Source organism: Onychomys torridus, chromosome 4 (assembly GCF_903995425.1).
Source record: "Onychomys torridus chromosome 4, mOncTor1.1, whole genome shotgun sequence".
NCBI lineage: Eukaryota > Metazoa > Chordata > Mammalia > Rodentia > Cricetidae > Onychomys > Onychomys torridus.
The window spans coordinates 49,881,355-50,025,533 of NC_050446.1; the positions used below are offsets into that span (position 1 = coordinate 49,881,355).

General features: G+C 43.1%; 1 protein-coding gene across 1 annotated transcript; it reads right to left on the reverse strand.

The window, feature by feature from the left end:
• Nucleotides 1–32,363: 32,363 nt before the first annotated feature.
• Nucleotides 32,364–81,170, reverse strand: Sp3 (Sp3 transcription factor). Its single transcript, XM_036183862.1, has 7 exons — nucleotides 81,048–81,170; nucleotides 80,182–80,354; nucleotides 79,497–79,658; nucleotides 70,710–72,069; nucleotides 40,660–40,852; nucleotides 35,250–35,446; nucleotides 32,364–33,523 (listed from the first exon to the last, which is right to left on the reverse strand). The coding sequence occupies exons 1-7, from the start codon at nucleotides 81,052–81,054 to the stop codon at nucleotides 33,207–33,209; spliced, it is 2,409 nt and encodes an 802-aa protein (XP_036039755.1). The 5' UTR covers nucleotides 81,055–81,170; the 3' UTR covers nucleotides 32,364–33,206.
• Between the last annotated feature and the right edge of the window lie 63,009 nt (nucleotides 81,171–144,179).

The window sequence follows — 144,179 nt, forward strand, 5'->3', positions numbered from 1 at the left end:
ACTCAGATGCATCTGTTCATTTCTAAGTGGATTCACTGGCAACTTAGTATAAAACTTGGCACCTCATTTGAAAAATGTTCGTTCCAAGACAAGAAGGTAATTACAAGATGGGCAGGGCCATCAAGACCACTGGCAGGTAACCCTTGGAACTAAAGACCATGTATATCCCTTCTCCCTGGGTACATTGGATACATAATGAAACACCGTGATCTTTAAAGCAAGTAGGGAAGGAAAAAGTTTATTTGGCTTACACTCCACATCGCAGTACATCATCAAAGGAGGTCAGGACAGAACTCAAACAGGGCAGGAACCTAGAGGCAAGAGTTGATGCAAAGACCATGGAGGGGTGCTGCTTACTGGCTTGCTCTCCATCGATGGCTCAGCCTGCTTTCTTATAGAACCCAGGTGCTACCATCTGGGGGGCCCACCCACAGTACACTGAGCCCTTCCATATCAACTACTAATTAAGAAAATACCCTATAAGGCTTGCCTGCCTACTGCCTGACCTTATTTTCTCAATTGAAGTTCTCTTCTCTGAGATGACTCTAGCTTAAGTCAACTTGACATAAAATTTGCAAGTACACCAACCATCCCCCTATAGCAGAAAACAGCCTGGTTGGAGAAAGAGATAAGAGGTAAACTTCTGTAGTTGGGATGCTGATCAATAAGAGCATACACCATTTTAAACCAAAAAATACTGAGGTGTCTGTATTTAGCTTTCAAATTTAAATTCTTTCCTGAGCCCCAAATAATCTATTTGATAGGGTTAGAAATAAGCTGGGATCATTTATATAATTTATTTGTTTGTTTTGTTTTGTTTTTTTGAGACAGGGTTTCTCTGTGTAGTTTTGGTGCCTGTCCTGGATCTCGCTCTGTAGACCAGGCTGGCCTCAAACTCACAGAGATCCGCCTGGCTCTGCCTCCCAAGTGCTGGGATTAAAGGCATGCACCACTGCTGCCCGGCCATGTATGTATTTTTAAAGAGTAAGCTCTATAACATGGGTTTATTAACTAGTAAGTTCAGGAGTTGCTGTTTTGGACTGAGCTCCTGTGTACTAGGGCCCAACAGACTACACTAAAAGTCAAAAATGGAGTCACTCATGCCAAGGTTCCACATTATCAAACCAACTAACCAAACCTGAGCTGCAGAGTGCCCTTAAGGGAGAGCAGGAGAGAGGAGTGGAGGGAGGAGAGGGGAGCAGGGAAATGACCAATCCATTTTTAATTATTTTTTAAATATTTACTTTTATTTCATTTGCATTGGTGTTTTGCCTGCATGTCTGTCTGTCTTCAGGTGTCAGATAACCTTGAACTGGAGTTACAGACGGCTGTGAGCTGCCAGGTGGGTGCTGGGAACTGAACCCGGGTCCTCTGGAAGAGCAGTCAGTGCTCTTAACCACTGAGCCATCTCTCCAGCCCCCGTTTTTTATTCTTAATTTCTGCTTTACCCAGCCTTGCTCATCTTACTCGGTTTATGGAATAGACATGATGTTCAACCTTAGAACCTGAAACAAAGCCCACTAAGATGTCTAAACCTTCGCTTCAAATTATCCAGGCAAGGAGCCAGAATTAACGTCTAAGGCTAAGTTTGGGTTGAAAGGAGGAAAATGTCCCATGAAATGAGAAAAGAACAAGTTTCAGCCAAAAGAACATTTTTTCAGTCTGCCTTCACATTTTTTTTCCTGGTTTCCATATAAACCATGAGCAATTCTCAAGTATTTGTTACTCTAACACAGGCTTATAGGGATGTTTTCACTTGTGGTATTCTAAGACCCTTTCCAAATGGACCGGAGGATAAGAACCAGGAAACACCAGCTGACAAAGCTGTCTCTCTCCCCTAGAAGTGTTGACTCCTCTAGTAACTCAAAGCTCAGGTGGTCCTCAACAAATTTTATTTTTTAACAAGTGAGTCTGAGGGTAGATGGGAGGCGGTAGGAAGTAGCAATATTTTAAGGCAGTGGCTCTCAGTTCCTGGTCCTCGGACCAGCAGCAGCAATAACCAGTGTGATGAAAATTCTCAGGCCCTGCCCTGGTGACCAGAACAGCTGGGGGGTGGGACAGCAATCTAGGTTTTCAGTAGGAGTGACTAGTGAACTGCAGGGAAAATATGCAGTCTAATAGTGCTGGGCCACAGGACTCCTATAAGTCACGTGTACACACACACACACACACACACACACACACACACACACACACACACTTTTCTTGAGAATGTTGTTTGTCATGTGTAGCCCCAGGAAAGGAAGAGTTTCCAGTCTTTCTCTGTCAACTGGCTTCTCCCCGACCACCAGCCACATTATCTTGCATGTGAGCCATTATCTTTTTTCAAAGATTATATATTTCAATATATACTATATCATGTTAATCCACAGTAACTTCATACACAATGACAGAAATTCGGTTTCTAAAATAAATTTATTTTGGGGGGAAAATTGTCATCCTTAAGGAACTTGGCACATATTGACTGAGAGCAAGCAAGACTGAGTCCCTGGGTACAGTATTGGGGGTGGGGGGCTGGGAGGAGATGATTTACCATCTAGAGGCTTCCACACAGCAACCTTGCTCATTTTCTTATTTAACTTTATATAGCAACCCTATTTGGGGTGATCTAGGATAAGGGTACGTTAACTAACCCCAGATCACTTCTGTGAGTGCAGATAAATACTTATCAATTCAGGATGCAAAGGTTCTAGGATCGATCCCAGGGGCAGGAAAGAGACCCCAGACAAGATGAAAGGAAAGCCTTCTTTAGGGATCCACAGCAGGGGGACACATTTCAAACCCCAACTTTACCATCTAGACTGAAGTAGGCATCACTCTTCTGGTGGTGAAGAAGGGATGGATGTGCCCACAGTCCAGAGGGGCAGGGACCAAACACACATGGCAAGGGTCTTTGGGCAGGGGCCATTGACCAAGAGCACTTAAGAGATTTCCACACTCAGCCAGCCAGTGCAGCAGTTTCAATGTGCACCCGAACATTGGTTTAACCTGCTGTGGATACAAAGTATAAGGCTTTTGTGTTTTAGGAGATTCAAGCATTTTTAAAAAGCTCTTTGACACTTTCCTTAACTCATCTTTAATGGGTTCCAGAAAACCTCTACCAGACCATAAGTATAAGTCCATCTAATAATCTCTGAAGACACAGCTTCCCTCCCCTCCACCATCTAGGGCCCTGCGTGGAGACTGGAACAAACCAGCCCTTCCCAGAAGGAAGCTGAGGGGTACAGTGTGCTAGTGGTGGGGGCGGGGGAGAAATTCCTAAACCATTACCCACATTTACCTCAAATTTCCCTTAGTGGAAAAACTTACCCAAAACCTAACCAGCAGGAGTCAATAAATGTCAGGCAAGAAAGTCTTAGTTTCCACAGCTTCAGGGCAAAGGCCATCACATGGGGAGAGAGGGAGGGAGGGAGGGGAGGGAGGGAATCTCCCAGGAAGATCTTCCCAGGCCGGGACCACCTGGGAAGGGCATGAGAATACATACAGCAAAAGCGAATCACATACCCGCCTCTTCCACGGCCTAAATCAAGAAACTCTACAAAGACCGTGGCGGTGCAGGCTTGGGGTCTCAGTACTTGGGAGGTAGAAGCAGGAAGATCTTAAGTTCAGCGCCAGCCTGGGCCACCAAGCAAATCTGAAGCCAGCCTGGGCTACATAGCACACCTCAATATCCAAAAAGGGAAAAATAAAAAAACACCTTAAGTTATAAGGAAATATATGGACTGATTTTTTGGTGTAATTCTATGGAAATGATTTGTCACAGGTATAGAGAAATCAGAGTAGAGGAAAGGAATGTGATGCAGAGACAGCATCTGTATCAGGCAGAAGGATAAGGGACCCTGGTTGGAATTTTAAGCCAAGTACCTCACATCTGTCACTCATTATGGGGTAATAGTGAAAACTCCGCCATGTGGATGTAAAATTTACCTAAAAGCAAAGATGCTAATTATGGGCAAAGCACTTGGAGTAACGACAGCCCACACTGGCCAGTTCCCTAGGGTCCTTGTGAAGCAAACACACTGACCTCCTCAGCACATACTACTGAGGAAAGCCAGGGGATGTGGCCCCACCCAACGCCCTGGTCCACACAGCCAGATCCCCTAAGACAGAAACACTTCTCTTTCCTTGAAAATACAGTATGTTCGTAACTTCTGAACATGAGAGTTAAGTCTCACATCTGTTTCTCCCTCCTTGCCTTCCTTTCATTTTTCAAAAACTGTTTGGAGGGGCTAGCAAGATGGTTCAGTAGGTAAGGACACCGGTTACCAAGGCTGATGACCTGAGTTCAATCCCTACGACCCAGATGACAGAAGGAGAGGACCAAGTCTTTCCTGACCTCCACACTCTATCCCCACCACACCAGCACACACACACACATACACACATACACACATACACACTCACACACACACACATACATACACACATACACACACTCACACTTACACACATACACGCACAAACACACATACACACTCACACATACAGATACATACATACACAAATACACACAGACAAATGCACAGAGACATACAAACAGACAAACACACACACATTCTCATACATAGACACTAAATTTTTTAAATGTAATTTTAAAACTTTTAACTATTAGACGTCTTAAAGTCAAACTTGGAATTTAAATATAGAGCATTCTTATCAAAGGTCTGAAAACATACTAAAATCATTTCACCATTTTAAGAACAACCCCCTAGTGACAGACATGATTTATTCACTAATTTTATCTATGTTCCTCAACTATCACTTGTTATTTTAAAGTGTAATACTCACAGAGACCAAGGTTCAGTCACAACACACAAAGGTTCAAATCTCTGTTTCAAAGTAGCTCCTAGTAATTTTTCATATCCGTATTTAAACAGAATTACATCACACCATTGTATTTATCTCATAATTTTGTGGTTTTGTTTGGGGTTTGTTGCTGTTGCTCTTCCCCCCACACCTCACCCCCCCAGGGATAGAGATCCACCCGAGGGCCTCACAGGTGTCAGGCAAGCAGGCCACCTCTGAGCCACAGCCCAGACCTTTACTTACCGAGCAGCAGCCAAAGGCTAATGGCTTTCATTGAAATAAACGTGAGGGTTGGGGAAAGCCATGAGTCAGAAGGTCCAGGTAGAGGTGTAGACACACATAGGTACGGGGTCCCTCTGAGTAGGACCGACTTAATACTATGATGAGCAAAACCAGGAATCTCTTGGCAAGAATGTCGCTCAGCGGCTACCTTCCTTTCCTGAGCATCCGCTTAAACTGAAGGACTGGAGCCAGGGATCCCCGTAACTGGACCCACATGGAACGTTAGATGCCTTAATAGCAGCCCAAGCAGCTGGGGGCCTTGCGGGCCTCTGTGGTATGGAGTACCTGTATTCTGTGCCTGGGGCCTTGTGGCTTCTACAAGCATGTTGGCCAGCAGCATGAGACACGTGACTAAGTATGACAACACTCTAACGCTGCTCACTGGAAAAATGACTCTAAAGTAACTGAAGTTTTAATATAGATGCTTGTGTTTTTCTCATACACCTCATTTCTTTCTGAACACACTGCTCTGGGATTCACCTCCTGTACCTATGACTGTTCGCATCTCTGCCTGAATCTTCTGACTCATGGTTTTCCCCCACCCTCGCATTTATTTTGATGAATACTAATCATAAGCTTTTGCCTGAGTAAAGCCCAGAATGAGGTACAAGTTCCTACCTGCTGCAAACAGGGCCCAGGGAGCTAAGCAGGGCCTCTTTCTTTCTCTACATATCTTGTTAACTCAGCCAATTTAGGAATCTGTGGACTGAGGGACCCTTTCGGGCACCTATGCTGCTCAACACTTAAAGATCACATTCAGAAGAATAAGTGTGAGCTAGCATTGGGTATCAACAAAAACAGAATATGTAGACTTTAACAAGACATTAGCATCTACCAAATCAGGGTTAATCTTGGTGATGAGCAGTGACTCATGACAGTGACTTGACACGCTATTTTATTGTGTAGAGATGAAATGTAGAGGAAGGGCCTCTTGCCTTAGTCTGGGAGCTCAAAGAAATTACCTGGGACAGAAGCAGCTTGCAGCCACTCCTAGGATGTATATGACCTTCATCCTGTGACCTCACACTGGACCACCACCCACAGGCATGGTCCATAATCCACCTGCAATGAGCAGTCACAGCCATCTCAGCTTTAACCATTGAGCTTTTGGCTAAATTCAGCATCCAATGTCAGAAATACATCAGTAGATTCTAATTTGAACTGACTCTGTGTGTGTGTGTGTGTGTGTGTGTGTGTGTGTGTGTGTGTGTTCATGTTGGAGGAGGGAGTTTCACATGAAGTCGGGTACAGATGGAGGTTGGTATTTGATGTCAGGTGTCTTCTTCAATTGCTCACCACCTCATTATTATTTTTAAATCTTTTCCAGTTACTCATTTTGGAGGGAGATGTTCCAGTTAGCACCTCTGTAGCTATGATACAGCACTGACCAGAAGCAACCTGGGGTGGGGGTATTTTATTTCATCTTACAGTCCATCATGAAGGGAAGCCATTGCAGGAAGTCAAGAAGGGACCTGGAGGCAGGAACTGAAGTCCAGACCGTGGATGGAAACTGCTTGCTGGCTTCCTTTTCCCGGCTTGCTCAGTTATACAACCTCTCTTATACAATCCTGACCCACCTGCCTAGGGATAGCACCACCCATTGGGCTAGGCCCTCACGCATCAATTAGCAATCAAGAAAATGCCCACACATTAACTAGCAATCGGGTTGGGGAATTTATCTCAGTGGTAGAGCGCTTGCCTAGCAAGAGCAAGGCCCTCAGTTCGATCCTCAGCTCAAAAAAAAAAATAAAAAATAAAAAACAACTAGCAATCAAGAAAAATGCCTCACAGACATGGCCACAGGCCAGTCTGAGCAAGGCAATTCTTCAGTTGAGGTTCTTCCCAGGTGACTCTAGTTGAGTTGGCAAAAACTAACCAGTATTGTCATATGAATGTGGGAGTGCACACGTCACCACGCGTATACAGAGGTCTCGTGAGAGTCAGCAATCTCCTACCACCACATGGGTCCCAGGGATGGAACTGAGTTGGCAGACAGGGCAGTAAGTACTGGGCATCTGGTCAACCCTCACTTTGCTTTCTGAGATAGGGTCTCTCATGAACCTGGAGACAGCCAGTTCAGCTAGACTGTCCAGCCAGCAAACTCTGGAAATCCTCCTGCTTCCACCTCCCCCCCACCCCCACCCCCGCAGCACTGGGATTACAAGTGTACAGCACTGCATTTAGCTTTTACGTGGACGTGGGTGCTGGGGATTGAACTCAGGTCTTGGTGCTTTGGAAGTAAGCAGTTTGTCAACTGAGTCATCTCCCCAGCTTCTGATGTTGGGGTTTTTTGTTTTTGTTTGTTTTTGTCTGGTTTTTTTGGTTTGCTATTGTTGTTTTTAATACATTCAAAGGCCCATTATCTCTCATCACCTTTAGGGTACTTGCAATAAAAATTATCTTAGGAAAATATTGTATGTTACAGAAGCCACATGTTTAGACATAATTCTCTAATGGAAACATGCTGTGGCTTTCTACAGTAAATAAGCCCCCTCAAGTACTCCAGAGTTTGCAATCCTGAATCCCCTTTCAAATGCTTGTGGAAAATCAGCTATTTACTGAAGCCCATGGCGAATTTTGGGGTGAAGACTTCCATCTTATAATTCAAATGATCACACTCTACACACCTGGATCAGAATTTGAAGTGTCTGATTATCAGATTTTAACAGAACCTCTCAAAAAACCCAAAATGCAAATCCCATAGAGGATCATTAACCCCTTGAGCAATCTCAACTCAGGCACCACAGAAAGCCCACCGCAGACATGGTCCGTGGGTTTTGTGACTTTCCCACAGAACTGACCTCTGCAGCTAGAGATGCAGGCAGCTGCAAAGTGACAATCTTCTCCCTTCATTTGCTGAAACTGAGTCAGAGAAGGAATACATTGTGCAATGACACACGTTTTGTATCATTCGGATGCCAAATGTTCAAAGTATAAAAGTATTGCAACAGGCCACTCCCAAGCCAGGCAGCGATCCATTCATTAGCTCACACTGCCTCATGACCTCATGCTGCAGTCAGGGCTGTGTAGTTTATAACTAGTTCACTGTGGAGCTTAAAATAAGCAACCTCTCCCCTCCCAGTCTCATCCCCCTGGAGGGCTTGTGAGCTCAGGCTGACAGAGAATTTGCTAGCTCAAGTTGACAGGGAAGTTCAGGAATCTAGATCATTCCATCAAGTGGAGGAGAAAACAAGTTGGAGGCAGGGCTGCTTTCATCTGTGTAGGTGATGAGGACAGAATGGGAACAGCAGAGGAATGGTTTCTAGAAAGCCAACACCACGCAAACACGCTTGCCCGCCATACCATCGCTACCTCCAGCCACAAGGAGGGAAGGTAACTTTCCCCTGTTTTATATTTTTCCCCTTTGAATTTTAACGGGAAGAAAATTATAAAACCAAGAGCCTTCATATCCCAGGAGACATTTACGTTGAAGCTGGACGGAGCACTACCCCCGAATCACAGGCACCAATTTCACCCTGGCAGGGAAATGGACTAAGTGACTTAATGGATATTTTCCATCTCTAATTTCCATGATTAAAAGAAAGAGGTTGAGAGGGGTACATGTGGAGCCTATTGTGAGTTTGCCAATGAATCCTAATTTAGATCAAAGAGAGGCCATGAGACACCGAACCATAAACACCCTAGTGTGTGTTACTTCAAGGAAGTTGTTAGTGTGTTCCCAATGGCTATTATGTGATATAGTTGCGCTCCATAGCCTGCACCCTTTAATTACTAATACAGAAGAAAATCCCATATAAGAGCGAGGAATGTAAATGAGGCCTCTGCTCTTTTGAACCTTTTATGCATTTGCCAAATTAGAGTTTGCTGTGGACTTTGGTTTTCCCTGATCGCTGTTGGTAGTGATCATTTGGCTCATGGGATTAAATCAGACTTTCTAAAAACTATTTCCGATCAGCGTGCAGATTTCAGACCTTTATGTGTGCTTTGCGCTGAGACATGGATCATCAGAACCAGATTGGGAACAACTTTGAAGTTTTCAAAGGTATGGAAGAAATCTTCTTCCATACTCATCTTTCCCTCATTGCTCTCAAGCATAGATTGCTGGCTGCCCCCGAGAGAGCAGCCTGCAGAGTCCAGAGGCACACTATGACACCATGCTCATACAAGCTCCTGGCTTCTGGGCAGAGCTCTAGGCACTTGAGTCTGGATCAGCAGATATGACCCACACTGTTGTTGACACCAGGTTTTCAAGCAGCATTTCAAGAAGAGAGCAGCCACACATGTCAACTTGAACAGTACGAGTATAATACTACTTCCTTCTCTAGTGTTCTGCTGCCTGCCACCCTTCTACAGAAAAAAAAAAAGAAATATCAACAGCTTTTCACATGCATTGGGTGCTGAACATAGGGGTCAGCCAGGCTCTGTATCCATGCAAAGATGCTTATTAAACTGAGTTGAGTACTGAGGATGTTCGCCATTAAGTGAGTCAGGCTATGTCCAATCCTGCATCTTGTTCAATAAAGCAAAGTCCTTTGCCATCTGTCTCCTACTACAAAGAGATTAAAATAATGAAATCATTGCTAATGAGTAAACTAAGTAGAGGAGAATTCCCTGGTAGGAGATGTTGGTGTTCCTCTCCTGATGATGTCGTGTCCTCAGTGAGGCAGAGAGCACAGGGGAGGCCACTGGATTGTGCATAAACAGGGATGCCTAAAATCAAAAGCCAACACAGCATATGTCGGCATTTAAAGCCCCATCAAAGAAACATCCAACTTTTCAGCTGTAACCCAAATGTAAATTTTCCTCACCCTGTCAATTAGCAGATTACAAAGCTTCTGTAGCAGCAAGGCCATTCTGCTGGCAGAGCCTGAGCATTTGGAATGGGTCCAGGTCAGACAGATGGTGTGGAAAAGGGGTACCATGAAACGTTCCCTGTCTGCCGAGCCAACGCTTCTTCTACACAGCAAGTGTAAGCTTCAAGGGGCTGAACCGCAAGGTGAAGTCCTTCACCCGCACAGCTGGAGAAGCCTGTGGGCGTCTCCATGCACACACTAGATGTAGGAGGCACAGTAGTCTGGCGATAGGGAGGCATTCAGAGATGGAATTGTGCAGGACAACTGGCCAAAAATCATGATCTTTGGCACCTAAAGAGTCTCTCCTCAGTGAGCACAGAAAGCAGGGTCACTATGCCCCCCAAGTTTACCATGATTGTTTAAATTAGGAGACTAGAGATTATGGGCTGTGTTTGGGGTACCGACTGTACCGCATATAGTAAACTGACGTGATCTTGGGGAACCACCAGGCATGGTTGAACTATCTATCACTCAATGACATCTTCCCGTTGTTCACGTCCACCTGTCACCAACCCGGTTGCACAGAAAGGTTTAATTCAGGAACTGATGGTTAGTAAAGTTGCTATGCATCATAATAGCAGCCTGCTGACTTAGAATATTAATCTTATAATGGAAACACTAATTGATACTTCTTTGATTAAAAGCAAAACGAAACAACAACCACACACAAAAAACAAACAACAAAAAAAAACAAATAAACAAACAAACAAAAAAAACCCTTAAATTCCCCTTTCATTGAGACCCAAAAGGCAAAACAAAGTTGTATTAATTTTAAAGTATTTTTAGATAAATAAAAGTGTCTCTGTTTTGGCTCACAGCTTCAGAAGGTGTAGTCCATGAGGGTGGGGGAAGCATGGTAAAGTATACAGCAGGGCAAGGCATACAGCAAGGCTATCCACACCACAGGAGAACAGTAATCAGAAAGCCAAGCAGTGACCAACCAAAGGAATACATAACTGTCACAGGTAACCCTAGTGACTCTGTCCAGTGGGCTTTGTCTTCTGAGTTCTAACAGTCCCCAAACAGCATCACCAGCTAGGAAAAAACAGTCAAAACTGAATGTGTGAGGGACGTTTCCAATTCAAACCAGAACATCTCTGAACTGGTAACAACTAGACGTTTGTGAATGCCAACAAGGCACCGGGCACTTAACCTGCATCAGCTCACTTCATCCTTTTATGGCCCCCAATGATGGGATTATTCGTGTTATTTTTTTGTTTGTTTGTTTGGGTTTGGTTTGGTTTTGTTTTGTTTTCCAGAGCTGAGGATCGAACCCAGGGCCTTGCACTTGCTAGGCAAGCACTCTACCACTGAGTTAAATCCCCAACCCCTATTCGTGTTATTTTAAAGGTCAGACATCAAAGGCCCAAGAAAGGAACCAACCACATTCTGACAATAACTCCCGGTGCTCTTCCCATTCCAGGGCTCTAACATAACAGCCTCTTTAAATTCCACCACAACGCCCCAAGGAGAGAGGTAGCCATTGGTTCCAAGTCAAACTGTCTTCCAATGGACATGTGCCACTCAGGGCTGGGCAAAGGTAGTGGCCCAGTGCCGAAGATTCGGCCATTACTCCTTTCCTGGCTTCAGGTCTAGTAGAATATGACCTTGAGGGTGAAGGGTTCTGTGTCCTACAGAAGAAGAAGCACAGGCTGTAGGAAGTGTCACTAGGGACATTCCCGCCAGACAGAAAACTGGAGTCCACTCACGGAATAACCATCTGAGAGACAGGCAGACAAAAAGGGTGGCCCCGGCACTTTGGGTGTCCATGGTACCCTTCCCTCACTAAACCCTGATTCCTTTTGTCTGTGTTTCCTTACCTTTCCTGTCTAGAGGAAGCTAGCTGAGACCATTATCCCAGTCGGAAGTTAAGAATTTTTTTTTTTTGTTACTTTTAGGAAAAGTGGGCTCTTTGTTTTGTTTTGTTTTGTTTTGTTTGTTTGTTTGTTGTTTGACATGATCCTGACCAACAAAACAGAAGAGAACTCGATGTGCTGCTGTCTACAACAGCTCTGACTAAACAACCCAGACCTGGCACAGCACTTGATGCTACAACCCAGACACCCAGACCAGGGTGACCTACCACACCTGGGGAGGGACTTCATGACTAGAACCACCGTTTTCAGTTCTGAATGACCAATAAAAGAGGCTAACCAAGCAATTAAAACACAATTAACTCGGTCATCAGTTTAAACTGTTCAACCCAGGCCCCTGCCCTATAGCCACACCCTATGAAGAGGAAGTGAGTGAGGAAAAAAAAAAATCACAAAAGCCCCAATGGAGTAACAATTGCCCATTTTAACGTTGGCAACTTAAACTGACAATTACGTTGTTAATTGATAGCTATTCCACTGGGTTATCTTTGAGTAGATGGTCCAGATTAGCGATGTTGTTTTTGCATTGTGATCAAAGCTCTGTCTGGGTAGCTGCAAAGGACTGTTGTATTCTGTTGTGGAGACATCTAACACAGAGACGAGGAAAGGAGCCACCCACCTTAAAGACACAACTGACTTAAAAGAAGCTGAGAATTACAAAGTCAAACGCCACCTTTAACAGAATGTGATTAATGAAACGCTGGTTAAGGGAATTTCCTTCTACATAAGTCAAATATTCATTAGCGGGGTGGCAGTCAGTGGCAAGGCCACTGAGCATGCCAAGGAAACATTATTCCCCCAGACAGTGAGGCCCACAGAGACCCAGTTTTGTTTCTGGAACTTTCTCAAACTCAAGACGGGTAGTAAAATAAAGGCCAGAGCTGGCTTCTTTTGTGCCTGTGTCCACTAGGCAGTTACTCGACACTAGCTACACTCCTGGTCAAATGTTACATCTTTTTGTTCTTATTACATTTACTTATTTGAGGAGGAAACAGGTATGTGTACCATGGTACATGCATGGAAATGAGAAGAACTGGTTCTCCCCTTATACCACGTGGGTCTCGAGGATTAAACTCAGGACATCAGGCTCAGTGTAAGCATCTCCACCTGCTGGGCCATCTTGCTAGGCCATCGATGCTACCTTTTTAAAGAAAGAAGAGGGGCTGGAGAGATGGCTCAGAGGTTAAGAGACTGTTCTTCCAGAGGTCCTGAGTTCAATTCCCAGCAACCACATGGTGGCTCACAACCATCTGTAATGAGATCTGGCGCCCTCTTCTGGCCTGCAGGCAAAACATGCTGTATACATAATAAATAAATAAATCTTTAGAAAGGAAGGAAGGAAGGAAGGAAGGAAGGAAGGAAGGAAGGAGGGAGGAGGAGGAAGGAGGGAGGGAGGGAGGAGGAAGGAGGGAAGGAAGAAAGGAGGGAGGGAGGAGGAGGGAGGGAGGGAGGAGGAAGGAAGGAAGGAAGGAAGAAGAAAGAAAGAAAGAAGAGAAAACAAAAGAAAAGTCACAGTGGATCACAGTTGGGACAAGAGGATCACAAATTCCCTTTAGCTTAAGGTACACATGGAAACCTTGTATCAAATAACAAAACAAATAGAAAAGCACACGTGTGCGTGCGTGCGTGCATGCGTGTGTGTGTGTGTGTGTGTGTGTGTGTGTGTGTGTGTGGTGTGGTGTGGTGTGTATACAATACATCTTACTTAGAGTCTTAGTTGCTGCTTTTTTGGTTTGTTTGTTTAATACAGGGTCTGGCTGAGTCACTCAGGCTAGTCTCAAACTCTTAGAGCAGTGGTTCTCAACCTGTAGGTCATGACCCTTTTGGGGGGAGTCACATATCAGATATCCTGTATATCAGACATTTTACATTATGATTCATAACATAGCAAAATGACATTTATAAAGTAACAATGAAATAATTTTATGGTTGGGAGTTACCAAACATGAGGAACTGTATTAAAGGGTTGCAGTATCAGGAAGGTAGAGACACATTGGTCTAGAGTCACTCAGGCGATCCTCCAGCCTCAGCCTTCTGAGTAGCTGGAACTATAGGTAGGCTGCTCCATCCTGCCTGACCTATGGTTTTCAAAACTTATGAAACCGAATTGATCCTCTAAGTTTTTCTACTGTGGAGAAGCCTTAAGCTCCAGTTAGTATTGCTAGTGTTGGGTAGCAGGGAAGAGTGATCTTGAGCATCCACTGGTAGCTTCTCAAGAGAGCCAGACTGGACCCTCTCCTCCCATGGGGCAGTCCTGTCCCCAAGGCGACAGCTGCCCAAATCCTAAGCTGACAAGGAAACCCAGTGACAAGGGAGAATCATGGCTTTAGGATGAATGTGGACATTTAAACTACTGATCATCTCTACATCTTTATCCCCTCTGAAATTAACAGGCCTGTTAGTGGGGAGCTGGGGAGATGGCTTGGCAGTTAAGAGCCTGTGATGGAGAAGCTGGGGAAATGGTTTGGTGGTTAAAAGCCTGGTGATAGGGTGCTGGGGGATGTCTTCCTGTACACTGTGAATATGTGTTGCTCTCATTGGTTGATAAATAAAGCTGTTTTTGGCCAATGGTGAGACAGAATAAAGTTAGGTGGTACATTCCAACTGAAGACAGAGATGAAGAAGGATGGAGTCAGGGCAGATGCCAGCCCGCTGCCCAAGGAGCAACATGCCAGCAGGTCAGTAATGCCACAGCCACATGGTAATACATAGATTAATAGAAATGGGCTAATTTAAGATGAAAGAGCTAGCTAGCAAGAAGCCTGAGCCATAGACCAGTTTATAATTAATATTAAGCCTCTGACTGGTTATTCAGGTACCAGTGGGTGGGAGAGATTTATCCATCTACAATGGGGGGCTGGGGAGATGGCTTGGTGGTTAAGAGCTCCTACTGTTATTGCAAAGGACCTGAGTTCAGTTCCCAGCACCCAAGTCAGGCTGCTCTCCACGACCTGTAACTCCAAATCCAGGGGGATCCAATACCCTCTTCTCACCTCCGTGGACACCAGCGTATGTATATGCATATGTATGTGCATATTCCCACATACATACCCGCAGACCATGCACATAATTTAAAATAAATCTTGAAATTTTTTTAATTAATAAGTCTGACAATAAGGGTCAAATTGAAGCAACATGATTTTTCATGTGAACTGTAAGGAGTGTTTTTGGGTTTTTTGGGTTTTTTTTGGTTTTTTTGTTTGTTTGTTTTTGTTTTTTTGGTTTTTTTGTTTGTTTGTTTTTTGGTTTTTTTGGTTTTTCAAGACAGGGTTTCTCTGTGTAGCACCTTTCCTGGAACTCACTTGGTAGCCCAGGCTGGCCTCGAACTCACAGAGATCCACCTGGCTCTGCCTCCCGAGTGCTGGGATTAAAGGTGTGCGCCACCACCGCCCGAACTGTAAGTTTTTATTTGACGGGGATTGAGACAGGGTTTTCCTTGGTGTCACATGGTTTTTCCTTTCTTGCCCTTCCCAGTATCCTTCCCTCCGACTTCAGTCAGCATAGCCGCACAACTGACACGCTGTGCAGTGAGAGAACAACCCTGCCCCAACCACACGGCTCACACAAGGGTTCTCATTTCTGTGTAGACAACCACCTCTCAGCTACACTCTGACTCGGGATTTGGGTGGAACATGCACCATCTCTAAGGCTCCAGGGAGAGCAGGCACCTCAGGTCCATGCATTTGGGTTATTCCGTGTCTCTGGCCACAGAAAGGGATCAGGGATGAGCACAAACCCATTTAATCAAATAAGAATTAAAGGCAGTGGATGGCACACGCCTTTAATCCCAGCACTTGGGGGCGGGGGGGGGGGGGGGGGGCGGCAGAGGCAGGAGGATGTCTGTGAGTTTGAGGCCAGCCCGGTCTACAGAGTGAGATCCCGGACAGGCACCAAAACTACACAGAGAAACCCTGTCTCGGAAAAAAGAAAAAAAGAATCCACCATGGAACTTTTGCTAGAAGTCCTTGGAAGGAAAAAGAAGCACCCTTTCTTTAGAGTTTATCAGGCGAGGCAATGTAAGCTTAGACATGGTTTTGGCTAGCATCTGGAAATGTACACTTATACTGGGTTGAGAAAATAGGAAATACATGATAGGTAAAAAGAGTCAGGTGTCTCACTATCAAAAAAGAATCTAAATAGGAAAAGACAAAGGGCAGGAAGGAACTGTGACCCTTGGGACTGGAATTGGAGGTTCTCTGTAACACACACAAAATATATATTTGTGTATGTGCATGCATTAGTATGGTATACTTCCAAGAATGTCTCCTGAGAACACTTTGATGTAATGATGCCCCAGATCCTGGTTCAATTCTTAGGTGAAAGGGACCAGGACTCCTTAAAGACCTGAATGTTTCTAAGGAGTGGAGACTCTGTAGTGCTGATAAGTCAGGAAAAGGGAGGAAAGCCCAATGAAGGGCTTGGAAGAATCTAAGCCATGCCACCCATCAGAGAATGCCAAAGAATGCCCTGGCTGCCCAAACCAGAGCTGACCAAGCAGCGAAACCAATACTGGGTTATAATCCATAGAAGAGAATACCCATCTGCGACAGTGCCACTAACTCTTTGTGTTCAGTAATGAATAAAACCATCAAGGGACAGACCAGCTCCTCCAGCACTTCCCTCCCCTGAGTTAGTGGGTAGGTGGGTAAGACTGCTCCTTTCTACTCCAGAGGACTCCCCAGCTCCTCTGGGGCCTACCCATCAGGTAGGCTCTGCTCTTTCCCACCCTGTAAGCAGTCCATCTCTTCTGGGATCTCACTTCTCGGAGTCAGTGGGTAGGAATCACTGCCCAGTACCACAGGCCTCAGGGCTCCTCCAGGATTTTAACCTCCAGGCACTGCCAGACTTCCCAGATCCCCCAGTATCCCTGTCCTCATGCCTCAAACTAGGCCCACCCCTCCCCAGCCTATAAGCCACCCACCTCTCTAGGACTCCAGGCAGGCCCTGCCTTCCCTGTCCCTATAGGCCTCCTGAGGACACACCCAGCTTCCAGTATCTTCTACACCCAATCACCAAGGGATCAGATCTTACTCATGGTAGAGCAGACAGACATGAAGAACCACATCAGCAGGCAGTCGGAGAGGAGCAGTGAGGGCTGTGCCCACACTTGGATGTTGTCTGTTTGCAGCCTCTAGTAGGTTAGTGACAGAACCTGCCCCCTTCAAACCTTTCTTTCCACAAAAGAAAAGGTCTCAACCCTCTTACAACTTGATCTTCTCTGGAACACTCTACATGCCTAAGCTGAAAGAAGAAAGACACAACCAGCAAACTACCTCAGATGAAGCCAGGCACAGTGGCCCTTACCAATGAACACAGCACTCAGGAGGCAGAGGCAGGGAGATCTCTGTGGTTCTCAGGGCAGCCAAAGCTACATAGTAAGATCCTGTCTCTGAGAAATTCAAAAAAATTAAACAACAACAACAAACCTACTTATGATACACAAGTCCCAGCATAGAAACAAAAGTAACACAAGAAAGCAAGCCTCTCCCTCAAAAATAGATAGATAGATAGATAGATAGATAGACAGATAAATAGACAGACAGACAGACAGACAGATATCACACAATGACAAACATACCAAGAAAGAAATCAGAGAGACAATCCCTTTCACAATAGCCTCAAAATTTTATGAATAAAATACCTTGGAATAAATCTGTGTTTGTAGGCCTCTCTAGAAACAGAACTGAAAGGGTGAATATTCATGAGGGTTTATTAGATTGACTTACAGGATGTGGTCCTGGTAGTCCAACAGTAGCTCCCTCACACTGCAGAGGCCAAGCATCCAGGGATTATTCAATCCAGGTTGGCTGTTTCAGCAGTGCCCATCTGGCACTGTAGGCCTGGAGACCTCCTTGAGAGCTTCTGGTCTTCGGCTGACCTGGGAATCCTGAAGAACTTGGTCCTGGTCTTGGTGAAGGAACGCCACAGCAACAGGACAAGCAGGCAAAGTCCCACATTTAGGGAGGTCTTCTTGTTTCAGATAATCTAATGAAGAACATGTCTTGCACATGGGAGTGCCCAGAAGCTGTGTTATAGTTGATTCCAGATGCAGCCAAGTTGACATCCAAGAATAGCCAACACAAAATCTAACCCAAGAAGTTTCCACTTCTATAATGAAAATTTTAAGGCACTGAAGAAAAACACTAAAGAAGATACCAGATGAAAAGATCTCCCATATTCATGGATTGGTAGGATTAATATTGTGAAAATGACCAAAAGTGATCTTTAGATTCAATGCAATCCTCACCAAAATTCCAATGAAATTCTTCCATCCAAATTGAAAACTTAATCTCAAATTCATATGGAAACTCAAAAGGTCCAAGATAGCCAAAACAATCCTGAATCATGAACAATAAAAGAAACGTTGCTGGAGGCTTTATATCCCAGACTTCAAATTACACTACAGAATGATAGTAATAAAAACAGACAGGCATACTGGCTGGGAAGTGGTGGCACACACCTTTGATCCCAGCACTCTGGAGGCAGAGGGAGGTGGATCTCTGTGAATTCAACGCCAGCCTGGTCTACAGGGCAAGTTCCAGGACAACCAGAGCTATTACACAGAAAAACCCATCTCAAAAAACCAAGAAACAAAAATAAATAAAATAAAATAAAAATAAACAAAAATAAATGAAAACACAAAAGAAACCAGACATCAGTGAAACAGTACTGAGTTCCCATTCCTGGGAATAGTACTGAAAGCCCACATTCCTACAGTCACCTGGTTTTTAACAGAGGCCAAAAATACACACTGGATAAGCAACGGCATCTTCAGCCAATGGGGCTGGTCAAACTGGACAGCTACATGTGGAAAAATGAAACTAGATTCTTTAGCTCTTGCCCAGCACAAAACTCAACTCCAAATGGATCAAGGACCTCAACATAAGACCTTGACTCTCTTAGAGGAGAAACTAGAAAAAGAATGAAGAAAAGAAATAAAAAGTAAAGGACATGACTGCTCCTAGGTGTGGTGGAGGAGAAAGTTTATTGTAGATAAAGGGGAGAGCACAGCCTGAGGCAGGGGCATCTGGGAGAGTCCAGAGTGGACGTGACCCTGAGCCATGTGAGAAGATCCGGAGGGAAGAGGAGTGAGGAGCTTCGGACCAGGAGGAACAGCCTGGGCCTAGACACTGACCAAGAGAGTAGACAAGAGACCAGGTAACCCAAATGGATCATATAGGGAAGGGCAGCTAGAGCAAGGGCAGCCCAGACCCTGAGCTGGAGAAGTTTAGGATAGGGGAGAGAGATTCCAGACATGCCCTGCAACAGGTAGGAGCTGATGGATGCTGGGAGAACCAGGCAGCGGGGTCCACTTTGATATGTTAATAGGCACCTCAGCCATTTGTCCTATTGAGACTTAAAAGAGAATGTGCTTCAACTAAGAAGCACAAGAATGGACTTTCTGAACCGCACGCTGGTAGCACAGGCATTAAGACCAGCAACTGACCCAAGAGACCGCATGAAACTGAAAAGCTTCTGTGCAGCAAAGGACACCATCATCCCAAGTGAAGGGCAGCCTACAGAATGGGAAAAAAGTCTTCTCCAGCAATACATAAGCCAAGGGCTAGTGTCTAGAATATACAAAGAACTCAAAACACTAAACACCAAGAAAACAAACAACCCAATTTTAAAAATGGGGCATGCAACTAAACAGAGTTCTCAAAGGAAGAAATGCAATGGGTAAGAAATATTTCTTTTAATATTCAATTTCTTTAGCCACTAGGGAAATGCCAATGAAAGCGACCTTTGAGGCTTCTTCTTACCCGTCAGAACAGCTAATTCAAAACACAAACAAAGAACAAGTGCTGGAAACAGGTGCGTTCTTGTGGGATCGGAAAGGCTAAGGAAATCAATTCTGAGGTTCCTCAGAAAGCAAACATAGACACCACATGATCCAGCTATACCACTCCTTGGCATATTCCCAAAGGACTCTATATCCTACTGCAGAGATATTCGCTCATCCATGTTCACTGATGCTCAATTTATAATATCCAGGACATGGAAACAACCTAGATGTCTGGGTACTGAAAATGTGGTATATATACACAACAGAATGTCATTCAATGCTAAGAAAAATAAAATTATTAAATTTCCAAGTTATTGGATGGAGCTGGCAATAATCATTCTGAGTGAGACAACCCAGACCCAGGAAGATAAACATCCCACATTTGGTCCCATATGTGGATGCCATCTTAAATCTTTAGATATGGATGTTTACATTGGAGTATTCATCAATGTCAGTAAAGTAGTGAGGGACAGGACTTCAAGGGAAGTGGGATATAATGTGGGTGGTGTGAAGGGGAAAGGTAAATAATAAAACAAGAAGGATTAAATGGAGTATGGGGGGCAGGAGGGCAGCCAGAGGAGGATTATGTGGGGGAGGGGACAACTAACAGTAAAGAACCGTGAAGCTCTGAAAACGTCATGTATAAACTTACCACTGTAGGCGCTATAGAAAATACATACATATTCATATACATAAGGACTTTAAGTTTTCAGAGCTTCACGGTTTCCTCCCTTTCCTTCCAGTGATCACTGCAAAAATGGACGAGAGGCGAAACTGGACGAACCACGGTGACTTCTCAGGCCTTTCTCCTGCTCTAAGGACATTTCCAGCTTGCAGGTCCGCTTCTAACAACAGACCAGGAGAAAGGCACAAATTAGTACACTCTCTTCAGAGCAGAGCAGACCCGTCCATGCCTGCTGTGATGTGAGCTCACTGACAGACTGAGGAAAGCTTACCCAAGTCCAGAAACTGTCTCCTGGTGAGGGAAAGCAGGAATCATTTTAGCTTTGTCTCCGCTGTAGCTTTCTCTCGGGCTCAGAACTCGAGCCGAGGCTCACTCTGGGCCAGTGGTCACCAGCGTCCCTCAGGATTGCTGTTGCCTCCACAGAGCACCACACTCTCTCGGCGACAGCCCAAAGCCGTAAAAAGAAAGCTCGGGATGGAACTAGTGCTTGCCTCCTCGAAGGCTTTCCTTCTGAATTCCTACGCAGTGGCAGGGTGCAGGTGCTGAAGGCAGAGGGAGGTTTGGCTTGGTTTTGAAATATTTTATTTATTGGATGTATATGAGTGGCCAGTCTTCAGGCACTCGAGAAGAGGGAATCAGATCCCATTCCAGATGGTTGTGAGCCACCATGTCATTGCTGGGAACGGCTGAACTCAGGACCTCTGGAAGTGCTCTTAACCACTGAGCCATTTCTCCAAGCTTGGATTTAAAGCTTCCCAGAATGTCTGCACTGGGTTAGGATGTCATCAGTCTCCAAACGGCCGGATGCCAGCATGTTTCCTTGGAAGGACAAGGCATTAGTAGCCCGTCTTAGGCAGTGTTGTACTGCTGTGAAGAGAGCCCATGACCAAGGCGGCTCTTTTTTGTTTGTTTGGTTTAGTTTACTTATTTTTTTAAAAAGTTTTTTTTTTTTTCATTTTACATAACTATCCCAGGTCCCCCTCTTTCCCCTTCTCTTGTCCACCACCCCCACCTGTCACGCCCGCCTCGACCAGCAAGGAAGATGCAACACCCAGCTCTTCTTTCAGCAGTTTACTCAAGAACCTTGAACAATCATCTGACCCTGGGGAAAGCCCGCCCACAACCTAAATAGTCCCTGGTGGCCAACCCCAGCCTGCCACGTAGGCACTGCGGATAGGTCCAGGTTCACGGAAGCAAGCCAGATCCTAGGACCAAGCCAAATATGGAGTTGTTTACTCCCGAGAGCACTCACCATCGGGAAGGTGGGGGCAGAAGCCTGCGCCATCTTATGGGTGTGGCTGTGCACAGCTCTCTACACCCACCTCCCATCCACTCCCCAGAGAAGGTAAGACCTCCTTGGGGAGTCAACCAAGTCTGGTATACTAAATTGAGGCAGGACCAAGACGCTCCCCACTGTGTCAAAACTGAGCAAGGTATCCCACCCTAGGGAATGTGGTCCAAAAAGCCATTTCACACACCTGGGATAAGTCCTGGTCCTACTGCCGGGGCTTACAAAGGAAGCATTGAATTGGGAGTTTGCTTACAATTTCAAAGGGTTCGACCATTATCATCATGGTGGGGAGCAGACAGGCATGGCCCTGGAGCAGTAGCTGAGAATTTTATATCCTGATCCAAAGGCAGAGAGCAAAGGAAGACACTGGGCCTGACTGGGCTTCTGAAACCTCAAAGAATACACTCAGCGACACACCTCTTCCAACAAGGCCACACCCCGATTCCTTCTAATCCTTCTCAAACAGTTCCACTCCCTGGTGACTAAACGTTCAAATATACTAACTAGTCTATGGGGGCCATTCCCATTCAAACCATCATATAGCTCTTTCCTCAATCATGCAACAAATATTTGACAGCTTTTTGAACTAAAACAGGCTGAGGGAACAGTACTAAGCAAAACAGATGCACAAACCTTTCCTGACAAATTTGTTATTACCTCTACTCAACAAACTTTTTCCTGACATAGTCTCACCGATAGCCCAGAAGGGCCTTAGACTCTGTGACGCCATGTTGGCTTTGAACTTGAACAACTCTTGCCTCAGCTCCCAGAGTGGGCCACCTAGTTCTTCATCATTGGTAACTTCCTCCACTCCTGCAGAAAGCCTCCTGTGGACTCTCATCTGGTTCCACTGAACCCTGTTGTATTTCCTGTTACGTTCTCTGTGCCTCTAGCACTTTTTGCACTGAAAGGGAATTCCCGGTTCCCAGGATTCCAGAGGTGCACTGTTATTTTATATGTCTCAAAATCGGTGTCATTCTCATGTCAGATGTAAAGGACTATATAATAATCCTCACAGCATTTTAATTCTTAAATTCTACTGAAAACAAGGGAAAATGGGATTCCATGGACAAAATCAGGGGGAAAAATGAGTTTGGTGTGATGGTGTACTCCTATAACCCCAGTACTTGGGAAGGATTGCAGCAGGGTGAAGCCCAGCTTGGGCTTCATAATGACTTCCAGACCAGCTCGTGCTAGGTTAGACCCTGGAGATGGAGAGAGGAAAGGGGTTATAGAGCGAGAAGAGAGAGAGAGAGAGAGAGAGAGAGAGAGAGAGAGAGAGAGAATACAGAATCTGTAAAATATGTCTCTACCACTCTTGCAGGTAAATGTGGTTTGGGGCCATGAATTTGGTCTATGTCACTATAATCCATTAAGATAGTCATAATTTCTTCATTAAACACTTCTCAGGGAACTTTCCCTAAGGAGCTTTAGAAGCGGAGAAGAGCAGGTCACTGGGAAAGCAGACCGGCTCTGGCAAGGCCGTCAGACTCTGTCTTAGCTTCACTATGGAGACCTCCAAGATGCTGGTCGTCTCCCTCAGTTCACCAGTTCTGATGGTCCAAGACCCAGTCTCTCCCTGCCATCAGACCAACAGCCCAGACTCTAGCCTCATGGTTCACTGTGTACCTTGCTATGTCTTCCTGCGTGTCACTGGACTACTAGGGAAGAATGATTTTGTTAAGTGGATCCCATGAGTTAAGACCATTGAGGGACTAAGTCCCACATTTAAAATTTGAAATGAAAACCAGGCCTGTAAATCATAGTGAAAGATATAAAATCACAGGGAAACCAGAGGAGAAATCCAACCAACCTGGCCAAGAAAATCCTCGCACAGAGGTTTGGGTGAAATCACATTTTTTTAACTTCAGAAACGCCTTTCTGCACTCCCCAACCCCCACAGTACTGTCCTCAGCCCCCCCCCCCCACACACACACACCCACCAGCCATCTGTACTGCCTGGTGTTTATTATCTCGAGCTCTAGACAAAAAGGAAACAATGTTTCCAGGGCAGTGAGTCATCTGCTAAGTAGTGACTAACAACAAAATCCATTTGTATGTCTTCAAATAGAGCTGATTTCCATAAGACACTATAAAAGAAGTTACTGAGTACTGACGTTTCATAGCTCCCCATTTCACAAAATAATTCAAAAGTAGGTGGAGAAGTCACCAATCGCTAATGATCAGAAACATATAAAGAGGCATCTCCAAGGTTCAAGTTAATGGGTCCTCTGAATTTCTTCCTCAATGTTTAGTACGTACCCTGTTGATAGTATCTTTTAATGCCTGAGAACTACTTTAGTTATTTTGAAGCCGAAAAAAAAAAATAATAATCAGCATGTATTTGTAACAAAAAGTGTAGACATTGATGTTGTAATTATGTCATCATAAAGAGTATTGTAAAAGACAGCTTGCCTAAAAACATGGGGGAAATTATTTGGGGAAATTGTCAGGGACATAGTAATTTGGTAGTTGGAAAATAATTTAGGCAGCAAGCAATGTGGTCTGCTTACCCAAACCCTAGAAAATTAAAAGGGGGAATGGAAACTTATTGTGGGTTTCACAAAGAAAAAGTGGGTACAGACTTTTCCTAACTGTAACCTTCTCCTGTTACAGATGTCAGCACAGAGAAGCATGGATACAAAGAGCATGAAAGGAAGACAGATCTGTCCAGATGCCTCCTAGCCACCTGGGATTCCACCCTGAAGATGGAGATAAGTCTAGAACAGGGCTGGTAAATTGTGATACTTCACCCCCCTTGATAAAAGCCGAATTAATATGCAAGTACTGAAGAAACCTGCCATTAACAGAAAGGGACAGATTACTGTTCAAACAAAATATGGGTCTGCCATTGGAGGTATGTAATGTGCTGGGGAAATCTCAATCATTATTATCTTTTATTCTACTCAGAATTTTATTTCTTCAGAAAGTTCAAATTTTACATTAGTCTTTCCAGCTAAAACACATACACACACACAAAATAATTAAGTGTAACTTGGCTGCATTTAACTGAGAGCATCAAGACACGTTTTTGTTTGCCCTCCCGAAGGTCAGGCTCACCAAGGAAGGCAGCTGAGGTGACATGAACACATGTGAGAACCACAAGGGTCACAGCTGTCTTCATGCAAGCTTCTATGAGCTAGGGACATGGAAGAGCACACCTCTAGTCCAGCTGAGCAAGCCAGAGTGAACTGCCTCAGTAGACATACCCGAAAAGTTCTTTGCTTTGAGCTCAGCCTGGCACTTGTCATCAGATGAGAGCTGAGACCAGACCCCTCTAGCCAACCAGCAGATCTCTGCTCTGGGAGGTACGGCAGATCGTTCCAGACGGTCAGAGAAGCGGCTGAAATGGAAAGAACACACAGGCAGGCACGGCAGGAGCAGGGCCAAAGCTCACATCTAGGGATGCAGAAAAATGTCTTGATTTTCTTTTAAAATCAAGGGCACAATAGATCTAGCAATCCTACTCCTAAGTACATATGCAAGAGTTTGAAAAAGGGATCCAAATGAAACTTGTACACAAATAGACATAGCAGTCATGATGACAAAAAGGTGCAAAGAACCCAAATGTCTATCAATTAGGAAATACATAAACAAAATGTGGCATATACTTGTTATAACTGGAGTAGGAAACACTGCCACAGGCTCATGTTTTGGATGCTCAGCCATCCATTGGTAGCGCTGCTGCTGGGGAGGCTGTGGAGATTTTAGGAAGAGCAGCTGGAGGCAGGTCCCTGGGGGGTACTTCCACAGAAAAGGCACCCGAGCTGGCCACCCTGAGTTACAGCAGGATGTGAAGGTTTCTGTGGTTTGTGGTTTGGTGACAAGGCCACTGTTGACATCAGCGTTCTCAATGCACTGCGGGGCAGAAAGCAGAATCCTTAAGATGGGGAGAAGTGGGAAGTGTAGGTAATTCTTCCAAAACCTGGCGGGAAGCTGAGGAATCCCGTCAGCCAAACCTCACCCAGCTGCCTGCTGGCAGGACAACAGGAGATCAGGCAGCATAAAGTTTCATTTTTAAAAAGTTAGCAGCTTGCTGTTGCTGCTTTTTAAGAGTTCAGTGACAAGCATGCCCCCACTCTTCTGCAGCCTGGCTCGAAACCTTAGGGAAGTGACGATCCTGTTCATTTCTGCCTGCTCTTCACAACAACTTAAACGGGGAATTTTAACTTGCAGACTGCTTCGTTAGCAGCTCCCGGGGTTGTGGGGAGAGCTTCAACAAGAGTGGTCACAATGGGTCAGAAACCACAAAGCCAGCGTTGAGTCCTGTTGTCATGTGAAGACTTCCTGCCAGCAGTAAGGTGCCTCCTGTGGCATTTCTTCACATCAGGGTTGTCAAAGAGATCTGGCGGTAGCAGGATGAGAGTCAAGCTCAGCACTGGTCCCCAGCACATTCTATGCCACTGGCCTCCTCCATGCTGACTTGGTTGACTCCTCTCCCAGCTCCTGCCCACCCCCACACTAAGCTTTAATTCTGTAACACACAGAATGACTCAGAAACCCTTCCCTTTGTCGCCTATCAGAAAAGGAGCCACCCCACAGGGCCCAAGTAACACACAAGTCTTTGGTTTGGGTGGTATTTACATCTACCGACCTTTCTACTTTACATCTGCAGTATCTTTTGTTTGTTTGTTTGTTTTTCGAGATAGGGTTTCTCTGTAGCTTTGGAGGCTGTCCTGGAACTCGCTTTGTAGCCCAGGCTGGCCTCAAACTCACAGAGATCCACCTGCCTCTGCCTCCTGAGTGCTGGGATTACAGGCGTGTGCCACCACTGCCTGGCCCAAACCTACTTTTTAATCAGCTGGTAAAGAAGAAAAGAGAACCTACTCTTCAGGATACTACAAATGGTGCACACCTGTAATCCCAGCACTAGAGCCAGGAAAGGTGCAAAGCTACACAGAGAAAACCTTTCTTGAAAAACAAAACAAAAGTAGATTTGTGACTATGTTGCTGCTTCCTAGTTTCCATTTCAGGGCTGACTCAGACTTTAGCGAAGTTTAGATTTTTGGCCAGTAACATAAACCCCAGAAGCAACTTCTTGGCATTGTTTCTTCCTGAATTTGGCCTATCAAGTAACCCTCAAGTTCAACACCAGAGTGTAAACAAGGAAGGCCCTCTGTTCTTTCTGTGTGAACCTCATAAAAGTTTACTAGATGTCCCCATGAACTGTGCCAAGCAAACAGCCCCAGGGCTACACTTAGGCTCTCCGTGTTTGGGGGTAGACATTCCAGATGCCACATCTGTGGACACTTAGCAGGGTTATGCTATAACTCTTAAAGGATCGTGTTCAAGGAGAAACAAAAACTAGCCTTTTCCTAACTTTTTAAATAAAGGGACTGTACTGTTATAAAGAAACAAGCACACTGAAACCAGAGAAACCACACAGAATTTTGTTAAAACAAAAAGGTAACTGTAGCCATGCCATTAGTCTCTACCCAGAACCTTTAGAAATCATTATCATTTTATCCTAAGTGCTGAGTATGTAGTGTGCTCTCAAATGTCAGCTGAAGGGATGTCATAAGCCAATTCTGCGAAGAGGGCTATGATACTGGAGCCACTTTCTAGGACCAAGTCATAATTCCTTACCTAATCCCTGAGCCAAGTCCACCCGTCCCAGTGGATCAGGTAAGGTTAGACATGGAGGAACTAAGTAGATAGCCTATGAATCCCTGCTTTAGGCCTGTATGTTACATGCTTACTTTTTAATGATGTAACAATCCTGTTACTCTATGGATGAGAATGTTTCAAGAAGGTAAAACATCTATAGAATAGCATGGACTTAGAAAGGAGACAGAAAGTGGGAAGTTGACATACTTTTCCTTCAGCACCCATTTAAAAAAAAAAGGCTGTCTGTGTGTGTGTGTGTGTGGTTTTGCCTGCATTTACATAGGTGCACCACATTGGCAATGCAGCGAGGCGACCTTAACGGGATGCCAAAATCCCTGAAACGACAAGTACAGATTCTTGTGTGCATCTATGTGGATGTTGGGAATCAAACCAGGGTCCTCTGCAGAACAGTCAGTGCTCTTAACATCTCTTTCCCCTAGCACAACTTAAACACACACAAATATGTAACTATATATACACAGTTAAAACTGTTATTTGAAAGCGGATCATCCAGCTTTAATATTTTTAAGGGCTGGAGATGTAGCTCAGTGGTAAAATACTTATGTACTACACTCAAGGTTCTAAGTTTGACAAGTGTCACAAAATAGGAAAACCTTGTTTTAGACAGGGTCTCACTGTTCAGCCCTGGCTGTCCTTGAACTCAGTCAGATCTGTCTGCCTCTGCCTCCTGGGTACTAGGTTTGATAAAAGGCATGTCACAATCAACCTGAAATATAGCTTTAAAATACAATCAGCTCCTAACCGTTAAGACTATTCTGTCCTTGTCTCCACTCTTCCCACAGGAAGGCCTGAGAGCAGCATCTTTCCTCTGCCTCCTGTTCGCCACCATCGTGACACCTTCTATAGTGTCTCAGTCCTTGGCCTCTTCCGCCCTCGCAGCTCCTAGAGTAGCTTATTCTAAAGAGTCTCAGAGTCTCCTTGGCCTCTTCCACCCCCTCCCCGGCCCCCCAGCTCCTAGAGTGGCTTATTTCCCAAGTTTTAGCCCTCAGTTTAAGATTACGTGTTTGAAAAACTCTGGACTTGGATCGATTTTTTTCTGGCGAGCAGGAATAATGGGTTTTCCCCACAGCACTTTATAAATGCAACAAACACATATGTAAATGATTTCATATGTAAATAAGGGCAAGGCAAGAGGCCAATCAATCATTTTAACCTTAACAATAAAGGTGAGCCACTAACATCAAATTCCATTCCCAGGGTATCAACTAACTGGTTCCCTGCTGTCACACCAGACTTACTACTCATTCACAGCAGGAAGTTTTAGGCACACTAGTCTATTTACACTGAAAGTAATTTACCAGCCTCATAAAATTTAAACTTTAGTAGTATATAGAAAGTTAGCTTTTAAAACCAAAATTTCAAAATTCTAATCCAAGTATTAAATATAATAAAACAAAAACTCAAGAAAGTTGAGGCAGTTCTAGGATCTTAACTACAATTAGAATCTGAAGGGAATTCCTATTGCTCTTATTTCCCCCACAAAATACCATTTATTACTAGTTTTTATAATATTTTTGTTTTTTAATTGGTTTTTTTGGGGGGAAGGGAAGGGGATTGTATAAAAGCATACAATCAGCCAGGCGGTGGTGGCACATACCTTTAATCCCAGCACACGGGAGGCAGAGGCAGGCGGATCTCTGTGAGTTTGAGGCCAGCTTCGTCTCCAAAGTGGAGTTCCAGGAAAGGCACAAAGCTACACAGAGAAACCCTGTCTCGAGAGAAAAAAACAAAAACAAAAACAAAAACAAAAACATACAACCGCTGGGCGGCAGTGGTGCACATCTTTAATCCCAGCACTCGGGAGGCAGAGCCAGGAGGATCTCTGTGAGTTCAAGGCAAGCCTGGTCCACAGAGTGAGATCCAGGACAGGAACCAAACTACACAGAGGAACCCTGTCTCAAAAACTAAAAAAAAAAAAAAAAAAAAAAAAAAAAAAAAAAAAAAAGCATACAATCTTTCCAGGCAAATATTAAATATGTAAAATACAAGAAACAGCTGCTACTATTTTCTTCCTATATAAAAACTCTACATGTTTTTCCTGCTGAATTTTAAATGATTATAACAAAGGTTATATAATAATCTAAGAGCTGCCAAAAAAAAAGAAAAAAAGAAAAAAGAAAAGAAAAACAAACAAAAAGCCCACATCTAGTCAAGAATGAAGCTAGTCCAATGGATTTTTAAAAATAGTTTCCAGGTGGCTAGAGATAGCTCAGCAGTTAAGAGCACTGGCTGCTTTTCCAGAGGACCCAGGTTTGATCCCCAGCACCCACATGTTGGCCCACTACTGTAACTCCAGGCCCAGGGGATCCAGCAACCTCTTCTGGCCTCTTTGAGCACCAGGTGCTACAGACATGCATGCAGACAAAACACCCATACATATAAAACAAAAATAAATAGTATTACAACTTTTCTTCAAGAACCTATGAAGTGGCCCAGAGGGTAGAGTGCTTTCCACAAAAGTCTAACAACCTGAGCTTGAACGCTAGTGCCCATGTGAAAATGGACAAGAACCAACTCTACAATACTGTCCTCTGACCACTACTATAGCCATGTGTCTGCACTCAGATTTTCCTAAAAAGTTTTGTAGTACAAACCAAGTATGGTGGAACTGATGTATAATCCCACTACAGGGGAGGCAGAGGCAGGAAAAGCAGCTCATCTCCAGCTCCAACTTCAAGAGCAGTCTGGGCTAAATGAGGCTGTCTCAAAAACTAAAAATGCTTTCTAGGATTTCCTGATGGACAACACTGATTAAGAAAGGGTTGTTTTTTTTTTTTTTTTCCCTCTTTTTACTTAGGACTATATGCATACAATTTGTGACAGCACGTATGTGAAGTCAGGGACAGCTATGGGTCTCCCTCAGCCTCTACATGGCTCCCAGGCCTAGGATTTTAAATGTGTTAAAACACTTTCACTGAAGGCCAAAGTTCTTTGTAGTATGTATACCTCCTTTTAAAACACTGAGTGGTGTCTTCTTAGAGGCACAGTAGATGTACAATAGTAATTACTTGTATATAATAAATACAATGTGCAAACTCTAGCTATTAAAAAAACTGGACAAGCTGGGTGGTGGAGGTGCATGCCTTTAATCCCAGCACTCAGGAGGCAGAGGCCAAGGTGAGTTCAAGGCCAGCCTCCAAAGCTACACAGAGAAACTCTTGTCTCAAAAAACCAAAAAAACTGGACAAAACTATTAAAGGGTGTACAGTGAGAAGTATTCCTGTCCACTAATACAAATGTTATAACTACAGAACTTGGCTTCTGAGCAATTCCTCAAATACTGTTTCTAAATCATCCAACGTTCAAAGAATAAAAAACAGAAATATTTAAAAATCATTTCACTGGAGTCAAATATTTTCACCTGTTAAGCAGAAGATCTGAAGTCCACAAACCCTTTTCAAGGCCATTAGCATCTTTTTTTTTTTTCGGTGCATTTAGTTTCTACAATATGCTTGGGAATTCCTGGATCAACATGTTTTGAAACTCACTGTGAATTGTCAATTACTTAAAAACATCTTGGTGCTATGAATAATTCAGTCAGCAAAGTGCTTAACTTGTAAAAAAAACCAGGTGTGGCAGTCCTCACACCATGTAAGTAGGAACGTCCCGCCGCATGAAGTTAGCTGCGCGCGCGCATGCGCGCGCACACACACACACACACACACACACACACACACACACAACCTACCTTCTGATTCAGTAGATGTTTGGTTCAAGCAACCTCAACTTATAATCTTAATGGACAATTATTCTAAAAATTATTTCAAATTCTGATCCTTGCCGGGCGGTGGTGGCACACACCTTTAATCCCAGCAGCACTCAGGAGGCAGAGGCAGGCGATCTGAATGTAAGGCCAGCCTGGTCTACAGAGTTCTAGAGTGAGTTCCAGAATAGCCAGGGCTGTTACACAGAGAAACCCTGTCTCACAAAACCAAAACCACTGATCCTCAACCTCAAAGTATTAATTTCCAGTAAATTCCAAGTCGCAGTCCTTTTTCACATCCTAGGTTTGAACCTCACTTAGAAAAACTGCCCACGATTACCATGTGCGCCTAGAGTTGACCTACATACTGTAAATTACAATTAGCAGCATCAAGTTGGGCCGGGGTAACAGGTGATGGAAACCACTACCACTGTACAAGCACGGAAGAAACATTCCACTGTCTCCTCCCATCCCTCCCACCCTTCCTCTAGAGCCATCTGAGGCTACACGTATGCAAAACCATTTGAATAGCTCCTGCTTGCCATGATTACCTCAGCTTGTCTATGTTATCATTTTCAGATGTACTTATGTAAATTCAGAACTCTGATAAATCAAATTAGTTTGCAGCCTTGAAAAGGAAAATAAAAAGTAGTTTGCAAAATGGTGTTGACAAAACTGATACAAATCAATGTGAGCTAAGAAGTTACTTTTTTTCAAGTTATATTTAATAAATTTATTTTTAAGTGAAAAATTAAATTGCCAGCACCTCTATACACCTCTTTTTAAGTAAATATATTTGTTTACAATCCCAGCCTCTGAAATCAAGAATCTTAAAAGGCTAAAGAAAAATAAGAGACTTTCTTGTCCATACTACTGCAGTATTTTAAATCCACTGGACTACAACAAACTCAAAAGAAACAAAAATAGTGTTTTATTAACTACCACACTGTTATAATACACTTTAAACGTACAATAAGGTAGCCTTTCAATCTGAGGTGGTCTCAAAGGGAACAAATGAACAGAGCCCAACTTCTGGCAAGAGGTCAACTGCTGCAGTTAATAGGTCCATTTAGGAAAACTGTAGAGCTCTTACAAGACCAGCAATGTCATTTGATTTTGTACATTTTTAATTGAAAATATAAACAATAATTAAAAAATAAAAAGAAAATACAGCATAATAAAAAACATACATTTCTCAATTAAATGTATTGGATACATATAAATTTTAAGAAGCAAAAAAAGGAAAATGGTTGATATTTAAGTGCAGACTGACTATCTAGACAAAAAAATTTAAAAAATATCATAAAGCTTCTAGTTTCTATGACTAATATCCATATGTTGGAGTATCGTCACTGTGGAAGTGATTTTGTTATGTTTGCATATGTTATACTTTATTGGTAATTTACACAATGGCTTTTAAGGCCCTGGCAGACATGTTTTTTTGGAAACAAGATTGGATTAAAAAAAAAAAAAAAAAGAAAAAAAAAAATCACTGCTAAGACTCAATACACCTTATTATTATTATTATTTTTTGGTCCTCCAAACTTCAGGAAAAGGGGTAATTCACTAGAACATTTTCTTACCACCCAAATGCCTCAACCTACACATTTTAAACTTTTTAAAAACATCGGTTATATTGCCCAACTTCATTATTGAAAGAATATTAACAAGACATTATTTTGGCAAATTAAATCTTAAACATGGCTTTTCAACAGGATTTAAAAGGTGACTATCCCTAAAGGTCCATGTTAAAATGTAGTTTTCAAAATCTTACAAGAGTAATGCTTAAAATATTGTACAGTTAACCTAATTAAAATAATTAGCTTCAAAATGACAAATTGATAAGCTAAGTAAAGCCTACACTATGTAACATTTGCTTGGAAACTTGATTTGTCAGTTATGCATAATAAAAATTCCAGTCATCAAGAAAATTACAAAAATTTATCATAACATGATTTCTTTCACCCACCAACTTTTTTTTATCTTACAATAGATAAATACCAACAGTTTCTCATTTTTACACTAAACCACACAGGATTGATGCATTTGGTTAGACTACCATTCGCATTGTTAAATTCAATTTTCTCTTTATATAACTTGGTAAAATTTCATTTCTTCTAGATTCCAAAAGTACCTACAAAACCCATGCAATTTTACCATTTTTAATATACTATGGAATATCATACAAAGTAAGGCATTTCAGTGTCATGTATAACCAAGTTACTGTCAATCCAAAAATTTTTGCACATCAATAAAAAGATATCTAAGAACTTAGGAACAATATTCTTCTCACTACTGTATAAAAATAACCACAATGAATAAGTATTTGTGTAATATTTACTCCATTGTCTCATTTCCAGAAACGGTGACAAGCTGTAAAGGTATCTCAGTGTTGGTAAGGATGTCTTGATTGCTGGTGGCAGAGGCATTGACAGTTCCTATCCCTGAAACAGACCCCTGTTGGATATTTGCAAGGATAAGTGTTGTTCCTCCTGCAGTAATCAAGGTGTCATCTCTCCCAGCTTCCACAGATGCCAGCACTGTACTGCTAGAGTGAATAACTTTTTTATTTTGATGTGTTTTAATATGTTTGGCAAGGTGGTCACTTCTCATAAAACGTTTTGAACATTCTGGACAAACAAACTTCTTCTCACCTGTAAAGAAAAATTAAACTGCTGAGTTTTAAAGTTCCACTTTTACAGATTAATGCTGGTCTCTCCTGAAACAGAGGTCTAAGAGAGCTGCACTAGTCTCATGAGCTACCCCTCTAAGATTTCCCTTACGGAAATAATTCTACCCAAATATTTGGCGTTCTTTTTTAACCCCTCTAAGACAGGGTTTCTCTGTGTCCTGGAACTCACTATGTAGATCTGGCTAGTCTTGAACTCAAGAGATCTGCCTGCCTCTGTCTCCCGAATGCTGGAATTAAATGTGTGTGCCAAGACTGCCCAACTCGATGTCAAAGCTAAAGATGCTATCTTAAGAGTTCGAGTTCCTCTTTAATCTATGCCCATTGGGGTGATCGAATAACCCACAGCTATTTGATCAGTCACTTTCTTCTCCACCTACATTATTCTTTTTCATGATCTCCTGAGGAACTTCCACTGGGAAAAATTCTATTGGAGGCCATTTTAGGGTCTACACTCAAATTGCTTAATGTTATTATGTCTAGAACTTTCTCTCTTGAGCATATTCAACACAAATTGCAATAGAAAGTCCTGCTACTCATATACTCTTAGTTTCACAGAGGTTAATCTCATCTTCTATCTTTATAATAACAAGAAACAGAACTAAAACAAGCAGAGCAACTAATATGCATTTACTGCCTCATACTCCAATGTCATCTTCTATGACATTCAAAGCCAAATTAAGAATTGTGAAGCAGAGACACCTTTATTTGCTTAACCTAATAGAAAACTGCCAGGAGCCAGGCGGTGGTGGCTCACACCTTTAATCCCAGCACTCAGGAGGCAGAGCCAAGCAGATCTTTGTGAGTTCGAGGATAGCCAACAAACCTACACAGAAAAACCTTGTCTCAAATAACCCCCCTCAAAAAAAAAAAAAAAAAGAAAAAAGAAAAAAGAAAAAAGAAAAAGAAAAAGAAAAGGGGAAAAACAAAAACAAAAAACAAAAACTGCAAGTAGTCCTAATGTATCAGACTTCAAAATTCATGTTCATCTGACCATGCTTCTTCCTTCTAAACACTTCCTTATAGTGTCAACTTTCAATTCTTCAACACTGCACTGCACATGTAATGGTGAACACTCTGATCATTTAATTTTAGCAGAAGAAAATTACATTACATTATGTTAGGCTTCCCTTTGAGTCTGCCCTACACTGTCTCATGCAATCACCATACCACATTATGTAAAAAAGTTGACAATACCTCAATGAAATGCCTTTCCCTCACCTCAGATACTCAAACAGAAAAGATAAAATTTCAGAATTTATCAGAAGAAAAAGATTGTTTATTTGCTAGTATAATAAGAGAAACAGCAACTAATTTTAAATATGTGAACAGAATAAACAGTAAAAATGTGCTTTAAGACATTCAACAGTCAATGAAAGCTAACCCAAGTATACACAGAATAAAAACTATTTCTCAAGAAAATCTATACTGGCTTGTTCTTTCGACTTTAAATTAGTATTACTGAGGGTGGATTTTTTGATCTAATTAATCCATTTTTAAAATTTGATCAAGTAAGATATGCTGAAGAAATGTCTAGTATGTTAGATAGCCTACGATTCATTTTGTCTGTTAAAAGCAACTATAGAACAGGGATGCAGCTCAATGTATTTTGGATGTGCACATGGGTTCAAATCCCTAACAAAGAAGAAGGGAGGGAGGGAAGAGAAAAAAACCATAAAAATATTAATAACCTGTATGTGTTCTTCTGTGCCTTTGTAATTCATCACTTCGTGTAAATCTTTTACCACAGAACATCCAGTTACAAATAAAAGGGCGCTCCCCAGAATGCCAACGTAGATGCGCTCTCAAATGTGAGGTTTTCCCGTAGACTTTACCACATCCTGGTATATGACAAATGTGTTGCTTCTTCTTCCCAAGATTGGTACCTCTAAAAAACACACAGAATAATATACACTTATATCACAGCATTCAAAACCATTTATATCATATAGCTTCTTGAGTTTCAAAGAGAAGATATTATCACCAAGAGAACAATTAGAAGCCAAATCCATTTAGTCTATTTAAGTGAAAATTTATGTACTTTAAACATACAAATTTAATGTATTAATTTTATTCAAGAACTAACTGTTGTCCAATATAACTATGTTCAATAATGATGTAACTAAAAGGACACACTTCATACTCAAAGAATGTACAACAAAGCTATTAACTATCCCATCAGAATCGCTCGCAAATAGTATGCACAGGACCAATTCAATTAACAATACAGGAAACTAGTTTTATTCAGTCATGATGTCAGATAATTTTATAATTTATTGTCCAGAGAATACTGTACAGAAACTCATCACAGGTACAATTAGAAGGCAAGTAGACAGCTTAAGCAGGTTTTAAATGAACACAACTTAAGAACATTTAAATACTCGAATGCTCACACCCTGACATATACTGACTTAACTGAGATTCACATTTTTAAAAAAAATCTAGCTAAAGCTATATTCTTTACTCTCCTGGTATCATAACAAATCCAAATCCAAATCCAAATTATCTTTACTGTTAAAAGTCCCCCCCACACATAAACCATGCAGACACCCAAAATTATTTACAAGCGATATAACAAAATACCATTTTCTCCACAGTGCAAACTCTTACATTACACTTAAGTATTTGATACAAAGGCCAGTTTGGGAGACGTGCTTAGATGAGTGAACAGAGGCATCTTAGTCTAAGCAAGGAGAAACCTTTTTAAATCCAGAAACAGTATTTCAATAGCATTAAGCACTACAGAAACATTTGAGAACAAAAATTAGGACTGTCACTGAATATTTTTTTTTAAAGCATGACTTTTTTGGGCATAATTATCAAAATCACACTGTATAAATTTTCAATGTTTCTCTAAGATTTAAAAACAAGGCACCTTTAACCCCTCCCCAACTCCCCTCCTCCCTCAATCTCAATCTCAGAGTGGCCTGTAAACCTTCCACAACTATAAATCCTCCTGTATACAATATCCTAGCGTTTCTCCAATTTCCCCCACATTTATATTGTAATGTACTCACACTCAGTAGCATGTGAAATTGCCATAGGACAAACAGTGCTAAACGGTGCTGTGCTGGCTGTTAGATGCCATAGGTGTTCTGAACAGGGAGACATCAATGTGGGCTCCAGTAGTTAGAGAAGGCTTCGTGGAGGAGGTGGGTAGGATTTAGATAGAAAGGAGGGAAGGCATTCCAGGCAGAGGAATAGCATAAGTAAAGACAAGGAGGAATCATGCTGTTGTCTCAAGGGCAAGGATGTCATAATCTAAACATTCTAGTTCCTGCTCCAGTCCACCCCCAATCTCTAAGTCTCTTTAAAGAGCTGAGTCGAGAAAAACAGGTTTTTCCTGGCTTATTCTCAATGTCCAAGTCTTGTTTCCATTTAATTTAGCTTTTTAAAATTTGCTTTATTCTTAAATAGATCTAAGAGAAAGAACAATGTCTTTATTGGTAACAATATTGCGTTCACCATAGCAATTTCACAGGAAACCCAACTCAGTCCACTCATGACTTCACATTCCTTTGTTAAGGCTACCACTTCGGTGAACTAATGTGATTTTATGAACTCAACAATGTCACTTGACAAACTTAGAAAAATTTAGCTTGTGAATCCCAACAAAATACAAGACTAACAAATGAACAGTGACAAACAGGTTCTCAGAGGACTGAGAAAAATGGTAGGGAAACATTTTTTTCCCCTGTTGAATTATAAGGCAAACAAGGAAATAGTCGTTAAAAATGGGATATGCATCTAATCAAGTTGCATCACTTGTATTATAATTTAAGGTAAATGCTTAGCTTGCTGAGGTCCAAGTTAGTACTTAAGTTAATCAGACCCAGGGTAAGATCTAGATAGACCAGATGTATTATTCATGGTCTATCCTATGAAGGAAGAAAAAGAGCTTGTCAAGTGTTTCCATCTTGAATACACTATGTCCACTATATAACCCCATGTTAACCAGCAAGTTTAAATTTCTGCTCCTGAGTGCCTAAACTTGTGCCCAATAATTCAATGATAAGACAGCAACAGAGAATGAATGCAAACTCTGGACAAAGTTAAGGAAAGTTAAATAACCACAGCCTCTTTTGCTGATGGTGGCAGAAACAAGCTGAAATGCTGACAAAACAAACTCTGTAAAATAATTTAATGGATTGATGCTTTATTCATGCAAAACCCATGTAACAATAATGCCTTTAGATCACTTTGTATTATTACAATTGTTTCTCCAACTAGTCTCTAAAGACTGGTTCTGTTATTTAGACTGGCTAACTGAACCGTTTAAATTTTTTTAATCTAAATCTATTATTTTATATGTGAGTGCTTTTCCAGCATGTATGTCTGTGCACCACAAACATGCAGTGCTCATGGGGGCCAGAAGGTGCTGGATCCCTTGGGACTCCAGTTACAGATGTTTGTAAGCTGCCGTATCAGTGCTGGGAACCAAACCTCGGTCCTCTGAAGAACAGCCAATGCTCTTAACTACTGAGCCATCTCTCCAGCCCCTGAAATATTTTCTTTTATAGCTTGTTCAAAAAATAAACAAAATAGTTTTCCAAAGATGAATGAAATTAGTTTCCTAAAAATGCTTTCTTGCCCATTTAGAAAATGGTTAAGGAAAAATAAAAATAAAAAAAGACCAATACTCTACTCTTTAAAAAAGAAGAGATTAAGTTGCAGAATGTTCTTAGATTTACTATTTATGCTAATGCTTCTAGTAATTAGTTATTTATACAAGTAAGCCTACTGCATAGAATCCTGTTGAATTCTGTTCAAATCAAGTTTAGAAACTACTACTAGCCTAAGAACCTTGATTTGTATTGCTTAGAATAAGTAAGCTACTAAAAAGAATGAAATAAAAATTTCTGAGAAGACATTCCTTGCTGTAATTTCTGGACTAGGTAAAACTTTTAGCATCTAAAGACTGACTTCATTTTTGTGTCTGTTAGTTGTAAGTGAACTCCTTCACTCAGAGTGCAGTGCACAGACAACCAACAGCAAGAGTAATGGAGAGAACCGAGAAAACACTGTACACGTGACAGTTCACAGAAATCAACAATTTATAAAACTAACTACTGAATATGTTCAACTTCATCAAGCAATAAAACAAACTAAAAGTAAGAGGTGGTCAGCACAGGAGAGCACAGACATTCTGAGAGAGTGCTGGTTTTAAGCAGAAAATGATACAGCCTTTTAGCAGACAATTCCTTGACCCTGCAATTCTATTTCTGCCAACATACATTAATGAGACATTCAGACAGATGTGCAAGGACATATGTGTGAGGATTATGACAAATCCCAAACAAAGAAGAAAGTTAAATTATATACCCACATACAATGCTATACATAGATCAGAAGATGGCACAGATCAGACTTGGAAATACAGCTACAAAAACTTACAAAATGAGACGTAAACAAGAATAAGATGCTTTTACTTTAAAATATATATAGTATTGCACAAAAAATTTAGTGGTTAGATCTTGAGGTAGAATGATTTTGTAGAGCTTTTTTGTGTTGTTCTGAAATATTCCTCTACTTCCTCTTAGTTTTGGGGACATGTTAGTTTAGCAAATTAATTAAAAAATGGTTTTTAACTGCAAAGAGTGAGTGAAAGCTAAGCACTAACCCCCATATAGATTTGATGAGTAACTTATCTTGAAAGTGCCTCTAAAATAGAGTAAATTTCAGCAAAATTACTGACTATCCAGAATTCCACATTTATTATAAACATCTAGAGGTCAAGTTCAGAAGCAGATCCACTGAGTTAGCAATACAATGTAAGGGTTAAGACTCGAGAATATATAAATGGGTCTGAATCCCAGTTGGACAGTTTTGGTTTCTGTTTTTTGTTTGTTTTCCTGGGAGACACAGTCTCACACTATAGCTCAGATTGGCCTCAAACTCTCAGAGTGCTGGCAATTCTATCTCACTGAGCGTATGTGTACATTTAAGCAATTCGCCTATGTGTGCCATATATGTGCCACTCATAAGAACATAGTAAGTTTTTGCATGTTAGCAGTCCCTTTCCCTTTTGGTGGTTTGGGGGCCTCACTAAAAGATATCTTTGTTCTAGTCATTGTTGTTGTAAATGAACTGATCAAAGTAGAAATCAATTAATAGGACCAACCAGAGAGCTGAAAGATAGTCAAGTTCATAACCATGTGCATTTACATACACAGTTACACTGTCCAGCATATTTTGCATACTTAAAAGTAGTACCTAGGAGAAAGGTATTGCAACCTTTCACAATAATGCCTGGAGATTTGGCTAGCACAACTTTATCATTCTGTCTTTGCTTTATATATTTCAAAGCTGGGCAAACAGATACTGTGACTACTGAATCTGAATTATATTATGAAATATAATCCTGCCCATCTAGTATTTTCCAACTGAATTGCATCCTGCTTGATACCAACACTGCTATCTAAGTTTTCTTTTTTGTGAACATTTGCTCTTTTTCATCCCATCTTCAATAATACTGTACCAATCATTGAAATATTTCTTATAATAACATCAAGATGGATTTTGTTGGTTTATTTTATAATCTAAGTCTCTCTTAATAAGCTTGCTCTAGCTACATTTAAAGTAATTACCAACCATTTGAGCTCATTCTCATACTATTTTTGTCTTAGTTTATCTTTTAAAAAAAGAAATGAGGTAAAATATTAACCATGCTACTTTCAAAACAATAAGTCCCTATCATTAAGATCTTTCTTCCTCATTACTGTTGAAAATGGAAGTATTTACACTTATCAACTATTTCTGAACTTCTTACTTTTATATATAGCATTCTTAAGCTACAATTTCTTCTCTATATTAGGCCAAACTCATCACTGGTTTGCAAACAGGCTAGTAACCTGGGACCTATAAAATTTTATCTGTTATACGCTTTTAAAGACTAAGCAATTTTAGTTGAAAAGGCCTTTAGATATGAAAACTTGTATATATTTTGTTGTCTAACTTCTGCCACTCATACAGTCACACACCCCTAAATGATCATGTGATGGATAACTGACCGTAATTGAGTGATATGGCATGCAGTATTCTAAAAATTAGGGGGATAGTAGCACTTCTTCAAACGATAACACATGGCTGATGTATGCGTACCTCCCACCACCTTCTTTACAGTTGGGACAGGTGCACGCTACCCTCCGAAGTCTTTTTCCTTCTTGATGTTGTTGGTCCCCTTCTTCATCTACCACTTGGACTCTTAAGTGTGTTAGGTCATTGGTATTCAATGTAGAATCACCACTGAGCTGCCACTCTTCAGGATCAGGCTCTTCTTCCTTGATCCTAATATCTAAAGATAAAAGGGGCAGCACACATATACATGAGATACAGCCTACTGGTTTAAAAAGACAAACATTAGTTTCTAAGTTAAAATGAGTATATATAAGGAAAAAATTCAACTGTTTATAAAGCATATTCATTGCCTTTGTAGTTGTTTTCCCCTTCAAAACAATCTGTTTTAACAGACTTCGCAGAAGAGGGAATAAGGCAAGCAGCAGAGTTTACATTTTTAAGGATCCAATAAGAAAGGTGAAACTTCAAATATGCTGTTCAATTAGTTAACTGAGGTACTGCAGAGCCAAACCTAGGGCCTCACAATCCCCTCCCCCTTTTTTCCTTATAATTTCTTATTTTGAGATAAGTTATGATTAAGTTTCCCAGGCTGGTCCTAAACTTGCAACTTCCTATCTCGGTATGCCAAACAGTTGAAATTTGAGATCTAATCACTCAATAAATTTAATGATCAATTTAGTCTGGAACATATTGTCTTTAATATCTTACAACTTGTAGCCATTCTATTTATAGGTGCCATACGAATGTAAAGGAATAATTCATATTCACAAGACCAGGGATACACACACCTCAGTATATTCAGTATAGTGCCCTGCCTCAAGAGCATGAGGATCTAAGTTCAAATCACCAATACCCTCATAAAAGTTGGGCACTGCAGTACACGTCACGGGCGCAGGATGGACACACAGACACACGGGGGGGGGGGGGGGGGGGGGGGTGGCACACAACGATGATAGAGAGCATACCCCTTTCATCTGTACAGTAACATGCAAACTCAAGCTGTAAAGTCAGTAATTCCTGAAATACTTATAATGGCTATGCTCTATGAGGGTGCACAGAAGCATGAGGCACTTCCTAGTGTTTATGAACCAGACTGGGAAGATAAAATGAGGGTGAAAATGATAAAAAGTGAACATAGCAACAAGTTGTGTTATTTTCTTAGCCAAGACAAAGATCCCTACACATCAATAATCTATCCTTTTATAAGTGAATATGACAACAACAGTTTCCTCAGTCTAGAAAACTCATTTTAAAAGATGACAAAAGAATCATACTTAAATTTTTTTACGGCAACAAAACAAAAAACAAACAAAAAAACCCCCAAATTCCTGAAAAACATATATGTAAACCTAAAAATCCTATTTTAGAACTCTGTTAATCACTAATACTTTGGGCAGAAATAACCAGGAAGTATGTAGGGCTTGGATGCAGCTTGATGGTAGAGTGCCCCAAATTTGGTCCCCAGAATCAGGAAACATAAAAACAAAATGTATATCATTTTACAGTAATGCAAACTTAACACATAAAAAAAATAGGGTAAAACTAAGAGAAAAGAATTCAGGCCTGAGCAGCAGGGTAGATATTAGTGCCAATAAATGACAAACAAATGACTGGAGGGGCTGAAGAGCCAGCTCAGTGCCTAACAGAGGGTGTTGCTTTTCCAGAGGAACCAGGTTTAGCCTAGAATCCCAATTACAGAGGGTCTAGCCCCTTCTAGCTCCCAAGAGTATCTGCACTCACATGCACATACCCATATAGAAATGCACACATAATTTTTTAAAGATTTATTTTTAATTATGTGTTCCTGTGTATGTACTTGTGAATGCAGGTGCCCGTGTATGTCAACGACATCAGAACCCTGTGGAGCTACATGCAGTTATTATAAACCGCCTGACATGGATACTGAGAATCTATGTTGAGTCCTTTGGAAAAGCAGCACATGCTCTTAGCACTGAGCCATCACCAACCACCAACACATGCACATAATTAAAAATAAAAGTGAGCAAGAAAGTACTACTAAGAACCAGCAAAACTGGGTACATATTGTTGTACACACATGCGGTCTCCGATCTCTGGGGTGACTAAGGTAGGACGTTCATAATCTACAGCTAAACTGTTCTACACAGCAAGACTGTCGAAACAAAACAAGGGGCTGAGAAATGGCTCAGTGGTTAAGAACACACACAACTCTTGCAGAAGACCTGGGTTCAGCTCCTAGCACCCACACCAGGCAGCTTACAACTGCTTATGGCTGGAAGCCTCTGGCCACTGTGGGTTCCTGCAGCCATGGCCCCATGAACACACAAATAAAATAATCTTGGTAAAAAATACTTTTAAAAGAAAGCAACTTTTTAAATATGTTTAAGAGACATGGAGAAACATAGCAGAAACTTGAAAGTTAAAAAACAAGAAATGGCCAGGTAGTGGTGGCACACGCCTTTAATCCCAGCACCCGGGAGGCAGAGCCAGGTGGATCTCTGTGAGTTCGAGGCCAGCCTGGTCTACCAAGTGAGTTCCAGGACAGGCGCAAAGCTACACAGAGAAACCCTGTCTTGAAAAACAAACAAAACAAAACAAAACAAAGAACAAATTTTAAAAAACAGAAAAATAATAACCAAGTACTGTATTCTCAACACTCAGGAGGCAGAGGGAGGGGGATTGCGTCAAGTCTAAGGTCAGCCTGGCCTACATAGAAACTTCTAGGCAGCCAGGACTACATAAGACATCTTTCAAGAAGCAAAGAAAGAAACAGAAGAATGTCTATCTATCTGAATAGGAACTACTAAGACTTAAAGACAATCAAAGGAACAAGCACACAAAAACAACCGAAAAGAGGCTGGAGAGACGGCTGAGCAGTTAAAAACACTAGACCCAGATTCAGACCCAGATTCAATTCACAGCACCCAAATGGCAGCTCACAACTGTCTGTAATCGAGTTCCAGGGGTTCCACCACCCTCACACAGACATACACACAGGCAAGACACCAATACACATAAAATTAAAAAAAAAAAAAAAAAAAAAAAACCAACAACAACCAATAAATATGGGAAAGAATGAAAAACCACCTGAGGGTATGGAGATAATGGTTCTCAACCTAATACTGTGTGTGACCCTTTAATACAGTTCCCTCATGTTGTGACCTCCAACTATAAATTATTTCCATTGCTACTTTATAACTGTAATTTTGCTAGTTATGAATCATAATGTAAATCTCTGATATACAGGACACCTATCTGATATGCAACCCCTGTAAAAGGGTCGTTCAACCCCCCAGCTGAGAACCACTGTTTTAGAACATTCCTACACTCTCTATTGCTCATTCTCTTCCTGAATCTTCAAAATATGCTAAAGGAATGTGTCAGAAAAAGAGCTGCTAACACTTTAGTTTTCTTTCTTACTGTACAGACATAAACAACTTAGCCAAGTCCAAAGTGAACACATCTTGTCCATCAAAAACAAAGCTTCTCCTTGCATCCCCTTGACATTAGTAACCAACTACTCAAACTATCAACGTCAGCAAAGTCCTGCTAGTGCTGCTAAGGCTCTCGCTTCATCTTGCTCCAACTCATCTTGTACTGAACCTGCCAAAATCTTCTTCCTAAATAAAAATATAATTACATCTCTTTATTGAGTCAATGTAATACACTAATTTTCTATTTCCTCCTGGACTAAGTTTCAAAAAAATCAGAAAAGAATTTTAGAGGAGTAAAAATACTCTATCATTATAAACTCAGAATGTACACTACCAAAAAAGAAACCTAATGTAGAATATGTGCACTGTTATATTTCCTGAAAATTATGCTCTAATTTCTCTTACTATGGTTGCATCTTTAGTTCCTTGTTCTTTCCCCCACGTATACGAGCTGAAACCCCAGAAACTTAGGCTATCTTCTAGAAATTAAGTTCATAATTTGAAGTTCAGATAGAATAGTTCCTCTTCTAGTTTCTAAGAAGAAAATTGTTACCAAGAGTTAAATTCATGCCTTTATCGGGTTTACCTTTGAATTAGAGAGGTCAAGCAAGCAGGCAGCACTTGGTGGCAATGACAGATATGAAAGAAGAGACAGGCTAAGGAGAACAGAAGTGGCAGACGGTCTCTGCCAGCGTGGTGACACCTGGCCTGAAGGAGGCAACAGAGTAGCAGAGTCAACTACAAGCTGGATGGACAGCGGAGGAGTTCAAAGAAAAAGGCAGCCTGTATGGCAAGAGTGTAACAAACGTGGAGAACAGTATGAAGACCAGTAGCAAACATTGGCGTAGCCAAAGGGAGGGAACCATATGACATACATTCTCATGCAGGCTATTATAACAACTTCACATGTTATTCTGAGGGAAGGATAGAAAGGAATGGAAATATTTGAAGTGCATTTCATTAAAATAAACTCAAGATTACCCTGAATGCTGTATATATAAAGTCAGCTAGAAGACAAGGGTAAACATACAGACACTAATTATTTTAGGAAACTATTATAAATTACAACAGCCAATTATCATATGTGGCAATATAGACCTTTAATCCCATGAAAGATTAAATGAAACAGAAACAGGCAGATCTCTGAGTTCAAGGCCAGCCTGGTCTACACAGTGAGTTTTTGGCACCCAGAGCTATACACTGAGTCTTTAAAAACAAATTACAGCAAAAGATGCTGTCTGCTAGCCTTAGTGTATACCTATAATCCTAGCACTAGGGAGGCTGTTGTAGGTGGATCCAAGATCAAAGCCTGCCTGGGCTATACAGTGAGTTTCAAGCCAATCTGATCTGCACAATGAGGGTGGTGGTGGTTTACCTAGGACAGTCATGGCTCTGGGTTCAATCTCCAGCACTGCCAAACAAGCAAAACAAAGCAAGAGTAGCCAATGAAGGAGGAAATCAGTCAAAAGAAGTCATTATTTCAGAAATATAATCAACCATGATAAATACGTAATTAGTAAGAGAGATGGGGAGGTAGGGGTAGGGCAAGCCTTTAATCCTAGCACTGGGAGGCATAGGTAGGCAGATCTTGAGTCTGAGGCCAGCCTGCTTGCTCTACAGAATTCCAGGACAGACAGGGCTACACAGAGAAATCTTATCTCGAAAACCATAGATAGATAGATGATAGGTGAGAGTCAAATAAAATGACCCTTCAATATAAAGATGCAGTAAGCACTAGCTATCTTGACAAGAGCCGTTTCCATGAAATAAGAACAAAACTCAGCTTAGAGCCAATTCAAAAGACCAGACAACTCTTTCCAGAATTCTGCTGTGAAAGTAATCACTATAGTTTAGATCTAAAATATGCCTCGAAGGTCCATGTGATAAAATAGAGTGCTCCCAAGGTGGCACTACTGGGAGATGAAGAACCTTTAAGGAGCAGATGGTCTACTTCTGCTAGGCATGGTCATCAAAAACTCCTGTAATCCCAGCACTTGTGTAATAAAAGCAAAAGAAATGTTAGTTCAAGGCTAGCCTGGGATCAAAAACATAAACAGCAATAACCACAAAATCTTTAGATCACCATGTTGCATGCCCCTTGAAGGTGACAGCGGAAGTGGAAGGATAAGCTGACCTACCAGACACTCCTTAACAAGGATGTGCTCTCACCCAAGAAAACAAAGCCAACTCTTCACAGGACTGAAGCCACCACAACTGTAAGCCAAACAAACCTTTTCAAACTTGACCATGCTAGGTATTGTTACATGGGACTACTTGACTAACACAATGAGTTAGAAAATATCACACTGGAGAAATGGCTCAGTGGTTAAGAATACAGAGTAAGAATATTTCTTGCAGAGGACCCGAGTTCAATTCCCAGCACCCACATCAGGCAGCTCACAACTGCCTGGAGCTCCAGCTTCAAGCAGCCAACACCTCTCGCACGCCTTTGGGCACAGGCACAGACATGCATAAATAAGTAATACAAAAAATTAAAAAAGAAAAGGTCAGGACATTCCCTAGGATAACCTACAAGTAGATTTAACATGTAAGACTATCTGAAATAAGCCGGGTGGCGGTAGAGCAGCCTTTAATCCCAGTTCTTAGGAGGCAAAGGCAGGTGGATCTCTTGTGAGTTTGAGGCTAGTCTGGTCACAAACTGAGTTCCAGGACAGCCAGGAACAGAGAGATCCTGGCTCAAACAAAAAAAAACAAAAAAAGACTATCTGAAATACCACAAATTATCTTTTACATCAAGTAGTAGACTTGTACAATACATATCAGCAATATAAAATGCAAATGTCCTTATTTAAATGACTTAGTATTTGAAGAACAAAGTTATATTAAAAAATGTGACAGAAATAGAAATTTGAGGTTATTTGTATAACATATTTAAGAACTTTACAAAGTAACAGCACTGTTTTTAATTTTGTCTATTCTCTTCTTCAAAATGTTGAAGTTTCCCTCTGGCCTACTACTAGTTTGTCCTGTGACTTCGGTTGTTTTGTTTTGGTTTTGACTGTGGTGGTTTTTAAGACCTAACTGTAAAACATAAATGGTAGGAGGAAAGGTTATGTTTGAAAACATTCCTGCACATGTAAAAGCTCAAATTTCAAAAGGGAAATAGAAACGTAGATGATGAGACATACAAAAAGCACACAGAGGCATATAATATGATTACAAAGATAAAAGTAATTTTCAACATCAATTAAGCACTAACTCAGGACACAGATTTCTGTCAAAAGTATTACCAGGAGGGAAAAAAAAAAAAAAACTTAACCAACTTTTCCTAAAATTGGTGCTATTTGTCAATAGAGCTAACAATATTTAGTCGCTTCTTAACTGCTTTATCAAGTCTGGAATGTGCATATTCAATATAAAGGTAACACTGCATAAATATGAATTGTGGTTGTGCTGATAAAATGAGACCTCCTCCTTTCCAATAGTGTACGTTTTTATCCAAGCCTTTCATTCTCAAGCACTAATGAAGACTTCGTTGGATTTTCAAGTTTTATGTCCATCTTCCCTTTAATCGCTCTCCCCTGCTATAAAACCCACCAACAGAATTACAGGATGCGGCCTACAAAATCTCATACACTGTTTGTTTAGGTTTTCTGAGACAGATTTGTATGGATATTTTCCAGGACTATCAAAAAACTTTCCCCTAATTTTCCTTTTAAGGGAATAGTTTTATAGACATGGGTTCCTAGAAACTTAACTTCCTTAGTCTAATCAAAACAATACAAGATAGACTTGTTTATTTTTTGTTTTTAAGACAGGGTCTCACTCAGTAGCCCAGGCTAAACCTGAAACTCACCATGTAGTCCATGCTGGCCTTGAACTTGTGGAACCCTCCTGTCTCAGCCTCCTAAGTGCTGGCTTAAAGGCATGAGCCACCATGCCTGGCTCTAAGGAATAGATTTCAAAACTAAATTTTATTTTAATACTTCCAAATATTACAAAAGACATGTATGTTGCACTTTTTAAGCTATCTTCCCCTAAACCCACACTCCTTAAATTTGGATCACTACTCTTCCATAACTACTTCCCTTGTCCCAACTAAAGTCAATCCCTTATTAAAATAAATAGTGGAGTTTTTTAACTGTAGCTTTTCAGATTACTGTCAAAGCCCACTTAAGAGACTATTCTGGACTAGTTATTCTTCCTATTAAATTTAGACAATACAACCTATTTAAACACACACAAACAGGGCATATCACCTGTAAATAACAGGCTTCCTACTAAATGCCTTACAAAAAGATTCCACTTCGTTGCCTTATCATAATTTCTCACACATGAGAAAAAGATCATGTGGCCTACTATTAATACAGTATAAACAATAAAATACTACCTTTACTTTTTTAGCCTGGTAAGGAATAATCTTTTAATCTTTTAGACAATGGTAGCCAGTACATTTTTTAATACTCATTATGCACCATGCTAAACAATTAATATAACCTCATCACTTGCCTCCAACTACCCTTAATATCTTTTCTAGATGACACCATAAAGATGTTGCCTAGTTTACCTTAAGTTACAGTTAAAATGGACAAAGGTGGTACACAGAACAAAAAAATAGGTATATTTATATAAACCTATTAGAGGTCTTACTGAGGATTAACTTTCTGGGGCTGAGATAGCTTAATGGGTAACGTGTTTGCCATGCAAGCATGAAACACTGAATTCAGATTCTCAGCCTCTGTGTAAAGAGGCAGGTTTTAACGGTATATGCCTGTAATCCCGGTGCTGGGGATCCAAGTGGGGAGCTTTCTGGCCAAGTATCTGATCAGCCAGCCCTGAAGTTGTGAACATGGGAGAGCTATCCTAGGGAGAGCTGGGAGGCTGACCAACCATGCAACTATCCAGACCCAGAATCAGGATTATGTGTTGGTCCATTCCAATGTCCATCCTATCTGTGATCTGCTGGAGTACATGAAGAACAGGTCCTGCAGATCCAAAGCTGCAGGATTTCCACAACACAAGGCAAAAGCAAGATAACCAAGAGGAGTTCCAGTGAGGCCCCCATCGATAGTGCAGCAGAAATCAGAGGCCTCAAACCAGACCAATGACTCTTTGCAATGAACACTTGCAAGCAAAGTCACACACGGTGTGACTCACTGTGAAATACCACAGCTTCCATGACAAGACTGGTTTTTTCCTTCTCTCTTCTTCATCTTAAATTTTATTCTATTTTGGGTGGGGAGGTTGCAAGGGCAGAAGATGGATACGAAGGGACAGTGAAATAAATGGGATGGAGATACATGATGTGAAAGACACAAAGAAAATAATAAAAAGAAAAAAATGTTTGAACTTAAAAAAAAAAAAAAGGCAGAGGCCAGGTTTGGTGATCCACATCTTTAATCCCAGCACTTCAAAGGCAGAGACAGGAAGAGCTCTGCAAGTTTAAGGCCAGCCTGTTCTACATAGCCAGGTAGGTCCAGAATAGCCAGGGTTACATAGTTGGACCCTATCTTTAAAAAAGAGGGGTAGGGTAGGGTGGGCAGCTGTGGAAGACAGTCAGCATTGAACTCTAGCCTCAGGGACCTCCACATGCACACACATTAGTTCTTTGCATCAGAACCAGTTCACAGGAACAAGAGCATTATAAGCTTCCCATCTGTATACCATATATTAACTGCAGTTTGGTAAAATTAATGACTTGGAAACATGAGATGAATTTTAGTATATACCTACATACTCCAAAGTACAATGTAGTAGTAGTATGTAGTCTTATGGAAATCTTACTATACACTACAAAGTAGAAATAACTCAAGGACATTATGCTAATTGAAATAAGCAAATAAAACACAAATCCATAAACATCAAGTATCTAAAGAGTAGCCAGAATCACTGAAACAGAAAGTAGAAAGAAAGCTGCACAGTCTAGACAAGAATAAAGGGGAATCAGCACTGAATACATAAAGAACTGTGGTTTGTAGTATCCGAAAGTTTAGGAGCTTTGTTGAACATACTTAAAATGTTAAAAAAAAATTGATAAGGACTGAAGTAATGGTTCAATGGTAAAGTACTTGCTGCCAAACCTTACAACCTGAATTCAATCTCTAGGATCTTCATGGTGGGAAGAGACCCAGTTCTCAAAAGCTGTTCTCTGATTCCATTCATATATTATGGTGCAAGAGCACCTGCATGTATCTGAACACAAAATAAAGGATTAAAAAAGTTAAGATGATAAATTTAATGTTTTTGGTTTTGTTTTGTTTTTAACTAAACCTGAAGCAAAAGCCTAGGAATGCCTCCCACTTACAGAGGACTTGTTTTAGGAATCTCACAGATAAAAACCACTGTCAAAAGTTTAGAACCATAATGAAAGATGTACAGCAATTATTAAAAATTACTAAAGATAGCCGGGCGGTGGTAGCACACACCTGTAATCCCAGCACTCGGGAGGCAGAACCAGGTGGATCTCTGTGAGTTCGCGGCCAGCCTGGGCTACCAAGTGAGTTCCAGAAAAGGCGCAAAGCTACACAGGGAAACCCTGTCTCCAAAAACCAAAAACCAAAAACCAAAAACCAAAAACAAAAAACAAAAAAAAACTGAAGATACATGATTTCCTAAGGGTCTACCCTCCCACCATGAACTATACTAAGTGCCCCCTTTTCTCCAGATTTTAAATTAGTTTTTTAAGTTACTCTAAAGTTGTTAAGACATGTTCTCCCTAGGATTTAAAAAAAGAAAAAGAAAGACAGTTGCAATAATTTTTAACTGCTATCCAAGAAACAAGCAATTTATTTGAAACACCTATTATAACTCACACTATTCAAGTTCTAACAGTACCAAACATTAAGAACAGATTCGCTTTTTAGAAACTAATGATCTAAAGTGAGTATAAAGATTTAAGATATAAAATGATCTTGATTCAGAACTGTAACAGAAATGGAATTCTAATTGACTATGCTCTTCTTCCCATCCCCCAAACACCCATTTGTTAAGTCTAAGCAGTTGAGGATAAACTCTTTAAAGCCACACCCATTAAGAACACCAGTTTATATAAAAACAGCCCTGAATTAAACAACTTTTTAAACTTTTACTTCTCAAACTATGATTAAATTTTTGCAGTTTCTATCCAGTAGATATCGGTCTTCTAGACTCACAGCCACGAGTTTCTGCTACTCACCAAGTAAACAAAAGTGGAGCACTGGCCATGCTGGTGCTCACTTGCACTCCTTGCACAACTGCAAAGCTAGCACTTAGAAGGCTAGAGCAAAAGAATTCGGGTTTGACAAAGACCGCCTCAAAAAAGCGAAACTTTTATTATCTATTTTAGTTGTATTGTAAGAACACTTTCAAACTGGATGGTTTATAATAAGCTATTAAAATATCCTTAAAAATAATAGCTTTTAGTTAGTTAGGCATCGATTGGCACATGCCTACTGTAAATCCAGCACTCAGCTAGAGGAAGACTGCCAAGTCTAAGTAAGGCTGGCCTGGAACTGAATCTGGTCTCAAACCACCAGCCAGATTTAGTAGTGTGCTTTAGCATTGCATATTATTCTTAAACACAATAGTAAATGATATAAACCCACTTTCTGAAACTAAAGTATCTTAGAATTCTTTTCAGTAAGTTCAATTATAAATTTTTAAAGTTGAACACTGGAAGAGCATTACTTACTACAAGATTTAACTGTTATCTCAAGTACTTTTAAAATTCAAAATCCTCAGGGCATGAGGTACTTGGGAAAGTATGAGTAATACTTAACTTGAACAAGAATGTTTCCAAAAATCAATTAAACATTATCTATCATCTATATCAGAAAGCTCAAGATATTAAATTTGTGTAATAATGCTACTTTATTAATAAAAGTAACTTACAATTATTACACAGGGATTAGATTCTAGGTTTTGCTGTTGCTGGACTTTCTTCCCTTAGATTTATTTATTTTTAGTTTACATATATACACGGGTATTTTGCCTGTGTCTATACTTGTGCACCCAGAGGCCAGAAGATGGTGTTACACAAAGTTGTGAGCCACCACGTGGGTGGGTGCTGAGAACCCAAACTTGGCCCTCTCCTCAAGAACAAAAGCTCCTCAAAATTACATCCTATCACATCAAGTCAGGACCAGTAGGGTTGTGCTATAAGATATAAACAACCCTAACATCCTGATGCTTTGACACAACGAAAGGTTATTATCTCTCACTAATTTTATACATAATCAATTCAGGCTAACTAAGAGCTGATCCTAATGGTCCTTAGGAACCAAGGTTCCACATGAGAATTTTCCCAAGACTACCTTAGCGAGAGAGGAGCATATGGCAAATTATACCCTAGTCTTCACAATTTTCACTCACATTTTACTGGTCATAAAAAGGAATGCTACCAAGTTTGTACAGCCACTTTGGGAATCAATATGGCACTTCCTTAGAAAATTGGGAATCCATCTCCCCCAAGACCCAGCTATAGCACTCTTGGGCATATACCCAAGGAATGCTCAATCATACCACAAGGGCATTTGCTCAGCTATGTTCATATCAGCATTGTTTGTAATAGCCAGAACCTGGAAACAACCTAGATGCCCTTCAACTGAAGAATGGATATGGTACATATACACAATGGAGTACTACTCAGCAGAGAAAAACAATGACATCATGAGGTTTGCAGGCAAATGGATGGGTCTAGAAAAAATATCATGCTGAGTGAGGTAACCCAGACTCAGAAGGACAAACATGGTATGTACTCACTCATAGGAGGATACTAGATGTAAAACAAAGATGACTAGACTGCTACACAAGTCCAGGGAGGCTACCTAGAAAACGGGACCCTAGGAGAGACACATTGGGATCACCCAATGACAGAGAAATGGATGAGATCTACATGAGCAACCTGGACGAGAGTTGGAGAAATGAAGGGCAAGGTTTGAGGGAAGGGAGGCTTAGGGGAGCAGGAGATCCCAGCCGGATCAGGAACAGAAAGGGAGAACAAGGAATGGTAGACCATGATGGATGAGGACCACATGAGAACAGGAGTGGGCAGAGTGCTGGAGAGGTCCCCTGAAGTCCATAGTGATGCATCCTCTGTAGACTGCTGGCAGTGGTCTAGAGAAAGACTGATCTGACCTAGTCTGGTGATCAGATGGCCAAACACCCTGACGGTCAGGCTGGAACTCTCATTCAGTGACTGATGGAAGTGGATGCAGAGATCCTCAGCCAGGCCCCAGGTGGAGCTCCATTTGTCCAGTTGTCGAGAAGGAGGAGGGACTGTGGGAGCGTGAATTGTTGAGCCCAGGATTGGAAAAAGCATGGGGACGAAAGGCCAGACGAACAGAAGCACATGAATTGTGAACCAAAGGCTATGGAGCCCCCAGCTGGATCAGGCCCTCTGGATAAGTGAGACAATTGAATAGCTTGATCTGTTTGGGAGGCATCCAGGCTGTGGGACCGGGACCTGTCCTTAGGGCATGAGCTGGCTGTTTGGAACTTTGGGCTTACACAGGGACACAAGCTCAGCCTGGAAGGAGGGAACTGGACCTGCCTGGACTGAATCCACCAGGTTTAAATGAATCCCCAGGGGAATCTTGGCCCTGGAGGAGATGGGAATGGAGGGGAGGGGATGCGGGGAAGGTGGGGGGAGGGGCAGGAGGGGGAGGACAGGGGAACCCATGGCTTATGTGTAAAATTAAAACAAATATAATTAAGGGGGTGGGGGGGAAGGAATGCTACCACATCTACTGTCAATGATTACAAGGAAGGGCAATCCTATCATGTGCCTAGAAAAGAGAAGTAGACGATGAAGATTTTGTTATTCAAGTCCCTCTGATGGCCAAACTCAATTTAATTTACTTCCTATATACAAACACACCTTATCTCTCAATACAGAAGGGAACCAAAATATATTATAATTAGAGTTATCAAACTCAATGATGAGGTTCAGTGGGTGGCATGGAAATAACCTATCAGGCCCATATACTATCTCTTTACAGAGACCTACTCATTAAACAAGTTATCTACTTACTTAGAAACATGGGGTGGGGTGTTAAAAATACATTCATGAAAATACCTTTATTCAAAAAAAAAAAGAGAGAGAGACAAAATAGTCCCTAGCTCTTAAGTAATTTGTAAACCCAGTTAACAGTACAAGAGCTGTAACTCTTGGTTGGAAGAAGTTTCTTACTCCAATGCTTTCCAGCCTCTTCTGTAGGGTTTTTCTTTATCTGTAATCCTCACTCAATACAAATAAAACCAACATCAGAGTTTGTTCCGAGAGGAATCCTCAGTACACAAGCAAGTAAGAGAGTGGTACAAGCCAGGCTAGGTCATCACATCTTGAAGTGAAATCTTTTTCAGGCTTCTGGTCAGGTCTGTAGTTTCTCTGGCTAGACAACTGAAAAAGTTAACCAGGTCTCATCTACTTCAGAGTTCCAAATGCCAGTGTCTAAACCACACCTTTCCCCAAAACTGGGCTTTGCCTTAGGTCTGTCTACCAGGGTTCTTCGGTCTCTCTACTTAACTGTGGATATTTGAATTTCCCCAAACTTAGCCATCAATCAACACCTTTAGTTTCCCTTTTCTGCTAACCCAAGTGAAAGGCACAAACCACTGAGTCACCTGATCTTTTCCTAAGTTTTAACAATGGGAGTGAATGACAACCTTGAGAGGATTCTCTCCAAAGAACTGACATCCCTTTCTAGTTCATCTCTTTCCTAAGAGCTTGCTGGAGCCAACAACGGCAGCTAAAATACTGTTTGCTTTTTCTAAGGTCATCACCAAACAAATACAAGTCCTGCTGTCGAAGTCTGCCCGACTGTTTCTCCTTTGCACACTCCATCCTGACAGTGGTTTGCACTGCCTGATTGAGCCAACGCTACAGTTAAGGTTTTCTGTTAAGAACATACATTCCTTCTATCGATTTTTAATTAAAATAGGTTATTAACTGTATGATCCAACAGACGCATAATGAAAGTCACATATAATTTCCAGTTGTCAAAAAGGTTAAAAAGTAGTAAATTTTAACTATGTCACTTAACCCATGAGCAATATAAAAATTACTATTTTGAGCCAGACATGGTAGTTCATGCCTATAATCCCAGAAGGTAGAAACAAGAGGACCAGGATTTCAAGCTACTATTACCTAGAGTTGAAGGCTAGCCTAGACTATATGAGACTATCTAAAAACAAAAACAAAACAAAAAAGCTGAGATTTGTATACTCTAATACTAAATCTTCAAATTTCGATTTGTATTTTGTTTTCATACCTCAGTCTAGACATATTTCAAGCACTTAAAAGCAACAAAAAATTGTATACTCCCTAAAATTACAGTAGCTTAAAATAAAGGTGTATTGTTTTATTCATATCCATCATGACAGCTAATGCTGTACTACAAGCTTTTCTCACAGATCAATCACGATGGAACAGACAGTGGCACACTTCAATAATCAAAGCATGTGACACAATCATACACAATTTGGATACACTATGGGAAGGATGTGCAAAGTAGACAACAGTACTGACTATTAGAATTTTGTTGTTGTTGTTTTGGTTTGGTTTTGAGACAGTGTTACTCTGTATAGCCCTGACTGTCCTAGAACTTCTGTAGACCAGGCTGGCCTGGAACTCAGAGATCCACCTGTCTCTACCTCCCAAGTGCTGGGATAAAGGTGTGCACCACCCCTTGGCTAGACTCATTTTTTTAAATCATAATTTGAAGCTTTCAAACTATGTTTTCAATAAATTTTATCCCAACTTTTCCTTCTTTCCCCTCAACACATACATGTGCATTCCAGTTAGAAGATTTGCTTAGCAAGAGTTAACCCCAAGATGAGAGAGAAAGGAGGGAGAAAGAGAGGAACAGAAAGGGATAAGAAGAAAAGGAAAAGAGTAGGTCAGGAGGAAAGAGAAATAAAAGGTGAGTTATAATCTGTACTGTGTTAGATAGATTCTACAGCCAACTAAATAACACAGTAAAGTAACGCTGACAAGCAAATTTCTTTACCAAGTAACATATTTCTCACCTAACAAAGTTTCTGAAGATTTGGAAAAGTAACAAGCAACACTGCTCAAACACTATTCAACAAGACTTGAAATTTTCTTCACAACTTCTCTTACCAAGACTGAAATTAGATGGAAAAGTTACATTTGTCCTCAAAAGTGGGATAAAAGGAAAACAGAAAAATAGCAAAGCATTGTGGCATATACCTAAGCATAGCACTTAAGAAAGCCGAAAATTCAAGGCCAGCCTAGACTACACAGCAAAATTTTGTCTCAAAGGAAAATAAATAAGGGGATGGGGTAACATTAACATATACTTAAGACAATGTTTGCCAGTTTTTACAAAGGCTCTTCTATTTCCTTTATAAATTAATTTCCTGACATTTAACACCAAAATGCAGTTGTCTACTCACTCACCCAAATATACAGATCAGTATCAGATTTTCAAGGTTAAAGAGCTGACACTATGGTCTCTCTCACAGGTGAGGGTGAACTAACTCCCCCCTTCCTTGGAGTAAATGCTTACCCTGTTCCATTTACAGTTGAGCATTCGCAAGAGCATTTTGGGATATGTGAAGATGCATGGTATTGGCTGAATTATAAGAAATATTCGGAATTAAAAACTTGTAAGTGATAAGCAATAAAAAGCATCCTAAGGAGAGAACATACATATACAGGGAAAACTGCACTGGTTCAGATGTGTTTGCTTCAAACAGCCATTAACTTTTCTTTATAAGCTTGAAGTTTAAAGATTTATTTACTTTTATGAGTGTTTGGCTTACATGTATGTGTGTGGCTGGTACCTGCATAGGCCAGAAGCCGGTGTTCCTGGATTCCCTGGTACTGGAGCTTCAGACAGTTGTTTAAGCTGCCATGTGGGTGCTAGGAACCATACCCAGGTCCTCTGGAAAAGCAGTAAATGTTCTTCACTGCTAAGCCATTCATCTTTCCAGGTTTTGAGTGCTCTAACTTACTAGTCTAAGATAAAATAAGTTCTTAAAAAAGCAAAGATGACAGAATCTAAGCAACCATGCAGTTTCTTTTCTGAGGAAAAAAAAAAGATTAAAAACCAAAACTCAATTGTGATGGTTTGAATAAGATGCTCCCCATGATCTTGAGCATTTGAGTACTTGGTCCCCAGTTGGTGACCCTGTTTGGAGACTTAATAGGTATGGCCTTGCAAGTCACTGACGGTGTTTTGAGGTTTCAAAGAATGTCACCATTCCCAGTCCTCTGCTTCGTGGTTGAGCTCTCTGAGCCGTTCCAGTGGTCATGCCTGCCTGCTATCATCCTTCCCCCACCGGGAGGGACCCTTATCACTCTGGAACTCTAAGCCGAAATAAAACCTTCCTTCTGTAAGTTGCCTTGGTCATGGTGTTTTATCACAGCAGCAGAAAATATACCAAGCCAAGCCAAAATTATCCATCTATTCCAAACTAAACTTCCCAATGCCAGATATCAGGCAAAGAGAAATCTTACTATCCAACAAAATGTTACCCAGTAAAATATCCTGAGAGAACATTGGAGAAGTTACAGTAAATGTACATACTTAACCTGCATGTTTTACTGCAGGCAGTAGTAAACTTAAGATCCCCAATCTGCCGGTGGTGGTGGCGCATGCCTTTAATCTCAGCACTTGGGAGGCAGAGCCAGGCAGATCTCTGTGAGTTCGAGGCTAACCTGTGCTACTGAGTGAGTTCCAGGAAGGGTGCAAAGCTACACAGGGAAACCCTGTCTCGGGGGGGGGGGGGGGATCCCCAATCTACTCTCAAAACTTTCCTTAACAAGCCAGGCACGGTAGTACATGCCTTTAATCCCTGCATTTGAGAAGCAGAGGTAGGTGGATCTCTGTGAGTTTGAGGCCAGCCTGCTCTACAGAGTGAGTTCAAGGACAGACAGGGCTATTACAATGTCTCAAACCAGGAAACTTTCTTAAGCGCCTTTAATTCTTTTTAAATTTTTAAAAAATTGTGTGTACATCTATGTTGAGTTTACGTATACTACATGTGTGCAGGCATATGCAGAGACCAGAGGGTGTTGGATCCACAGCAACTGGAGTTATAGGCAATTATAAGCCACATGACGTGGGTGCTGAGAACGGAACTCTACAAAAGCAGGAAGCACTCTTAACCATTGAGCCATCTTACCAGCACACCTCTGACAGCTCCACTGTCAATTCTCTTCTCTTCTGACTTCAAATACTTATAACCTCTACTTAATTTGGTTACATTCTGACTCAGTCTCTACATTTCTACTGCAACAGTGGGGGGAGGGGCAGCTCCCACCTTTTCAAGGGTTCTTATGAGGTGGAGAGAGGGATAAGAAAATATTAGAAACAGCAAAGAGGAAAAAGTCAGAAACACAGGATAGCTTAGGGAGGACCTGGGTCAATACCCAACGGCCTTTTCTGTTTATTCAAAAGGGCTTTTTATAACAATGCCAAGGGGTGGGGCAAAAGACCTCCTCTTTGCTAGATCAAGGAACACCTGGTGTTCACGCCCATGGTCAAATCATCCCCTTATGCAGTCCTCCTGGAGTAAAGCAATCTCATATTCTCCAACCCTGAGTAAGGTCTCACTAGGAAACCCCTGTGCGTCTCTACACCAGTCATTTCAAGTCATCCAATACTTGCCACACTCAAATTAAGAATCTCCTTAAACTGTCAATGATAACAACCTTTCTTACACAATGGATCCATCCATCCTCTAAATACAGTTTCAATACCTAATACTCTCACCTCCTTTCATGGCTTTATCCTCCCTAACTAAAATAGCCTTCCACCTTCTTTAGTATTAGTTTTTTGTTTTTTGTTTTTTGTTTTTAAGGTTTATTTATTTATTATGTACACTGAGGAGGCGCCAGATCTCATTACAGATGGTTGTGAGCCACCATGTGGTTGCTGGGAATTGAACTCAGGACCTCTGGAAGAGCAGTCGGTGCTCTTAACCGCTGAGCCATCTCTCCAGCCCAGTATTAGTTTATTCTTGTTCCAATTTATTCCTCAAGCATTTTCCAGCATTCTTTTACTCATATTATTCTTCTTCAAAATATTGTAATCCTAAATTAAAAAAATAACGCATTTCTAGCCGGGGCATGGTGGTGCACACCCTTTAATCCCAGCAATGAAGAGGCAGAAGCAGAGAAGTAGGCAATCTGTGGGTTTGTGACCAGCCTAGTCTAAGGAGCAAGTTCCAGGACAGCCAAGGGTGTTACAGAGAAACCTTATCTTGAAGGGAAAAATTTTCATTTAATTACATTAATTGCATTAATTATTATAATAAGTAAAGCGTAGTGGCACATACCTCTAAGCCTAGCACTACAGAATGAGTTCTAGAACAGGGATATTTTTAAAAAATTCCAAAAGATAAATATCTAAGTTTCCTACCACTAAAATTCAGCATTCCACTCCTATCCAATTTTACTGTGAGCTGACTCAATGGGTCTATGTTCATGCTGCCTTGCCTAACCACCTGAGTTCCATCCCTGTAACCCACACAATTCCCACAAATTGTCCTGACCACCATATTCATGGCATGAAGTCCATGCACACACAGAAAATATTTCCTTTTTTTAAAAAGTGCTCTATAAGCTACTAGTCAAACAGCACATATGGCCCTCATACTAGCATTTCCCAATGAAGTTCCTCAAAATTAACCCAGTATCATACTACTCATTTCTATAGACATACAATCTGAAAGGAAAAATATGTTGCTTTCTTTCTTTGAACAGATGTTTTGCACCAGAAACCTTAATATAAATAAGTGGAGAGCAGGGAGAAACTGAGTTATTGAACTGTCTCCTGGGCTGGGCATACCTGTTCTATCAGCATTCAGAAGGCAGAGACAAGATTCGTCATAGTTCAAGGCCAACCTGGGCTATACAATGAGGCCACCTATTTGCACTCACTAGAGTAAACATCTTGCCCTCATGCCTTTACCGAAGCCAATCTAGATTTCCTCATTGAAGTTCTCTTTCTCTGAAGTTTTCCAACAACTAAAAATCTTATTTACATCATCTAATTTAGTAACTTACACAGCTTTATACAGTCTAACTTTATACTGTGTAACTGACTCAACCAATCAGCAAACTAGACAACATGAAAGGTGTACTTAGTCCCCTTACAGGTCATCCAGTATAAAAAAGACTATTTATCTGACCAAACAACACTCTTGAAAAACAAACCTATTGCAGCGGTGGTGATGCACACCTTTTAATCCCACCATTCAGTGGGCAAAGGCAGGTGGATCTCTCTGAGTTTGAGGTCAGCCTGGTCTACAGCCATGGAAACCTTGTCTTGAGAAACCAAAAAACAAAACTAAAACATAAAAATAAAAACAAACCTATCTATTGTCCTTTCATGTTTTTGAGCCCTTTCTCCGTATTTACTCAAATAAAACAATCAAAGTGTAAGAATCAAAAGAATTTATAAAAATGAGTATTCTCGTTCAGATATAAGAACCAACACTACTTTATTATGAATGTCTATCTCTACCCAGAACATATCAACTATTTTCTTCATAATACAGGAAACAAACCAGTAAGAAACTCTGGAAGCACAATCCATCTTCAAAATTTTCACAGATCGTAAAATCCATTCCATTTTTTAGCCAAGTTCATAGTCACACTGCCCAAGATATTACTAGGAATAGGATTCAGTAACCCAAGCATTACAGATTTCTACCAATGAAGTCAAGTCTCATCTTCTAACAACTTTTGGAAAGCCCAAAATTTCCACGCAGGTGAGAAGATGAGGCTAAGGAAAGAGGCTCAGTAGTTGAGATCATTCTGCTTTTCTTAGAGGACTGAAGTTTAGTTCCCAGCACCCAAATGGTGGCTCACAACCATCTGTCACTCCACTTCCAGGGGACCCAAGGCCCCCTTTTGACTTCCACAGCCACCAAGCATGCACATGGTGCCCATACACACATACATGAAAGTAAAACACTGATACACATAAAAATATCTTTAAAAAACAAACCAACAAAAAAAAGAATGAACAGCCATAGCTAGGAATATCAAGAGACATGGCGTAAAAATGTTTAATAAGAAAGGTATAGATGCCCAGAAATGTCAAGAGAACATACAGACATAGTAATGTCTGTAGTTACCCTTCTACTAGGGAGTCTATGGACATAAAAACTGGTTACAATGTCAAATACCAGAAAGGAAGAGACTTTGCTTTATAAGGAAGACACTTTTCAAATTTTCTGATCTTTTTATTGTTGCTGTTGATTTTTTTATTTTATAAGCTTTATTATTTAGAAAGTGCAAATAAAAACATCATACACCAAAATTAACTAGACTCGAAGTCTATACAACTCAATGAATTTATATACAACTAGAACTGGCATTAGAAATGGAAGCTGTGAAGCTTCACATTAAATTTTACACTTTCAATACGGAATATTTTTTATCCACTTATCCATCACCACCAAGAACAACAACAACAAAAATCCACAAGAGCATTAGAATCTGACAATTAGCTCCAGTGCCTCTTTCATAACTCATGTTGATACTTGTATTCACTTGTTCCTCATCATCCGATTATCTAGCTGCTCTTTGCTTTTTTCATGTGATACTATACCCACAGGTACACTTGTTTACATATATATGTACAACACTGGTAGGTTCCATTTATTAGAGAACATGCAGTTTATTGCTGAGATTATATAACCTCACTTAAATATCCACCAACTGCTGTGGATATCACTCTGTATAAATAAAGTGCTGATTGGCTAGTAGCCAGGCAGGAAGGATAGGGTAGGCGGGACAAGGAAGAGGAGAAGGCTGGAAACAGGAAGGCTGGGAAGAAACACCGCCAGCCGCTGCCATGAGAAGCAACATGTAAAGATACCAGTAAGCCACAAGTCATGTAACAAAGTATAGACTAACAAAAATGAGCTAAATATAAGAGTAAGAGCTAGACAATGATAGGCCTGAGCTAATGGCCAAACAGTTTAAATAATATTAAGTGTCTGTATGATTATTTTATACATGGGTTGTGGGACCGCGGGGGCTTGGTGAAACCTGGAGAGAAGCTCTCCAACTACAAATGGCGCCCAAAGTGTTCACTTGGTTGAGTCTGAGCGACTGTGGGACTGGCGGGTAAGAGAGATTTGTCCTGACTGGGCCAGGCAGGAAAACTCTAACTACAACCAACAAATGAATGGATAATGAAAATCTGGTGGATATATAAACAGAATACTACCCAATTCTAAAGAAAAATGAAAAAAATTATAGAAAGATATTTTTAAACTATCCTTTTGTAGCTTGTAAACTTGTTGTATTTTATGTGAGCATTGCCTATTTAAAATTTGAAATGTCAGGCAGATGTAAAGGCACATGCCTTTATTTAATCCTGGAACTCAGGAGGCAGGCAGAAGCAGGAGGATCCTAGTCTACATAGTGAATTCCAGGACATCCAGGCCTGCATAGTGAGATCCTGCCTTAAAAAACTACCCACCTACAAAAAACAATGAGTACGAGGTGTGGAAGACAGATTGTTTTTACCTTACTAAACTTACAGCTGCAGTGATATTTTATCTATGCTCTAATAAATAAAGCTTACTTGGAGATCAGAGGAAAAAGCCAGCCACTATATTTAATATAGAGGTCAGGCAATGAATAGTAGCACATGCCTTTAATCCTAGCATTCCTGAGGCAGAGATTCATCTGGATCTCTGTGAGTTCAAGGCCACACTGGGAACAGAGCCTGGTGTGGTGGCACACGACTTAAATCCCAGTGCTTGTTAACCATAGAGGTCTGGAGGTCTATCAGACAGACAGGAAGTGATAGAGTGAGGCAGAAAGAAGAAGTGATGTAGCCGGGCAGAGAGAGGAAGTGAGATGGCAGGGCACAGAAAAGATATAGGAGAGTATACAGGAAGTGGCTCGCTCTCTTAGGCTGAGGATTTCCTAGGGTAAGAACTTGTGGCTATGGCTTGTTCTGTTCCTCTGATCTCTTGGCTTTCACCCCAATATCTGGCTTCAGGTTTTTTATTAATAAGACCGTTTAGCAATTCATCTTACACACAGCAGACTCTTAAGAGCCAGAGTAACAGAGGAGGCATAAACTACTCATTTCACATTCTAATTTCTAATTGTTTCAAGTGAGTATTTCACATCCTCCTTCTCAAACATGTGACATCTGCCTGCCTTCCTACCCAACTAGTTTCTATTATAAAACAAGAACACATTGTTTGTCATATTGCTTCTAGTCACTTATCTGTAAGAGATCTCAATCCATAGTCTTCCCAGTCACAATATCTCACTACAACATCCAACCCTATACCTGTACCCACATGCCACCCTGCTTGTCTACTTAAACATCTTTGCTCCACCATGCCTTCTTTCTGCCATCTTTCTGTTTCAACTACCATCTTGTTTCAGTGATATTCCTAAGAGAATTCCTAGGCCTGTAACTACCACCACTACTTCCTTAGTATGTATTTACTTAGTAGTTAGGCTGTGCTAGGTTAGAATCCTTCATTTTTAAAACTGTTGTTGGAGTTACATTTCTACAAAAAGATTCAGGGCTGGAGAGATGACTCAGCAGTTAGCACTGGCTGCTCTTGCTGAAGACCCAGGGTCAATTCCCAGCACCCACATGGTGCCTCACACTGACTGTAAACCCAGTTCTTCTGGCCTCCCTCTACAGGAACCTGGCACACACCTGGTGCACAGGCAAACACATGGACAAAACACTCAGATACATAAAAGTTAGTAAACTTTTTTTAAAAATCATGATCTTTGTATTGAAATTACAACAGAATTTCCAACTAGACCTAAAATGTTTCATCTCATCACATCTATATTTATTAAAGACACTCAACATTTCTAGTCCAGCCTGAACAGCAGATTCTGATATTCAACTAACAGTTTACTGAAGTCATTCACTTGAACATCAAAATAAAATTCCAATTTAACCAAAGTTCCAACAGTTACAGATTTCCTCTCACCCTACTCTTCCTCAGTTCCCTTCTCTCTGTCCCTCTCCTCTTTCCTTATGCTTACTCTACAACAAAAGTCAGTTCCTAAAAGAGGAGAGGCAATGAAAGGATCTTAGAAAGATCAAGAAGTTTGGTCAAATTCACTGCTTTAAAAGGGCTGGAAAGATGGCTCAGCAGTTAAGAGCACTGGTTGCTATTCTAGAGAACCTGGGTTCAATTCCCAGCACCCACGTGGCAGCTCACAACTGTCTGTAACTCCAGTTCCAGATTATCTGGCACCTTCACACAGACATACATGCAGGCTAAACATCAATGCACATCAAATAAATCATAAGGGAAAAAAAGGTACTGGGTAGTGGTGGTACACACCTTTAATCCCAGCATGCAGGGGGCAGAAGCAGGCGGATCTCTGTGAGTTCGAGGCCAGCCTGGGCTACAAGTGAGTTCCAGGAAAGGCGCCAAAGCTACATAGAGAAACCTTGTCTTGAAAAAAAAAACAAACAAAAAAGGCTAGAATAAAGGCCATTTTTTTTGTTGTTGTTAAAAGAATGGGGTTTTTTTTGTTTTTTTTGTTTTTTTAAAGGACACATTATAGAATACTGGTTTGGGGGTTTTCTCCAATAATTTGCAAAACTAAAATATGTCAAACAAGCCAGGAGGTGGTGGCACACGCCTTTAATCCCAGCAGCACTCGGGAATCAGAGGCAGGCAGATCTCTGTGAGTTTGAGGCCAGCCTGGTCTACACAGCAAGATCCAGGAGAGGCGCAAAGCTACACAGTGAAACCCTGTCTTGAGAAAAAGAAAAAAAAAATGTCAAACAAGGACATACTTTTAAGCATTTTAATCTAGGCATCTGTAGATGTAACCGTTTTGTTAAATAAGAAACACAGAGCCAATTGCAGAGTTAAAAGCCAAGAGGTCAGAGCAATAGCTGAGAGCTGAAAACCTTACCCTTCACTGCTGTTCTGTCTTACAGGCGGCATCTATGTCTATGTGGAGATAAAAACGTTTTACTCTGAAGATACCTTTTTCTCCCTCCCCTTTTGAATGCTGTCCATCAGGGCTATATTTATATACCACTAAATCCTGCTTTCATTTCCCCATCTTGTCAACTAAAAAGACTACACAAAGTTTCATAATAATCGAGTATTTATTAGGGCTTGGGAAATGGCTCCGCCAGTAAAAGGTCTGCAGCACAAGCGTTTAGCCGAGTTCACATACCCCATGTAAAAAGAGAAAAAAGGGGTAACAACAGGAAGGTCCCTGGAGCTTGCTGACCACCCATTCTAACCAATCAATGGGCACCAGATCCACAAAAAAGGCTGTCTCAAAAGAAAGATGGGGGGGGGGGGGGGGCGCGGCACTGGAGAGATGGCTTAGCGGTTAAGAACACTGACTGCTCTTCCAGAGGTCCTGAGTTCAATTCCCAGCAACCACATGGTGGCTCACAACCATCTGTGATGAGATCTGGTGCCCTCTTCTGTATACATAATAAATAAATAAATCTTTAAAAAAAGAAAGATGGGTAAGGTGAGTCTTGTCGTAACATCAACCTCCACATCCACACCTACAACATAATCACCTCTACACACAAAGAAAAGACTTACATTGCCAAAAAGAAAAGTGTCCTTTACTACTACTACTGGAGTACCCATCAAAAACCAAATCACTTCCCTAAACCCCTACCTTGTATTTAAGCCAGCGTTTCTATGTGGGAACATCTGAAGGCAACCTCCTGGAAGCACTTAATGTATCCCAACCTAGTTTCATAATCAACATGAATCCAAAGTAGGTGTCCTGCATGGTGGATGTCTGCAGCCCAGTACCTGAGAGGCTGAGGAGGAAAGATTGATGCAAGTCTGGAGCCTGTCTACCTTAGAGTGAGATCTGCCTCAAAACAAAATCAAAATTTCCAGTAAGTTTTCCTAAGATTTTTAAGCACTGTACAACACTAACCTTATAAAAATCTTCAAAAACAAGTTTCTAAAAATAATTTCTAAATATTTTTAGAAAATTTCAGAATTTTCAAACGTTGTCAGCTTGCATCTTCAAATGTCTCAAGTAATTCTCACACATAGAGGGATTAAATCCAAAATCTGTTGTGTGCTAAGCGCTGAGCCACACCTCTAGCCCAAGACTATGTAACATCTTTAAATATGACTACAGTTCACAAAAATATTTTATTTATATCAGGATATCCATGATCTCGCTCATAAACTCATACATATACACACACAGAGGAAGAGAGAAATGAATACATAAAACTTAAAAATAAATCTTAAGAATACCTGCCTAAGCAATGTGTCAGGCTCCCAGGCTTAATCCCCAGCATCAAGTAAATAAACAGCTAAACAAACAAACACATCATCACATTAACACAAATGAACATTTTATGAAAAGCTGATTGCCAAACAAAAGCCTTTTAAAGAGAAAACAAGGCAGACATGGTGGTGCATGTCTGTAATGCCACCACTTAAGAGGCAGAGGCAGAAGGATCAACGCTGCAAATTAAAGCCTGCCTGTTCTACAAGACCCATTAACAACCAGGACTACACAACACAAAGAGGGAAAGCATGTTTCATATTTTTGCAAATCCTTGAATGCTCGAGGAATAACTCAAGAGCCTTTCAGCTCACTGCAGGTATTCTTTGATACTCCTCCAAACTTGAAAAGTTGAGGGGAAGGGGGGATTTAGAGAGTTTCTCTGTGTAGCCCTGGCTATCCCGGAACTCACTCTGCTTCCCCAGTGCCGGGCTTAAAGGTGTTCACAACCACCACAGTCTCTTAAAGGTCAGTTCTAACGTAGAATCTTCACCCCATTGGTAAACTTTCCATGCTCTGATGATCTGTCTTACAGTTTAAATGGTTTGTAACATTGTAAACTGCTTATTTAAAAACCACTGGTTCACTCAGCTTTCCTAGAGACTTCCAAGTGTCAAACATCCAATTATATTTTTAAAAATCTTTATCATTACCACACATAGCATCAGGAACAATATAAACTTACACAGTAAATCTAAGCTATAGAAAAAAATACTCCAGTTTCTCCTAGAAATCCTCAATTTTACCACTGACAAGAAGAAATTTGCCTGTCAAATGTGAAAAGCCCACTTTTATTCTCCCAAAAAGGTATCACTTCACATATGAAGTCTCAAAAACTAGTTCTGAGGATGAAGAAATGGCTCAGTGGTTAAGAGCACTGGCTGTTTTTTCCAGAGGACCCAAGTTCAATTCCAGCATCCACCTGGTGGCTCACAACCATCTGTAACTCTAGTTCCAGGGAATCCAATATCCTTTTCTGGCCTCTGTGGGCACCAGACATACACATAGTGCACAGATGTACATGTAGGAAAAACACCTAAACACACTGAGTTATCATTTTCACCCAACTAAGATGCCAAAATATATATATAAAAAAAAAGTGGTCAATAGTAAACACTTAGGGAGATGCAGAGAAACTGGAACCCTCATGCATAAAACAAAAACAGTATGCTTATACACACTCGCCCTCTCCCTCTTACACTTACACACTTACACACACACACACACACACACACACACACACACACACACACACGTTCATATAACAGCACGATTCATAGTAACCAAAGAAAGCAGAAACCCAATTTCTACCAACAGATAAGTTTTAATATATCCCTCCACGGAATATTATTTAGTTATAAAATGAAACAAGGTACTTATAAATCTACAACATGGATGAAGCTTGAAAAGTACTGTTACATGAAAGAGAGGCACAGTAGGTCACTAATATGAAATGAAAAGCAAGAAGAGATAGAAAGTAGGTAAGGTAAGCAGCGAAGTAGCTGACAGAGACTGGGTATGGGTTGTTCAAGGTGATGAAAATGCTCTAAAAATAGGCAGATTATAGTTGCAAACTATAATTGAAAACTACTGAATTGTATGCTTTACAAGACAAATTTTGCGGATTGTACTTCAATAAAGCTATTATTCTTAAGCACTTGAGATGATTTCTAAGCACCTGAGTTTGATCCCAGTTCCCACAAGTAGAAAGAGCATCACCTCCTTCCGAACCAATGTGCACAACGGCATACACATAAATGACCTGCATTCACACAGAGTAATTTCTTTAAAAAGCTACTACTTTTTAAAGTTATACAACATGTCAAAGTCAAACTTCTGTAAACGTTTTTTACTGACTTATCAAGTAGGTTTTTAGTGAAACTGTAATTTTACTTTAACTTGAAGTATATATCATGAAGAATACAAATACTTATAGTTTAAAAGTTTTTTCTTTTTTTTTAATGTATATGCCTCTGTGTGTTTGTGTGTGTGTGTATGTGTGTGTGTGTGTGTGTGTGTGTGTGTGCGCGCGCTCACGCACAGGTGCTTGCAGAGGCCAGGTTTAGGAACTGGAGTTACAGGTGTTTGTGTGCCACCCAAACATTAGCTGGGTAAGAACTGGCCCTCCTATGGAGCTGCAAATGCTCTTAACCACTGAGTCACCTCTCCAACCTTGAGTTTATCTGGTCAGTCAGTGTGAACACAGTAAAAAAAAAAAAAAAAAAAAGGCAAATATCTTCGTATCATTAGAAAAAGGATTTCTGAAAGGATTCTCAGGCTCCCTAGAGGCTACAGATCAAACTTTGAAAAACTCTATTCTAAGTTGGGTGGTGGTGCACACCTTTAGTCCCACTCAGGAGGCAGAGACAGGCAGATCTCTGAGGTCAAGGCCAGTCTGGTCTACAGCAGGAGTTCCAGGACAGCCAGGGCTACAGAGAGAAACCCTGTCTCAAAAAACCAAAAAGAACTTCCAGATACAAATGTGAAACCCAAGGACAACCCCACCTTTCTAGACATATATCTCACATTTCTAAGAACAGGAAGAAGAGAAAATGGGGGAAAAAAGAATCATTCAAAGGGATGATGGGAGCAGGGCAGTCTTTAATCCCCAGCACTTGGGAGGCAGAGGCAAGCAGGTCTCTTTTGAGTTTCAGGCCACCTAGTCTCCAGAGCTAGTTCTAGAACAGCCAGGCTACACAGAGAAACCCTCCGGAAAAACAAAACCAACGAACAGTAAAAATGGATATGTTAAAAAGGAGAAAAGATGATGATGATGATGGAGTCACTTCAATCGATTCAATTCTGTAACCCAATTTAAGACTTTAGAGCCGGGCGGTGGTGGCATGCGCCTTTTTGAGTTCAAGGACAGCCTGGGCTACAGAGTGAGTTCCAGGAAAGGTGCAAAGCTACACAGAGAAACCCTGTCTCGGAAAACCAAAAAGAAAAAAAAAAAAACAAAAAACAGACTTTAGAATCAGAGAGACTGGAAGGGTTGTTTTGTCGTTATTTTCAAGACAGGGCTTCCCTGGCCTGTGTAGCCCAGGCTGGCCTCAAACTCAGAGACCCGCCTACCTCTGCCTCCTGAGTGCTGGGATTAAAGGCCTGTGCCACAATCACCCAGCCAGACTGGAAAGTTTTAACAGTATGATCCCCTCAGAAATCTAAATGTGAAGTAGAAGAATTAAAGTTGTTAAAGTCAGGAATTAGTGTAAAATGAAAATATTCAATGTTATCTAGACAAATAATAACATTAATATGGTAACAATGATGCTACATTTTAAGCTTCATTATTTAATCATTGCAAAACATTCAATGAGTAGACTTAAACATCTACAATATATTCTCATCAACAGCTATTTCTAACTCAGCCAAATTTAATGGTCACTATCACAAAAATCAGAATGTTAGGTCTGGCCATTATGCTGTGGATATCGCTCTGTACAAATAAAATGCTGTTTGGCCAGTGGCTAGGCAGGAAGTATAGGCAGGACAAGAGAGAAGAGAATTCTGGGAAGTAGAAGGCTGGGGAGAGACACTGCCAGCCGCTGCCATGAGAAGCAACATGTAAAGACACTGGTAAGCCACACGCCATGTGGCAACGTATAGATAAGCAGAAATGGGTTAATTTAAGAGAGAAGAAGTAGATAACAAGCAGCCTGCCACGGCCACACAGTTTATAAGCAATGTAAGTCTTTGTGTGCTTTCTTGGTTGGGTCTGAGCGACTGTGGGACTGGCGGGTAAGAGAGATTTGTCCTGACTGGGCCAGACAGGAAAACTCTAACTACACCATTATCTACTTAGTTTCCTAGTCTAACATGCCCATTTATATAATGAAGAAATTCAATTTGCCAGAGAAAAATAGCCAGAATCACTTAACTAGTGGCTGAGACAGTTAAGTACTCTTAACTTCCAGCACCATGTTTTATTATCCCAAGCTAATATTCCACCCAAAAACCATATATACAATGTTTAACTCAGCCAAGCACGGTAGCACACATCTTAAATCACAGCACTGGGGAGACAGGAGGCAGATCTCTCTGAGTTCAAAGCCAGCCTGGTCTACATGGCAAGTTCCAGGCCAGCCTTGGGCTACACTACACCACCCCCCAAAAAAGTCAAACTCATCCCATACCAAGAACAATGAAGATACTCTCCTGCCCCACCCCCACAAAAAAAACTATGATGCCTGATAATACCAATCAAATGCCAAAACAAGTATGTACCTGTTGTAGGGAAAAAAATGTTACTAGTACAACAGAAAATCTTTCACATCAAATATTACAAAGTTTCAAAAAGAACAATTCGGAAAATATTATGATGCCTCCTTACATATAACTGCAAAGATGTAGCACCTTTAATGAATGCCAAATGCTGATAAACAACTACAGCAAACTTTTCTTGTTCATTACCATTGTACTTTTTATGGCATAGCATTCAGACTCACCTGCAGGGCTGTCAGCATTCTCTCCTGGATGTAGCTGTATACCAGTAGAATCTATAGAATTTACTGTAACTGTCTGTAGATTTGGCAACTGACCAGTGCTTAGACTAACTGGAGTTGAAGTCAACGCTCCACCTGCTGCAACTTGACCAAGCGTGAGTGTCTGAACAGGCGTCAAAGTTATTTGTTGGGCAGCGGTATTCTGTATTTGCAAATTCTGCAAGTTCTGGACCCCTTGTACTTGAAATGTTTGCCAGGTTATCTGTCCAGAAGGGGTCACTGTCTGTGCCTGAATTAAAAAGGTTCCAGGATTCAGTTGCAACTGAAGGTTTTGCAAAGCCTGTTGAGATATATTTTGACCACTGGCTTGCACACCATGGATTGTCTGTGGTGTAATACCTTGCACAATCTGGGCTTGACTAGTTGGCTGCTGAGAATCTTGAAGTTGTAGATGTTGTACAACAGGCTGTGCTGTAGAAACCTGAATATTCTGAGCCTGTGTCTCTTCAGAAACAGGCGACTGGATATAATTTCCCTGAAGATCTGAAGAATGGACTTGCCCACTAGAAGCAGTCAAGCTATTTGTGTTTTGTTGTAAGATACCTGTACTATCTATCGTAACAGGCAACTGTGATGAAGAGGATGTTGGCACAAATAAATCTGTATCTGTATTAGTTTCATTAACATCAGGAGAAACTCGCTCACCAGTCCTTTCTGAATTGTCTGAACTATCCATAGCTTGTCCTGTGTTTATCAAATGTCCATCGGCATTAATGCCTGCAGTCATTGTCTGAGAACCTCCCGAGAGTCCCAAAGAATCTAGATCGACACTATTGATTGGTACAAAAGTAATATTTCCTGGCAGACCAAGAGGCACATTAGCAACTACTTGAGTTTGGCCGGGAAATGATGAACCACCAATTGCAACTCCCTGAACCTGGACTTGACCAGTCTGTGGTATGAGATTCTGGATATTAGCAGGAGGTGTTCCAGAGGCAAGTAAGGTTTGATTAGAGCCAGGAATGATCTGAATTTGACTGCTTTCTTGATTTATACCCCCATTATCTGAGGAGCCTGTGAAGCCAATCTGAACCTGCTGGGCATCTGTTGACTGAATCTGTGGTATTACTTGATACTGAACATTGGACACTGTACCATTTGATGAATCTGATCCTGGTGCAACTGAAAATATTTGTTGATTCTGCAAATTCTGAAGGGGAAGGACATACTGCCCACTTGAAGTAGCAGCACCTGGAATCTGTACTAGATTACCAGCTTCATCTTTTATAGTTGTAGGAGTGGCTGACAAAACCTCCCATCGGTTTGGTGCTCCTCCTAACTGTGCGGAAGCCAAATCACCTGTCTGGATGAAGAAAACAAAAATGTTGTGATGTATTTATGATAGCTTAACTCAATAAACAAAAAAACTCACCCAGTACAAATCCTACTACGTAAAAACGAAAACCATCTTAATAAAATAAGAGCTCAAATACAGAAGCAATGCTATACACACCACAGTAATTTTCACTTCTAGCTGTAAGTTACTATAACCACAGTACATCCTATTTAAATGGGGAAGTATCTTAAACAGAATATTCTACAACCACTTTTTTTTTTGGGGGGGGGGTGGAGGTGAGCAAAGTCTCACTATGTTGGCCAGACTTATCTTGGAACTAATATATCCATGTGATTTTTTTTTTTTAGTCTCAACCAAAGCAGCTGAGTAATGGGGGGGGGGGGGATGTATATATCCTAGCAACACAAACTGATCTTTTTTTAATCACTGACCTATAGTCTTTAAACTGTACAAAAAAGGGATGTAAGCAAGATTATGAGCAGGACAGAGTTCAAAAAGTATTCAACCCACTAAAAACAATTAAATAAGCCAGGTAATGGTGAGGCACACCTTTAATCCTGGCATTCGGGAGGAAGAGGCAAGTAGATCTGAGTTCAAGGCCAGTCTGATCTACAGATAGTTTCAGGACAGTCAGAGCTGCAAAGAAACCCTATCTGGGAGAGATGGGGCTGGGGGAGGGGACTTAAACCCAGACAGGATGGAACACAAATGTAATGCCCACACTCGGGAGGCTGAAGCAGATGACTGCCTCAAGTTTAAGACCCGCTCGGGCACTGGACGGTGGTGGCGCACACCTTCAATCCTAGCACTCAGGAGGTAGAGGCAGGAAAATCTCTGAGTTCGAGGCACCTTGTCTACAAAGTGAGTTCCAGCACAACCAGGGCTGTTACACAGAGAAACCCTGACTTGGGGGGGGGGGGGGGGAGACCCACCTTGGGGCTATTGAAGCAAGCCTGGGTTATATAGCAAGATTTTAAAAAGAAAAACAAGCAAACAAAAAAACAAAAAACGACATCAAGTACCATTGAGGGAAAGAGTATACTCAAGCAGCATGGTGTTTGTTACCAAGCTATCTGAATTAGAAGAGGAAATCTGTGGATTACTGCTATGTCACAAATCTAAAAAAAAAAGCTATAATTTTATGATGTATAAATCACCAAACTATATATATAAATATAAATATATACATACATAGATGTGCGTGCGTGCTTTTTAGTAACTACTGGGGGGGTACAGGGGAGATGAAACCTTACAAACACACACACACACACACACACACACACACACACACACACACACTCACACACACACCTGGGTAATGTTAAGGCTCCTACCCATGTTCCCAGCACAAGGAAAGCAGAGATGGAGGGTCAACTTAATGAGGAAAATTGTCAAGTCTGCAAAGTTTTACTCCTAGCTAAATGCTGGAGAAGAAAGAATGTGGCTGTGCCTATTACTCTAAAATTACAAGAGGATATGAAGCATGTATGTTTTACATTCTCTAACAGCAAAGAATCATCCCCATGGTGTATAGATTCAACAACATTTTTAAAATGCCAACGTGGGTTGGGGATTTAGCTCAGTGGTAGAGCGCTCGCCTCGCAAGCACAAGGCCCTGGGTTCGATCCTCAGCTCAAAAAAAAAAGCCAACGTATGCAAACAATGCTAAAAAAAATTTCTACATAAGGTCGAAGGATAGTTTTTTGTTTTTTTTTTAAGGGGAAAAAAAATGGAAATATCTGACATTTGGGCTTTTCTTTTATGTGCCAGGTACCATAGTTACACACTCTTAATGCAATCCTGTGGTACTGTTATTAACATCTATACTTCACAGGTAAGAAATACGAGAGACAAGTCATATAGTTATCAAAGAGCAGAGAATTTAATACTAAGAGTAAGCGCCTACTTCTAGACCCCAAGCATCTCTCAAATACTATTGTACTTGCCCCTCACTAAATGACCAAGAGTAAAGTATAATAAGTGTACTAAGACCAGTAATAAAGACACTGGAAAAAAGACCCTATTATGATTTACTTACCATCGAAATAAAGCCATTATTACCTCACTAATTCCAAATCTATTTGTGATTTTCAATAACTCTGTCCCTGAACTATGAAAATATACAAATATAGCTCGCCCAGCAATGTCAAAGTAAATATATGACTGAGCATCAAGGAATCTTTACATGATCCAAAACAGCATATCCACTTCTTATGAAAGAACTATTTGAAGAAGTCAGCCTAGTTTATAACTTACACTAATTTTCGCAGAAACTTTTTTAGAATACTACTTGTTTTAACTTTTTTATAGTCACCAGTTCTCTTTGAGAATACACTGAGACACTAAGAAATCCAATACTTCATTTTTATGTTTGGAAAGTATATTTCAAAGAATGAACTACAGTTCATCTTTGATTTAATGCAAACATTTGAACATATTTGTGAAGCTATGTACAAGCAAAACAAGAAAATTTTTGTCCACAAATGGTCACAACTCTATTCAAGCAAACATAGATACACATGCTAATATAATGTAAAAAGTGGAATATACTAGCCACATAATCAAAACACAATGTGGGAACACAGAAGAGAGGGGGCAGGGATGGGGATTGTCCACATAAAGATAGTTAAGTCATTAAAATATAAAATTTCACTTTGGTCAGTAGGAGGCATTAATAAAAGTATAGTGACAATAATACACTGCACAAACAAAAAGAAACCTTAGCGTTCAAGAGAGGGTCCAAAAAAGGCTTATATTCACAGCCAAAGCAATGGGGAACACAGCCAGACGCTTCTATCAAGACTTGTAAATGGCTTTGTAGATCCTGCTAAAGTGACTGGACTTTCTCCTGTAGATAGTAAATAAGAACTAGAAAAGGATTATAAGCAAGTGATTGGTGCAATCACATCTGTACTTTTACAGAGATAAACTAAAGGCCCCGTGAAGGAGACTGAAATAAATACAGAAGAAAATAAAGGTGAAGAAACTGGACCCACTATAAATCTCCAGGCCTGAACTAAATTACACTTAAAACTAGTCCTCGATGTTTATATCAAGGATCAGGCACTGAAGTCACTTTTGGTTCAATTTTGATTTGGAACTGAAATTATAACCATAAATAATCTTTCCAAACATTACAAAACCCTGTTTTCTTTCAGTCTTTAGAAATTTTAAGAAAACTGAAATTTCTTTATATTAAATTTATATTAAAACCTGCATAAAAAAATAAAATCCATTCATCATCCTAAGTTATTGTTCAACTGAGAATCAACTGTCAAATTTTTGGCTTCACAAATATTCTTGAGTTTTATAGAGGAATATACTACTTTATACTATCATAAGCTCGTTTTAAGAAACTGGGATTTTTGTCCATTTGCTTTTAAAAATAAAATGACAAACGTATGATATACAGATTGGTAAATAAATTTTTACAAGAGTAATAAAATAGATATTTAACCATGAGTGAACAGCTTTCTAGTCAACAAGTTCCTTGAAAATAAACACAGCTACTCAAGTATCAAGTATGCATAATACTATCTATGTCACCTCTTCAGAGCTAAGTAAACTACCGTACCAACTTCCCATTGTATCCATACTTAAATGGAGAGACTCTGCACATCTAACATCAAATGATACACTAAAACTTTTGTGAATAAACCTAAAGTAAAAAGCATTTTTAAGAAGAAAAAAAAGTATTTAAGGCTAGGTACCATGGCTTATACCTATAAACCGAACACTTGGCAGGAGAATCAAGTTTGAGGCCTACCTGGGCACTATATATATATAGTGAGAAATATATATATTGTCTGAAAAAAAGGAAAAGGAAAACCATATATATATATATATATATATATATATATATATATATGTATGTGTGTGATACATATGCAAAGCATTATGTAATTCCAAGTTATCATTAATTATTAAATGATACTATGATATCAGACTTAAAAACATCCATTAGATACCTGGAACAAAGTAAGATCAATATATACTTTCTGAATAAATGTATTAGTTTCAAATCACTCAAGAAAATTATAGAAAGTATATATAGAATGAAAGAAATCATCAGTAAAACTGACTTTGAGATATTAGTACCTGAAAAACTATAAACCAATTTTAAACCTATTAATGTAATTTCACAATGAACAAGTTCTAGATAGCTCAGAAACTACAAAGCCTCAAGTCTGAAAAGCCCTTTCCTTCACACAAGCTCCATCAACATACCAATGAAGATCAAGTACACTAAACAGAAATGGAAAGTGATCAATTAGAAATACAAGAGACCCTAAGTGGAACTTCTACAGAAACAAAGGGAAGCAACAATACAACAATCTAGTGAAGAGCTTGGGTTGGGTTAGGTGTCAGATAACCCTCTGTAAGTTTCTGAATAAAATTAAGTCAGAATTTTCTCAGTCACTCTAATATTCTTACTAGAGAATGAACAAAGAAAACATCATCTAATATCAAAGTTGGCATTGTAAAAAGTGTATGTTTCCACACATAACAAGGTGAAAAGGACCATAACCTACAGAAGCCCTGGGTGGTTGTGGCACTCCCAATGATGTTGCTATAGGGCATTCTCCAATGTAACTGGGTGTAAAAATGGCAGGGTGAAGAGTGAAGGAAAAGGAAAAAACAGGATCTGTGTTCTTAGATTGTACCAGTGGAAAGGAAAAGAAACTCCCAATGCATTTTGAAAGAACGACTGACTTCTCAGACCCCATAAATGGCTTTATAAAAGCCAGAAGGAAAGCTGTAACTGAAAACCAGAACAAGTGTGGAACTAGGGTGGAATAAACACAACATTCTCAGGCAGATACAGGTAACTTTTCAATTAGAACTCACTTCAGTGACACTCAAGTTCATGCATGCAACTTGGACAAGTTAGTTAACCTATGCAGAGATCACATGTTTCCCAAAGGAAGCCTGCTTTACCATCTTTAGATGTCCATGACACAGGACATTAGAGGTGGAACTACTGTGACTGACTCTAGCCTTTCACAAACACCCTTGGCCAGGATCCTCTTTAAAACAAGTCTTTAGTGAACACTGGCTTTTCAGGTGAAATACCAAGCTAAGCTGGCATTAGGTTGAACATGTGCACTTGACTTTATACTCAACATTGGTTAGATATCTTGGATTAGAATCTAGATCAGAAAGTGGACATTAATGGAAAAACTGGCAAAACTCAAATCTGCAGCTGCCTCAGTCAGTGATTTCACAGATCTGACAAATGTGCCACAATAATGGAAGCCCTGGGGAAGGCTGGGTGAAGGGCTTAAGGTAACTCGGATTTGGTATTTCCAGTTTTGTTATAAACCTAAAAATATTCCACAACTTTTTAATACAGCCTTCAAGACACTACAGTCCTCCAGTGATCTCCAGTAATTTGAGAGTACTTAAGATATACTTATCTCAGTATAGTTTTAAATGTTGAAAATATCCCAATGAATTCACTTGAATTAGTTTATTTTCTGAAATGTTCCGAAAAACATTCTGAATCACTTTTAAACTTGAAATTAACTTTTGTTTTCCATTAATGTTTAGACAAAAATACACAGACAGCTCATGTTTTCACCTTATTCAACTCTCAGCTCAGTTTATTTCAACTTTGCTCAAAGTGGGAAACTGAAAGAACTCTGAGATTTATCAAATACCAAACAGGCACCCAAAGAAATGCCAAGTTTGGGGGTCCTCTAGCAAAACTGCATTTTCATACTGTAACTGTTAACAAGCCCAGATTGCTCCTGTCATCTGGCAGGAAGTGTGTTCTTGGTGATGATCTGAGAGTTCAGAGACTCTTAAAGACGCATGGAAGCATCTCTCTCTCTCTCTCTCTCTCTCTCTCTCTCTCTCTCACACACACACACACACACACACACACACACACACACACACACACACATTGATGGAGTCAGTGTACTAATCCTGAATGAGACTAAAGAATGTTTTTATCCCTAACCTTGTCACTACACCCCTCCCCCATCCGTAAGGGCACTTCTAAACTGTGGTAGAGTTACAAGAGAAATCTTGCTGTTTCTAAAATATTAAAGTTTGCTTTTCAATTTTACTTCTGCAGTAGCTTACTAAAGTAACTAATAAAATTTATTCTGGCATTTTGGGACTGGGGGAATATAACTTATTTTAAAAGTTTACTAATCTACCTATATTTATTTAAAAATAATTTTCTGAAACTGTTTTATATTTTAATCTGCTTAAAAAAAAACATAAGACATTAAAAACACCCCCACTGCCCATAGTATAATTTAAGAAATAAAATACCTATTTACTAGTAATATAGTGTAACAATTAACTGAATACCTAAACATACTTCCTATGAAATAGCAAACTTTCTAACAGTGACAATTCAAACTGCCACTACATAAATCGATTCTTATAACCCACTTCTAAAAGATTATAGTTTTGAGAAGTGTTTGAACTACCTTCATAGGTGAACACACTTTTTCACAGTAGGCTAAAGGAGCAGCAATGTATGATCCACACAAATGTAAGTTCACAGGGACTATACAGCACCTCATTTTTTTAGACTGAGTCTTCACATAAGACTTCCAGCTCCTCTCCATGCCCTAGGCACTCTAAAATCTCCAAGACTCCCAACACACCCTTATCAGACTAGTCATAAAATTAAATTTTTCCAAGTTCAACTCAAAGTATTACTGCAGTGCACTAACATGCATGCAAACAAAACTACTTTCATCTACTTTTTGTCCTAGGACCTATATTCTAGCCAATTTCAAAGGCTGAAGTACTACTATCTAACTTCTACATTTCCATCGCCTCCAACTGCTTCACTTAACCCTCCTCGGGAAAAACTAGTGCTAAGTTACAGCCGTCTGAAAGAGCCAACAATTGTGAACGGTCAGGTTAAAAAAAAAAAAAAACAACTGTAATAAAAGTGTCCCTTCCTGCGTGTAAAAGAACAAGCTCTATAGAGATCTATGGCCTACAGTAACCAAGACCTGGGAACTTCAGCAAAACAGCCCAAGATTCAGAAACCCTAGCAATGAGAGCCGCCGCCGCCGCCGCCGCCGCCGCCTCTGTAGGTGATACTATCCATGGCCGACAGGCTGTGCCTGCAGATGCAGTGCTGAGAGCCAGTGAGTTTCAGCCCTGATCCCAACTACTCCAACATCCATTTTGGAGTCCTGGGCCCACCCCCCACCTCCTTCCTCTCAAGGCTTCATTTTGTTGAGAATTTTGCGCGCGAGGCCTCGGTGACACTCTCCGGAGGGCGCGGGCCGCCCCGGACTCCCGGCCGGGCAGCCCGCGCGTGGCGGCCGCGCGGTGGCGGCGGGAGGCCTGCGGGCCGGCGGGCGGGCGGGCCGGCGGGCGGGCGGGCACGCCGCCGCAGGCCCGGGATGGCGGGCGCGGGGCCTCGGTGGGGGGCGGGCCGCGCGCGCGGGACTTACCGCTCCGGCGGCGGGGGCGGGGGCGGCGGCGGCGGCGGCGGGGGCCCCGGCGGCCCCGGCGGCGGCAGCAGCGGCCGCCTCCTCGTCGTCGTCGCCCGGCGATGGCGGCCCTATCTTGCTGCAGGTAGCGGCCAGCAGAGCGAGCGGTGACGGCTGAGTGTCCTACCCGCGATGGGCGGGTTCAGAGAGGGAGACAGGGAGGGGGTGGCGGTTAGGGCCGGGCCCGCTCGCACAGGAAGTGCGGCTCGTTCCGCGCCGAGCCGCGCCGCGCCGCGCCGGCCGGGCCCGCGCTCTCCTCCTCCTCCTCCTCCTCCTCCTCCGGGTGGACGGCGCCTCTCTCCCCTCTGCGCTCGCCCCGCTCGGCGGCCCGCGGCGGACGGCTGCGCGCCGGGCCTCCCCTCCGCCCGGATCCCACCCTGGAGGGCGCGCACACTTGCACACTTAACACACGCACAGGGGGGGGGGGGGGGCGAGAAAAGAAAAAAAAAAAAAAAAAAAAGGCGGCGGGCGGGCGCGCGCGGGCGGGCGGGCGGGGTCGGAGCGTTGGCGCCTCGGGCGGGCAGCTCCCGGGGCGGGGGAGGGGCGGGCGCGCGCGGGAGGGAGGGAGGGCGGGCGGGCGGGAGGGAGGGCGAGGGGAGGAGAAAGCGGCGCGCGGGGAGCCGGGCCGCGCTCAGCCGCTCCTCACCTGGGCCGCCGCCGCCGCGCCGTTTCCGTGCTGCTGCTGCTGCTGCTGCTGCTGCTGTTGCTGCTGCTGCTGCTGCTGCTGCAGATACTCTCCATGGCCGCCGCCGCCGCCGCCGCCGCCGCTGTCCACGTCCAAGGCAGCCATTTCCTCTTGTTTCACGGGCTTTTCGGGAGCTGCAGGCACAGCGCGGGGGGGGGTGGGGCGGGCGGGGAGGAAGGCGGGTGCGGGGAGGGAGGGAGGAAGGGAGGGAGGGAGGGGGCCCGCGGGCCGCGGCCACATTAGCGCCAGCCGGCCCCGGCCCCTTCCCCCCCCCCCGGCCGCGGCGGCGGCGGCGGCGGCGGCGCGCTCCCTCCTCCCCCTCCTGCTGCCCCCGCCCGCCGCGGCTGTAACCCTCCTCCTCCTCCTCGTCCCCTCCTCCTCCTCCTCCTCCTCCTCCCCGCGCTGCCCCTGCCCCCTCTCCTCTCCTCTCCTCTCCTCCCCTTTCCCTTCGCGGCGCTCGCTCCTCTCGCACCGTCAGTCACTCACACACGCCCGCCCGCCGCCCGCGCCCGCACACAGGGGGGATGCGCTCCCGGCGGACTGGGCCGGCCGCCCGCCCCGAGCCCGCTCGCCCGCCCGCCCGCCCCGAGCCCGGCGGGCACTGGGCGCTGCTGGGGCTGGAGGGCTGGACGCTGGCTGGCGGGGAGGGGAGGGAGGCGGAGAGGAGCGGGGTGGGGTGGGGGGGGAGTGCGGCTTTCTGCCTCCACAGACACTCGGTCGCACACTCGGGGCCGGGAGCCGGCGGTGGCGGCCCCGGGCTGGCTGTGGGCGGCAGCGGCGGAGGCAGCGAGGGTTGCGCTCTCTCTCGCTCTCTCGGCTTTACGTACCGGTCATAGTGTGTTTAGGACACCTCAGGCGGGGCTCCCCGCCGCCTTACACATGGTGAGAAGCGAAGGCGGCGGCGGCGGGAGAGGATGCGGGAAGCGGCGGCGGACACGGCCGGAGCGGTCCGGGGATTTTTTTTTTTCCTATTTTGATTGACTGTGCGGGAAACACAAAAGGTGGAGCCTCCAGCCCAAAAGGGGGGAAGAGGGTGACAGCCCGCCCGGAAGTTCCGCCCCTCTTCCCGGCGCTCATTTGCCGCCACGCTCTCCGTCCGCTGTGCTCATTGGCCCGGGCGCCTGTCCGTCGCTCGGCCAGGCAGCGGGCTTCCTGTTTGCCCCCGGGTGGAAGGGGAGAGACAATGAGCGGCCGTGGCGCTGTAGGTTCCTGAGAACGGCCCCAGCTCGCGCGTTTACCCCGCTGTGCCTGCCTCGTCCCTCGGCTGCCGCTGCCAGGCCCGAGGCACAGGCCTCTTCTACTCGTTGGCCCTTCGGGCAGGCCTCGCCAAGCTGTCGGGGAGCTGAGCTGGGGAGGAAGTCCGTCCCCGGTGGCTCGGGCTCCGCTCGACGTTTCCTCCATCCTGGCAGCCGCCTGAGCTGGATCTCCCCAGGGCCTGGGCTCTCCCTCGGAGCTGCCTCTCGCCAGCGCTGCCAGGAGGCCATCGCCGCTCAGCCCCAAGGCTGCTGCTGCGGTCGCTGCTGCTACTGAGCAAACCGGACCCGCCCCATGAGCCCTGGGGGAGGGAGCTGGTATTGGGGGAGACACCCCCTCCGAGGCTGGAGGAGGACTTTTTCACACACATTCATTCCACAGTCGGATCCATCGCCTTCCCACCCCTTTAACCTCTGGTTTCCAACCATCTTTTATGGACCCTAGAGGCAGGCACTTAATAGCAAAAGGGTATCTCAAGTCGCTTCATAAGGGAAAAGAGTTTTCATTCTGGGCAGTGGTACCAAAACAAGCTTAGCTATATTTTACTTAATGAAACACAATCAGCTTTTAAAATTACTTTGCTGGACACACATAGTCCCTGCTTCTTAATCCCGAAAAAGCAAGTCAACAATTGCCAATATTTGTTAAAATAGTAAATCTCCCTAAAGTGCCCTCCCCCTTGGGAGCATTTAAGTACACTTTTTCACTTAGTGATTTAGGTTACCACTCCTTCCTTTGACATCCTTAATGCCTTGCTGTTCTTCAGGAGAAAAAATGTTCACGTTCTCTGTGTTCTGCCAATAAGAGATATAGCTGCCCATTACCTTTAGATACATTTGCTAAAAGGTTAAATTCAAGAAACACTGTCCACAATACTTATTTTACTAAAAATCTGACTCAAGCAAGAATCCATGTTCCAATTATTGTAGTTATTATATTTTGTGTAATGTTGTGAAGCCGAAACATTTAAACTAATTCTATGTGCACTAACTTAAAAGAATCTTATTTGAAAAAAAAACAAAAAACAAAAACAAAACACATCTCAGTTCCAGAAGACTTATTATTTGTTATCTATGCTCATAGAATAGGAAACTTGTGCTTATTGTGCAAAAGGTTACCAAAGACTTGTCCTTAAAGCACACATACGAAGGCATGTAGAAATGAATTTGAAATTCTAAGGCCAAGAATAGGGTTCATTTCTGCTGTGGATATCGCTCTGTGTAAATAAAGTTCTGATTGGCCAGTGGCCAGGCAGGAAGTATAGACGGGACAAGAGAAAAGAGAATTCTGGGAAGTAGAAGGTTGGGGAGACACCGCCAGCCGCCGCCATGAGAAGCAACATGTAAAGACACTGGTAAGCCACAAGCCATGTGACAAAGTATAGACTAACAGAAATGGGTTAATTTAAGATAGAAAAGGTAGATAACAAGCAGCCTGCCACGGCCATACAGTTTGTAAACAATGTAAGTTTTTGTGTGCTTTCTTGGTTGGGTCTGAGCGACTGTGGGACTGGCGGATAAGAGAGATTTGTCCTGACTGGGACAGGCAGGAATACTCTAACTACAAATGGCGTCCAACGTGTTGGCAAGAATTTCCACCTAAAACCTGAAAAAAAAGATTCTAAACAGGAGCTAAAAACAGCTTCCTAGTTGTCTTTCTCAAGGTAGCGGCAGCCTGCTGGTTTGAGCTACTATGGCGGGTTCCTGGCGTATGCGTCTGATCTGCAGTGCGGCGGGAATAAGGAGTCTACAAGCAGCACTTTACTCTGTTGTGTGGTGTATTTAGCCTTTGCTAGTTAAAAAAAAAAAAAAAGTTTCTGGGCTATGAGCTGCTTTGATAGAACTGCTTCTGATAGTTGATGGTGCACATGACTCCAGACCCAGAGCTAGTGGTAAACTGTACCACCGCCATGTTGGAAAGCTGAGGTGGGTGGAGCCAGCAGCCACAGCAGTGTTTCAGTCTTACAAAGATGGATATTACACAGAGAATCTGGTTTGTCTTGTCTTTGGGATTTTTAACTACAAAAAAAGATTTGATTGTAAAAGCTGTTGAGTTAAATAAATATGTAAATTTTAAAGGTACCTTGACTTCAAAATTTGGATATAAGAAAATGTTGCTTTGGAAAAGAGTCTCTGCTTTTGTTTCCACAGAAAGCCAGAGGTTGTGGATTTATTCCAGATTAAGATACATCAGGTTTGATCAGCCAAGACCACCTAAAAGGTCTCTGATGACACCATGGCCCAGATGATCCAACATCCAAAATGCTTTCAAGGCAACTGGCTCAGAGGTTCACCCTAATGGACTACTCCATAATCCTAAAATTTTCTTTGTGTCCCCATAAGATACAGCGCCCCCTTCCAGCAGGAAGTAGTAAGAGAAACTACGCCCACATTCCCAAAATTATCAAGCTGGCTTTGGAGATAAAATTGGCTCACTCCTTCTCTAAACCCAGACATATTGCTAAAAAAAAAGGTTAAGAGATTCTTATGTCCCAAATCAAAAGAGCCCTCTGGTGTGGGACAGAGAAAAACCAATATTTTTCTTTAAAACAGTTTGATTATAAATAAGATCTCTTTCTAAGGAAAAAAAGGGGATATGATACAGATATAATAGGATGAAAGGGTAGATTAAGGAACTTACTTCTAAAGAGCAACAACTTGTTTAAAATGTTTTACATTGGTATAGATTTTAGTCTATTGATACAAATTTAAAGTTAATTTTGTTATACTGTGTACATATTTCTACTCATGTTTAAGGTATAATGTTTGTATAGCTCCTTTAAATTATAATGGATAATTAAAAATAGATTAATAATTAGTCATCTATGATAATCATACTCGTAGCCATGTTAGTTAAGTCTTCTAGGTATACACAGAGATATTTCAGATAGACAGGTAATCTTCAAATACTTCAAAGACCTTCAGAATATGGCATTTAAAATATTTTTAAAATTTAGACTTTCTGGACAGTGAGACATGTCTGCTCCTGGCAGCACCAATTTACTTCAGAGAGGAGGATGGGCATTGAAGACACTTCATATCTTATCTTCACCTTGGCAAAAATAGCCATTTGGGCAAGAAACTGTTCTTGCCTGGACTGCTTGATCAACTGGACGTACAGGACCCAAAGAAAGGTGACCACTAAACTTTGCTTGACAAAATGGTCCTTCAGGTTCCTGCTTCACAGAGAAAACTGCCAGACATTCTACAGGACACTGAGAAAAGTGACCAAGAGACTCTAGTCCTGTAGGCTGAAGACAAATGCCCCAACTTTACAAAGGAGCATTAGGTGGCTTTCCAGGCTGCCAGCTGTCTCTGTCTACTCTTGCAAGACTCCTGAAAAATGCTTACATCCTTCTCCCGGTTCTCAGGTAATATTATATCCTTCTGAGGTCTTTGATGTGGTTAAAGACTAGATAGTTATAATTTCTTCAGTTATGATAAAAGATAAGTTAGATATAAAACCTTGGACTCACAAATATAAGATAGATAGGATATCTTCTTTAATATTGTAACTGTAATTCTTGCTTGATAATTGTTTTGTTATATGTAATTGTACTATGTAAAAGTTAAAACCTTCCTTAAAAAAAAAAAAGAAAAGGGGAAGTGCTGTGGATATCGCTCTGTGTAAATAAAGTTCTGATTGGCCAGTGGCCAGGCAGGAAGTATAGACGGGACAAGAGAAAAGAGAATTCTGGGAAGTAGAAGGTTGGGGAGACACCGCCAGCCGCCGCCATGAGAAGCAACATGTAAAGACACTGGTAAGCCACAAGCCATGTGACAAAGTATAGACTAACAGAAATGGGTTAATTTAAGATAGAAAAGGTAGATAACAAGCAGCCTGCCACGGCCATACAGTTTGTAAACAATGTAAGTTTTTGTGTGCTTTCTTGGTTGGGTCTGAGCGACTGTGGGACTGGCGGATAAGAGAGATTTGTCCTGACTGGGACAGGCAGGAATACTCTAACTACAATTTCTTTTAACAGTAGTTTCCTGTATTCCTATATTTCATTAGAAATACTGCTTTTAACTTGAATGGTATAAATGGTACACTTTTGCACCTAGTTTTTTAGAAAAAGAAAAATTTGTCAGGATGGTCTAATGTGGGGGGGATAGAAAAAGAGGGATGATGGATGAGCAAGGTAAAGATGACACCCAAGTAGGTTCAAGAGGGTGTCACAGAATTATCACTTTGTCCCTACCTGGATAGCTCTAAAAAGAGTATTTCAGACATTTTCTAGTATTTTTAATGCTGACAATGACACATATTCTCTATTGTGTTATAAATGAACAATCTTTAGATCACAAGAAAGATAACCCAAGCTAGCTATTTTAATGCATAACTCAAAAAGATGCAAGAGCATCATCACTGTAAGATTCAGGAAGCTTCTCCAACCACATATAAAGATTACTGTTATAGGCTATCTTTTTTTTTGGGGGGCGGGGGGTTCGAGACAAGGTTTCTCTGTGTATCCCTGGCTGTCCTGAAACTCAATCTGTAGACCAGGTGGGCCTTGAACTCAGAGATCCAGCCTGCCTCTGCCTCCCAAGTGCTAGGATTAAAGGTGTGCACCACCACCACCACCACCACCACCCCACTACTATAGACTATGGTCTCTTGAAAGAATACTTTTTTCTTAACTAGTGTAGACATATTCAAACCATATGCAAAACATGATGGCTATATTTATAGAATACATGGAGTGACTAGTATAGTTCACAATAAAGTAATATGTTTTGGTATAGTCATTAAATGAAATTTTAAAAGTATAAATATGAATAAATCTCAAAACAGTAGTAAGATCTGTTTTCCCATCCTCATGCCTTGGCCCAGTTTCTTGTCATGTTTTCTCTCAAGATTTTCATGAGCTATTCCTGGCCAAGAAACAAAACCAGATCACCCTATTCCTCAGTAGACAAGGACAAAAATCGGTAATAACATCAGGTACAACTCCAGGAAAAGACAAGGAAAGCAAGCTGGGACTATGAGGTACCTCACTGAACACCTTGAACATTTCTATGCATTCGTAGTCAGCAGTTAGTCTTACCATATCTAGCTGAAAATGCAATGCCCATGCTGTCTGGACAGTTGGGCATGTTTAACCAGCTCTGGTTTTCTTTTTTTTAATCTACACCAATGAGTTGGTTCAGAATATGTAGAACTTTGAACTGCTTTAAAAACAGTGAACAAAAGCCAGTCGGTGGTGGAGCACGCCTTTAATCCCAGCACTCGGGGAGGCAGAGCCAAGTGAATCTGTGAGTTCTAGGCCAGCCTGGTCTACAAAGTGAGTTCCAGGACAGACACCAAAACTACACAGAGAACCCCTGTGGCAAAAACAGTGAACCAAAAGCTAGTTAAGAAGGATATGTTTTAAAACATACCAAGGTGTGACTATACATATAAATAATACCATAATGGTTAGTTTTAATTGTCACGTTGGCACAGTCTAGAATCACCTGAGAAGGGAGTCTCAATGAGGGATTGTCTAGGTCAGCTTGGCCTGTGTCTATGTGGGGCTGTCTTCATTAAGTTAGTTGATGTGGAAAGACATAGCCCACTGTGGGTGGCACCATTCCCTAGGTCTGAGTCCCGGACTGCATAAGAGCGGAGACACGAGGCTGAGCTGTAAACATGCAAGCATTCATTTCTCTTTGTGTATGTGATGTGACCAGCTGTATTCCTGCTCCCTTCATTTGCCTGCTAGAAAGGACTGTAACAGGGTTCTACACGGAAAGAAACTTCTCCCTTAAGTTGTTTTGGTCAGGGTATTTTATCACAGCAACAGAAAGTGACACTAATACAGAAATTCACTGTAATATTCTTCAAGGGGATGGTGGGTGCTAAGTTTTAAATGGTTAAAAGAGAGAAATGAGGACCAGCCAGATGACTTAGCAGATCAGAAGGGCTTGTGGCCAATCCCGACAACATAAGGTTAGTCACAGGAACCCACATGACGGAAGAACCCTCTCCCACAAGTTGTCCCCTTACTGTGACACATGTGGTGTAGCACACAAGTCCCCCCCACACAAACACCATAAATAAATAAAAGTAAACGTCAAGAAACTGAAATTTGAGTGGATTTCCTAGGTGGTGTGCTTATAAGTCAAGTTTTACTTGGTAGGCCCATTGTATCACCATCATTCTTCAGATTGTGTAATCTGAAATATTGTATAATCATTTTTAACTTTAAATAAAAAATAACCCCTTTAAATGGTGTAAAGGCAGTGAAACAAGCCTGGCTTGACTGACCAGCACAAGTCAGTGACTCAGTGTGACTAAGGGCTTCAGCCTTAGTCACTGGAGAACTGGACTGAAATAAGGACCATAAAGACAGGAGCTGGAAGACAGTTAATACAGGCTTCAGATGTGTGGCTACCAGAGGACATCCATGGCCCATGAGTGGAAGGCTTTGGATGCAGAACTAAAAGGAGAAGTGGGGCCTGTGCACAGACTCAGGAGAATTTGCCATGCTCACAGACGTGTCTGTTCCAGACATGAACAAGTTTCTTGCCTTTTAAAAGAACTCTCTGCGTAGGCCAGACTTGGTAGTACATTCTTGTAATCCCAGCACTTGGCCTACTGAAGCAGGAGACTCTCAAGGTTTGCTGGACTACACAGTAAGGCTCTGAAAATAAGCAGTGAAGAGAGCTGGCTGGTTATCTCAGTAGCCAAGTGCTTATCTAATATGTCAGAGACCCTGTGTTTAGCCCCCAACCCCAGTATGTAAACCCTCTGTGGGGTAGGGCAGTTGTCTCTGTTCTGGTTTATTCTGATGCAAGGTCTCAAGAACTTGCCTCCCTGACACCAGTTTCAACATCCAATATTGTAAACACTTCCTCCTGAGAACACTTTCCTCCTTAAAACTTCATCTGCTTTCTGGTTTTCTCTCAAATGAGTATTTCTCCATTTTAGCCACATTGTCCAATTTATGCACACACATCAAAAAAAAAAAAAAATCTAGGACAGTGAAAATGCTTTTTATCTGTTCCTTACAGCAGCCACTAACCACATGCAACCATTAGTACTTGAAACATGAGCAGTGTGGCCGGGCAATTGAGTTATTTTATTTTAATGAATGTAAACTTAACTGGCTGCCCGTGGCCAAGGGCTAAGTATTGGACAGTACTGCCTTGAGTCTCTGCCTTCTTCCAGCCTCTACACACGAATACCACTCCAGCCTCAGTTCTTGGATCCTTGCCTTTCCTCAGGAGGCTCAGCACTCCTGCAACCCCAGCCAGCATCTCTCAACTCAGGCCTACTTTAGTTGTCTGCTGTCACCTGGGTTCCTGTTCCATGTCCTTAGGCTCCATAAATTCCTCTTGAATGTCTCACTTAGCCTCGAACTGCAGATGTTCAAAATTGACCTCCTAGGCTGTCTACAAACCCAGCTGTGCCTCCTTTTTGGACACTGTCTCCAACAATGATACCATCCTTTTTTCAGAAGTCCAAGCAGGAGTCAGATTTGACACATGTCTCCCCAGCTTCCCACTAGTAGAACTATGTGGTACTGGCAAGTTTTTCCTGCATAATCACTCTTAATGACTTGTTTGTTAAAGCCACAAAATGTATTGACCCCTGTTCTACAAGGCGCTGCAAGGCTCTGACCCTCAGGAAATGTAATCCACAAAAGACACAAAATGTAAACTACACAATACAGCTTGCCTAACATTCACAGGGTCCTGCATTCAGTCTCCTGCACCACAAAAAAGAAAATAAATAAAAACAAAATGGGCCGGGTGGTAGTAGCGGCGCATGCCTTTAGTCCCAGCACTCGGGAGGCAGAGCCAGGCAGATCTCTGTGAGTTCGAGGCTAGCCTGCCTGGCCTACAAAGTGAGTTCCAGGAAAGGCGCAAAACTAAGGAGAGAAACCCTGTCTCAAAAAACCAAAAACAAACAAACAAAAATAAAACGGACCAAATGCATTGCCAAAGAACTCTTGCATTTCTCTCAAACCACTGAGCATCAGCCGCCAACTACTGGAAAGCATCAAAGCATGCTCTGCCTTGGCCAGGTGTGCACACACTCCTGCCTTTTGTGTTCAGCCACACTACATTTTCCTTTCCCAAGCTCTAGCTCCTTTGTGGAGCCTATGCAAGGACATCCCTCATAATCCCTCGCTATTCCACACTGAACCGCTCTTACCCCTTCCCATCAGGATCCCCAAGACTTTAAGCTCAGTGCAAGCCTTCCTAGAAAGCCGTTGCTTCCCCTGTCGGTAATTCCCTCCTCTTTAACCATTCTGTACTTCTCTAGTGTACCCCTCCAGAACGCTTGCAACTCGTGACTTAGCATTGTCAGCAACAAGCTAACCATGAGCATTTTGCTCACAAGCAGATCTTGCCTTCTGTGTTTTTGTTTTGTTTTTCTTTTCAAGACAGAGTTTCTCTGTGTAGCCGTGGCTGTCCTCGAACTTGTTCTGTAGACCAGGCTGGCCTCAAACTCACAGATCTACCTGCCTTTGCCTCCCAAATGCTGGGAGTAAAGGCATATGTATGCCAACATTTTGGGGCAAGGCATTAATTTCAATAAGCTATAAATTTGGTGTTTTAGTATTAACGGTTCAAACTTCTTATTTTAATGAAAAGAACGATTTAGTGATATGACCTATTGATTGGAAAGGCACTCAAAACAAAAAAATTACTCACCAGTTGCACAAACAATCCTAAATGGTAAAGAAGATGGGTGATGGCCCTATCTATATCCAAGCTGAGCCCTCCGAGACTGAGGAAGACAGCCTGCAAGTCCCAGGCCAGAGTGGGCCATATGTCTCACTGACTTGTGATATCTTCTTGGAGATGTGGAGTCATTACCTTCAGATGTGTACCCTCTAGTGAGCCACCAGGCTTCACTGCTTAGTTTCATATCTTTGGTCACAAAGATGCCCTTGTTAAACTAAGTGGGTCACAAAACAAGAAGATATGAACAAAGGAAAGAGACCTGTAGAGAGGGGGAAGGACCTGTAGGGAGGGGAAGGGACCTGTGGGGAGGGGAAGGGACCTGTAGAGAGGGGTAGGGACCTGTGGGGAGGGGAAAGGACCTGTGGGGAGGGGAAGGGACCTGTAGAGAGGGGGAAGGGACCTGTGGGGAGGGGAAGGGACCTGTGGGGAGGGGAAGGGACCTGTGGGGAGGGGAAGGGACCTGTGGGGAGGGGAAGGGACCTGTGGGGAGGGGAAGGGACCTGTAGGGAGGGGAAGGGACCTGTAGAGAGGGGGAAGGGACCTGTAGGGAGGGGAAGGGACCTGTAGAGAGGGGGAAGGAACCCGTAGGGAGAGGAAGGGACCTGTGGGGACGGGAAGGGGACCAGCCAGAGTGAGAACACAAGGGAGCCTGGGGATGAGAATAAACTATAGATACATTTATGAAATTGTCAAAGAACAAATTTAATTGATAAGACCAAAATTTTACGATACATGAAAGATTTTCCATCTTGGGGTAGGGAAACATTTGTTAACATTATACAGAAAATATAGTCATAACACTAACAAAACCAAATAAAAAATTAAATAAAATAACTTACAAAGCAATGTTTATGTTATTATATGTCATCTAATATGTAAAATATGTAATATATACAAATTTTAACACATAATTAAGTTGCTCTGTCATCTAATTTTAAGAAATTTCTAGACTGTTAGGCCACCCCTAACTCAAGAGTGCTATCATCCATGATGACAAGTGTCCTTAATTATGTATTTCATGAGTTGCTTTCTTAATCCGATCTATTAAAAGTCTTTTTACTTAGTTTCCCTAGACATGTTTTTTTGCCTTAGGGCATTTGAATGATCTTACTTCTGTCATTTCGATGGCTGGCATACCTTCTCTTCTCCACTCTGTTTGGAATGTTCTGACTTCACACTCCTGTGAGATAATCAATCTTTCTACTTCCTAGTTCCTCTACCCTGACCTGAATAAGCCCCTTATCTGCTTATGTTCCTAGGCTACTGCAGTTACTTCATTCCCTCTGGATTGACTGACCCTCCCTCCCGTTTTGTGTAACAAGCTTACTGCGTGCTCCTTCCAAACCATAGACATAATGAATAAAATTGGTCCTAACATTGATCGCTGGAGCTTCGTGGCCCATCTCTTCCACCCCGTTCCACACTTTGATATCAAAATCAATGTTTAATCGACTTAAGTAGTTCATCCGTACTTAGCTAGCATCTAGATTCGTTGTTTATAGTATCATTTCAGGGAACTTCGTCCCAAAGTCTAAGGACTGGCGTCTTGGCTTCCCCGGCTGCTCCTCATCATTAGACTCAGCAATTATTTCATAACAATGAAGCAGATAAGAGGGACTCATTCGGACTCTTTAAATTCAATCATAACTCTCTGATGTTTTCAATTGTTGATTTTCTACAAAATCCACCAATGCTTTCTCTATAGACATTAATCTTAGTAATTCTAGATCCTGTTCTTGGGGCGGGGGAGAGGGTGTTTAGACAATGAACAACATTTTAATGAGAGTTTTGCCTATTGTAACTGTCAAAGACCCTTTTGTCTTTATGGAAGAATTTGAACATCTATTAAGAATCAAGGAGAAAATATTTGAATTACAATAGTGAAAACTCGGGAGTCGTCATCCACAGAACTATACCTTGAAAAAATGTTTTACTATATGTAAATTATACTTTGATTTTTAACTTTTATTTTAATCTTGTGTGTATGGGTGTTTTGTCTGCATGTGTGCCTGGTGCTCGTGGAAGCAGTGGGAGGGCAGTGAATCCCTTGGAACTAGAGTTACAGATGGTTGAGAGTTGCCACATGCATCCTGAGGGTTGAACTAGAGTTGTCTGGAAGAGCAGCCAGTGCTCTTGACTGCTGCTGCTTTCTTCCAGCCCCTACTTTTTTTTTTTTTTTTTTTTTTTTTAGATAGGATTTCTCTGTGTAACAGCTCTCGCTGTACTGAAACTTACTTTATAGTCTAGGCTAGCCTCAAACTCAGAGGTCCTCCTGCCTCTGCCTCCTGAGTGCTGGGATTAAAGGCATGCACCATCCCCCCCCCCCTCACCCCCAACCAGCCCCTGCTTTTTTTATGATGAGAGAAATAAGTCAATAGATTCCTCACTCTAAAAGGCCCAGTTGAAGGGCTGGAGATGCTGCTCAGTAGTAGAACATCTGCCTATCGTATGTAAGGCCCTGGGCACAATCCCTAACACTAAAAAAATGTAAACTGGGATAAAGTATTTCAGTCAGTTAAACATTGATTTTAATATCAAAGTGTGATGCAGTTTGGAATGGATGAACCAAAAAGTTCCAGCCATCACATAAATTAAAAAGTCTAGTTGTGTAACGAAAGGAAGAAACCCCATGAGACTGTCACAAGGGACTTAGAAATGTAACTAACATACCCACATGCACACACACACACACACACACACACACACACACACACACACACACGCGCACACGCACACACACGCACACATAAGCGTATGGCAAAGGGCATGGAACAGGTCCCTGGAGAATATAACATTGACTATTCATTGTGGAAATGCTGTGGATATCGCTCTGTACAAATAAAATGCTGTTTGGCCAGTGGCCAGGCAGGAAGTATAGGCGGGACAAGAGAGAAGAGGATTCTGGGAAGTAGAAGGCTGGAGAGAGACACCGCCAGCCGCTGCCATGAAAAGCAACATGTAAAGACACCGGTAAGCCACAAGCCATGTGGCAAAGTATAGACTAACAGAAATGGGTTAATTTAAGATAGAAGAAGTAGATAACAAGAAGCCTGCCACGGCCATACAGTTTGTAAACAATGTAAGTTTCTGTGTGCTTTCTTGGTTGGGTCTGAGCGACTGTAGGACTGGCGGGTAAGAGAGATTTGTCCTGACTGGGCCAGGCAGGAAAACTCTAACTACATGGAAACCCTTTTTAAACTACATTTTTTATTTATTTTAGCACATGCCCACCTGGAACCAGAGGACAATTTGGAATGGTTGGTTCTCTCCTTCCACAGTGTGAGTCCCGGAGGTCATACTCAGGTTGTCGGACGTGGCAACAAGCACTTTTAGCCATTCGGCCATCTCACTGGCCCTGTGGAAACTTTTTTAAGATAAACACATATAGCCGGGTGTTGGTGGCACATGCCTTTAATCCCAGCACTCGGGAGGCAGAGGCAGGCGGATCTTTGTGAGTTCGAGGCCAGCCTGGTCTACAAAGCAAGTTCCAGGAAAGGCGCAAAGCTACACAGAGAAACCCTGTCTCGAAAAAGCCAAAAAAAAAAAAAAAGATAAACACATATGAACACAAACTCAGAAATGAATAATTTGAAAGTAAATTAAAAAAAAAAACATAAATAAGGTAATGGAATGGAAAGAAGCAAAATCTCCTTTAAACTTATTTAATATACGCTAAAAACAAATGCATTAGAAGGCTGAGAGAATAACCAGAGTTCCCTGTAAACACACATACCTGCATCTCCTGGAATATGACGGCAAGAGAGTAGAAGAGATGTGTGCAGGCATCTGCTTTGCCCTCCTGAAAGCAGAAAACCTTGCACATAGTAGGACCTCAGTAAATGAATTGGATAGATTGATGTTTAACTCCTGCAGCTCAGTTGTTCCTGATTTGTTTAGGTTTTGTTTTTATTAGACCTTTCTTTTTTTCCTCCTTCATTCCTTCCTTTCCTCTTTCTATTAAGATTTTTACTTCATTTTATAAGTTCCTGGTGCCCAAGGAAGTCAGATGGAGGCATTGGATCCCATAGAACTGGAATTCTGATGGTTTCAAACCACCATGTGGGTCCTGGGAACCAAACCTGAGTCCTCGGCAAGAAATGCTCTGAACTGCTGTGCCGTCTCTCCAGACCTCTAGAACTTATTTATTTGTTTGTTTGTTTGTTTGTTTGTGTATTTTTTGTTTTTTCCAAACTAGGTTTCTGTGTAGCCCTGGCTGTCCTGAAACTTGCTTTGTAGACCCAGACTGGCCTCAAACTCAGAGATCTGAATGCTTCTGCCTCCCAAATGCTGGGATTAAAGGTATGCACCACCAGGCCAGGCTAGAATTTTATTTTTCATTATTTATACAGGTGCATGTGAGCACAGGTGCCTTTGGAGACTAGAAGAGGGCATTAGATCCCCTGGAGCTGGATACAGGTGGTTGTATGTAAACAGATGATTCCTGTCCTGACTGCCCAGTCCCAAATAACCAACTCATAGGCTGAATATGAATTATAAATGTTCAGCCAATAGCTCGGGCTTATTACTAACTAGCTCTTACATTTTAAGTTAACCCATTTTTCTATTTATGCTTTGTCACATGGCAGTACCTTTATTAGCATGGCTCAAGACTCCTGACTCTGCCCTTCTTCCCAGCATTTTCAATTTGGCTTTCCCACCTAACTTTATTCTGTTCAGCTATTGGCTAGTCAGCTTCCTTATTAAGCCAATCGCAGCCACAAATCTTCACAATGTACAAAGGGATTATTCTATAGCAGTTGTGAGTTGCCTGATATGGGTGCTGAGAACTGAACCCAGGTCCTCTGCAAGAGCAGTAGGTACTCTTAACCACCGAGCCATCTCTCCAGCCCTAGTAAAGCATGTTTTTTTTCAGATGTCCCTAAATTTGAGTCATCTGATATTTTCATCATGCAGACTGTGTCATCGGTTTTGGGTCCTGACTTATTTTTATACTCAGCAAATGTCAGTGCTTATTTTCATGGTTACATTAACCATTATGGACTTTAAGTCCACAGAACATCATTTAAGTAAAAGGGATTAAATTAAATCAGTTGAGCAAGATCATATAATTAGAGTGAATTTTCTGATTCAAGATACAGTTCTCACATAACTGTCTCAAAAAGGGCAACATCAAAATTGCTTCATGTTTAAAAAAAAAAATTATTTAAACTTAGAAAATGACAGCGCTCATTGCCCAAGTTGCTCTTGGAGCTGTGAGACATTAGTCTTCTTTTTATGCACATACAGTTTCTTTTGTAAAAAACCTGGATTATAGACAGGTGCTAATTTTAATTAGCTGTCAAATTCGACTGTAACATTTATACCCTCTTATACAACAAACATGCCTGGCATCATTTTTAATGCTTGTGCAAAATTTCATGGCATAGGTATATTATTTAATATACTTGTAGCTAAACATTTGTACGGACCTATGCAAACTCCAAAGGTCTAAGGTTAAATGCCTTCACATATACTACTAGATTTCTTTCTTGCGTTCTTTCTTCTGGCTATTGTCTTGTTCTGGTTGTTGAAATGAGGTCTCCGTGCGTATGCCAGGCTCACCTGGAACCACTGTGTAACTTTCGCCAACCTCTACTCACACCCATCCTGCCTCAGCCTCCTACCACACCTGGCTACCAACTCTATGTTTACTTTTATTTCTGGCCAATTCAATATCATCACGAAGTCAGTGTATCCCCTCCCTCTTGTTTTGTTAACTTTCTTTGACTGCTGAGTGAAAGAGAACGTTTTTACAAGGTTAGGATCTTTTGTGTGAAACCCTTTATTAAATTTTAGTTATTTTTAATGTGTATGGGTGTTTTTGCTACATGTGCCTGGTGTCCGTAGAAATGAGAAGAGCGTGTCAGGTCTGGAGTTGGAGTTACAGACAGCTGTCACGTGGCTTGTGCTCTTATCTCTGCAGCCCCCATCATTTTCTTTGTGAAGTGACATGAAATTTTCTCTCTCAACGATGTCTTCATACTTGGAGGTGTGGAGCGAGAGTCATTTGTTTTTGGTCTGTGGAAGAGTTTCACGGGGGGCGGTGGTTGTTTGGATTTGGGGTTACTCTGGTTTTTAAAAGATTTTTTTTTTTTTACATTTTTTATTTGTTTAGTTGGGGGAGCACATGCAAACTCTAAAGGACAATTTGTGGGAGTTGGTTTTCTCCTCTACCTTGTGAATCTAGGCCTCAAACTCAGGTCCCTCTATGTACTCAGCTACAAGTACCGCTACCTCCTGAGCCTTCCCATCAGTGCCTTGCTTTGGTTTTAATGTGGAGCTCAGTTCTGAATCTCAGTCCCCCGAGGACAGCCACTGAGGCCTCAGGTCCTGCAGCGCTGCATCCTAGCCATGGACTGTAGGTGCTTTCCTCTCTAACCCGGCAATGTCCGGCTCACCACAACTCCAAGCTTAGCAGAGGAGAGAGAGAGAGAGAGAGAGAGAGAGAGAGAGAGAGAGAGAGAGGGAGAGGAAAAACAAAACAAAACAAAACAAAAAAACACGACAAATTCAAAAGCACACTGCCTTGGAAACTGACCAAATCCAGGCTGCATTTGACCTCCAAAGAAATACATGCCAAAGACGGTAATAACACTTGGTTTTAAAAATCCCATCTTTTCTACAGTTAGCTCCAAACCTTCGTGATAGCCTTTGTTTTGGTGCTGTGGGGCATGAGGATTCCCAGCCCCCTGGCTGTGAGCTCCCCGAGCAAGGAACTGGTTCCAGAGTGCTCAAGCCCAGCTCAGGGAAGTCAAGATTCCTCTTCTGGTTTCCTCTTCACTTCCATTTTAGGACATTTAAAATAATGACAACTTGAGAACAGATGTCAATACTGAAAGTTAACAGAGTCAAAAGAAAGATTCCATTTATTTATTTATTTATTTATTCATTCATTCATTCATTCATTCATTCACTTATTTATGTATTTATTTATTGTTTTTTGAGACTGGTTTCTCTGGGTAATAATAGCCCTGGCTGTTCTGGAATTCTCTCTGTAGACCAGGCTGGCCTTGAACTCACAGCGATCCACCTGCCTCTGCCTCCCTGAGTGCTGGGATCAAAGGGCATGCACCACCAACACCCAGCTTGATTCCTCTTAAAAAAATAAAATAAAAATGTTTAACATAAAAGCTTTACATTAAATATAAAGAAAAAATTAGTAAATAAAAAAGGAAAACTGAAGGCCAAAGAAAGCCCGGGTTAGAGACTGCGCTAGGCAGGTTCCTATTGCCATGATAAACACCATCACCAAAAGCAGTGTGAGGAGAACAGCTTTGCTTCCTCCTACAGCTCACAGCTCACGTAGGGAAGGGAAGTCAGGGCAGGAACTCAAGCAGGAACTTGGAGGCAGAACTGAAGCAGAAGCCATGAGGGAACACTGCTTATTAGCTTGCTTATTAGCACCCACAGAAAAGCCGGTAGTTTGCTTTCTTATAGCCCCACAACCTCCTGACCAGAGGTGGCACCGCCCACAATGCGCACCGATCTTCCTCATAATCAAGCAAAGGCCCCACAGGTTTGCCTATAGGCCAATCCCATGGAGGCGTTTTCTCAATTGCCGTACCCTTCTCCCAGATGATCCTAACTTGTGTTAAGATGACCAAAAACTGAGGTAGTAAATGTAGTTTGCTTTCTTATATATAATTTGATCAAAACTGGGGCCTAGGGAGACAGCTCAGTGGGTTCCGTGCTTATTGTACGAGCATGGAGGCCTGAGTTCAGATGCCCAGCACCCACAGAAAGGGCAGTGTGGCAGCGTGCGCAACCCCAGCACCGCAGACACAACTGAATTCCGGGACTTGCTGGCCAGCCAGTCTAGCCAAAACAGCAAGCTCCACATCCAGTGAGAAATCCTGTCTCACAAAAAGAGGTGAAGAGTATCCAGGAAGACACTCAGCCTCTGACCTTCTCATGCAAGGGCACACCCACACCCACACACACAACTTAAAAAGAAATACAAATTGGCCAAAACTGTATACATTTATGGTGTACAACATGTTTTGAAATATGTACATATCATGAAAGGATTAATTGAGCAAATTAACATATGCATTACTTTACATACTTATCTTTTCCCTTTTTTAATTAATTAAGGACACTTACAATATTAAGACTTAGTCCTGGCAAGATGGCTCAGAGGTCAAAGGCACTTGTTGATAAGACTAATGAGCTAAGTACCCACAAAGTGGAAAGAGTGAACTGACACTCCCCTCCCTACACACATGTGCGCGTGCACACACAATTAGTATTTTTAATGTAATAAAAATGTTTAGATCTACTGTCTTGCAATTTTCAAGTATTCAGTCCATTATTATTAATTACAGTCACTATGATGTACAGTAAACCTGAACTTAACCCATCTAATCAAAATTTTGCATCCTTTGGCCAGCATCTCCCCACTTCTTCCTGCCTCAGCTCCTAGTAACCACCACTCTATCCTTTCTATATGACCAGCTTCCTTAATTACACATATGTGAGGTCACATAGTAGTTATCTTTCTATGCCTGGCTTGTTTCACTTAGCATAATGTCCTAGAAGTGGGTCTAATTCTAAAGCTCCAAATTAGAAACAATTCAACATTCATCCAGAAACCCCAGGTCACACCACTGATTACAGAAGGCTCCAGCCCAGATCTGGCTCGATGAAACTGTGTTATAGAAATATTTTCTTGAGCACTTAGGAACTTTCTGCATGTTAGAGCTCCCTTGTTGGCGACCTGACTTTGCCATCCAGTTTCAATATTAATGCAGCCTGGGGAGCAGGGAGGGATGCTCCAGCCCGAGCTGAAGCCGGGCTCCAGGCCAGGATACAGAATGCGTCTGGGCATGTCTGAAGGGCTTGCCAGGAGTCTCTCTGCAGGAGGGATGGAGGAGGCTCACAGAAAATAACATCCTAAGGCAGTGGGTGTGGGGATACATCACAGTTTTCAGAGTCACCAGGGAAACTTTGAAAAACAAAGGCTTCCTGCACAAGTGTACCCTCCTTCCGGAAAACTCTCTCTCCAGTTCTCTGACTCTCTCTCAATCCTGCCCGTCCCACCCCAGGAGGTGCACAGCAGCAAATAGCATCGGACTCAGGCCCTCCATTTGTACACCTCAAGCCTCACAGGCGTGTTAAAAGCTCCAGGAAAAAAAAAAAAAAAAAAAAGGCTTCTCTCCCTAAAAGCTCTCCAGGCTCTAATGGAACAAGCCTGCTGAGTGAACGGACATCTCTCAGTTCTTGGGAGGCTGCCTTAAACAGGACGTAATAGTGGCCACAGACCCTGGGCAGTTCAAGACCAGGCACAGGAATCCATGAACGCCCCCCCCCCCAACAGCACACTGCTTACTGAGGGTGTGTGTTTCCTTTTCTGTGAGTTCCGTCAGGTTATAAAGAGGGTGTGGCCCTCCACTAACAACTACTGCCCTGACAACTGCCAAAACACATTAGTGAATGGATTTTTGTGAGATCATGAAAATGTTACTGTGACAATTATTAGCCAGGCAATGCTGCTGTTTCAATTAATGTGACTTGGTTTTTACCTTGACCTGGCAAGGCACCAGTTCCATGAAAAAATATGAAGTTCCCCCACTGCACTTTAAGCTTGGTTCAAATGCCGGACACACTGCTTCCTCTCTGAAGTCTCCGTATTCCTTGGAACACCAAATCTTTACCTAATGTTTTAGATATGAATGCACACATCATATCTCTCTTAATTATAGCCTCTGAAAGTAGGAAGTGTGTCTTGTCCATCTTCTTCCTACCTCACAGTTTCCAGAGGAATACATTTATCTCATTATCAGATCAGGGAGCGAAAACATCATAACTCTATTGGAGTTGCCGGGCCTTTATACTCTCTGAACAAAAAGAACTAACCCTGTTTCCTTGCTTAGCATGCTCTTAAAATGCATTCCTTATCAGTGATAGTGTCTTGCTCTATTAATTTACCTCGTTATCACCTACTATTGCCTGTCTTTTCTGTTTACTTGGATGTGAATCTCTTGGAGGTCCAGACTACATAAACCGTCACGCCTTTTGTGAGGGACACATGGTGCCAACAATGTCGTGTCCTGGTGTATATGTGTCTCATAGCATGGACACACCTTGGGGACATGTTTCATAAAACACAGGCTTAGGTGGAACAGAGTCTGGGAGAGATGGGAGAGAGATTACAATACAGCTGTTAAGATAGGAATTAAGCAAAAGAGTCCAGTCATCAGATTACAGAGTTCTATTCAGAAAGGGAGATAAGCCAGAGGGAGAGAGGCCTGAACCTGTCTGTAGGAGGAAGGCGGCCCAGCCTCGGAGGTGGGTGTGGCTTGGCAGCAGTACTAGCCCTCTGGAATTGGCTCTGTTGGAGGCTAGGCAAGAGGTGCCAGGTAGTTTTAGATTTTGTTGTTCTTGTTTTGTTTTAACCCTCTCACCTTATTTGGTCTATTCCAGATTGGTGTCAGAAATTTCTAGGTGCAATCATTATATGTTAAAAAAAAAAAAAAAAAAAAACACACTAGAGAAACTGGTTTTGGTAGATTGTTTGCAGAATCCACCAGGACCAGCTGAGGGTGCATTCCTGGTTTCCGAGGGCGCTTGGGGAGACCTGGAAACTTTCTCCTTTTCTTTGTAGTTGAATTCTGTGTTGACTCAGTTATCCCCCACCCCTATGTTAATGCACACTCGGCTCCACACAGTGTCTTCAGTGATTGTGTTGAGCACTTCAGCTTAGTGAGTGACATGTGTTGCAGAATGACCTTGCTGGAGATGTTCATTAACTGACCATGGACAGAGTCCCCAGTGTCAGACCAGCTATTCCATAGTCAAGGCTCAAACTAGGGAGAGCAAAGGTATGAAAGTTGAAGTCACGCTGTTTGGTAGCTACCTATATAGTTTGGTAGCTACCTATATAGTAGATTCTATATAAGCCCACCCAGACAGCAGCCTTGGGGCCCAAGTGTAAATTAAGGGTTAATGTAGTTAGAAAAATGAATATCACATTTCTCATTTATCTTATCTCAAGATTAAAGTATTCATTTGTCAGTTAAAAAGCTTATATTGAGTTCCTATGTGTGGGGTCCATCACTAAACCAAATGAAGATTCCCATCCTGGGAAGTTTGCGTACTAACAGGAAAGAGTCCTGGATGCCAACTGTCGATCCTTGGGACAGTTTCATATCTTCTCTAAGGCTGAATCCTCAGAGGTGAATGTTGTTCTATCCCTGGATTTTCATCTCTGGGGCCCAAATAACTTTTGTCCTATCCCTTGAATGTTAGAAAATCTCAGTGTCTCTGGGCTTCAGATCCATCCAGCCCTTCCCCATGTAAACATGTGCAGGTGCTAACAGTGTGTTCTCCCAGCACTCAGGAGGTAGAGGCAGGTGGCTCTCTATGAGTTCAAGGTCAGCCTGGTCTACAGAGTGAGTTCCTGGACAGCCAGGGCTACACAGAGATACCTTGTCTCAAAAAACCAAAATAAAGAAGAGAAAAAGAAAAGAAAAAATTTCTTAATTAAGTTCAGTCTCAAGTAACAATATGAAGTTAAAACTCCACTTCTTTGTGATACATTACTAGTATATGGTTGTATGTGTGTGTGTTTTGCCTGCATGTATATATGTGCACCATGTCTGTGCCAAGTGTCCTTGGAGGTCAGAAGAGGGCATAGGATTCCCCCAGAACTGGAGTTACAGATGGTTGTGAATCAAACACAGGTCCTCTGCAGAAGTAGCAAGTGCTCTTAACCACTGAGTCATCTCTGCAGCCCTACTAACATCAATATTTTAAAGTTCAAGGAAGGAAAACAAATTCCTGAAGTTATAATCATGTGAATGAAAATAGTCTTGCCTGCCTCTGCTTCCTGATGAAAGGCATGAGCCGCCGCCACCACCCGGCTGAAATTATTCTTTTTTAAAATATACAATTAATTTTCCTTACCACCGATAAAAATATATAAAGAAAAAGAAATGTGATCCAATGGCGTGTCTTTTTACATACTTTGTGAAAAAGGTAAAATGTTATTGCTCTGCTGTTGAGTCCTGGAGCAGAACTCCAATCTAAATTCTCCTTGGTACACCCCCACCACCACCACCCACACCCCACACCCCACCACCACCCACACCCCCACTCTCCCACCCCCCACCCCCCACCCCCGCCTGCAAAGAGCCAGCTCACTCACGCTGCTGATGAGGAAGAGCAAGTTCCTTCAGACCCTACACTTTCATTTTCCTCTGTGGAAGTTTTTATCTCGTGTATGGAAAAACCTCTGCTGAGTTGCAAAGCCTGGCTTTCCCTCACTTTGATCCACAATCAGTTCAACAGATGTGGCTGCCCAGACAAGTTGACTGATGGGCAGATATTTATTAGCGTGCACAGGATCCAAAGACAGATACTCTGACAGTACACTAATTTTAACCCACATCTGCCAAACCCCAGGGCACAATAAACATTATTTTGCTTTATTTACAAAATTGCACCCTATACTCGGCTGCCCTTGGATGTTAGTGGAAACAATGTATCATAACAAATATTAGGGGGCAGCCACTACTAGCATATACTAATTAAAAGCAAAAACTCATAAAACAGCCTCATTGCCAGGCCACTAAGCCTAGGATAAAATATAAAGATCTTGTATCTTTTTCTTTCTCTTTTTTGACTTTGTTTTTGGTTTTTGAGATAGGGTTTCTCTATGTAGTCCTGGCTGTCCTGGAACTCACCATGTAGACCACGCTGACCTCAAATTCACAAAGAACTCCTTGCCTCTGCATCAGGAGTGCTGGGACTAAAGGCACTCACCATCACACCCGGCTCTTGGATGTTTTTCTAAGGAGTTCAAAGGACAGGAGTTGGAGGATAAAGAGAGCAGAAGAGAATAGCAAATGACTCTCCAGTCAGGCCCAGGAAAGCTCCCTGAATGAAGGAACAGGCTGGCATTGCTGGGTGACCTCAGTTGAGCAGGGTCGTATTTGATTCTTGAGATGTAGAACCTAACATTTATAGCTAAATAGCTCTAAATAGAGCTTATTCCAGGGCAGGAAAGATATCCTTGTGGTTAGGAGCACATACTGCTTTTTCAGAGGACCCAAATTCAATTCCTGTGGCTCACAACCATCCGTAATTCCAGCTCTGTGGGATCCAAGGCCTCTAGACTCCTCAGGCACTCACTCACACTCACATGCATGTATCCATACACAGACACACACACATACATGCACATAATTTAAACTAAAATACTTTTTTATAAAATCCTTCTCAGTCTTAGCTGATATTAACTCCCTTATTTTCTAAAATAGTGAAAGGTACATATGTGTGTGTGTGTGTGTGTGTGTATGTGTGTGTGTGTGTGTGTTTAGACATGGATGGATAGACAGATAAGTATCTCCAGTCCTAGAAATCAAACCTAAGACCTTGAGCATGCTACTCAAGCATCCCCCCCACCAGCTGTAACTCTAGCAGCTTCTCCTGTGTTTTCTTTAGTCCTATATTATTTTAAAACTTAAATAAAACGTAGTCGTCCCATAAACACAAACCATGACCCTGGCTAAAATTACAGATCACAAACAAGCGCACACATTCATATGAATCCACACACATGCAAGTTCCTGCCAATGCTCACATGTCTATCAGTCCTTCTGTGTTTCTGACAACACAGGAAGCATAATGTAGCTATAACCCCAACTACAGAGTCTGTCCACTTGGCGTCCATAAAAACTGTGCAGACCCCGATTTTTCGGCAAGCCTCTGCAAAGTTTTGCATGGCTATCAAAATATTTTTGGAAATTCTGTAATGTTTCTTCTTTTCCCCCTGGCTTCATATTTCTGGTAAGGCCTCATCCCTAAAATACCCTTCCTCCGGGACACTGAAATAACGCTCCCAAAGCAGCTGCCAGAGTCAGAGTCACTCAGAGATTTGGGACACATTTCCAGGGAGGGCTACTTTTGTAATTAATTCGGTCAAAAGCCCAACCCACTGAAATGTTCAAAGAAACAGGTGTGTGGGGAGGAGGGGGGCTGTGCATCTCTCTGGATCTTCTCATTTTCGTTCACAACTCTATCTGCAATTTTACTTCTGTTTCCTCCCTTCTTTGGTGTCAGCGCCACCCCACCCCATCCCACCCCCACCCCCACCCCCCGCATTTTAGTTTAGATGTGCAAAAAACCAGCCACCAGCCAACCAACCCTCTCCCACCGCACCCCGCCCCCCAGCCAGGGTACCGAAGTCATATTTCTCTGTGGCTGACTTCTTCCTATATTGGTGCCTCAGAACTGGATTCTTGTTACCCAGAGCCACCTCCCCTAAGTTCAAAGCCAGTTAGAGGGCACATCTGGTACACAAGAGAGCGGAGGTCCACCGACCAGCACGGCTGCTTGCCTGGCCCTAAGGGGGAGGCTTCCTCTTGCAGATAAACCACACTCGGGGTCGCTGGATGGCACACAGGGTCCTTGCCATGCTTGTGCCTAAAGATACCCATCTTGAAATCAGTGGTTGCCATCTTAGAGTCACCTGGGAATTGTTGTTGAAAAATACCTTTGATGGGGCAGGGGGGGGGAAGGGGGGGACTGTTTTCAAACAAAAACAAATAAACCTTTGTTCAGGCCGGTTGAACTGAATCCCTGGGCCTGGGCCGGGAGGTGCAATTTTTTTTTTTTTTCTTTTTCAAACAGCTCCCAGATGATTCTATTGTGTGGCAGGGCTAAGCACCACGGTGTAGATTCCGCTAGTGGAAGCTATCCAAGCCCGAGCTTACTCCCTTCCTTCCAAATGCACCCCCAGGAGATTCCTCTGCCTGTTCTCACACCAAAGATTTCTGGGAGCCAGGAAATAAAGTCAGGCAGCCTAGGGACCGCAGTTAGGTGGAGAAAGGAAAGGGCTTGAAAACCGAGGAGGTGCCAAGTGGTGAGGATGAGGATGGCGTTAAGCCCCCCCTCCCCCTCTGGACATGGAGGCTGCACGCAGCTGGTGGACATAAAGCCACCTTCTAGTCCTCCTAAGCTCTGGTGGTTGACATACTCTGAGTGCCACGACGCCTGGTTGCTTCGTGCAGGAGCCGGAGAGGTGAAACCGTGATTAAGTACTGCAGAGCCCCCAAGCCCCGGGCACTGCGAGGCAGAGGCTCTAGGAAAAGAGCATGGTCTGGGAACACCAGAAGACAACTTAAAAATCTAAGTCACATCTATGCTGAACAGGAGGACAAGAAAAAAAAATGTGATTTGGGGTGTGTGTGTTGAGGCACTTGAGAGGCACACCGCGGCTGGTGAGCATGATGCAATCCGTTCCTGGTCACAGGAAGGCCATGACTCCCCCCCTCCGGGGGGGTGGGGTAGGGTGAGAGGGAGACGCTCGAGGGTCTCAGACCACCACGATCCCCTTCAGACCCTCCAACTGCTCACCGTGAGGTTGAGAAGTAGTAAGCAAACCCCCACTTGGAGCCCAGAGCTCAGAGGGACTCAGCTCCACTACCAGACACCCCCTGGTTACTTAGGCAACTGGTGGACTCCCCTCCCACACTTGTAGGCCTGTGGCTGTGCAGGGGGAGGGGCCTGCCCCCACTGCCTAGTTCTTACTCAGTGCTTTCTTGGCCATCTGCCTGCCTGTCTCTGGCAGGGCTATGCTGCTCTTGCACTCTTGGCTTATTCCATAAGAGAAGGTCTCCCCGCCTCCACCCTTCGGTCTGTTTCTCCTCTCCCCAGATGTCTCAAACTTTCTGTGGGAAAGTATGTTCTTACTGCTAAAGTGAAACTGTCAGGCCTTAGGAGTCTGCCTGGTCTAGGCGGTGGGTGAGGGGTACCACCAGGAAGACACCACTGCTCTGCGCTCTCCACCCGCCCCTGGGTCTCCCCAGGCACCCTCTGTTCTATGATTCCGGAGCATCCAAGTATCAGGTCTTTGTCCTGAGAACAACCCTCGGCAGCAGGATTGATGCAGATGTGCAGCATGGATGCCGTCCAGCTCTGGAGGAGCAAGCACTTTCTGTTTGGGGGTTTTGCTTTAAAGGTTTTCTTGAGCAAAGAAAATCTCTCCATTCACACAACCTGGTGCCTCCAACTTCGTGAATGTCTGTACCTAGATTTTTTCTTTCTTTGTTTCTTCCTTCCTTCCTTCCTTTCTTTCTTTTCTTGTGTGTGTGTGTGTGTGTGTGTGTGTGTGTGTGTTTAAGACAGGGTCTCTCTATGTGCCCCTGGCTGTCCTGGGACTCACTATGTAGACCAGGCTGGCCTTGAACTCAGAAACCCATCTGCCTCTGCCTCCCAAACCTTGAGATTAAAGGTATGGACCACAGCACACGGTTTTGTTACCTAGACTTTTGAATGTTTTTCTCCTTGCTTTTTCAAAAAGAAAACCAGGCAAAGACCCAATATGAGAGAGGGATATCAGATAATAAAGCAGTGGGAGACCTAACCTGTTGTGCCCTAACACCAAACATGCACGTCAGGGGCCGCGCTGGTCACCCCCTCTCTCTCCAGCACCCAAACCAACAACACAGCTCCCAGGAGCAGATGTGTGGGTAACTCCCATCTCTAAGAATAAAAGCACCAAACAGCCAACTGTATTTATAGTCTGATCTGATAGTCAGCAAGACACTCCTCCTGAAACACTGTTAGGACTTTGAAACCTGTTGGAATCATCACAGATTGTGGTTAGGAGCAGAAATGCCCCAAAGGCAGATCCTCCCACTGAAGCAACTGACAGGAAACACCCTGCCTGGAACAAATATCCCTGCTGCAGGGGCTTCTTGCAACTCCTAGATTTGTGTTTTTGTTTTTCTTGTTTTAGAAACCAGAAAACATGAAATAGAAAAAAAAGGGGGGGGGGCTCTAGCTGTAAGCATCTTACCTAGGCCTGGCCCCATGAAAACCAGAAAAATGGAACCAGAGGGCAAAGCTAAGCTTCCAGCCCTCATCCACCCTGGTGAAAGACAGGAGCCTCCTCAACAGCTCGGGGTAGACAGAAGCAGCTGGGGGGGGGGGGGTTGCACAACTTGCAGAGCATCAAAATCAAGAGAGCTGCATGTCAAGGAATCAATATAATAATCATCGTGACAACAATAATGGCCACAAGACTCTTATCCCACCTCTGCCTTGTGACCTTGGGCAAATCATTTAAAGTTTCTCTTCCTTCATTATGAAAAAGATCACTGTGTACCTTGCCCATGGCTTGTCATAAGAACCAGATGAGAGTATGGGAAAGCTTTAGAAGTTGATTTACAGACTGTTTCAAGTATTCGTTATTAATACTACTTAAAATGAAATAGATCTTCCAAGACAGATACGACGCTTAAATATCATTCCCATAGGAAGTATGGCGATTACCTTTTGATAATTGACTGTGCAGGATTTGGTGAATCCATCTGCCATGTCATATTTTTTCTTGTAATATTCCAAAGTGTTCTTGGAGATATGTAAACAACCTCATTATGTAAAAGCAGTTATCGTGGCTTATGCTAAAGTGGGCTTCTACCTAGCAATATGGTAGAGTTTCAAGGATCCCCCGGGGATCCTCTGCACAACTCTGAGTGGGTGGTGCAAGTCTTTAACGAGAATACATAAAAATTATGTCTATTCCCATTGAATGCAGCTATCGCTATGATTTGTGAGTGGGCTGCTCAATGAATTCAGAAAAACATTCCCTTCCAGCTCCAGCTGGCAAGATGTCAAAACTGAAAAACACATCTCTTGGTTCTTCTTCTTGCCCCAATTGGGATAGATGAGCCTAATTCTCACCACCCCATTTCCTTAAGCCATTAACCAGTGATTGAATCTCTGCCCATCCCAGTGAGCCGCACACAGACCATTTCAATGCACAGTAGCACCCGTAATATGGAAAACTATGTTGTGAAACTTCAAATCTACTTTTAATTCCATCTTTGACAGACCAAATTGAAGCCATGGGTTCTGCTTTGCTATGGCCACTTAACACCAGCTGAAAACTCAGGCCCCCTCAGGTTGAAAGCTTCTCTTTCCTGTTAGTGTCAGGTCATGTTGTCGTAGCGCCCGCGCTGCTACCACCACCCATTCACCACGTCCGAGCGAGGGGCTGTGGATTGAAAAACAGAGACAAGAGACAGCGGGGCAGGGTCAGACACTATCTTGGTGGTTTCAGTCCACGGAAAAGGTTTGTGTGGACTAGAGAGGGGACCAAAAGGACAATCGGACACTAGTGTTCCTGAAGAGTCGGGGATGAAAAAGGAAAGAGATGATGGGCCACCTAGAGTCCACCTGCTGTGTGTTTATTGGATATGCATAACCCATGAGTTGCTGAGCTAAGACGGAGTTTCACGAGACACAAACCATCTGAAGCAGCAGCAGTCAGTTTGCAGGGGTGGAGGTAGAGGGCTTCTCTCTGTATCCCTGGTTATCTTGGAACTCACTCTGTAGACCAAGCTGGCCTCGAACTCACAGAGATCCATCTGCCTCTGAGTCCCGAGTACTGGGATTAAAGGCGTGCGCCACCGCTGCCTGTCCTTTAGTCACTCATTCTTAAGTGACCACAGACCATTGTATTTCCAATTCATTTCAAAGTATTTGTTCACGCTTTTCATCTACTTTGCTATGCATTGTCAGAGGAAGAAAAAAGATAAAATAACATCACAACTAATTATTATTTCTCTTTATCTTATAACAAACACATGAGGTACTTATGATCCTTCTTCCGTAGATGAGAGGCTTAGCAGCATTGCATAACTTCCTCAATATTTCCTAAGTACTTGGTGGCAGAGAACAATTCCAGCCTAGATTTATCAGATTCTTTGCACTTAACTGGTACATTCATCTTCCTCCCAGAGTCAAGAATCTTTTTGTTTTGTTTTGTTTTGTTTTTTTCAAGACAGGGTTTCTCTATGTAACAGCCCTGCTGTTCTGGAACTCGCTGTGTAGACCAGGCTGGTCTCAAACTCACAAAGATCCACCTGCCTCTGTCTCCCAAGTGCACTACCACTGCCCAATGGGAATCTTTTTTAAAATTAATTTTAAATTGGCTTTTGAGGGTAACATATGATTTGGGTTGCCTTGGGTTGCAGAAGAAGGGGAAAGAGTGTATTATACATCTGAGTTCATTTCCTCAGGGCCCCAAACAGTGCCTAAACCCAGTATTTATTGGATGGATAGATGAATGGATGGATGGATGGATGGATGGATGGATGGATGGATGGATGGGTGGGAGGATGGATGAATGAATGGGTAGATGGGTGGGTAGGTGGGTGGATGGATGGATGGATGAACAGGTGGATGGGTGGGTGGTTGGATGGATGGGTGGATGGTGGAGGGGAAACAGTTTAAACAAAACTATGGAGATGAGTATCAGAATAAGAACCAGGGCTGAGAAACATGCAGGAGAAAGTAGAAGGGGACAGAACAGAGAAGGGTGTTCACTCTAGCCAGGTAGGAGCCAAGGCCAGCTAGCCCAGGAAGAACCATTTGGTGGAGGGCTTAGAACTCTGGGGTGTGGAGTTGGAAGTTAGTTCAGTGAACCTTTGGGAGGCTAACTCCTGAGGATGGGCCTGATAAGGCAAAGGCTGTGCTTGAGGATTCATCTGGCTCTAGGGTATCAAGGAGCCTAGAGATGAAGAGATCTGAGACCAAGGCAGAGGATGACTCACAGGCGCTCCCTTGGATGGCCTGAGGGCTCAGACTTGATGAGTTTGCCAGGCATCCTGCCATGGCTGGAGCGTTGACAATAAGCACAGGACTTCAGGTTTGCTGCATAAACAGGCACGTTTAGAAATAGTGGGTCGAGAGCCGGGCGGTGGTGGCACACGCCTGTAATCCCAGCACTCGGGAGGCAGAGCCAGGTAGATCTCTGTGAGTTTGAGGCCAGCCTGGTCTACAAAGCAAGTTCCAGGACAGGCTCCAAGGCTACACAGAGAAACCCTGTCTCGAAAAACCAAAAAAAAAAAAAAAAAAAAAAAGATGTATTTTTATTTTCTTTGTAGAGTGTTTACCTGCTTGTATGTATGTGCATCGTGAAGAAAACCCCCCAGAAAAGTGGCTTCCTCCTAGACCCCAGGTTAGGCACAAGCCACACCCAAACACCTGTTTTCACAGAGAGACCCTTTATTAATCGGGGAAGAAAAGTTAAAGTGGTTGCTTCCTGACTCAGGCAGAAAACAGCAGCAGATGACCTTGTGGTGTAATTTTAAGAGGAGAAGAAGGGGGGTCTGTGTTAGAATGGGCTGGGTGCCATGGTAAAGGAAATGGGGATGAGAAGAAAGGGGACAAGGGAAAGGAGCAGGGGTGTTTGTCCCAGAGGGACAATGGACTGCCTCTGGATGGAGAGGAGACAGATGTGGCAAATAAGCAAATGGTGGTTTGTAGAGATAAAGGGGGATCCCCCTGCCCCATGTTAGGATGAGGTGTTTAATTTTAATTAGGCTGGTTAATTATGTGAGCCAAAGGGGGCTTCTGATGGCTAGACCTTGGTAGTCAGTCTCAGGAGGAGGAAGTGGGCAAATGAGGGAGTAGACTGTGGTGGCTAGCTTTAGGGATGTAATCTAACGGTTTTCAGCAAGGCAGAAGGAATGGGGGAGAAGGGCAAGGCCTGCCGGAGCCATGCTCACCACGTGGCCCTCAAGCTGACCAGAATCCTTTTACACTACACGTGCAGGTCTGGTACCTTCAGAGGCTGATAAAGGGAGTCAGATCCCTTGAACTGGAATCACAGGAAACTGTGAGCTCTCACGTGGATGCTGAGAAACAAACCCAGGTCCTCTGCAAGAGCAGCAAGTGATATTTACTACTGATCTCTCCAGCCACTTAACATCTTTCTTAAAGTACCAAACTTTAGGTAAAAATAAGACATTTGTTTATATCCAATGTAGGAAGAACTGGAAACATCTTTTCTCAGGATGAACCTAATTAGATTCACACTCTATGCTTGCATTTAACAATAAAAGCAATTAGGAAACTAACTCCCCGGGGAATTTGTTCAAATACTACTTCCTAAATCTTTTTTGTATAACAAAAGTTACTTTGTTAAAACTCTGGGTCCAAGCCGGCAGTGGTGGCCCACACCTTTAATCCCAGCACTCGGTAGGCAGAGCCAGGCGGATCTGTCTCTGAGTTTGTGGCCAGCCTGGTCTCCAAAGTGAGATGATCCAGGACAGGCTCCACCACACAGAGAAACCTTGTCTGGGGGAGGGGGGACGGGACACGGCACGGGACGACAAAGAAAGGAAAGAAGGAAGGAAGAAAGGAAGGAAGGAAGGAAGGAAGGAAGGAAGGAAGGAAGGAAGGAAGGAAGGGAAGGAAAGGAATGAGAATGTGCAGAGCATGCCTCTGCTCCATGGACTATGACTGGGTTTGTGGGTGGTGGTCACTGCTGCTAAGCTTCGCTCAGAGAGTCGCCCCAGGCAGCCTCCATGAGTCCACCTCCTCCACATCTCCCAGCTTCTCTGGTATCTGGTTCTCACTTTGCTCAGCACCATTCCTGACTCCTCAGCACGGGCAGCCAGGACCGGAGTGTATGGCTCAAACTTGAACTCACGTGAAAGCAGCCCACCCCTTCCTTTTGATGGTCAGTGGCTTTATTTCCATTTTCTCTTTATTAAACACTTCTACCGTCACAGAAAAACATAATCAGCAGCTGATGTTTCAAAATCCAAATCATGAAAGCAGTGATAATAAATGAAACTGTGCTAACCCTTGATGTAGCTTCCCCAACTCACCAGCCATACCCAGCAGTGAGCTGTATTTTTTTCATGGGAGAAAAAAAAAGAGTTTTAAAAAATATGCCCTAGCCGGGCGGTGGCGGCACACATCTTTAATCCCAGCACTCGGAGGCAGAGGCAGGTGGATCTCTGAGTTCGAGGCCAGCCTGGTCTACAAAGCGAGTTCCAGGACAGCCTCCAAAGCTACAGAGAAACCCTGTCTTGAAAACCAAAACAAAACAAAAAATGTCTTTAAAAAAAAAAAAAAAAAGCCATGGTTTTGTGATGTGAAGTAGCAAGAGACACTTCTCATCCCAAGCAAAAGCATCTCAGGCCACCAGGCACTGTTGCGACCTCAGCTGAGTGCTAAAGACATCTGTTTATTTCCCCATCTTTGCTCAGAACTCAAGTCCAAGGCTCAGTCTAGAAACAATATCCTGTTAACGCACAGCAAGAAATGGGAGCTTGCTTTTATGGGCAGTTACAACATAGCAACACTTCTGTGACTTGTCCATGTGTTCATTCTTACCTGCACCTACTGGGCAGCCCTGTAGCTCACCAGAACTTCAGCCACACCCCTTCCTGTGCCGCATGGCTCGTGTACAGGTGCTTGGACTGCAGTGGGGACTCAGGGCCCCTGGCTCCAGCCTGGCATTTACAAACACTCTTTCGTCCGAAGTTACTAGAGTAATTATCAAAAAGGTAAACAATCTGCCGGTGTCTTAGCAACAGCCGGCTCTCCAATGTCTCTGTCTCCTTCCACATTCGCAGCCTGGGACTCTTATAGGGGGACCTTCTTAGTGCTGTCACCTACACATGCATCCAATGTCTCTTTTCCGTCATTTACTTGAGCGCTGCCTGCCTTCCAAACAGGGCTGATATTCAAGTTATCAGGTATGGCCACCGCCTCAGCAAAAGAGACACGGCCTCATTGCTGGATCAAGGACAAAACTCATCTCCCGCAATGTGTCGGGTTAGCTGCAGGTTCGTGGAGATGGCAGGAGTCTCAGGCCCTGCTGAGAGGCAGCTTCTCCAGGAAGCCTCAAGGAGGCAAGCACACTGGAGAGAAGATGAACTCAGACAGCTACAGACAAATAGGAAAGTGTTTGGAAACTGAGTTTTGCCATCACCTCCAGGTCCAGCCTTCTGTGATTTGTATATACACTGTGGAGAACAATACAGGAAATACAAAGTCAGTCAAACATGCCTTACGACCGACCCATCTCTACTTCATGGTAGAACAGACAAGAAATTTGCACTGCACAGTTGTTCCCGTTTGCAGATGTGTCTGGGGAAACAGGTGTGGCAATTAGAAATGGAATTTAAAAAGGAATGGTGGTCTTTTCAGGTTGTAAATCATAGACGGTCCCTCAGAGCACTCAATTTAGCTGGTTTTGGAAGTGTTGGGGAGAGTCTAAGCAGTGGGGATCGGGTGGTAAGGGGTCCGGGATTGGTGGAAAAGAGCAGCCATCTAGTCTGGCTGACCTGAGGGATGCCTGATGTCACCTCTAGCTCAAGTGCTGGCATCAGCACCCAGTGGATGTGGCTGACAGGTAAACGAGAGAATAGGCCACCATTGCTCCTAGCCATCTGCTCCCTGGAGTCCTCACACTTCTAAGCTTGACCAGGCACCTTCTTATTGAATGCAGGGTTCCAGCCATCCCAAGGAAGAAGCGGCTATTTACCAAGCAGTGGGGTTATAGGCTCTCTGGGGAGGGACCCGAGAATTGGCAACTGAATGCTACCCCCTGGAATGAGCAAGCATTCTCCAAGGCTGCTTGGAGGCAGCCCAGCCCCAGCCTGGCCCTAGTCCAATCTGGCATGAGAGACTGAAGGGAGTGCGTGTCTGTGGGCGGTGGGTACTCGCTGGTTCCTAGCACCGACTCAACAGAGCCTGGGCACATAGGAGAGGAGCAGCTCAGGCTGCTGTGGACAAAAATGAGGAAGCGTTCAAAAGCAGTTTTGCCGTTACCTCGAGTACAGAACGGGTCCCTCATAATGTCAGTTCAAGGACAAAAGTAGCCCAGTGCTGATTGGAAAGGTGCGGGCTGTGGCATTTCACTGCTCTGGCCCAAGACCCCTTGTAAGTGGAAAAGCAACTCTATTTACCTAGAAATAATGTTGGCAGGAAGGGTCTGTGAATTCAAAATGTGAAGTCTAGAAAAGGCCAGAGGGAGAGAATCAGTCCCTAGTTCTCTAGCACGATGCAAAGAAGAGGGTGTCGTCTGCCTGCTGGGGAGAGTCTATGTAGAAATCTTTGTACGCCAATGCACACAGGATAACTAGCTTCTTTAACTAGCACCCATTCCCTGACAGCAGCTGACTTTTCTCGGTCTACCAGTCTGCCCCCTACTCTGCAACCCTCTTCCTGCTTGAACCTGCTTGGGAGCTCCTGGGAGCTTAAACTGCCCAGCTGTCAAACAAGGTCATTCTCCCTATTTTCAGACCGGAATCTAAATGACAGCCTCAGAGCCAAAGAGTTCATTACAGAATATTTAAGGTTTCTTCATTTGTCTTCATTTTAGGGACAATGAAAATACTTTCCCCGCACATCAACAAACAGCATTGCTGTCTTTTGAGAGAGCCTGGCAGGTAATATCAGCAACCACTTGGGATTTATATTGGTGACTCTTTTGATCAAGTGATCACCTCAAGTCTCCAGCTAGTTTAAATTAAATGTTAAGCTGAGATATATTTGAGAGTGTGCATGTTCCCAAGTGTGAGAGATACTTTTTAATTAAAAAAAAAGAAAAAAGAAAAAAGAATTACCCTCTCTACCCTCTCTGTCTCTGTTTGTGCACCATGTATATGCCTGGTGACAGAAGAGTCCAAATGGCACACGCCTGCAATCCCAGCACTCGGGAGGCAGAGGCAGGTGGATCTCTGTGAGTTCAAGACCAGTCTGGTCTACAGAGCTAGTGTAGGACAGACTCCAAAGCTGCAGAGAAACCCTGTCTCGGGAAAAAAAAAAAAAAAAAAGAGTCCAAATGGGGTCATTGGATCCCCTGGAGCCACAGTTACGGACAGTTTTGAGCCACTATGTGGGTGCTGGGAATCAAACCTAGGTCCTCTGGAAGAGCAGCCAGTGGCCTTAGCCACTGAGCCATCTGCCCAGCACCTGAGAAATACTTTTGATAATGAATGACCGGATGAGCTGTTTTTCAATTGGTCTCTTACAAGGATAAATCTGTGGGATGGATTCTTTTTGGCTTAACTATCTTCAGGGAGGGGGCCCAGGAGTTACTGGATCCATAAAGCTAAGGACCAGAACTTTTTTATTACTACCAATATATTGTCAATTGATGAAGTAGCCATCCACAGGGTCCCCTCCTGAAAAGCTCCCGCTTCTATGTGACTGGTGTATTGTAACTAGGTAATCACTCAGACTGGTCATAGACTTGAAATAGATTTCTCTGATCCTGGCTAAGTCCCTTAATAATTGCTTTGACTTTGTAGAATACAGGTAGCAAACAGCAACCTGTCACATGGGACATTGTGCTGGGTCGGGTGTTCCTTGGTGCTAAGTGGCCTGTCTCTGCCCCTGACATGGTAACCTAAGGAGTTTGCAACTCCACGAGAGAACAGTGATGTGGGGACACGTAGGAGGAATTTGGGGGTAGGGTGGGTGGGGATCTGTCTCTGAGTTTTTAGATTAGCTCTGGTGGGACTGTGAATGGTTTCCTCAGATGTATGTGGGCCTGAGCATTGGCATGAAGAAAAAGGAAAGCAATGCACCAAGACACACCATATAACCTTCCTCAGAAGCACCCAACACAGAAGACAGGCCTGACTGTAAGATGCAAAGCTACGAACTCCTGGGAAAAGAATGGAAGAGGAAACCTGGATGGCCTCTGGCCTGGTGATAGTTTTTAGACATGATTCCATAGGCATCTGTGCTGGTTAGTTTTTGTCAACCTGATACAAACTAGTCTTCAGGGAAGAGAGAACCTCAGCTGAGGAATTGCTTCCATCAGATTGGCCTGTGGGCATGTTTGTGGAGCATTTTCTAGATCAATACCTGGTGAAGGAAGGCCCAGCCCAGTGTGGAAGGAGCACCCAAGGGCAGGCGGTGCTGCTCTGTTGTATAAGAAAGCAGCTGAGCAAACTGTGGAAGCAAGCCAATAAGTACCATTCCTCCATGGCTTCCTTCTGCCTTTAGGTTCCCGCCTGGACTTTCCTTGAGATGATGGACTTTAATCAGGATGTGTAAGCCAAATAAACCCCTTTTTCCCCTGAGCTGATTTTTGGTCATGGTGCTTATCATGGCAATAGAAGGTAAACTAGACCAGCATCTGGTATAAATGAAAGAACTGGTCTGGCATGGTGGCACATGCCTTTAAACCCAGGAGGCAGAGGCAGGTGGATCTCTGTGAGTACGAGGTCTACAAAAGGAGTTCCAGTACAGACTGTTACACAGAGAAACCCTGTCTTGAAAAAACAAAAAAACAAAAAACAAGACAAAATAAAAAAAGAAAGAAAGGAAGAAAAGAAAAGAAAGAACTGCAGAACTGCCAGGTGTAGCGCACACCTTAAATCCCAGCACTCTGGAGGCAGAGGAAGGCGGATCTCTGAGTTGAGGCCAGCCTGGGCTACATTGTGAATTTCAGGACAGCCAGGGCTACACAGTGAGACACTGCTTCAAAAAACCAGAGAGAGAAAAAGCGAGAGAGCGAGAGGGGGGGGGGACAATAGAGAATCCACACATCTAGTCAAACAGCCCAAATCAAGAACACCAAACGTACAGTGCTCATTCATTGCTGGTTGGGAACACAAAATGGTATACACCACTTTGGAAGAGAAGATCAAACACATTTTCACCACACAGCCCAGCAGCTGCACATCCTGATGTTTACCCAAAGGACTCGAAAATCTGGGTCCGTACCGAAACCTTCACACAGATATTTACAGTGGTCTTAGTCATAATTGTCTAAACTCGAAAGCAACTGTCATTTCATGGCCTTCAGTAGGAGCCTTCCGTGCCCACTAATAAGTGAAAGAAGTAAATTTGAAAAGCATACATTCTGGATGAGTCCTACTATAGAATGTTCTGGAAAAGGAAAAACTATGAAATAGTTTTTAAAAAAAATCAGTGATTACCAGTGGTTGCGGAAGACATGAACAGATGTGGCACAAATTTGTAGAGCAGTGAGGACGCTCTCTATTGTATTTATTTGTCCAAATCCTGAGTGCACAACACCAAGACTGAATCCTCATGTGACCTGTGGGCTCAGGGTGATGAGGATGCATAAGTGAAGGTCTCTCAGTGGTGACAAGCATGCCACCAGGGAGGGTCTTCCACAGGGGAGGAGGCTTTGCATGGTGGGGGCACATGGTAAAGCTCTGTACTTCCTGTCACGTTTGCTATGCCCCTCCAACGGCTCTCATAAAGTCTTTAAACCAGTATTTAGGGGAGCAATGCCACCGAAAGACTCCTCAGGGTCTGAGTCACTCACTGAAGCAGTCAATGTGCTTTTAAATCCGATATATACAATAACAGAAAATGAGCCGGGCAGGGGTGCGGTGGGGGTGCTCACTATTTCGTGTAATTACAAGTGCAGAGGTAGCCTAGCCTAGGGTGGAGCCAGTGACTCAGCACTGTCCTCAGGGTCCCTCTCTTTCTACTAAACCTGCATTGATCCCACCCTCCTGCATACTGGCCCTCCTCATGGTCATAGTATGGTTGCCAGAAACCTTCAAGTCACAGGCTTCCTCACACGGTGCTGTGTCTGCTCAGCATTCCAAGCAAGAGTTACCAGGTTTATCCCATTAGACTCTATTTGGATATCTCTTTTCCAGGACTGGACATCCAACCTGTTTGAAAATTGGTTCTATCTTGAAAACATACCGAGGATTAAAGCCCTTCACTGCTACTTGCCCACTGTCAACTATGAACCCCTTAATCTGGATGACTGGAGTCACCCCTAAGCAGTCCCTTGGCTTCAATTTTGCTTCCCAGAGAGCAAGCAGCCTGAGGGATAGTTCTAAAATATGTCAGGCCAGCACTGAGCGGGGAAGTGGACACTGGGCCCCATCCCTAATCTAGAAGCTATCTGCAACTAATACCTGCAGGCAAAGGGAAAAGCAGAAGAATTAATGGGTATATCAATCTATACTAGTTAGAGTTCTCCGGAGTAACAGAACTTACAGAATCAATCAATCTCTCTCTCTCTCTCTCTCTCTCTCTCTCTCTCTCTCTCCACACACACACACACACACACACACACACACACACACACACACACACACGATTTATCAGAATGATTTACAGGCTGCAGTCCAACTAATCCAACAATGACTGGCTGTGAATGGAAAAGTCCAAGAATCCAGTAGTTGCCAGGCAGTGGTGGCGAATGTTTTAAATCCCAGCACTCAAGAGGCAGAGGCAGGCAGATCTCTGAGTCTGAGGCCAAAACCTCAGTCTACAAAGCAAGTTCCAAGACAGACAAGGCTACATAGAAAAACCCTGCCTCAAAAAAATAAAAATAAAGAGAGAAAGACAGAAAGAAAGAAAGGAAGGAAGAAAAAAGAAAAGAAAGAAATAGATCTACCTACTTCAAAATAAGCAAAAAAAAAAAAAATCCCTCACAGATGTGCCCTAGATCTTTGGATTTTAGTTAATTCCAGATGTTGTCACGTTGACAACCAAGAACAAGCATAGCAGTCACACCTAGGGCCGGCCCCATTCTCAGGAGTAGTTGGCTAATAGAAAACAAACTCAATATTTTTGTTTGTTTGTTATTTATGGGCTTTTTGTTTTGTTTTGGCTGTTTTTTTTTTTTTTTTAAAATCTTACTGGGTTTTTTGTGTTTTATTTTTGTTTATGTGTGTGTGTGTAGTTTTTTTTTAAAGAACAAAGTTGGTTTGGGAGAATGGTGAAGAGGATCTGGCAAGAGTGGAGAGGAAGGGAAACACAATCAAAATTTACGAAAAAATTAAAAACTATAGTACACACACACACACACACACACACACACACAAATCTGACTCTGCTCATGCTCAAAACTCTTCAGTGGCCCCTGTCTCACTCAGAGTAGACGCCAGTAACCTTGGTAGTGCAATATGATCTCTTACAACCTTTCTCTTTTTTTGTTTTTGTTTGTTGTATTTGTTTGTTTGTTTTTTGAGGCAGGATTTTTTTGTGTAGGCCTGGCTGTCATGGAACTCACTCTGTAGAGCAGGCTGGCCCGGAACTCACAGAGATTCTCCTGCCTCTGCCTCCCGAGTGCTGGGATTATGGTGTGCACCGCCGCCCGCCCCTTCTAAGCCTTTCTAATTTTAGCTCTCCCACTTGCTCCTTTTCCCTCCCGCTCAGCCACAGTGGCCCCAGTCCTAAAAGCCGCAGACCTTTCCACAGCAGGCTCAAGTGCGGGTCTCCAGAGCTTCCAGACTCTGCTCTAAGGAAGAAATGGGTCTGCCGTGGAGGGAGCTGTTCTGCTCTGCCCTCCCCACCACGGTAGATGGCAACCTTTGACTCAATTCCAGCTTCATGACTAAATAGTACCACAGTATGTACCCGGTCCTCCGTCGTCGCTGGGCATATAGGCTGATTCCTAACGTGGTTCTGAGTTATCCATTACATCTATTGTTCTCTCATAAAGAGTAGGACACAGGCGAACAAGAAAAGACACTGTTTGTGTGAGCACACACGGAAAACCAGTGGGGTTAACAGCATCGATGTGTTTCATGTGCTTAGTCCTTGGCACCAGCTCAGATCTCCAGAACAGAACCTCTGGGGTCAGAGAACATCATTTTACTTCACTTTCCTTCCACCCTCCCCACTTAAACTCAACATTCACTACAAATGAACCTTCTACTTAAACTAGTCTGAATGAATGGGGCCCAACTCCAGCCGTTGCCACATTCCTTCTGTGTCTGTAGAGCTGGGCTCACCTGAGGCTGTGATTCCCAGTGCACACTTTGCCTTTTCTGTTGACCGTGAATAAATTTCTCCAAACCAGGAGGCACATGAACTATCACAGGATACAGGCACTTTATGTTTCCAGTTTTTAAATAAGTAAACTATTAGATAAAGTCACCAGACCCGAGAACACCAGTGTTCTGGCTTTAGTAGTAAGAGATTATAGTCTGATGGAAATGGGTCAAGCAAATAAAACAAACAAAACTACCTGTGATTAATGGTCATATTTGTTTTTGTTTGTTTGTTTGTTTGTTTGTTTGTTTTTTTAAAGAGCTGGGCGGTGGTGGCGCTCGCCTTTAATCCCAGCACTCAGGAGGCAGAGGCAGGCGGATCTCTGCGAGTTCGAGGCCAGCCTGGTCTCCAAAGCAAGTTCCAGGAAAGGCACCAAAGCTACACAGAGAAACCCTGTCTCGGAAAACCAAAAAAAAAAAAAAAAGAAAGAAAGAAAGAAAGAAAGAAAGAAAGAAAGAAAGAAAGAAAGGAAGAAAGAAAGAAAAACAAGAAAGGAAAGGGAGGGAGAGAGAGGAAGTAAAAAGGAAAGAAAGAAGAAAGAAAGGAGAAAGAAAGAAAGAAAGAGAGAGAGAAAGAGAGAAAGAAAGACCATTTGAATCCAACTTCAAGTTCCTTCAAAGACCTTAAAAATAAACAGCCCTCTGTTGGTTGTTTTTTATTCTTTATTTTCTTTGCTCTTTTGGCTCTTTTGGGGGACCCACCATCCAGCTCCCAAACAAATCAGATGGAGGCCTATTCTTACTTACAAATGCCTGGCCTTAGCTTGGCTTGTTTCTTCCCAGCTTTTATTAAATTATCCTGTCTACCTTTTGCCTCTGGGTTTCTCTGGTTCTCTTACTTCTGTAAATCTTACTGTTACTCCATGGCTTACTGTGTAGCTGGGTGGCTGGCCCTTAGAGTCCTCCTCCTTCTCTGGCTACTTGTCCTTTTTTCCTCCCAGATTTTCCCTTCCATTTATTCTCTCTGCCTGTCAGCCCTGCCTGTCTTCTACTACCTCACTATTGGCCGGTCAGCTCTTTATCAGAACATCAGGTATTTTAGACAGGCACAGTAACACAGCTTCACAGAGTTAAACAAATGCAACATAAACATAAGTAACACATCTTAAAATAATATTCCCCAATATTAGGCGATTCCTTCATTTGTTGGAACTGGGATTAGTCTGGGGACTGTGCAAAACCTTGGTAAGCAAGACAGGTTTGCTGGGCAGTGATGTGATCAGAGTGTGAGTAAGAGAACTGAGGTAGCCAGAGGTGATGACACATGCACTCAGGAGGCAGAGGCAGGCGGATCTCTGTGAGTTCGAGTCCAGCCTGGTCTACAGAACGAGTTTAGGACACCCAGGGCTACACAGAGAAACCCTGTGTCAGAAACAAACACACAAAACAACAACTGAGGCATAGTAAATGATCTTAACATATCAGAAGTTTCTTGGATTTGGGGGTCAGGTGGGGGGGAAATGAGGGTTGAGGGTTTAAACCAACATTTGGGGAATGTTTTTCCAATACTGGCTAAGAAACCAGTAGAGATTACCAATAATTTTGTCACTAGACAGAGTCCTAAGGTCATTTGTCAAGCTCTGCCATGGAAGCAGCCCTAAAACAATCTAAGCTAGTTTGCTGGGGCTGCTCTAACGAAACACCATAAACTGGATGATTTGTCAATTGACTTTGCCACTCTGCTATAGGCTGGAAGGTTATCAGCAGTGAGCCCTTGAGAGCTGTGGGGAAGAATCTGTTCCCTGCGTCTTCCCAGGGTCTAGGGGTTGCCACAATGTGTGGCTTATCGACACATCACCCACTCTCTGCCTCATCTTTACGTGAAGACCACCCCCTCTTGTGTGTCTATGCCCAAACTTTTCCTTCCATGTTGAAAAATTTACCAGTCGTATTGGGAGCAGGCCCACCCTACTCAAGTATGAGCTTGCTCATCTTAGCTAATTACTTTTGCAAAGACTGGATTTTCAAGTGCATTTACTTTCTTAAAAAATAAGCACATTTGTTTTAATTTTTTTAATTATGTGAGTGTTTTCCTTGTGTGTGTGTGTCTTGTGCTGGAGCAGTACAGAAGAATCCATCAGACCCTCTGGAACTGGAGTTACAGGTGGTTGTGAGTCACCACGTGGATGCTGGGAATCAAACCCAGGCCCTCTGCAAGAGCAGCAAAGGCTCCCAACCTCTGAGCCATTTCTCTAGGACTCAATATTTTCTAAAGTACTAGGAGTTAATACTTCAGCATGTGAAACTGAGAGAGACACAATACCCATTTCTTTCTTTCATATTTTGAGGTCTTCAAACAACTTCTGGGGCTGGAGATACAGTACTCTCCTGGCATGTGGAAGGCTCTAGTTTCCATCTCAGCCAAAACAAAGAGAGATGAGGTTATACTGACCCTTCTCTAGCCTTAAGCGCCTAGGATTTAGCAGTGAGGGTCCTGGGGAAAACACATGAGTCTATTAGTCAATGCATATAAATGTCCTTATTCTGAACTGGTATTCTGCTCATTTATGGTATTCAGTGAGTCTGGCTACCCCGCAACAGTCCCCGAGAGCTGGTCACTGTTTACATTGGCAGTGTGTGGTCTGAAGACCACAAAACTTCCCTTTTAAGCCCTGTCATGACTTGAATGTATTTCTTAAAGATTCCTGGTTTAGGAACTTAATCCCCAAACTTCTGTGTTAATAGCTTTTGGAAGTAGGGCTTCTGGTAAATATTAAGATGAGATGAGGCTGAGAGGACAGGTCTCCATGATGGCGCTGGTGACTTGACAGGAACAGGAAGAGAGACTAGCTGGCATGCCCGCTGTACTTGCCATGTGATGTGTACTCCCCCATCACCACATGATGATCCAACAAGATGGCTCTCACCAGATGTTAAGCAGATGTCAGCATCACGCTCTTGGATTTCACAACCTCTAGAATCCTGACCCAAATAGACATGTAGTCTTTGTAAATCACCCTGTTCCAGGGTCTTAGTTCCTTTCCCTACTAGGATAGAAAACGCTAACCAAGGCCACACAAGGGAGAAAGGGCTCCCAGGTCAAAGATCCAGTTCACAGAGGCAGGGAAGTCGCGGCTGCAGAAGCGCAGGGCACGTGGTATCCATAAACAAGAAGCAGAGAGCAACGAAAGCTTCCACTTAGCTCCTTTATGGTAAGCAGTTCAGGATCCCACTCCAGGAAACAGTACCGCCTACAGGTGCCGGGTCCTCTCTCATCAATTCACCTACCCCAAAGCATGACCACCGGCCATGGAGTCTAGATCTCACCAAGTTAACAACCGAGATGAACCATCACCAATCTCTCCCTTGTCAACTTGATGTTCAAACACATCACTCTAAGTCATAACCTTCCCTTACTTGTCCTCAAAATCTCCTATTCATCTGTACTGGCTGGTTTTGTGTGTTACCTTGACACAAGCTAGAATCCATCAGAGGAAGGAGCTTCAGTTGAGGAAATGCTTCCCTGAGATCCAGCTCTAAGACATTTTTTCCAATTAGTGATCAGTGAGGGAGTAGGTGGTGCTATCCCTGGGCTGGTGGTCCTGGGTTCTATAAGAAACCAGGATGAGCAAGCCAAGGGGAGCAAGCCAGTAAGCAGCACCCCTCCATTGCCTCTGCATCAGCTCCTGCCTCCAGCTTCCAGCCCTGCTTGAGTTCCTGTCCTGACTTCCTTCGGTGATGAACAGCAATGTGGAAGTGTAAACTGAATAAACCCTTTCTTCCCCAGTTTACTTTTTTGTCATGGTGTTTCATCCAAGCAATAGAAACCCCCAACTAAGAAATCATCCCATAATGCAAAATACACTCCAATTTCAAAAGATTCCCTTAGTCATGAACAATTCCAACCAAAAGTCCACATTCCATTTGAGACTCAAGACGGTCTCTTAACTGACAGTTCCCATAAACTTAAAAAATAAATTACACACTTGAACATAGACACAGAAGAAGTATTTCGGTTCTAAAGACTCAGGGCATAGTAAAGAATCATCAGGACAAAGCAAAACCAAATTCCAGCAGGACAAACACCCAAGCCTGCAGCTCCATGGGTGGCACCCGGGTAATGAAACTGGTTTGAATAGTCTCACACACTAGAGTAGTCTCTACCCCTCCAGCTCCGCTGCCTGCAACACACACAGCTTCCCTTTTAGGCTCATTCCATTCCATGCCTGAAGCTTTCCGCAGATGTCCCACGGTCCTCGTGTTTCCAGTAGCCTGGGGTTCGGGCTTCCCCTGCACAGACTGACACAATGTCTGGTCAGGGCCTCTGACCCTGCCACACATTGTCTGGCCTCAGTTACTCTCTGAAACGGAAACAAGATTCCATCATATCTCACCCTTTCATGCTTGCAGAATTAGTACTCTGTGTGCCACTGCGGAGTTCTGCTGCCAGCGTGAGATGGAGCCCAGCCTCTGACCAGATGTGTACTGACCCTGGGCAGCTGTTTTAGTGGGGGCAGGGAACCCCTTCAGCTACCATCTCCCTTACAAGTTCACTCGGTTTCTCAGAACATGGGCAGGATGGAGCCAGATTCTGGGCTTTACTTATTTTCTCTTTTTCGTACAGTTCAGGAACCCCTCACCCCACCCGGAATTACTCACAACAGATCTCCCCACTTCAGTGAACACAATCGAGATTAATACCACAGAGGCATACCCAGGGGCCCATCTCTCAGGTGACTTTGAATCTCTTTAAGTTGACTATTGAGACTTAACGTCACAAAAAGAAAACAGATGAAGAAAGGCCCTGTTTGTAGAACTGATTGGTTTCTATGGCATTATTGGTCCCACTGTGTAACTGCAAAAGGAAACTCCATCTTAGAAAATTAAGAAAAAGAGAGAGGTCAGGAGATACACCACAGTGTGCATCTCACTAGCCCTGTGAGTGAGGTGTACGACAGACTCACTTCTAGGGCTTTCCACCGGACACCCTAAAACAATGAAAGCTAGCACAGTAAGTACCCCCAATTAAAAGGGATAGAGACACCTGAGGCACAGGCAGAGATCCTCAACTTTTTATGTTGTTGTTCTGTTTTTCAAGATAGGGTTTCTGTGTAACTTTGGCTGTCCTGGCTCTCACTCTGTAGACCAGGCTGGCCTCGAACTCAGAGATCTGCCTGCCTCTGCCTCCCGAGTGTTGGGATTAAAGGCATGCGCCACCACCATCTGGCAGAGACCCTCAACTTTTAAAAGACTTCTTAGGGGTGTGTGTGTGTGTGTGTGTGTGTGTGTGTGTGTGTGTGTGTACAGATGTATGTGTAGGTGTTCATGGAGGACACAGAAGGCACTGGATCCCCGTGATACTGGAGTTACAGGCAGCTGTGAGCTTTCTGATAGGAATGCTGAGAACCGAACCTTGGTCCTCGCCAGAGCACCAAGCAAGTGCTCTTAGCTGCTGATCCATCCCTCCAGCCCTAGCCCTCAGATATTCTACAGTAGATAATTGAGCCTATCCCCAAACAATGAGGAGGGATAAACTTCTGAGAGTTCAGCCTTCAGACCAGGATAAAGCAGCGATCACCCCAGCTTCACTGTGCTGTCTGGTAGGATAGCCCCCAGGCCTTTCATGTCTTCACTCCCTAGGGAGGAGAAGGGGGGCCTCAGTTGAAACCTTAGTATTCTTTCTTGCCACAGCCTTTTCATGACTCCACCAAATATCTTTCAAGTTCTGTGTGGTGGAGAAAACACAGAGCTAGGACGTAAGGGGAGGTTCTTAGAGTCTTCAAATGCTGTCCTGAGCTAGGGGGAAAAATGCTTTTTTAGATTAGCTTAGACACTCTCTCAGTCTGTCTCCTTGCTTTATCCATAGAAAAGGATATGCTCAATGGCTTTAAATTGGCTCAGTGATGGCTGATTAAATATGTAACATGAACTTTGTGGGCCATTAGCACCGAGTGTAAGCCTGAGAGCTTCAGCTCCAGGCCAGGTATCTATAACAGTCACACCTTACCCACCGAAGCTGAAGCGCCATGAGATTTCCAAACCCTACTGGTGGACCCAGAAATTCAATCCAACAGAATTTTAATACAATAGAACTCCCTTCCCCGAGCGCTGCTTAACCAATTCTCCGGGTGAACCGACATCCTGGATTTCTCTCCAACATCCCTGATGTCAGGGAGCACCCAGGGCTGGGACGCTGCTCTGTACACAGCCATTTCCAAGTTCCAGGTCTTTGCCCCAGTTCACTTATTGGCATTGAAATACACCTACTGGGGCACGACTCGTGCCTGAAAATGAATTCAGAACACCCGAGTTATTTTGTGTAGAGTCATTTATTTGTTCTAAAACGTGTTATGTTATTATTTTACACAGTGAAATATGAACACAAAGAAACCCTCCACAACAACAAAACAACTTCAAAAATGAAGTTAATTGCTTTGAGAGGGCTCCACGAAAGCAGGTCAGTAAAAACCGAAGAATAAGGACTGCTGGCAAATTACCTGTAGGCTACAAAACAATAAAAGAGCAGGAAAAGAAACTCCAAAACCTAAAACCACTCACGGCTGATCCTGCAGTTCGCTTAGCATAAGAAAGCACAGCAGGGCTGCTCAGTGGTTCAGGGCACTGAGTGCTGTTCCCGAGGACCTGGGCTCGATTCCCAGCACCCACTGGGTAGCTTCCCACCACCTGTAACTCTAGTTCCAGAGGATCCAATGCCATCTTCTGGTCTCCATAGGCAGCAGGCATGCATGTGGTGCACAGATGTCATATAAATTAATCTTAATGAAAAGAAAGAAAATGGCTAGAAGTCAGAAACCAGAGTATGAAGGGTGGGGCTAACCCAGGGAAAACAAAGAAATCAGACACACTAAGCCAGGCATCTACTGACTGGGAATGAGTGTCATGATATACCTGACTTAAAAATAAATGTTTAAGGGATATGAGTTTACTAAATTCAGTCAAATCTGATAAAAGTCAAACATATTTTTTTTTTCCTTTGTCTTTCGAGACAGGGTTTCTCTCTGTAGCTTTGGAGGCTGTCCTGGAACTCGCTTTTGTAGACCAGGCTGGCCTCGAACTCACAGAGATCCACCTGCCTTTGCCTCCCTAGTGCTGGGATTACAGGCGTGCGCCACCACCGCCCGGCTTCAAACATTTTTTTTTTTTAAAGATTTATTTATTTATTATGTACACAGAAGAGGGTGCCAGATCTTATTACAGATGGTTGCTGGGAATTGAACTCAGGACCTCTGGAAGAGCAGTTGGTGCTCTTAACCTCTGAGCCATCTCTCCAGCCCCAAACATATTTTTTTTTAATGTGACCAATTTTAAAATACAGTGGAATAGGATGGATTATAAAATCCAATAACCTGAATGTTATAAATTCATTGCATTCATTAATAAAGGAAGGTGTCACAAAACACGTCCCTAATGTGTCAAAGAATACAATCAGAAAGGCTATTACTCTAACTCGGTTAGGGCAAAGTATAAAAAAACAAGTCTCATGTAAGGGAGAGCTACCTACTTAAACGATGAAGATTCACCATCAGCAGGGAGAAGTCGTCCTCAGGGAAGCTTTTCCTGCCTCCACATCCGCTACTATCCCTCTGCCTCACCACGATCAGCTGATCTCCCACCCCACTGGCTTCTCTGTCTGCCTCAGTAAACTCTGAGACAATTCCTTATATGTCCCTGCGTATGCTAGCCTGTCAACTAGACCCTGGGCTCTAGGCCTCTCATGGTATCCCCAGCATCAGCTCCAAGCGTCAGTTGATACTTAGAAAAATTTTGTTGAGGAAATGGCCCTGTGTACAGACTGTAACAAGCTTTCTTGTCGGGCTATCTTTGGACTGCCAGCAGCAAATAATGACTCAGAGACTTATTATTAATTATGAAAGCTTGGCCTTAGCTTGGGCTTCCCCCCAACTAGCTCTTAAAACTTAATTAACCCATATTTTTCCATCTACATTCTGCCATGTGGCTCGGTCACCTCTTCTTAGTAGAGCACATCTGACTTGTTCGCTGGCAAAATTCATGCTCCTGGGTTCCTCTCGTTTCTGGAGCCTTGCCTAGTCTCTCCTGCCTAGCTACTAACCATTTAGTTCTTTGTTAAGCCAATCAGAAGAAGGCATCTTAGGCAGAGACACACCTTTACAGTATAAACAAATATTCCACAACAACAGACAAACCCACATGCTCTCCTAAATTTTCAATACAAATGGAAGGCAATTCTGAAGTAAACTGTAAATTTGGATTTTCTTTTTCTAGTTTTTGAGGAATCAAATCTAGGATTTTATACATGTCAGGCAAGCACTCTACCATTGAGCTACAAACCCACCCAAGAAACTTTTTAAAAAGTAACAGCATGATTTAAACAGGGGAGAGTGGGTGTGTCTTAGAATCTAAAATGAAAGGGATCACTGGAGAGGTGAATGATGACTAGGCTGCTTGAAGGAACCATTAATTCCATTCCCTTTACCTTGTCTGCATTTAACTGCAACCCTCCAGGATTCTGATTCCTTGCCTTGCAATACACACACATTTTGGAATTTGTATATATATTGGTTTTTCAAGACAGGGTTTCTCTGTTTAGTCCTGGCTGTCCTGAAACTCACTTTGTAGCCCAGGCTGGCCTTGACCTCACAGAGATTCACCTGCCTCTGCCTCCTGAATGCTGGGATTAAAGGGGTGTACCATCACCTCCCACCACCTTGGATATTTTTTAGAGACTTTGTAAAACTTTATTCTTTGACAATTCCATGCATGTATACAATGTGTCTTGATCACAAATACCCGTGTTCTCACTCCTCCTGCTGCCTGACATCTTGACACTTGGAAAAAAGTCCCCTTGGACAGGAAAGATACATCCTCTCCCTGCTGAAAACGAGTTGTCTTTATCCTTCAAACCAAGAGAAACTGGTTCCCTAGTACAAATCGGCAAGGATTGGCTCATCTCAAAAACAGTGAAGGAAAAAAGGAGGCTTCTGCTCTTAGGATATTTTCCCCTCTCATCCCTAACTATCAAAAATAAGATCACACACACACACACACACACACACACACACACACACACACTCAGATAAATAATATAAAGTAGATTTTCAAAGACACATTTGAAGTATGTTTTGGAAAGGACCCAAAAAGATGAAATGGAAAGGGGGAAATATCAGTCACCTTCTTGCTCTCTTCAAATTTTATTTTACCTTCTTTCTTTATTTTCAAGACAGGGTTTCCCTGTGTAGCCCTGGTCATCCTGGAACCTGCTCTGCAGACCAGGTTGTAAATTACTGGCCACCTCTACGGCCACCATGCCCGCATGGTGTACATCTGCCCAGTCCACCACTGCATCTGGCCAGCATGCCGACAAGTTTTCCCTCATGTGTGGGATATCCTGGCCTGGCCAGCTGGGGTTCCCTACGTGTGCATAATTCATAACAGGGTCTCCCCCAGAGTCAAATCTGAGCTCAGACTTCCTGGAAGTTACTTAACCACCTCCCTATGACAGTTTCTCCTGCTATCAAGTGGGGGGGAATAAAAATGGCACCCACCCACCTCACAAGCTTGACTGGAAGGTTAGCCAAAATGATTCAAGTAGAGTTCACTTAGTATTTTAGACTGTTTTGCAATGCCATCACAGTCTGACTGGGAAATTTGTAAGAGAATAAAGGCTCATTTTGCTCAAGGTTCTGGAAGATGTGAATCCCACAAACACACCACACGCACGTGGCAAGGGGTTGAGAGCTGCGTCACCCCATAGCAGGAGGTAGGAGTACCAAGGAGTGGAATGGAGGAGTAACAGGTCTCTGACTTTTATGAAACGCCCTTTATGGAACTTGCTTTGGAGACCAGGCTGGCCTGGAACTCACAGAGATCCACCTGGCTCTGCCTCCCAAATGCTGGGATTACAGGCGTGTGCCACCAACACCTGGCCAGAATTTTTATTTTTTAAGACAAGGTCTCACTGTCTATCTCTGGTTGGGCAAGTAGGTCCCGGTTCCTGGGGGTAGTTTTTTTTAGCTGAGGATCAAACCCAGGGCCTTGCGCTTGCTAGGCAAGCGCTCTACCACTGAGCTAAATCCCCAACCATGAGCTTTTCTTAATCATTCAGTCTTAGGTGGTAAAGCCAAATAAGGGGTTAGATCTGGAGGGTTCTACCCTTATGAGTGGATTAATGTCCTTATCTCAGAGAAGGGTGTCATAAAGAGGATTGTGTTCATAAAAGTAAGTCAGACCCTGTTACTCCTCCATTCCCACTCCTTGGTACTCCTACCCTCTGCTATGGGGTGACGCAGCTCTCAACCCCTTGCCACGTGCGTGTGGTGTGTTTGTGGGATAAGCTCACAGATACCTAGAGAAAACGTTCCTTTTTTTTTTTTTTTTTTTTAAATAGGAATTTCAGAGTTCCAGAAAATTCTTTACAGGACAGGATGAATTAAGAAAACATAAAGTGGCTTGTCAATCTAGAGGCATACAAATGTATTTGCCATGTGTTGTAAGCAAGAAGGTAAGGGTCGTCACACAAGGTTCACACTCTTAAATTCCTAACTACAGTCCTAAGCCTTTCCAAGGCTGCTCGCCTGTGCATATCTCAGCTGAAGGTCAGGTCCAGTCTCTAACAGAAGTCTCTGATTTGAGGGTCAGAAGCAGTGAGTGAGAGGTAAGAGGAGAGATCACACACAACAGCAAATCTCAGTATGGCCACAGGCCGTGCCAAAGCAGAAGGCGGCAAAGTGTCTCTGGAGCATTCTCACGGCCTCAGCACGCTGCACGACAGGGCTTTGCTATGGATCACAGGCCTTGTGGACCTCGGCAGAGTGGGCCAGTCCCTCTGCAGGTAGCCCAAACTTCACACCCCAACATGGAAGTTTGGGGTGAGAGGTGCCTGAGCCAGAGACCCTCCTCCTTCATGGGTGTTCATTCCAGCTCACATTCCAGGGCACACATATTCCTACACTCCCCTTCCTTTGGTTGCAAATGAGGTCTATTTTCAAAACAAGGGACTCCTTGCAGGGGTTGATGGAGGAATTTGACCATCCAGACCTTTCATTTTAAAACCCTAGAACTAAGATGTACTCTTGACCCTTGCTTTCCAGGAGAAGCCGGATCTCAGCTGGCTGCTCAGCAGGCTCCCGCCGCCCCGGGCTGTGTACACCGGACAGGGCTGGCTCCAGCTGCCCTGTCCTAGGCGCGGTCCTCTCTGGGTCTTGCGGCACCCCGGGGCGCCCCGCAGGGAGGGCAGTGAGATCAGGACCCGCCTTCCGGGGGCTGACGTGTGGAGTCCAGGCCCATCCCCAGGCTCTGGGAGTAGGTCCTGTGAGAGAGGTGAGCCGTGAATACGAGGAGCTCCTCCCAGTCCCCTGGGATATCTGCAGCAGGGGAGCAGCTCTCTAGAGAAACAGCTGGGTGGGTGTGGAAAGAGTAAAAGACGACCGGGCCGAAGGAGAAGGAGTCCGACCCCGCGGCACAGTTGTTGGAGATTTGTCGATGTGTCTGTGCGTCCCAATGCCCCTGTGGGTGCTGCTGCTGGCCTGTGATGACTGAGAACCGTGGGCAGCACTCTTCCTTGGGGGGCCTCAAGGCTCAGTCTGATTGCAAGTTTGAGAGGTGTAGAGTACAATTCCGAATCTAGGAATTTACAGCCAACACTCCGACTTAACAGAGAAAAACCTAGATAACTTGGTCAAGCAAACACAGCACACAAGACACGCACGCACGCACGCACACACGCACACACACGATGCGAGTCACCAGGAGAACACAGTGATTTAAGTCTGGCTAGCTTTGGGCTGAAATCAAGTGACTGACACGTTCCCATCACTTTATTTCTTCCTCTGTAACACAGAGGAACACCCGCACTTAAGAGTCGCTGAGAGGGGAAACGGAGATCGTGCAGTTCACATTTGTATGCTATTAATCTGCACAAATGTGAACTGTCGCCTCATCAGAGATCTCTACAAAAAAAAGGAAAAGAGAAAAGCAACAGGACTTTGCATCAGTGACAGGGGTGGTCCCCACAGTGGTTTTGACGCTAGGAGTCCACCGACAGACATTCTTGTTGTTGTTGCTGTTGTTTTGAGACAGGGTTTCTCTATGTAGCTTTGGAGCCTGTCCTGGAACTCATACTGTAGCCCAGGCTGGCCTCGAACTCACAGAGATCCGCCTGCCTCTGCCTCCGGAGTGCTGGGATGAAAGGCGTGTGCCAGCACACCTGGTCAAAAATTCTTCCTAAATTGTCTTAAGCTAGACTACCATTAGCTCACTGTCATTAAAAAACAGCTTGCCAGCCTGGCAGTGGTAGTGCTCATCTTTAATACAAGAGGATGGATATCTGTGAGTTCAAGGCCAGCCTGGTCTATAGAGTAAGTTCCAGGACAGCCAGGGCTACACAGAGAAACAGTCTCCAAAACAAAACAAAAAAATAATAGTTTAAAGAAAATACGGCTTGCCATTTTTTACTAAAATGTATTTGGGAAGAGAGATATTACAAAATCAAACACTGGGTGTCAAAATAATGAGAAGGGAAATGATTAGGAAATAATGGTTAGCTGGGGTAAAACAGGTTCTTTGTTAGTTTACCACAGAATCTTCTGAGCCTCCAGTTAGTGCAATGTAACTCTGAACAAATCTGCTTCAGGGCTGATCACCAAGCCTGTCCCTTACTCAACTCCTCACCAGGAGCTTGGGCTAAATGAATACTTAGGGTTTCTAAGCTTTCAGGCCTACAACATCAACTTTCCCACTTGGGGAATACTTGTGAAGAATTGAACTCCATAGATGCATTAAGCAAAATGTATCCAATGAGTTTGCTCCAAGCACTAGGATCCATAAACACAGGCACACGAAGCAAGTAATACACAGAGTTGGAGAGATGGCTCACCAGTTAAGAGCATTCTTTCAGAGAACCTTAGTTTCATCCCCAGCACCCATAATGGTGGCTCACAACTATCTGCAACCCAGGGGACTCAACAGGTATGTACTTGGTACACATGTGTGCATATTGGCAAAATATTCATACACATAAAAATAAATAAATCTAAAAAAGCTTTTTTAAAAAAAAAAAAAAAAAGGCGCTATGTTAGCTCTGGATGAGTTCCCAGACTCTATGGAAACAGACACAAATAATGACAAAAAGAAATCAGCCATTACTTCGAGCAGCTGCTGGGTAGATTAGGGTGGGGCCTATTTTCAAGAGCTCCCAGTGGTCAGGTTGGTTATGTAATGGTGCATGGCCGGAGCTGTAGAGAATGGAAATGGAAGAGGACAGGCCAGTTCCAAAGGGAATGTCATAAAGGATGTGTCGGCATGCATGATCAGCTTACTGCATTCATCACTGTTTTAAGAAAAGCCAAAATGTTGAGGGTTTTTTTGTTTTGTTTTGTTTTGTTTTGTGTTGTGTGTGTGTGTGTGTGTGTGTGTGTGTGTGTGTGTGTGTGTGATTATGGTAGACAAATTGCTAAATGGTCTTATTAAATAAAAAACACAGAGCCAGAATTTGGGGTTAAAGCTTGAGAGATCAGAGGAATAGCCACAGCTAACCTCACTTCACCAACTCTGCAGCTTCCAAAGAGACCTACTTCCTGTATACCCACGCCTATATGCCTTTCTGTTCTGTTATCTCATTTACTCTCTGTACAGCTACATCACTTCCTTTTCCTGCCCAGCTCTAGCACTTCCTGTCTGTGTGTACAGACCTCCAGACCTCCATGGTTAACTAGTTTTGGAATTTAAGACATGTGTGTTCCCAGTGTAGCCTTGAACTCACAGAGATCCAGACAGATCTCTGCCTCCCAAGTGATAACATTAAAGGCATGTGCTACCATTGCTTGATTTCTATGTTTAATATACTGGCTGGCTTTTCCCTCTGATCCTCAGATAAATTTTATTGGGGGACACAGATAAAATATCACCACAGATTATCTCATTTTTTATTTTCATTTTATGTCTTTTATTTATTTATTTTGGCTTTTCAAGACAGGGTTTCTCTGTGTAGCCCTGGATGTCCTGGAACTCACTCTGTAGACCAGGCTGGCCCCAAACTCAGAGATTCACCTGCCTCTACCTCCTGAGTGCTGGGATTAAAGGCGTGTGCCACCACACCCTGCCTGATGTTTTTTTAATATTGTTTGCTAGTGCAAGTATTTAGGAGAGCACTTATGGGGCCATCAGAATTCATTTCTGTGCTCAGTAGTAGAGTGTTCGTCCAATATTGGTAAGGTTCTGGGTTCAGCCTTATCCCACAATACAACAAAACACATTATTTGGGCTTCCAGTTTGTGACTTCTGGACTATATCTACCTGTTTCACAAGAACCCAGAAAAATAAAGAAATACTATTTTGTAGTAACTGTGATGATATTTTGTTTGTGCTCTCACAAATAAAGCTTACCTGGAGATCAGAGTGCGGAGCTAGCCACTAGAGGCCGGGCAGTGGTGGCTCACACCTTTGATTCCAATTCTTGGGAGGAGGAAACAGGAAGTGATATGGTTGGGTGGAGACAGGAGCTGGACACTTTCAGTCTGAGGATTCCTAGAGGTAAGAAGTCTTTCTAGTGGCTGGCTGCTCTGCTTCTCTGGTCTTTCAATTTTTGCCCTGATATCTGACTCCAGGTTTTTATTATCAAGACCAATAAATATTTGCCCTAAAGTAACTGTGACTCAAGGACACACAGGTGCCAAGGAAACAGTACTTAATACAACCATCCAAAAGCCTATAGCACTGGGTGCTGGGGAGACAGCAGGTTAAAGCACACGTGTGAGTATGAGGACCTGAATTCAAATTCTACGTACCCACTTAAAAAGCTCAGTATGACAGCCCATGCACCTGCCACCCCAGTGCTGGGGGTGCAGACACAGGAGGATTGTTTGGACTTGCTGTAAACCAGCCCAGCTTCAGGTTCAGTGAGAGACCCTGTCTCAAGGAAATAAGGTGGGTAGTGATAAGAGCAGGATACAGGATGTGCCCCTCTAGCCTTCATGTGGCCCCTTGAGCACACACACACACACACACACACACACACACACACACACACACACACTATGATATTAGTATGTGTTGACATCTCCAGGAATGAGTCTCACTGTTCCAATTATAATTTCTATGACTAAGTCATCAGACTCCTGTATTGCAGCTTATCTATTAAAAAACAAAAACAAACAAACAAACAAAAAAAAAAAAACAAGCAGAAGAACTTAAAGGTCTTCAAAAGTGAATAAATTTAAACGGTTTTCTGATTACAAAAACAAATGCTGTTTAGTAGGCTGTCAGGATAGCTCAGTGGGTAAGGCACTTGCTAGTAAGATTGAAAGAGGCAAGCTCAGTCCCTGGGATCTATAAAATACAGAGACGGTGAGAACCAGCTCGTACAAGTTTTTCTCTGACCTCCACATGGGGATTGTGGCAATGGTGTCCACACACATATAAGCACAAAGTAAATAAATAAATGCTGTCTTATGACCCCATCTCTTGAGTTTGGAAAAGAAATCTAGTAAAGGATTTCTCTTTGGGCCACCAGCCCCCAAATATGTTACAGAGACCTACCAATTATGAAAGTTTGACCTTAGCTTAGGCTTGTTTTTAACTAGCTCTTATACCTTAAATGAACCCATTTCTATTCATCCACAACCTGTCACAAACTGCCTATCCTGCTTCCTCTGTGTCTCCTTGAATCTCTCTTGAGTGCCTAGATTCTACTTCTTCTCTCTCTGCCTGGAAGTCCCACCTACACCTTCTGCTTAGATGTTCAGTTCTTTTTGTTTTGCTTTGTTTTTGTTTTTCGAGACAAGGGTCTCTGTGTAGCTTTGTGCCTTTCCTGGATCTTGCTTTGTCAACCAGGCTGGCCTCGAACTCACAGAGATCTTCCTGTCTCTGCCTCCCAATTGCTGGGATTAAAGGCGTGCACCACCGCCACCCGGCGGCTGTTCAGTTCTTTAGACCAATCACAGCAATACATCTTCACACAGTGTACAAATATCCCAGAACAGAATCTCATTGCACACATATGCTAACATAATTGCTGATTGCAGTTTGAGAGTGTTGCTCCATGCAGTTGGAATTTATTTGAGGATATGTCACCCAATTACATTTTGGTTTTGATTTCTCAGGGACTGGGCATTAAGATGCTGAAGGAATGCTGATTAGGAGCCCACTCCTGGCCAGCCAGCTTTACTCCTGGTGCCCCAGGGGCTTTCTAAGAGAACAGGAAACAAAACAAAAGCAAGTGATCTACTTGGTCAAGACTGAATTAGCCAGGATGCAGACATTAGAGGTTGATGAGTCCAGAGAGTGGTTTTCAACCTTCGCCTCGACCCTGTCATATAGTTCTTCATGTTGGAGGGACCTCCAACCAGAAAATTACTTTTGTTCCTATTCCACAACTGTAATTTTGCTACTGTTATGAACTGTAGTGCACATATCTGTGTTTTCTGATGGTCTCAGGCTACCCACATGTTGGGAGCCTCTGGCCTAGGAAAAGGTACCCAGCCAACAGAATGATCTCCAAGGGTCTCTGTAAAACATGAACACCAGGGACTGACCTCCTATATACCAATGCCTGTTGTGTTCAAGTTTGCTCATTTCCAGTGCTGGATAATGAGTGTGAACATGTCATGCCTATTAGTGAAAAGGACAGTTTTTCTTTTAGGGCTGGCTTGCTGCTAGGCCTAAACCAAAAGCTAGATATAAGACTATGTCAGCCAGGCAGTGGTGGCACAGGCCTTTTATCCCAGCATTTGGGAAGCAGAGGCAGGTGGATCTCTGAGTTCAAGGCCAGCCTGGTATATAGAGCGAGTTCCAGGACAGCCAGGACTGTTACCTAGATAAACTCTGTCTTGAAAAACCAAACAAACAAAAAAAAGACTGTGTGATTCCTTATCAATAAAAAAATTAATATTAACAAAATTTAGCTTCTGGGGCTGGAAAGATGGCTCAGAGGTTAAGAGCACTGACTGCTCTTCCAGAGGTCCTGAGTTCAATTCCCAGCAACCACATGGTGGCTCACAACCATCTGTAATGAGATCTGGAGCCCTCTTCTGGCCTGCAGTCATACATGCTGTATACATAATAAATAAATCTTTTAAAAAAAATTTAGCTTCTTGGGAGCCTGAGACGAGAGGGTTGTAATTTGAGGCCAGCCTAGGCTACTTAGAGACATCATGTCTTAAATAAACACAAAAAAGTTACTCCCTTGAAAACAACCAATTTGCCTATCAATTAATAAATAGACAAATGATTGAGGGTTTTTTTGTGGTGATATTTTGTTTGTGCTCTCACAAATAAAGCTTGCTTGGAGATAGAGTGCAGAGCTAGCCACTAGAGGCCAGGCAGTGGTGGCACACACCTTTAATACCAGCGCTTGGGAAGAGGAAACAGGAAGTGATAAGTCTGGGTGGAGACAGGAAGTGATGAGGCGGGGTGGAGAAGGCGCTCGGCCTTTTCAGTCTAAGGATTCCTAGAGGTAAGAAGCTTTTCTAGTGGCTGGCTGTTCTGCCTCTCTGATCTTTCAGCTTTCACGCTGATATGTGACTCCAGGTTTCTATTATTAAGATCAATTAGAATTCACAATACAGTTTTTGGAAAAAAAAAAAAAAGGAATAGAGTAAAACATGATGAACCTGAAAAATACTATGCAACTATGACAAAAGGTCATAAATCATGTCATGACATGTCCAGAATAGGCAAACCCATGGAGACAGAAAAATCAGTGTTAGCTAGAGCTGGTGGTGGCTCTGAGGAGTTTAATTGGTACATATTTCCTGTTGGGATAATAAAAATATCCAGGAGTTAAACAATGGTGATGGTTATACAGCCCTGGGGCTAAACTAAATATCACGAAGTTTCACCGTTTAAAATGGTTAGCAGGGAGTTCGAGGCCAGCCTGGTCTACAAAGCCAGTTCCACAGAGAAACCCTGTCTTGAAAATAAGTAAGTAAGTAAGTACGATGGTTAGCAGGGCCACCCTCTTTATCTTTTTCTTCTCCCTCCCTTCTTTCTTCCTCTTCTTTTTTTGAGTGGGGGGAGTTGACACAGGGTTTCTCTGTGTAGCTTTGGAGCCTATCCTTGGAACTCACTCTCTAGACCAGGCTGGCCTCAAACTCAGAGATCTACATGCCTCTGCCTCCCTAGTGCTGGGATTAAAGGTGTGCACCACCACTGCCCAGCTTTTTTTTTTTTTTTTTTTTTTTTTGGCCAGGTCTCATGTAGCCCAGGCTGGCCTCAAATTCCCTTCTACGTCAGCCCCCCAGGTGGTGGAATTACAAACATCATCAGGCCCAGTCCATGCTTTTTATATTATGTGAATTTACTGTGGTTAAAAATGTGCCTTGTTGGTTGAAAGAAAAAAAATAGGTAAGCTTTGCTTTCCTTCTCTTCTTCCTGGATGAGGTCATCCACGCCCACAGCTGCTATTAACGCGTGGACTATCAGACCTGGTGCTCTGTCGTGAACTCTGGGTCAATGTGTCCAAATGTTTCCTGGGGCAGAGCCTAGCTGAGGAATGACTAGTGAGATCAGAGGGCAAGCCCAGTACAGAAACAGACCAGACAATTACAGGAACAGCTCCTGGCCACCAGGAGGAGACCTGACAAGAGCGGCCTTTGGTCATGAGCCCATTTGGTCCCACCCACATGCAAATTAGGCATTGAGTTAGGACTAATGGGGTTTGCTAATTTGAATGTACGTGGGGAATTCTGATTGGCTGATGAGCCTCTGGCCCATCAGCCTCTGGCTTTCTTTTGTCCTTGGACCATTGAACAGTAGTGCCATAAAAGAGAAGGGTATAAAGTAGCCCCAGTGTCCTGAGGAACCGAGCAGCGAAGGCTGGTTTTAAAGACAGAGGACAGCAGAAACAAAACAGAGTTGCTTTCCTTGGAAGGCTTAAAACAGAGTAAGTCTTTTGTCATGCCCGCTAACACGGACTTGTGTGGGCATCTATTATTTTCCGTCTCTACTGATTTCTCTTGAGGTCAGATAATTTGGCTTCAACTCGTCAGTAAGAAAATCTGGCACACCGTCTGATCAACAGGGCCTAGTGCAGATGGCCAGAATAAATGAGGGGCCTAAGAGAGACTTTATTTTAAAAACCTTGACACAAAAGGGTTCTGCCTTTCTTATGGGGAAAATAACCGAAGACCCTTGAGCTTGCAGGTGGCCAAGACACTTGTCTGTGCTGTAGGGCGCCTCCTGTTTGCGTCATTGATGCTTGTCCTTACCCTCCAGACTGCACTCATGGAGAACACCGTTCTCCTTCTCAGCCACCTTGCTTTTCATCCTCGGGACCCTCAGGAGCCCTAATGGCTGCCAACAGTGAGCAGATGAATGCCCCTTAATGCTATCTGGGCTTTGGGGGTCAGCAGTGTCCCTGCACCCTAAAGATCGTGTCACTCACTGTGTTGGCTCCACAAAATGGTCACCTCACGGGCCGATCATAGTTATCATTTTGTAAATCTGATGGGTTTACAAAGAATTTCTTCAAAGCTACTGCCATTTGGACCTCATGTATCAATATCAGACAGATGTGAACTGAGAAAGTCTGTCTCTGCCGTTCGTCTATACCCTGGAGGGGAAAAACATGTCATCAGCACAGGACAGGGACCAACAAAGTTTGAATTTAAATTTTATATTCTTTCATCTAAAGACTGAAGCCACATGATGTTAACCAGCTATACCTTCAAACTTCATAGGATTTTCTAAAGATTGATTTATTTTTATCTTACACATATGAGTATTTTGCCTGAATGCGTGTAAGTGCACCATTTGCAAGCAGAACCTGCAGAGGCCAGAAGAAGCCATCAGGTCCCCTGGAACTGGAGTTGCAGATGGTTGTGAGCCAAGTGGGGTGGTGGGAAGTCAACTTCGGGGCCTCTGCAAGAGCAGTGAGTGCTCTTGTTGCTGGGTTGTCTTTCCAGCCTCTTAAAGTTTGCGGCTGCTTATGGAAAGAAACTAGAGAGTACCACCAAAAGAGCCCGAGGTGTTTGTCTGCAATAGTAATAATAATGACAGAAACGGCAATTGCTAACAATAAGCGCTTCCTGTGTGGCAGACTGTGCTGAGCGCTTTGTGTGCACAGGACTCAGCCCTGGCTAATGATGAGACAGACACTCAGGCAGGGCTTCACTGAAGATACACAGCAGCCCCTTTGTCCCCAGAGTCCACGCGACACCAGAAACAAAGACACCTTCATCACCATCACCAGAGTTCTGGGGCAATGGAGATACAGCTCCCCAGTGTCACCTTTCACAGCTTGAGGAGTCCCTGAAGGTCTTAGGGACCTTGCTTCATGCCAAACCAGGATGTGTGTGTGTGTGTGTGTGTGTGTGGCTTGGATGCTGAAAAGAATTTCAGGACCAGCCTGTTTATGAAGCAGAGTTGGAACTTTTACTAAAGATATTTTAACATAGGCTTAAGCATGAGGCTTAGGAGAAAAGGCAGCTTGGGGTGGGGTGGGGGGACATATCCAAGTGTGAGCAGGGCTCCCCAAAGGGAGAATCAGGGCTCATTGTTATGACAATGGTCTTATAAGGGATCTGAAGTTGCCATCTTATCAATGGTAGCATCTGAGGGCACCTGATGGAATTTAAACCAATAAAGTGAGCGGCCAGCCCAGTGGGTTTTAGGGCAGCAGCTATTTTACAATAAACAACTTGGATGGCAGCGATTTTCTCATAAACGGCCGTGAGTGGAAGGAATAGTCACTCACCCATCAGCAGTTTGCAGCCCTTGTGCTGGGCTTTGGTTTCCCAGCTGGTGAGCGGCTTCAGTCAGACTCTGGGGTTGGGGCTCCTCTCCCCTCTTGTGGTCCCGTAATTCCCCCGTATTTTTGTCCCACCTCGCTGTGACAAGCACAGGGAAGGCTGACTTCATCTGTGGTCCCTTTAACCCTCAAAGCCTCCCCATAAAGAAACGCAAGTACTGTTCCGCATCTTACACAGAGGACATGCGGGCTCGCACAGACGAGCTGCCCAATGTTACACAACTTTCATGTGCCAGGAACAGGGACAATTGGGCCCTACCACTTCGACTGCTGCTCCAAAGAAAAGGGTCTGATCTAGGGTTTAAACAACTCACTAGCGCAGCAGCAGGGAATTTCTTAATGCCCTGGGAGGTCCTCTGAGAAATGAGGCATTCTAGGATTAGGACAGCAGGGTCTGAAAATGCATGGTAAGCCTGGTAAATTTCATCCTGACAGAAAGTAAAGCAGTGCTCAACTCTCTCTCTCTCTCTCTCTCTCTCTCTCTCTCTCTCTCTCACACACACACACACACACACACACACACACATGCATACACATACTCACATATTCAAATGCATATATACCACACACACACTTGCACACTCACACACATGCATACACATGCATGCACATACTGACATATTCAAATGTATATACACCACAAACACACACACATTCGCACACTCATACACAGGCATACACATGCACGCACATATTGACATTCAAATGCATATACAACACACACAAACACACACATGCATACACATACTCACATATTCAAATGCATATATACCACACACACATTCGCACACACACACAGGCATACACATGCATGCACATACTGACATTCAAATGCATATGCACCACACACACACACACACACACAGACAGAGAGAGAGAGAGAGAGAGAGAGAGAGAGAGAGAGAGAGAGAGAGAACAAAACTTTTTAAGAATGGATGAAGCCGTCTCAAAGGCCACAGGAAAGCAGGGTGTTGTGGTTCACACCTGTCACCCTAACACTTGGCGGCTGAGAAAGGAGAAGTGCTGTAGTTCAGTGGCTGCATAGAGTAAATAACAAGATCAGTCTAGCCTGGGCTGTAGAATGACATCCTGTCTCAACAAACCAAAACAAAAGGCCGCAGGAGCAAACCTGAAGAAGCTCTCAAATGCCCAAAGCTAGAATAATGTGAGCGGTACAATAGCAATGGTAATGGTTACAGCCCACAGGAGGAAATAAATACCCCTCAGTGCACACTGATGTAAATAAATGATTGGATAGACAAACAGAAGAGACAGAACGATCCTCCAGATGGTAAATGTAGAAGGGATGAGAAGATGGCCATTTGGCTGCCACAATAACAACCTCTGTGGGCAAAACTCGTGCATGCATTTGAAAATTAGTGGTGGTACTTTACGGAGAAGCGGAAACACCATGTAGCCTCAAAATATCTACCCTAAAATATTAGTCACTCCTTCAGCTTCAACTTATGTCCAAAAACTGTTTTGTTTGTTTTTATACTTTTATCTATTTTGTATGTGGTGTGTGTGTGCTTTCGCACCAAAGTGTGCATGTGGAGGACAGAGGACTACATGTGGAAGTGGGTTCTCTCCTTCCACCATGTGGGTCCTGGGGATTGAACTCAGGTCGTCAGGCTTGATAGCAGGCACCTTTACCAGCTGAGCCATCTCACCACTCTCCTTACAAACACTTCTTTACTCCCTTCTCAAGAATAGGAACTGAACTCCTTGTCCTTGGAGTAGGAACTGAATTTTGTGGCTTGCCTGTAACAAAGAGAGGATGGAATAAGAAAGTAAAGTGGCTGGGGATGTAGTGTGGTCTAGAGTACTTCCCTAGTCTGTGTAAGGCCCTTGGTTAATCCCCCAGGACCATGGAGGGGGAGGAAGGGAGTATTGGTAACTTCAGAGTTATGAAATTCGGCACCCTGTAGACTCTAGCCTGGCAAGTGATGGAGATCCACATCTGCCATGTTGCTATCATGTCCCCCAGTGTGTTGCCAGGAGAAGGGCACTGTCCCTCCAGGTTATGGAGGCAAGGAGAGCCTGAGAAACTATCAGACCCAAGAAGAAAGAGTAGGGACACAACTAAATCTTGTGTAGTGTCTGCTTTGGACTCTGGGAAGACTGGTGGAATCGAACTAGTCTGTAGTTAACAGTTTCACAGCATTCAGGCAGGTAGCACACATCTATAATCCTAGCACTTAGGAGGCCCAGGTAAGAAAACCACAGTTCAAAGGCAGCCTGAGCTACATAGCTAAGGTCTCAAGATATAGCTTGTATAAAGCCCTCGGTTTGATCGTCTACACTGGAAAACAGCAACAAACAATTGAAATTCCATGTCAGTGCAATCTCTCAGTGTTTATAATGGAGCCCTGCCTGTGTAGGAAGCTGAATGGAAGGCTAAGGGAACTCTACTGATAGTTTGGAGGAGAGCAGGGACAGACACTGAGAGCTGGTGTATTAGTCAGCTTTATCACTGGAACTAGAGAGGAAAGGTGTCCTTCTGCTCACTGTTTCAGAGGGCTCTGTCCAGGGTCACTTGGCTCCATATGCTTAGGTGGGACGTCAGTGCCTGGAGCATGTAATAAGGAGTGTTCCCATTTTGTCACAGACAAGCAGAGAAAAAAGACAAGAAGGAAACACGGACAAGACCCCCCACGACCCTGCCCGGTGACCTACTTCCACCACCTAGCTTCTACCTCCTAAAATTTACAGAATTTCCCAAAATAGTGGTTCTAGTTGCAGTCCAGGCCCCCAACATGCAAGTCTTGGGGAGGCTACCGCATATCCCAACCTCAGCAGTCAGAAGGAAGCTACTGAACATGCCTGACATTTGTCCACTGCTTTCTATCTGTCTGATGGCTGGATATGTTCACTCTCCTTCATCCGACTTGGGATTTTCTTCCGTTAGTGTTTGAAAGCCTGGAAGGGATTTAGAGAAAACAGGCAGCTGGGTGTGGCTAAGGGAGAGTTGGCATGCAGACAAATCCAGCTAATGCTAAAAACCAAGAAAATCAGAATGAAATATGGACCTCAGTTAATAACATATCATTATTAGCTCACAGTTATAATGCACACCCCACGATTATGTAAGATAGTAATAATAGAAAAAGCTAGATCTGAGGTATGTAGAGATTTTCTGTGTTATTTTCTTAAATTATTTCCCTTTCTGAAATAGCCTATTCATAAAAGAAATTGTCCCATCTGTGTGAGGTAAACAGAGTGTAGAGAACCCCTGACGGTCACACAGGCCTGGCCTTTTGCTTTGGCTCCAAGAGACTTGGAGGGTATCCAGAGAGAATGCAGAGGAGGCACACAGAAACAGGACATGATGGAGGGCACACGGCCATTCCCAGCAGAGCAGGACGACAGACACCCAACAAATTCCTCTGCCTCCTGCCTGACCCTCTCCTGACCTCGGAGCACTGTTGTCACTGGCCTTGTTCCCTCCTTAGAGGCTGAGGGACTGTGAGACATTCCGCCCCTCCAGGTCACTGCTCTCTTTCACCCTGCCCTGGATCCCCTAGGGCTCGCCTGGCAAGTGGAAATCACACAGGAGGGCTGAGAAGGGAGGAGAGTGGGCTTGCGGTCCTTAGACCCCTTATCTATCATCATGCCTCAGGAGGCCAAGTCTGTAATCAAGGCACAGTACCGCAGTCAGCCTTGTCCCAGCAGCTCTGATTGCCCCTGCTCTTGCCCCATCAGGGCTGGAGAATCCTGATGGAGAGGAGAACACAGCACTATTCCTCGATGCCCCCTTGGGCTCTCTCTGCTCTCGGTAAACCCTCCCATTATTAACTTCTTCTCAGT

What these genes read in the sequence shown, in the direction of transcription:
- Sp3 (XM_036183862.1), bottom strand. An exon ending in CCGCCCCCGCCGCCGGAGCG is followed by an intron (nt 72,070 to 79,496) that starts GTAAGTCCCGCG and finishes TTCTTCATCCAG; the next exon opens with ACAGGTGATTTGGCTTCCGC. An exon ending in GAATGCTGACAGCCCTGCAG is followed by an intron (nt 40,853 to 70,709) that starts GTGAGTCTGAAT and finishes TTTTATCTTTAG; the next exon opens with ATATTAGGATCAAGGAAGAA.